This window comes from Rhododendron vialii, chromosome 2a (assembly GCF_030253575.1).
Source record: "Rhododendron vialii isolate Sample 1 chromosome 2a, ASM3025357v1".
NCBI classification, from domain to species: Eukaryota; Viridiplantae; Streptophyta; class Magnoliopsida; order Ericales; family Ericaceae; genus Rhododendron; species Rhododendron vialii.
The window spans coordinates 17402013-17542078 of NC_080558.1; the positions used below are offsets into that span (position 1 = coordinate 17402013).

General features: G+C 40.0%; 8 protein-coding genes and 2 pseudogenes across 16 annotated transcripts; 9 read left to right on the forward strand and 1 right to left on the reverse strand.

Moving 5' to 3' along the window:
• Window positions 1-2192: 2192 nt before the first annotated feature.
• Window positions 2193-6077, reverse strand: LOC131317231 (uncharacterized). The gene is made up of 6 exons (XM_058346797.1): window positions 5967-6077; window positions 5200-5619; window positions 3496-4965; window positions 3013-3439; window positions 2478-2889; window positions 2193-2388 (listed from the first exon to the last, which is right to left on the reverse strand). Exons 1-6 carry the CDS (start codon window positions 6075-6077, stop codon window positions 2193-2195), a joined length of 3036 nt encoding a protein of 1011 aa, XP_058202780.1.
• A 16340-nt stretch (window positions 6078-22417) lies between these two features.
• On the forward strand, window positions 22418-60797 carry LOC131317232 (protein ROOT HAIR DEFECTIVE 3-like; annotated as a pseudogene).
• Window positions 60798-78673: 17876 nt separating this feature from the next.
• On the forward strand, window positions 78674-83938 carry LOC131311317 (cysteine-rich receptor-like protein kinase 10). The gene is made up of 7 exons (XM_058338723.1): window positions 78674-79553; window positions 80503-80649; window positions 81981-82123; window positions 82269-82479; window positions 82611-82845; window positions 82972-83122; window positions 83428-83938. The coding sequence occupies exons 1-7, from the start codon at window positions 78764-78766 to the stop codon at window positions 83731-83733; spliced, it is 1983 nt and encodes a 660-aa protein (XP_058194706.1). The 5' UTR covers window positions 78674-78763; the 3' UTR covers window positions 83734-83938.
• A 1330-nt stretch (window positions 83939-85268) lies between these two features.
• On the forward strand, window positions 85269-86064 carry LOC131317234 (cysteine-rich receptor-like protein kinase 14). The gene is made up of 2 exons (XM_058346798.1): window positions 85269-85916; window positions 86011-86064. The coding sequence occupies exons 1-2, from the start codon at window positions 85269-85271 to the stop codon at window positions 86062-86064; spliced, it is 702 nt and encodes a 233-aa protein (XP_058202781.1).
• A 70-nt stretch (window positions 86065-86134) lies between these two features.
• On the forward strand, window positions 86135-88595 carry LOC131311477 (cysteine-rich receptor-like protein kinase 11). The gene is made up of 4 exons (XM_058338969.1): window positions 86135-86334; window positions 86795-86934; window positions 87046-87914; window positions 88211-88595. The coding sequence occupies exons 1-3, from the start codon at window positions 86217-86219 to the stop codon at window positions 87172-87174; spliced, it is 387 nt and encodes a 128-aa protein (XP_058194952.1). The 5' UTR covers window positions 86135-86216; the 3' UTR covers window positions 87175-87914; window positions 88211-88595.
• An 8691-nt stretch (window positions 88596-97286) lies between these two features.
• LOC131311249 (cysteine-rich receptor-like protein kinase 10) lies at window positions 97287-101997 on the forward strand. Of its 4 annotated transcripts, none has more exons than XM_058338613.1 (8): window positions 97287-98276; window positions 99330-99449; window positions 99525-99620; window positions 99880-100007; window positions 100121-100331; window positions 100596-100833; window positions 100933-101083; window positions 101411-101997. In XM_058338613.1, the coding sequence occupies exons 1-8, from the start codon at window positions 97379-97381 to the stop codon at window positions 101756-101758; spliced, it is 2190 nt and encodes a 729-aa protein (XP_058194596.1). In that variant the 5' UTR covers window positions 97287-97378; the 3' UTR covers window positions 101759-101997. The 4 variants fall into 4 exon arrangements, with proteins under 4 accessions (XP_058194596.1, XP_058194602.1, XP_058194611.1 ...); XM_058338619.1 differs by having other exon boundaries at window positions 99886-100007; XM_058338628.1 differs by lacking the exon at window positions 99330-99449.
• Window positions 101998-105309: 3312 nt separating this feature from the next.
• Window positions 105310-109916, forward strand: LOC131311228 (cysteine-rich receptor-like protein kinase 44). Of its 3 annotated transcripts, none has more exons than XM_058338586.1 (8): window positions 105310-106171; window positions 106556-106681; window positions 106757-106852; window positions 107257-107384; window positions 107506-107716; window positions 107965-108202; window positions 108315-108465; window positions 108773-109916. In XM_058338586.1, exons 1-8 carry the CDS (start codon window positions 105358-105360, stop codon window positions 109115-109117), a joined length of 2109 nt encoding a protein of 702 aa, XP_058194569.1. In that variant the 5' UTR covers window positions 105310-105357; the 3' UTR covers window positions 109118-109916. The 3 variants fall into 3 exon arrangements, with proteins under 3 accessions (XP_058194569.1, XP_058194579.1, XP_058194587.1); XM_058338596.1 differs by having other exon boundaries at window positions 106562-106681; XM_058338604.1 differs by lacking the exon at window positions 106556-106681 and having other exon boundaries at window positions 105311-106171; window positions 108773-109909.
• A 2373-nt stretch (window positions 109917-112289) lies between these two features.
• On the forward strand, window positions 112290-113370 carry LOC131311435 (NAD(P)H-quinone oxidoreductase subunit M, chloroplastic). Its single transcript, XM_058338900.1, has 2 exons — window positions 112290-112875; window positions 113094-113370. The coding sequence occupies exons 1-2, from the start codon at window positions 112429-112431 to the stop codon at window positions 113277-113279; spliced, it is 633 nt and encodes a 210-aa protein (XP_058194883.1). The 5' UTR covers window positions 112290-112428; the 3' UTR covers window positions 113280-113370.
• Window positions 113371-121016: 7646 nt separating this feature from the next.
• On the forward strand, window positions 121017-121132 carry LOC131318270 (small nucleolar RNA snoR100; annotated as a pseudogene).
• A 3102-nt stretch (window positions 121133-124234) lies between these two features.
• LOC131311281 (cysteine-rich receptor-like protein kinase 10) lies at window positions 124235-138769 on the forward strand. 4 transcript variants are annotated; one of them, XM_058338683.1, is made up of 9 exons: window positions 124235-124427; window positions 126377-126721; window positions 132401-132538; window positions 132960-133090; window positions 133394-133604; window positions 134271-134508; window positions 134734-134884; window positions 136743-137112; window positions 138633-138765. In XM_058338683.1, the coding sequence occupies exons 3-8, from the start codon at window positions 132484-132486 to the stop codon at window positions 137094-137096; spliced, it is 1140 nt and encodes a 379-aa protein (XP_058194666.1). In that variant the 5' UTR covers window positions 124235-124427; window positions 126377-126721; window positions 132401-132483; the 3' UTR covers window positions 137097-137112; window positions 138633-138765. The 4 variants fall into 4 exon arrangements, with proteins under 4 accessions (XP_058194666.1, XP_058194644.1, XP_058194649.1 ...); XM_058338661.1 differs by lacking the exons at window positions 124235-124427; window positions 126377-126721 and adding an exon at window positions 130941-131872 and having other exon boundaries at window positions 138633-138769; XM_058338666.1 differs by lacking the exons at window positions 124235-124427; window positions 126377-126721 and adding an exon at window positions 130941-131872 and having other exon boundaries at window positions 138628-138730.
• Window positions 138770-140066: the final 1297 nt, after the last annotated feature.

Below are 140066 nucleotides of genomic sequence, written 5' to 3' on the forward strand. Positions count from 1 at the left end.
ACTAATATCGAAACATTCTCACACATGGACACACACATACACACACTTCTTCCAACCAATTTTCATCCATTGCGACTTTGTGTTTCCACCCCTTGCATCACATTAAACTCCACCCCTTGCGACTTTGTGTTTCCACCCCTTACGTCACAATAAACTCCACATTCAACTTCACACCGACAACCATGTTTTCGACACTATCAAACACGTCATAAATAACTCATGGATCATAACAATCGAGACGAAAATATAGCATTCATAAGCATAAGCACTCCTCAAGCTTTAAAGTGCTCCACCGAGCCATATGTAGCATTCAAACAATAATATCACATTAACTCACCACAAAACATGTAGAGAAAGAGAGAAATCCCTACCAAAGTAGGTTTTGAGCAAAACCCTAGGTCTACCGAGAGATATTTGCTTGAATCCTCCAAAAATAAGCTCCACCCAAGCTTAGATACAAGATCTAGAGTGAATACAACCTAAAAATAAGATAAATGAACAACGATCAACAAGCGATTTAGAGGAGAGAGAGAGAGAAAAACGTGGATGAGAGCCCCAAGGTAAGAGCAAGAACACAAAACTTACCCTTTGTTCTCCAAATGCAAGATTCAAGTGATTTTGAGGTTGGAAACCCTTGTATCTTGAAGATTTAAGGTTGAAATCAAGAATCTTGGGTGAGATTAGAGTTGGGTAGGTGAGAGGGGGTGTTTCTAGGGTTATTTCGAGGGTTTGGATGTGAAAAATGACAAAATGGGGTATTTATAGGCGTCTGAAATGCGTGCTGAAAATTACATAAAAACACAATATGTACCAGTACTGGGTGACTCCCAGTACCGGTTCAAGAGCCTTCAAAATGCCAAAAACACAACTTCTGGACATTATGTACCGGTACTGGGCGATAGCCAGTACCGGTTCATGCTGGACAGAAAAAGAATTTTTTGTAACGGTTACCGAATTAACCCCACTTGCTATCAACACTTCCCAAACATCAATACAATCTCAAAATACAATATTTTACATATTTAAACAATTAAGAAAACATAATAATTCATGAGTCTCTACATTCTATCCTTCTTAAAGAAATTTCATCCCAAAATTCTACAATTCAAGTCAAACAAATTCATGCATCAAGTACTCATGCTCATACTGCAGCACATGTCATCAAGCAATTAAGTTAACAATCATAAAATCAAAATTTGGAACTCACATTGATTCAATTTGAAAATAATTGCGGATACTTCTCCCTAACTTCGTCTTCCATTTCCCACGTCGATTCTTCATTTTCGGGGGTACTCCAAAGAACTCGCACTAACGGAATGGTCTTACCCCTCAAAACTTGGTTACGCGAATTTAGGATACATATTGGCTCTTCTCCATAAGATGCATCGGCTTCCAACTCTAGTTCAGACCACTCTAGAACGTGTGACAGATCCGGCTCATACTTTCGCAACATTGACACGTGGAACACATCATGAACGCCCGATAACCTCAGTGGCAATGCTAATCGATATGCCACTTCCCTGATCTTCTCGATGATATCAAACAGCCTGATAAAATGTGGTGAAAGTTTGCCTTTTTGCCCAAAACGATATCGTCCCCGACGAGGTGATACCTTAAGGAACACATGATGCCCCACTTCAAACAATAACGGCCGACGACGACGATTGGCATAACTTTTCTGTCTACTATGCGTGGTTAACAACCGTTGACGAATTACTTTGACTTGCTCGGTGGTTCTTCTTTGTGCTTCAAGAATACGTTTGCAGATCGCTCTCATGCGCTTGGAGGTTTCTTTGATCAAATTTGGCCCAACCAACGTAGCCTCGCCCAACTCGGTCCAACAAACGGGTGATCGACATGGTCTCCTATACAAGGCTTCATAAGGCGCCATCTCGATACTAGATTGGTAACTATTGTTGTACGCGAATTCGACTAACGGTAGATGATCTTCCCAACTACCCTGAAAGTCCATAACGCATGCTCGAAGCATATCTTCTAAAATTTGAATCGTTCTCTCGGATTGCCCATCCGTTTGAGGGTGATACGCGGTACTAAACAAGAGATTGGTGCCAAGAGCGGCTTGCAGACTCTGCCAAAAGCGTGCGGTAAATCTTGGATCTCGATCCGACACGATAGAAACGGGTATCCCATGAAGACGGATAATCTTGCAGATGTACAAATGGCTAAGCGTTTCAATCAAATCCGAAACTTGAATCAGTAAGAAATATGCGGATTTGGTCAATCGATTGACTATCACCCAAATGGCATCCTGCCCCCTCGGCGACCTCGGTAACTCGATAACGAAATCCATTGTCACGTTCTCCCACTTCCACTCTGCCACTGGTAACGGTTGTAACTCCCTCGCGGGTCGTTGATGCTCGGCTTTCACTTGTTGGCACGTAAGGCATTTGGACATGAAAAGAACAACGTCCCTCTTCATTCCCGGCCAGCAAAATTGTCTACGCAAGTCATGATACATTTTTGTTCCCCCCGGATGCACGGCTAACGGTGAATGGTGAAATTCTCTCAAAATTTCCTCCCAACACGAAATGGGTATGAACAATTTTCCTTGGTATCGCAAGCTTTGACCGGCATGAAAAATCCACCCCTCCCGAGCATTTCCGCTAAGAAATTTTGTACGGAATTCCTTTGCTTCTTCATCTTGTTGCTGGGCCTCAACTACTCGAGTCGACAAGGTTGATTGAACAGTTAAGTTACATAAGGTGACTCGCTCTCGAACTTCCTCAAAATGCAATGCGTACGAACCCAAGTCATTCATCGTCTTCCACTCGTAGATGGCCAAACTCGCAAGGTGTGTCGACTTTCTACTCAAAGCGTCCGCTACCATGTTCACCTTTCCCGGGTGATATTGCAACTCAAAGTCGTAATCTTCTAAGTGCTCCATCCAACGGCGTTGTCGCAAATTTAGTTCTTTTTTGGAAAACAAGTACTTTAGACTCTTGTGATCAGAAAAGACTTCGAATCTCCCACTGTAAAGGTAATGACGCCAACTCTTCAAAGCAAAGACGATAGCTGCAAGCTCCAAATCATGAGTAGGATAATTCCGCTCATGAGTCTTCAATTGTCGCGATCCATATGCCACCACTCGCCCCAATTGCATCAATAAACACCCCAATCCCTCTTTCGAAGCGTCACAATACACTGAGTAACCGACGCCCTCTTCGGGCACGACCAAAACCGGCACGGTAGTCAATCTTCTCTTCAATTCCTCAAAGGCTTTCTCACACGCGTCAGTCCAAACAAAATGAGTCCCCTTACAAGTCAACCTAGTCATTAGGGCCGCCAAACGAGAGAAATCAAAAACAAAATGACGATAGTAACCGGCCAAACCCAAAAAACTACGAATCTCGAATACACTCTTCGGTCGTTGCCAATTCATTACGGACTCTATCTTCCCCGGATCAACAGACACCCCATCCTTCGACACAACGTGACCCAAAAACTTGATTTCGGATAACCAAAACTCGCACTTACTAAGTTTGGCATGCAAACGGTGTTCTCGCAAGAGTTTAAGAACAATAGAAAGGTGGGTTTGATGTTCTTCTTTCGAGGTGAATAGATAAGGATATCGTCCATGAAAACGACCACGAAACGATCGAGATAGGCGCAAAAAATGCGATTCATTAAATCCATGAAAGTTGCAGGTGCGTTCGTCAATCCAAAGGGCATCACAATAAATTCATAGTGGCCATAACGAGTACGAAATGCGGTTTTAGGAATGTCTTCCCTCCGAACTCTAAACTGATGGTAACCAGACCTTAAATCGATCTTAGAGAAACAAGTTGCACCCTGAAGTTGATCAAATAAATCGTCGATTCTAGGCATTGGATACTTATTCTTAATGGTGACATGGTTTAATTTATGATAATCGATACATAGACAAAGCGACCCATCTTTCTTTAGAGCAAACAATGCCGGTGCTCCCCATGGTGACGTACTCCGACGGATAAACCCCAAATTCTCCAATTCTTGTAACTGAGTCTTCAATTCTCGCAACTTGGTGGGTGCGAAACGATCTGGAGGTATGGAAATAAGAGCGATGCCAGGAAGTAAATCGATGGTGAATTCAATCTCTCTCTGGGGTGGCAAACCAGGTAACTCCTTCGGAAACACGTCCAAAAAATCACAAACAATAAGGGGCAACTCCCCACGTGCAGACACATCCCCATCTAAGGCCAAACTCGCTAATAAGGCATACATCGGCTCCTGCTCCCGAGACCCACCCAAGTACGGCTCTAATGGTTCCCGACGCTCCCCAAAGAACTCAAAACAAGAACCCCCAGGTGGACAGATACGGACCCGACGCTTGAAGCAATCTATGGTAGCGTGAAATGTAGACAACCAATCCATGCCCAAAATAAGATCAAACCCCGACATATTCAACACGATGAAGTCAAAGGTAAAACAGCGATCTCGAATAGCAAGCTCACAATCCCGGCAAACACGATCTAATGGCGATCTACCCCCTATAGGTGTCTCAACAAGCAAAGGAGGGTTGATACTTTCAATCTCCGATTCCAATGCATAAGCAAAAGATGCAGCAATGAATGAATGTGATGCTCTGGAATCAAATAATACTCTAGCAAATGAGTTAAACAGTAGAAATGTATCCCTCACAACCAAAGTCTCCAGGGTCTGAGAGGTAACAGGAGATGGTGGAGGCCGAATAGCGGATGTGATCGCGAAAGCCCTTCCCTGAGTCATCTGACTCTGAACATGTCCACCCCATTGACCGGAACCCCGAGTAGGTGTCGAAGAACTCGCTCCTCTCTCGACCTGAGATCCCTGAACTGATGTGGTTTGATGAAAGTGAGGCTGCTGCTGCCTTTGAGTGCCTCGGAATGATTGCTGATCAGAACTCTGACCACCTCTCGGTTGCTGCACCGAACCAAACTCGCTTCGAGTCCCTTCCCCATGCGGACAATTTCTCACATAATGGCCAGCCTTCCCACATGTAAAACACGTACCCAAGAGCAGCAAACACTGAGCACGAATGTGCCCCGCCTGACCACACTCGTGTCACAAAATCGGAGGCCTATTCGGGTTTCCCCGAGTCCCGAAAGAAGAAGAAGATGGAGGCCTAAAGTTCGACAGACCCTGGGAAGCTGGAAATTGATCTCGCTGCCTTTTCCTCCCCTGACTGCCAAAACTCTCCAAAGAAGAGCTCATACCCCCTACCGGTTGCCTCGGTTCCCAAGTCTTAGGATTTCGTGGTGCCTCCTTTGGGATCTCAATGCTCCTTGCACACTCAACAACATCGGCAAACCTTCCCTTACATTGTGCCATCACCATTCTCTTCACAATGTCATCCAATCCCTTTTCGAACCGCCTACATTTTCTCTCCTCAGTAGCCACCAATTCCGGCGCGAAACGGGACAAAGATTGAAATTTTAGAGCGAATTCTAACACGGTCATATTCCCTTGTTCTAACTTCTCGAACTCCTTCCTTAATTGGTCATGGTTAGTCTCCGGAAAGTACTGTTCCTTAAAGAGCACCTCAAATTCGGCCCAAGTTAAGTTCTTTACATCTGGCTCATTTGCTTGAGCCGCGGTCCTTGCCGCTCTCCTCGCATTCTTTCTCGATTCTAAAATCGACTCCTACCACTCATTTGCTTCTCCGGTAAGTTGAACGGCCACAATGTTGACTCGCAAGTCATTCTCGGTAATCCCAAGAACCTTGAAAAGTTTTCAAATTTGGGCTAGCCAATGATCGGCCATAAGAGGGTCACTGCTCGACCCGTCGAACGTCGGTGGATTTCTACGGCTGAACTCCCTCATTGCCGACAAGGCACGACTGTCTGTATTTTCCCTAGGAGCTGGGTTTAAAAGGTTAGCGGCCGCAAGAGCAGCAACGAAATCCTTAGCAAATGGATTTTGAATGATCGGGACTTCCTCCCCTCGACCGTGTTTGGTCCCATCCCTCGGATTTCCACTAGCTGGCTAACCTCATTCTCCACTGGTGCCTCTCTACCACGACCACGGCCACGACCGCGGTCACGACCACGACCACCCCGACTTTCACCCTCACCTGCTATAGCACGCGTTCTTGGAGGCATCGTAATACAAGTGACAAGGAAAGAGAAGCTCATCAACGATAATGTAATTTAATGAGGTCTAAGCCCCCGAATATCCCAACACGGGTGTAGGGAGGTATTCCCGAGCAGATACATTTAGTTACCAAACACGTGATGTTTGGGAACTCGTGGTAAATACGACTGGACTTATCGCCGAGCAGTTCGGTGAACAGCGATATGGACCAGTGTTGTGAGAAGTCATGGCTATAAATAGACTGTTCGGTTATGATACAGCCGAACAGATGATGTAAAGAACCTAGCATGTGATACGAGTAATCACGGGTTGAAAGCAATGCAATCGATATCCGAATAAATGGTACGAGAGACCATAGTTTGAATATAGACAGGACAGTACGGGCTCAAGGACCGGTTACATGTGAGGTAATTGGTCCAAGCCGTCTGTTTGGCCATGAGACAGCCGAACAGAGAAGGAGCTCCAATTAAGAGTAGGAGCAGAGGGAATACTCTAGAAGATTCCAGAGTAGTCATGTCCCATAAAGGGATAAAGATCCCAAGAATATAGGATCTGAGAAAGATACCCAACGAGTATGGGATGTTCGGCTCTTAAAGGAAAAGAATCATAAAAGGACTCTTTTCCATAAACTGATAAAGGAAATGAGACTCCTTGATATCCTGGGTTTCCTATACGAGTTAGGAATCCTATGGCAATAAGGATGCTTGAACAGCAAGCATCCATAAATCTATAAATATGAGGTAAACCTAGAGGTAAAAGGTACGCAATATTGCATTATTATTGCTTTCCTACTGATAATTAGGGCTGAGTTTTCTAGTACGTGATACTAACAAAAGCATCGGAGGGCCTTTGCCACGAGAGGCAAAGGTGCACTCACCCCCTGTCTATTTTGCAGATTAGGGTTCAGACGTCGAGCTAGGGTTCCGGTGAAGAGGCACGAATAAGCCGTTGCGATCCAGTTGATTCGAAGTACCAATTGTTTTCATCCCCCTACAATTGGCGCCGTCTGTGGGAAACGAAAGAATTCCCTTTTGAAATACGACCATGGTGGAAGTAACTCCAGCAATGCCGCATGAACCAAAAGATGTGTTAGACGAGGGAAGGGACAAATCACCACCCGGGGCTCCGAGAAAGCCCCAGGGTGGGCACAGAAGGAACACGAGTAAGGACCGCCCCCTTACCGTGCATCATAACTCCAAAAATAAAGGAGATGGAGAGACGGCTTCAAGATCCACGAGAAGGAGTAAATCCCATCAAAGGGATGAATCAATCGCGCACTCCAGGAGTGTGCACCATAGTGACGACGTTCTTGATAGGAAGAGACAAGAAGTCGAGGAGTATGCTCGTCTGATTAAAAAACTAGAGCATGAGATCAGAGAATTGGAGAGAATTAGGGAGCATCCGGAGGATTCTGGCCTGTCTCGAGGAAATTCTAGAGGCAGTAGGTATGCTATGGTACAATACAGAAAAGATCCTTCACGAGGAAGAAGGAGCAGAAGTCCTGTTAGAGGGCGTCACGAAGCTTCTCCACGAAAAAGGGGAAGAACAAGTAGAAGCCGAACACCGGAGAGAAAGACTTCTTCACGAAAAAGGAGGAGCAGAGACCGGAGTTCTACCCCCGAGGAAGAGGACACGAGAAAGCATCATCGAGACAGGTACGAGAGACCTGATGCTGATTGGGTCAAGGCTTCGGCCCACAGGTCAAAGGAGCAAGAGGATGGGACAGTGACTGCACGAGAAGCAGCACGTAAGGCCCTGAGTAATATTGCAGCCTCTCCCTTTACTAAGAGGCTACAAGAAGCAAGGTTGCCGAGCAGAGTGAAGCACGGTGCGTTCGTACTTTACGAGACAAATACGGATCCCGTAGCTCACATACAGCATTACCAACAGGCCATGTTTATGCATGAGGGGGATGATTCCATCTTGTGCAAGATGTTTCCCTCCAGTCTTGGCAAAGTGGCTTTATCTTGGTTTCATAAGTTGGCCCCACGATCCATACGAGGATGGAGGCAGTTGGTCGAGGAATTCACTGCTCGGTTCTTAACGAGCAGAAAGGCCCCAAAGACTTTTGAGAGTCTTTCCACCATGAAGCAGGAGGAGAACGAGCAGATCAGGGATTATGCAAAGAAGTACTGGGAAACTTTCAACGAGATTGAAAGTTGCAGTGAAGAGTATGCAATTGCTACGTTCAAAACTGGTTTGCCTGTTCGGGGAGAGCTGCGCCGTTCATTGAATAAACATCCAGTAGCCACCTTGGCTAAATTGATGGAACGGATAGAGCAACACGCCAGAATGGAGGATGATATACTCCGAGAGGATGGCAGGACGATTGCCGAGCAGCAGAAGGCACCTGCCAAAAAGGTGGATAAGCCTGAACCCAAGTCTTACAAAGACAGAAGGGAGTACGGGCAGGCTAAGAAAGAGCCATACAAGGACAAGCAAGCTCCTGACCCCAAGTCCTTTTTCTCTATCACTACGGTTTGGAAGGAGCCAATATACAGGATTCTTTATCGAATAAAGAATCAGCCATATTTCAAATGGCCCCCAAGTCTAGGCGGAGACAAAGATGCAAAGCGTGCTACGAATCAGCACTGCAGTTATCACAAAGATTTGGGCCATATGACCGAGGATTGTGAGGTATACAAGAGACACCTTGATGATTTGGTCTCGCGGGGCTATCTCAAGGAGTTTATCCAGGAGGACCCTAAAGAGAAAGGGAAGGCCATGGAACTGGGTTACGAGCAACACCCTAAAGGCGTGATCCATATGATACATGGGCTGGCTGCACCTTATACGAGGAGTGAGGTGAGGCTGTTGCAAAGACAGGTCAAGCATGATCAGCACGTGATGCGGATGGGAAACAAGAGAGGGCGAGAGACTAATGCATGCAACGAGAGCATGGCATTCAGTGACGATGATTTGGCGGAGGTCCAAATACCCCACAATGATGCATTGGTCGTGACCCTACGAGTTGGGGATTACGACATCGAAAGAATTCTAGTGGATTCGGGGAGCTGTACAGAGGTGTTGTACTATGATGCATTCAAGAAGCTGGGCCTGGCCCAATCAAACTTAGAACAATCAACAACACCTCTAATTGGGTTCGGTGCAGGAGCAGTCTGGCCCCTTGGAAAGGTGACTTTACCTGTTCGGGCTGGATCTGTGGTGTTAAGAACAGACTTTTTGGTAGTCGATGTCCCATCTTCCTATAACGCGATTATAGGGAGGACATGGTTGCACAAAATGAGGGCAGTCTCCTCGACATACCACCAGATGGTGAAATTTCCAGGATCAACTGGGATTGAAGTCCTTAAAGGAAACCAGAAGGTGGCACAGCAATGCTTAATTTCCATCATCAAAACAGCCCCGAAGGTCCACCATGTTCACACACTGGAAGTACCAGATCAACCAACCATCGAGGATGTTGGGAGAAGCCCGGCTGAAAAAGTGGTTGAGGGCCTGGAGAAGATTCAGATCAACGAGATTGATCCTGAAAGATATTTTTTGATTGGGAAATCATTACCAGCAAACGAAAAGGCCGAGTCGATAAGATTTCTAAAGGAATATATTGATGTTTTTGCATGGGTGCCAGAGGAAATGCCCGGGGTGGATGCAGACGTGATCTGTCATCATTTAAACATTGACCCTCAACACAAGCCGATCATTCAGAAGAAACGAAGGGCTGCCGTACAGCATGTAGATGCTGTGATCGAAGAGGTCGATCGTTTATTGGAGGCCAAGGCAATACGTGAGGTCTATTACCCAGAGTGGTTATCCAACACTGTTGTGGTAAAGAAGAAGAATGGGAAGTGGCGTGTCTGTGTGGACTTCACAGATCTGAACAAAGCATGTCCTAAGGACAGTTTTCCTTTGCCTAGGATCGACCAATTGGTTGATGCAACCTCTGGTTACGAGCGAATGAGTTTTCTCGATGCATATCGAGGATATCATCAGATTGCTATGTTTGAACCTGATCAAGAGAAGACTTCGTTCATCACACCACGAGGGTTATACTGTTACAGTGTTATGCCCTTTGGACTGAGGAATGCTGGGGCTACATACCAAAGACTTGCAACCATTATGTTCAAGAAGCTCATCGGGAAGACTTTGGAAGTTTACATAGATGATATGGTGGTAAAGAGTCGAGAAAAGGGAGGGCATATTTCTGATCTGAAGGAAGTGTTTGAAATCCTGAGGAAATATAAATTAAAACTCAACGCCTCGAAGTGTGCGTTTGGAGTTGGTTCAGGAAAATTCCTGGGCCATTTGGTAACTTTGAGAGGGATAGAGGCAGATCCCGATCAGATTGATGCTTTGCAGAGATTACAGAGTCCCAAAACTACCAAGGAAGTCCAAAGGCTGACTGGGATGGCAGCAGCACTAAACAGATTCATCAGCAGGTCAAGTGATAAATGCAGACCCTTTTTTCAGCTACTGAAAGAGAGGGAGGGATTTGAATGGGGAGCAGAATGTGAGCAAGCTTTCCAGGACCTGAAGAAGTACCTGGCTGAGCCCCCACTGTTGTCAACTCCACGGCCAGGTGAGTCTTTAATTCTGTACTTAGCTGTTTCCGAGCATGCAGTGAGTGCAGTCTTGTTGAGGGACTTGGGGATCGAACAAATCCCCATCTATTATGTTAGCAAGACGTTGTTGAATGCAGAGACGAGATATCTGCCCTTAGAAAAACTTGTCCTGGCACTTAGGACAGCAACCAGGAAATTGCCACACTACTTCCAAAGCCATAAGGTTGTGGTTTATACTGAGTATCCATTAAAATCACTGCTTCGAAAGGCAGATTTCTCGGGACGGATCTCGACATGGTCCGTAGAGTTAAGTCAGTATGATCTCGAGTATCAGCCACGTACAGCAATTAAAGGCCAGGTATTGGCTGATTTTGTGGCAGAGTTTCCCCCCACTGTTGCTCCTTTGCCTCCTACGAGAAAGGAACAGGCAGCTAAGACATCATCCTTGAAGGATCAACCCGTAGCCGAACAGGATCCCAAAGAATGGAAGTTATTCGTTGATGGATCAGCGTGCAATACTGGTTCTGGAATTGGAGTTGTCCTCTTTCCTCCTCAAGGAGTTCTCATTGAGCTCTCTGTTCGGCTTGGATTCAGTGCATCGAATAATGTGGCTGAATATGAAGCACTCTTGGCTGGGTTAAGAAGTGCGAAGACCCTTAAAGCAGAACGGGTCAGGGTGTATTGTGATTCCCAGCTTGTTGTGAATCAACTGTCCGGAGAGTACGAGACTCGGAATGAAAAGATGGTAGCCTACGTGCAGGCAGCAAAAGACTTGCTTGATACCTTCGAGAGGGTATATATTGAGCAAATAAGTTCTGGACAGAATGCTCATGCAGACTCTTTAGCTTGGTTGGCTGCAGCAGTACCAACAGAGTTTAAAAGAAGGGTGGCAGTAGAATACCTCAACGAGCCGAGCATTGGGAGGAGTGTAGACTTGGTCTTGGACGTGAACCAAGGACCAAGTTGGATGGACCCAATAATGGAGTTCTTACGAGATGAGATACTCCCTTCTGATAAAAAGGAGGCCCACAAGATAAGAGTCAAATCTGCTAGGTTTTGGCTGTCCCCAGAGGGTAAGTTGTATAGGAAATCCTTTACGGGTCCCTATTTGCTATGTGTACATCCTGAGATGGTACAGAAGTTCCTTCATGAAATCCACGAGGGAACATGTGAGAGCCATGCTGGAGGCAGATCTATTGCCCACCGAGCAATTACTCAAGGCTATTGGTGGCCACACATGCAAGAAGATGCAAAGGTGTATGTAAAGATTTGTGAGAAGTGTCAAAAATTCTCACCAATGATTCGAACACCAGCCGAAGATCTGGTGCCTTTGACAAGTCCCTGGCCTTTTGCTCAATGGGGGATGGATATCGTGGGTCCATTGCACAAAGCAACTGGGAATCGAAAATTCCTGCTTGTTGCAACTGACTATTTTACAAAGTGGATTGAGGCAGAACCACTGGCCAAAATCACTGAGCCAATGATTGAAAGGTTCGTGTGGAAAAGCATCATCACTCGTTTTGGGGTCCCTTATTCATTGATTACAGACAATGGATCCCAATTTCAGAAGAAATTCAAGACTTTTTGTGCCCAATATGGAATAAGAAATTTTTATTCCACCCCAGCCTACCCGCAGAGTAATGGGCAAGCAGAGGCATCCAATAAAACTATCCTAGATGGGATAAAGAAGAGGTTGGACAAAGCAAAGGGAAAATGGCCTGATGAGTTACCGTTAGTTTTGTGGGCTCACCGAACAACGCCCAGGAGGTCTACGGGAGAGACGCCCTATTCGTTGGCATTTGGAACAGAGGCTGTCATACCTCTGGAAGTGGGTCTGCCGACCAACAGGACAGCTTTGGTTGAAAGTGGAGGCAATGATAGGGCCCTTGAAATCGAGCTTGATCTTGCCGAGGAGAAGCGAGAAAAGGCCTTGGTACATCTTGCTTCTTACCAAGAACAGCTGATGAAAAGCTACAACAAACATGTTCATCCTAGAGAATTTGGTGTTGGGGACCTTGTGCTACGAAAAGTGCTCGGCAACACCAAGGTGGCAAATGAAGGCAAGCTGGGGGCCAACTGGGAAGGCCCGTATAGAGTAACTGAGATTGTGGGCATCGGAGCCTATAGACTGGCAGATCTGGATGGTGATCCAATTCCGAGGCCTTGGAATGTTCATAATTTACGAAAGTTCTTTGTTTAGAAGTATTAAATTCTGTTTTGGATTTACACTACGTGATTGTGTGGGAATTACGAATATAATTCCTTTGTTCTAGTTTTGATTGTTTTTGCAAAGGGTACGAGTAACGCCCTCTTGCGTTTTACAGATTATGAATACAATCACTTCTTTCGAAAAACTGTTGTGGTATTTAAATACGAACTACGAGTTTGGTTCTCCTTATTCGTATTGGGGAGCAGGGTATACCTTTTGAGTATGTGAAACTTAAAAGCATTATACATTTTTAAGTACGTGACACTTAAACGAATACAAGTACGAAATACTTGTATAGAATTTCAAGTATGTGAAACATTGGGTATACATTTGAACACAAGTATGAAAACACTTGTATGTTTACTTTTAAACAAATACAAGTACGAAATACTTGTATGGACGTTCAAAGTACGAGATACTTATATGGTGTTTTAAGTACGTGATACTTGAGAACCTATATTGGCTTGACTTAAATGTAAGCCACATTTAGTTCAGTACGTGAAACTGAAACACAAGTACGAGACACTTGTGTAATGTCCTAAATACGTGATACTTAACAAGTATGAATACACTTGTAAAGTACTTAAAACAGTACGAGACACTGGGAAACAAATGTTTTGAAGTACGTGACACTTAAACAAATTTAAGTATGTGAAACTTAACAGGCGTGAAAGATTTGCTAAAAAGTACGAAATACTTATGCAAACAAATGATACGACATACTTAGATTGAAACATTGCATACGAACAGCTGCAACAACAAAGGATGCCGAGCAAAACATAAGGTCATGCCACGAAGGGCCAAATACCTGTGTTAACAAAGTATTCAAACTAAACAGGTGCCTCACAGGGCCAAAGTAAGCTTATGGTCACGCAGGACCAGCAACCAAAACAATTCTTATACTTACCAAATCAATCCACATTCTGGACCTCAGGAGTGTTAATGTTGATGTCAGTATCGGTACCATCTTCGACTACATTTTCTTCCAGGTTAATGGGCTCAACAGGTACATCCCGAGCAGGAGCTTCAGTAGGGACCACATCCGTGGGGATATCTTCCTCAGCATTAGCAAATTCTTCAATTTGCTGTTCAAAGTTTTCCTCTGGATGTTCTGTTGGCTCTGGAATGTCCTCGATGTTCTGAACACGGGTGCTAGGCAGCTCGTTCTCAACCCGGAAGGGTGAATCCTCAGCAACCCCTAGTTTTGTAAGACAGGTTTCCCAGCTGGCAATCCAGACCTGGTCCTGTAAAGCTGGCATCTGTTCCACGTAACTGGCGGTTGTGGCATCATAACCCTTCTGGTAGCCATCTTCATATGAAGCCTTCTTGGTGCTGTCAATTTCAGATAAAGCTTGATTTAGGCTCTCTTCGGCAACTTGCAGCTTGCCTTTAGCACCATTAAAATCTGCCTTGGCTTTGTCTCTTTCTCTTTCAAGCCGAGCAACTGTCCGAAGAAGTCGAGTGTTGTCATTTAGCAACCTGATTTGTTCGGCCTCAGCTTCTTGGTACTTTTGCCCCATGGTTACCATTTTTTGAATAAACTGGCAAAAACAGCGAGTGGTGAGTGACAAGTGTAGCAGTATATGATATATGGTATACGAAATATACATGAAGACTTATATGAAAAGATTGAGTCACATTACCTTAATTCCATTAACAAGACCAGTAGACACCAGCCGATCAGGAGACGACAGAGACTCCTTTTGCAAATCAACAGGGAGCATTAAACCTTGGGCCAAGGCTAGAGCAGTCTCAGATGAACTAGCACTATCCCCAACATGGACAAGACGGTCTCCCCTAGTAAAAGAAGGAGTCCATGTCTGGGGGAGTACTTGAGCAGTTGGTGACACAGGGAGATGGGTTTCTGTATCAGCCTGTGGGACAGAATCAGCTGGGTCATCAGACCTCGGCCGTTTGTCCCGATGTGCGTTAGCAGCATCAAGGGAACCCTCCTCCCCCCGAGGAGAAGACGATGATCTTGCTGATCCCCCCTATTGCGACGAGGTTGTGGGGGCGGAGCGCCAGATGATGCTACCCTGTTGGTAGCACCTCGTCCTCGTGCGGGCACAGTAAGTAAGGAGCTGAGATTAAGAGGTTGACGGGTCATTGTACCTGGGTTACAAGGGGATCGAGAATAACCAGAAGAAGAAGACTGGCTGGTATCACGATATGCAATCAGCTGCTCGGATTGTTGTTGATTAGAGACTGATCCACGAGAAGATCTTCTGAGTCTCAAACGAGGAAGTGGCACGCCTTCTGAAATGGGAACTTCACCAGGTAGGCCAGCAACAGTAACCCCAGTTTGAAGTCTTGAGATACGTTCTTGAGGGGCAGTTGAGGTGGATGCAGCACTGGTACTGGGATGAGCAAGTCTTCTATCAATGACCCCTCTGTACGAAGGATCGTATCCCAGCAGTATATCAGCGTCTCGACCCCGACCAGCTGTTCGGGTTCCTGGTTCTCCTGTATACTTTAGTATCCTGTTAATGTCCCCTGCTCGGATGTAGCTCGGCTCACGTCTAGGACGTTTGTTAACGTTTTCAGCTGCAAGTTTCAAGTTGAAAAACCAATTTAGTTCATGAGAAAGCTACGAGAAAGCAGTAAATGAAGAAATTGCAAAAGATAAAAAGCAAGAGCATACGTGGATAACCCCATATGTGGGGGCAATGGAGCCCTATCACTTGGCCATCTTCCCCTAAGGGCTCGATTGCTCCAGTCACATAGAGGAAGTCGATCTCGTGGTCACGAGCAGAATCTGGCAGATTGAGCACGAAGCGCTTTTCTGCCCTTCTAACTTTGAAATAGTAGGTATTATAGTCAGGGTTTAGTACAATACTGTACCACCACTGAATATCCCAAATTCCTAACTGGGTCCCCAGAATCCTATTCAAAGCTATTACACCCATTATCAGCCTAAAGACGTTTGTTGATACTTGCATGGGGGTGAGACGATACCAGTTTAGGATCTGACGGAGTAGTGGGTGAAGAGGAAATCGAACTCCACCTTCGACGATGGCAACAATGGGGATACACATTCTATCCCAGGAACCTCCGTCTCTATCTGCGCCCAGGGGGGCGAGTTCGAGACCAACGTTCTCTGGAACGTTATATTCCCTCCTAAATGCCGCCATGGCAGTAGGGGTCTCACATAATTTCCTAAATTTACTGGGTCTCAAAAGATTCTCACCATCGTCAGCCATGGGTATACTCAGGAAAGAAGAAAGACTGAAAAAGGGTGTAATTGAAACCCTAGAAAAATGACCCACGAATCTGAGAGTGAGATCTCAGAGGGAAGCCTAAGAAGACGAAATGGAGTAAGAACGAGAATCTTACAAGAATAATGTGACGATTCCCTTGAATGCAATTGAATTTGCAGGTGGCGGCAATGGCGGATAGTGGGATGCTTTCGCCTGGTTTCTAGAGAGAGAAGGAGTGCGTGTAAGTCTTTGGTAAAAACCCAAAGAGAGCTCTTTCAGGGGTTAAGGGGTGAGAGACGGAGACGAAACGTCTCCTCTCACACCGTTACAGGAAAAGTAACGGAAAGCAGAAACCGTTCTGACGCCGTTTCATAGAACGTCAGTTCGAAGTTAATGCTAGGCATACGAAAACGTGCCACGTGGAGTCGTTTTACCCCGAAATGATATAATGACATAGGCGCCAAAAGGCATCAATGAAGTATTGAAATTATGACTGCACGGGATCAAAAGAGTTTGGTCTAGATAGAATTCTGTTTCTAAGCGTCATATATTACCCCCGAACAGTGGTAAATACATGAAGCTGGGGAGCAATTGTAGGGAGGTATTCCCGAGCAGATACATTTAGTTACCAAACACGTGATGTTTGGGAACTCGTGGTAAATACGACTGGACTTATCGCCGAGCAGTTCGGTGAACAGCGATATGGACCAGTGTTGTGAGAAGTCATGGCTATAAATAGACTGTTCGGTTATGATACAGCCGAACAGATGATGTAAAGAACCTAGCATGTGATACGAGTAATCACGGGTTGAAAGCAATGCAATCGATATCCGAATAAATGGTACGAGAGACCATAGTTTGAATATAGACAGGACAGTACGGGCTCAAGGACCGGTTACATGTGAGGTAATTGGTCCAAGCCGTTTGTTCGGCCATGAGACAGCCGAACAGAGAAGGAGCTCCAATTAAGAGTAGGAGCAGAGGGAATACTCTAGAAGATTCCAGAGTAGTCATGTCCCATAAAGGGATAAAGATCCCAAGAATATAGGATCTGAGAAAGATACCCAACGAGTATGGGATGTTCGGCTCTTAAAGGAAAAGAATCATAAAAGGACTCTTTTCCATAAACTGATAAAGGAAATGAGACTCCTTGATACCTGGGTTTCCTATACGAGTTAGGAATCCTATGGCAATAAGGATGCTTGAACAGCAAGCATCCATAAATCTATAAATATGAGGTAAACCTAGAGGTAAAAGGTACGCAATATTGCATTATTATTGCTTTCCTACTGATAATTAGGGCTGAGTTTTCTAGTACGTGATACTAACAAAAGCATCGGAGGGCCTTTGCCACGAGAGGCAAAGGTGCACTCACCCCCTGTCTATTTTGCAGATTAGGGTTCAGACGTCGAGCTAGGGTTCCGGTGAAGAGGCACGAATAAGCCGTTGCGATCCAGTTGATTCGAAGTACCAATTGTTTTCATCCCCCTACAACGGGTAAAACAATTCTGCGCCACTCCACCATATTAAAATGCAATGCCAAGTAATCCAAATAATGTCAATACACTCAAGCACACATATGTGAATGCAAAGGCGTAACTTTTGAACCCATGAGACTATAAGTCTCCCCACAGTCTCAAAGTATTCAAACCTAGACGCTCTAACCAATTTGTCACGCCTTCGATTTTTAACTTAAATAAATAAACCAATTCAAAGAAAGATTCTCACATAGGATAAATAATACTCAAAAGAAATTCCCACCTGTTTAATTTACAAATCGAGTCCCCAAGTTTCGTAAATTACAATATTGGCACACCGGCCACAAAATAAGCTTAAGTACGAATACGAATAAGTTGATAACTTATAAACTATTTAATCAAAAGGAAATTCTTGAATACATAGTTACAAACCCATCTTTATCAAAAGAATGTTAACTACAAAGATGAATGAGTAACTAAAATGTAGTTAGCTTTCAAAAAGTCTTCACATCTCAACACTCGATGCAGACACGCTATTGACCGGCATTCGAACCTGAAAAGAAGGATTTTGTTGAGCTATACTAGCCCAGTAGGAAAATCTCTACTAAATCTATATGTAATGAGATGAGATACATGGATACGGTGAATCAAGCTAGATGGTGAATTCGATGACAACATTTATCAACACCATTTACTAATATCGAAACATTCTCACAAATGGACACACACACACACACTTCCAACCAATTTTCACCCCTTGCGACTTCGTGTTTTCACCCCTTGCGTCACAATAAACTCCACCCCTTGCGACTTTGTGTTTCCACCCCTTGCGTCACAATAAACGCCACACTCAACTTCACACCGACAACCACATTTTCGACACTATCAAACACGTCATAAATAACTCATGGATCATAACAATCGAGACGAAAATATAGCATTCATAAGCATAATCACTCCTCAAGCTTTAAAGTGCTCCACCGAGCCATATGTAGCATTCAAACACTAATATCACATTAACTCACCACAAAACCTGTAGATAAAGAGAGAAATCCCTACCAAAGTAGGTTTTGAGCAAAATCCTAGGTCTACCGAGAGATATTTGCTTAAATCCTCCAAAAATAAGCTCCACCCAAGCTTAGATACAAGATCTAGAGTGAATACAACCCAAAAACAAGATAAATGAACAAAGATCAACAAGTGATTTAGAGATAGAGAGAGAGAGAGAGAGAGAGAGAGAGAGAGAGAGAGAGAGAGAGAGAGAGAGAGAGAGAGAGAGAGCCCCAAGGTAAGAGCAAGAACACAAAACTTACCCTTTGTTCTCCAAATGCAAGATTCAAGTAATTTTGAGGTTGACAACCCTTAGATCTTGAAGATTTAAGGTGAAATCAAGAATCTTGGGTGAGATTGGAGTTAGGTAGGTAAGATGGGGTGTTTCTAGGGTTATTTCGAGGGTTTGGATGTGAAAAATGACAATAGGGGGTATTTATAGGCGTCTGAAATGCGTGCTGAAAATTGCAGAAAAACACAATATGTACCGGAACTGGGTGACTCCCAGTATCGGTTCAAGAGCCTTCAAAATGCCAAAAACACAACTTCTGGACATTACGTACCGGTACCGGGCGACAGCCAGTACCAGTTCATGCTGGACAAAAAAAGAATTTTTTGTGACGGTTACCAAATTAAGCCCACTTGCTATCAACACTTCCCAAACATCAATACAACCTCAAAATACAATATTTTACATATTTAAACAATTAAGAAAACATAATAATTCACGAGTCTCTACATAGGTCCTGAGAGAATGGTCGGCGAAATTATAGCTCGAGTGTACGTGTGTGGCCTAGGAGCCTGGTAGGTCCTGAAAGGATGGTCAGCAGAACTAGTGCCGTATATGCATTGTGAAATGGGAAATGATTAAAGACTGAGAGCTCAGCAGGTCCTGAAAGAGACGGTCAGTGGAATCAGTACTTTTGGGTGGCAAAATTTGAACTTAGCCTGGGAGCCCGGTAAGTTTTGAAAGATGGTCAGCGAAACCAGTGCTCAAGAAAGTAAAATGGAAAGTGGAATCGATACTTGAAAAATGATGACACGGTCTACGAAATGCTGCGATAACTCTGAAAGACACTGACACCTTCGATTATTTTCTGTGATGCTATTTTTTTTTATAGAAAAATTGTTATATGTTATTTTTGTTAGTATATGGAACATAGAGGTATGAGTTAGCTATTGGGCTTAATTGCTAAAGGTATTACTTTTGTGACCCTGACATCTTATGCCAGAGTTTAGAGACGAACAAGAGGAATTTTATAATTTGAAGGAGTTCGGTGCTGAGCAAAATAACGCAGAAGAAGATAGACGTCCAGATTGGGAGTAGAATTTACCCTAGTACCCTTCCCCTATCTATTTAAATAAATGTAACATAAATTTGAAAATAATCTGGCTTGTAATGACTTTATATTCCTTTTTATTTAATAAATGTTAAACTTTGCTTTAAATTTATTTATTTAACTTTCCCGAAAATTGGGGCATTACATAAAAAATGGTTATTTCTCAAAATACTTGGATAAGAGTAAAAACAAATTTACTTTTTCGATTTCTTTAGTTGAGACGAATCAATAACCCACAAAAGTTTGACGAAAAACTAACAAAGGCAAAAAAAAAAAAATTAAATAAAGACAAAATTTTCAGATTTAAGTTAAGTTTAAGTTATGTCCAAGAGAACGCAGCCTTATATATTTAACGTTTATGCAAAAAGATCGATCAAATTGATCAAAGAATGATAAAAGCTTTGTTGAAATATGATTTTCTTGAAGAGAAATAAACGGCCAAAGTCTGACTGTTTATATCTCTTGTAACAAATGAGTCATTAAAATGACATCTATATATGATGAACTTGGTTATTTTGCATGTACCTTAAACAAATACTAGAAACTTACAAAAGGAGTAGTTTGAATCGTCAAATATTAATCCGTGATCGGTCTCATTTTGACGTCACATGAAGAAGCTGGAAGCATAACATGAGAAGATCGAGAAGAGGGAGAGGAAGAGAATTTTTCTTACCTTAATGAGCAACTTTCCAGGTATGTATGTCCATTAGCATAAAAAGTGAACCCACGACCCAAGTATTGAAGTAATGACTCCATGAACACCCTGCTAACTCTCACTAATTATACTGTGTGATAAAAAAAAAACGCTGGGGTTTTTTTTATTCAATTTTTTCACTTTTATAAGTTTTGCGTCAAATTTTTATGTACTATTAATTTGTCTCGACGACAGTAATTAGAAAAGTAAATTTTTTTACACAAATATTTTAAACAATATCCAAGAAAAAACTCAAATAGTCAGTTTTTTTGATATGACTTGTCCAATCTGCTTTCTTTAAGGAAAGCTTTTGATTTTTTTAAGGTAATTTAACTTGATTTTTTAGATTCCGTTCTGCTAAGGTTCTTAACAAATATCAAACCTCAAGTAGTGCTTTAAATAGACATAAGAGCATCCACAATGAGTATACTAACTAGTGTGTTTAATTGTGTGTGTTAAGACTTAACAAATAAAAAAATATTTTTTGTGCCACAATGCTTGCATTAATTTGTGTGGTAGAACGTGTTAAATCTTGTAGCGTGCTAGCATGTGTGCCAAGTTTGGCAACTATGCTAGCAAATAATAAATGGGTCCCACCTCTATAATTCAAACTTCAACTATAAAATATAAATGTTTATTACTCCTAATATACACTTGTGAGACTCATTTTTTATCCTAATAAATATTTTAACACACATATTTACCAAATTATTAAAACACTTCTATGTTAACAGTATCTAACACACTTGTAGGACCCATTTTTATTCTAATACATATTTTAACACATAAATATACCAAACTCCGTTACGAATGCGTTAACAAGTTTAAGTTAGAAAATGTAAATAAACATATTTACGCACCTCTCACTCGGCTCGACCCGGCTCATATAGACCCCTAAATAATGCCAGATGATCTTAAGATAGTTGCTCTCCATTCCTTCTTCATCTTTAAGAGCATGTACACCAGATATATGTATTTTACCTACTCAACAATTCATTTTTTTCATTTTACCTACTTAAATTTCTCTTAATCCAACACCAATTATCTCTATTATCATCTCTATTCTTATATAGTACAATAAAATATTATCCCCTCTCTCCCTCTGTCAGTCTCTCACACGTCATTCGCAAAAACCCCAAACCCACAAATTGAGTTTCAATTAACCCACAAATTGAAGTCGACGAGCATGCGTCGATCGTCGACGAGCATGCGCCGATCTCTGCCGACTTTCTACTGCTCCTCAAGAATTAGATCTTCGTCCTTGTCAGATCATTGTCTGCCTCCACGTACCCTTCTAGAAACACCTGGTTTTCTTGAAAATCCAGTTGGTGGGTTTGCGTCATCTTCTTCCTCCATTGTTTCGAGGGTGAAAACTCTGCTCGATCAAAAATCCCACTCACATATGGCTTGATCGTGGATTTCTGGTTGATGATTTGCAAAACTCTTTTCGAAGCAAGCGTGAAGTCTCGTGAAGGAGAGGCGAAGAAGCAGAGAAATCAAGAGAGAGAAAATTTGTGTCAGTCGAAAATATAAAAAGGATTCCTAGTGAACAGTTGCTCGGGCTATATACCGAGCAATGGTACCGAAATATATTTTTGCTAACCTTTTAGCTAACTGCTGTATGCTTGTTTTTGGTTAATTTGTTAGGTAAAATACCTTAAAGAGACATTTGGAGAGTGTTGTGTACATGCTCTAAACTTCCTTTACCCACTCTCCTTTTCTTTTTCTTTGATTGGTCCCACTTTTCTACCTGCAATCGATCAATCTAGGTCCCACCAGATTCCTCCCACCTTTAACTGTTCATTTTGTTCAATGCTTAGCGCCCACGGAAAGCCCATTTTCGTCATTCCACCCCGAACTTTTTGAATTCCGCCCACTTTGTCCATTCACTGAGGTTCGTACCATCACTAGTGTACCATTGAGAGAGAGAGAGAAAAGCAAGTCGTCTTTGATTAGATTTCCCAAAAATGGATCGAAACAGTAACATCAACCCCCACCACCACAGTGGAACCGGAAATTCCGGACAAGGCCGTGGCCGCAACGGCCACAGCTGCGGCGGCGGAAGAGGAGCGGGTTGGGGTTGGGGTGGTGTTTCTCCACAAAAAGTGTTAAAACCAAATTGGCTTGGAATGCGAGGGCGTGCCAGGACAAGTCTGTCCGAATTGCTTTTAAGGCCTTTGTGCCTCAAAGTCTGACTTCTATCGAGTGATCGTGCTCGGCCTAAAGGGTAAGGCCTCGTGATGATTCATTGGTTGCCTTGTCGGGCTAAGGACTTGAAGTATTTCCCACTCGTTGCTAGAACAATGGAAAGAAAGACAATGCAGTAAAAAAGGATCAAACGAACTCCATTAATCGATTCAAGGAAGCTTGGGTACAAGAAATGTGATAAAACTTTAACTACTTTGAAGTGAATACATGTAATGCTTGAAAGACATGGGAATATAGGTGCATAAGCTGTAAGCTTTTGAGGTCGTGGACCACTGCCAAGGCCTCCAAAACTGAGAATTATAGGAGGCACAGGCCTTGAGCTGCTTCAAAATATTCCAATGCATGGCTGCCGTGTGGCCTTCTAGCAAAGGTCTAGGCTTGAGCAGCTTCAAAATGGTCCAATGAGGGGCTATTCTCTGAACAAAACGTGCCTTTCACTCCAAGAGAACGGCAAAGGCCTGAGAAACCTCTATTCTCTCTGCAAAAAGGATTTCTGTTCCAGGCCTTTGAGCTGCTTCAACACTTAAACTATTGTTTGAGTGGATTCCCTCCGGGCCCACCACTGCTGAAGACCAACATTCCTATCATTTCTTTGGACCTTGTATCTCTCGTGGGCCTTCAAATCTTCTAAACCTGGTTCTTTTTGGAAGAAGAATCAAGAACCAGAAGCTCGGGCAAATCTGGGTGCGCTATTTGTGAGCAGCTTGCCTAGGTCTGTAAGAGTTATGCACTAGTATTTTCATGGGCTGCATGCGTGCCACCTGTTGCGTGCTTTGCATCATTTTAAAGAGCAGGGTCCCACTAGTTCAGACTTTGAGCTGTTTGTGAGCAGCTTCCCAAGACCTATTTTAGCAAGAATATTCTAGGCTGCTTGAGAGCAGCTTCCAGGCCTTTGAGCTGCTTGGGAGCAGCTTGAAGCCCTTTTCTTATTTATTCAAGGCTTTAAACGGAGTTGCTAAAACGGCGGGCCCTTCTCGTACTTGGACCTGAGCTTTATAGATGAATAATGGGCTTTTGCCCATTGTAAGCCTTCTGAGCTTAAGCCTGGTGAGAAATCCCAGGCCTTTACTGATTTGGGCTTGATCTCGAAGGCCTTGCCTTATCGTAGTGACATGCTTTTAAGTTTGGCCTGGACGGGACAAGTTGACTGTTTCAGGCCTTGGGCCTTTAACTGATTTGGACCTACTAAAGGGCCTCATCTTTTCTAAGAGTCGGGCCAAGCTTGATTTTTATTGGAGTGACGTTTCGGCCCAATACCACCGGCAACCGACTTTCAAATCCTTCCCAAGTCTGAAATTTTTCGCGAGGGCCGTCTTTGAACCGACCAATCGGCCTTCTAATTTTTTGGCCAAAATTGGGTGTAAACATTGCCCCCCCACGCCTCGATTTTATTCGAGAAATCGAGGCGTGTGTCAGTTCCAGTTTGGCCTCTTTATCGGGTTAATCCTGAAAATGTGGGTGTAACGGCAATTTATTCGGTGCTCCTTTTACACCTGATCAAACCTCGGGTATTCTTGTAACTCCCGAATTTCAAACCAGCCGCCCCTTTTAAAGATCCTTTGTCTTTTCTGGGCACCACCTCTTACCGAGAAAACAGAGAGAGAAAGAGAGAGAGAGTGAGAGAGAGAGAGAGAAAGAGAGAGTAGTACGTTCTAGGAAAAGGGGGTGATGATTAACCCACATGGGTCCTTCCCATTTCCCAAAAATGAAGGGGTGGTGGGCGGTTATACCTCCCCCTCATTTACTCCTTCTATAACTCACTTCTTCTTTCTAATTTCCAAAACCCATTTCCATTTTCCTTCTTTCCACTACCGAGAATTGCCCCATTTTCTCTTCATTCCTCAGGGAAAACAAAAACAAACCCTACTCATTGGTTCTTTACCCCCACCATGGCTCCCAAAAAACCTCGGCAGAAGGCAGCAAGCTTGGCGACCCAAGTCATGCAAATAATCGAAGGAGAAGAAACCCCAATCCACGCAGAGACCTTGATCCTGCAAACCGTAGCAAAATCAGGAATGGCGCTCGGCCCGGCCTTCGATGGTGAGTTTCCCTCTTCTTTCCCCGCGTATTATCCCCTGGCCGAAGACTCCCTACCTTTCGGTTCGGTCGATCTCGACTGGAGCAACTACCATAAACCCAATCCCAATTGATTATGGCCTCGGCCTGACAAGGAGTACCTCTCCTGGTTGGACCGAGTGTCCGAGGCCAAGGGCCATCTGTGGAAATCAATTGGTATTCATGATGCCATCATGCTTAGTAGGTCTGCTATAAACATGGACAATGCCCTCTTTTTTGCTGCGGCCCAATTCTGGTTTACCACCACTAACAGCTTCCATTTTAGGGTTGGGATGATGGGGCCGACACTACAAGACATATGCTTCCTTACCGGCCTCCGCGCTCACGGCGTTGAGGCCAACTGTTTTTTAAGTCAAAAGACTCCTGTCTTTGAGTATCCTGCCTCCGAGTTCCTAGCTTATACCCGTTTCATTCCCTTTTTCCACGGAGAAGGGGACGTAACCGAAGAGGAGCATGTAGCTTTTTTGCTTTACTGGCTAAACAAATTCATTTTCTGTGTTTCCTCGAGTCGGATTACCAAGGATTTCATGGATTTGGCCAAGGCCTTGGCTTCGGGTCACAAGCTAGCCATGGCCCCTTTGATCTTGGCCTATTTGTACAGAGGAATGCATGACCTTTTAGGGAATCGCTATGTGTTTGCTGCTGGTCCATTATGGATTATGACCTTATGGCTCTGGACCTACTTTCCCTCTTTGGGCCCGAAACCCAATAAAACCCCGAACACACATGCTACGGCCTGCACTATCGTGACCTCTTTCCTCGAGAACATACATTCGAGGCCTGCTTTCGTTATTTCTATACCGACTTGGCTTCAATGGGCACGGGTTGGATGCCTTTTGAGAGGGACACGGTCCCTGCATGGCTCAAAGCCTATCCATCTGAGTTTGAGGAGGATGATGACCAAAAAGAAATATGGGCTAGCTTCTTAATCTCCCGAGACCTGCTGTTTGGTCTGAGTGCCCAATCGAAAAATGAGAAGTCTGGAGTCGAGTTCTATAATGCTGCTCAATTTGCCCAACAATACGGCTTGCTTTAACTCATTCCCCTTCCTCCCTATACATCACTGAATGTGAACTTCACACCAAGGCCTATCGTTGAACTAAAATCTTTGGAAAAAGTTAAGGATGATTTTGTCAAGGCCAAGGCTGACTTCGAACTCCTCCCTTATTCTGAATTCCCCGAGAAATCCGACGAGTTCACTGCCTGGTGGAAAGGTTACATCAAACCCCTGTTCTCCAAGCCTGTGAAAGAAATCCTAAAGGAGATAATGCCTCCTCCTCCTCCCGAGCCCAAGAAGGGTGGCTCTAAAGCCAAGACTACTTCAGCAACTTCTTTGAAAAGGAGGAGTAAGCTTTGGTCTCCTTTTTCATAAAAATAAACTATTGCCATATTTTCCTTGTTCTAACAATTTTGATTGATACAGGCCTCGAAGATGAAGAAGTCGAACAACAGGAAAACGTCACCAAGAAAGCTAAGATGCTCCCTGGATCAGCCTCAAAGGCCGTGCCTGGGAATGGTCTCCCCCCGAAGGTATCTCAATCTTTAGGCCTTTACTATTGTTAACTTGTGGATTTTGATTTTTATGCATCTTGATCCTTGTTCAGGCCATCGAGGCGGCTATTGCTGGGCGTACAAGGGGCAGTTCCACCAAGTCCCTGGACAAAGAGGAATCTCCCCCTATGCCCGTACTCGTTCATCCCTTCTTGGCTTTAACCTCTTGCGTTTCTCTTGTCTAGTTCTAACCACTTCTTTCTTCTAACATTAGGCCACCAAGAGGAGCACTGGCAGCGGGGTCACCAAGCCTGCCCTTGCCAAAACCAAAAGGGCACAAGCAACTGTAAAGGGGAAGATCAAAAGGGGTACTTCTTCTGAGGAATCGGATTCTAGTACTCCCGTCGTTCACGTAAGGCGATATTCCCCTTTGGTTCTATTTTCAGCTATTGTTAACCCTAAACCCCTACTGGCCTTGGCAGGAACTTGACGATCCCAATTCTTCAGAGAAACTTGAGGACTCTAAAGGGGAAATTCAAGCCACCTCTTCGTCACACGAAACACAGAAAACTCACTCCCTTGCCGAGAAAAAGCCCATTCTTCTTGACCTGGATGATGAATCTTTTGACAAGTTTTTCCAGACCGTGGAGGAGTTCGTAAACCCAACCGTTTGAGGAACCTCTGGTAGTGGTATTGGGTCATCAACCCCAGCATCATTCACTCCCGAAGAGATCAATCAAGCCAAGGAAACCCTGAAGGCAGCCCTAAACCTGGGCATCGAATCTGCCTTCCAACCAGACCATTACCCTTCCCTTCGAAAATCGATGAACATCCTGGTTAAATCCCAGGCCTTAGGAAGCAATGCTGAATCCGCCTTACAACTCTTCCTCCGGGATCTTCCAAATCTGAAGAGGTCATTCATGTCGGCCACCGAGAAGCGTACCCTTGCGGCCTCCAAGCTCACCAAGATCGATGACCTGCAGCAAGAACTGAAATAGGGGCTTGGGGTGCGGAACGAGCTCAAGGCAGAGATTGAAACGGCTAAGACTAGGCGCAAAGAGCTCCTCTCAACCATCCAATCCCTAGACCAACAGTTGATTGAAGCCCGACAGCAATTAGCAGATCATGGACAGCATGAGGCCTCGCTAGCCCAGAGGAGGCAAGAATTTCTTGACGCTGCACAAGGTCCCTTAGATGCTCTCCAGACTTTGATGGTTGAAAAATCGACAGCCGAGGCCTCAAGGGATCGAGCAAAAATAGTAATCAATGACGCCACTATGGCCTGGACAGGTTTCAAGGCCAGCCTGGAAAATGAGCTCTAAACTTCACAAAACATGTAATAATCGTAGCCCTACACCCTTTTAACTTTGCTTACAATAGTCTAGCCTAAAACTCTTTTTATCAGGCCTGAGGCTAGTCTGTTTTGTTTTTGATGTGGCCTACTACCGCCTAGGCCTTTTTGACTGTGTTTTGGCTGGCGACTCCCTTTCTGCCAGGCCTTTCGCTTGTTTAAACGTGGCCGAAAGGCTTTACCTTTGGCCTTTGGTTTTTCTGCTCATGTGCTTATGTCTGTGATGGCCGTTTCTCATTAAAATCCCCCATCTCCCATATGGTAGGATAATAATGTTTTAAAAACTTGCCATTAATAGTGTGCTTATGGACCTTACCATCCAAGTCCATAAGGAGATACACGTTACCCCTAAAGACTTGACAAATTTGGTAGGGCCCTTCCCACGTCGGAGACCATTTCCCATATTTGGAGGTCTTCGTACCTAAAGGTAATACGGTTTGCCAGACCAAATCTCCCTCTGAAAAGCTTTTCCTTCTGACCCTTTTGTCGTAGGCCTTGGCCACCCGTTGCTTTTGGACCACCATATGGTCGAAGGCTGCTAGCCTCACTTCATCTAGGTTTTCCAATTCCATGAGCATGGCCTGGGAATACTCTGCTGGGGTAAGGCCATTCTGGTAAGCCCACCTTGTTGACCTAACGGTGACCTCCATTGGCAATATTGTGCCATGGCCATATACTAACATATAAGGAGTAACGTTAGTGGCCTCCCTCTTGGATGTCCTATAGGCCCACAAGGCCTCGGACAGAAGCTCATGCCAGACTCTTGGGCTCTCCTCAACCATTTTTTCCACTATCCCGATCAAGGTCTTGTTTGTAGATTCCGCTTGTCCGTTTCCTTGATAGTAAGGGGTAGAATGGGATAGGTTAATGTTGTACTGGCTACAAAAAGCCTGGACCTTCTTTCCGAAGAAAACCAATCCTCTATCGGCCACCAAGTGTTGGGGAATGCCAAATCGATGAATGATCCTCTCCTTTATGGCCTTGATGACATCCTGCTGGTTCACAGTTTTTAATGGGATGGCCTCGGCCCATTTAGTAAAGTAGTCCGTGGCCACTAAAATGAAAGTATGGTTTTTAGACGACGGCGGGTGTATCATCCCTATTAGATCCATTGCCCATCCCCTAAAAGGCCACGGCTTAATCACGGCCTGGAAGTTGGCTGCTGGCACGTGTTGAACCTGGCCATGGGCTTGGCAGGCCTGGCATCCTTTAGCATATCGGATGCAATCCTCAAGAATCCTAAGCCAATAATACCCATACCTCCTAATCAACCATCTCATTTTGACACCTGATTGGTGGGCACCACAAACACCTTCGTGTACCTCACCCATCACCCTCAAAGTTTCCACCCCGTCAAGGCATTTAAGGAGTAAGTCGTCCTCTAGACTCTTTTTGTACAGGTCATCGCCTATCAAAAGATAGCTAATGGCCCTCCTCCTAGTCTTCTTTGTTACCTTGGTACACGAATTTTTGAGGAATGAGATGATGGGATCACGCCAACCACTCTGTTGTAGCTCATCTCCTCGTTGAGTATCCTCGATCGTTGGCTCGAGAGGATCTACTATAAACGCTGGCAGACCTAATCCTCTTCTTCGGACGGAGGGCAACAATTTTTTCTGGACCGCTACAGCCCTAGACAAGGTGCCTGGAGAAAGCTTCAGGCCTGTTGAGGCCTGAGCTAAACTATTAGCCTCTTCGTTCATTCTTCTTGGTACGTGCCTCACCGTCACATCGTCAAAATCTTGTACAAGTTGCATTGAGGCCATATAGTAAGGTGCCAACTCTTCGCTATAACACTTGAACGTGCCTGCTAAATGGTTTATTACAAGGCTTGAATCCCCTATCACTTCGAATGTTCCGGCCCCTAATTCTCTCAATATTTCAAGGCTGATCGCTACTGCTTCATACTCAGCCTGATTATTCGTGCACTGAAAATCGAATTGGAAGGACAATTCCGTTTTCAGGCCTTCAGGCGACATTATGATAACCCCACAGCCTGATACTTCTTGCGTTCTAGATCCGTCAAAAAGCAACTTCCAAGGTTCTACGGCTACCTCCATCGCATCCAGGCCAGGGCCGACTTCATCGCTGACCTCCAAACACGGGTGATCAACCAGGAAATCTGCCAAGGCCTGGCCTTTCAGCGCTTTTTGAGGAACGTAACAAAAACTAAATTCCATTAAGGCCAAGGACCACTTGCCAATTCGGCCTCTCAAGATAGGTCAAGTTAGCAAGAATTTGATTAAGTCTGTTTTACTCATGATATAAATAGAAACGGGCAGCATGTAGTGCCTCAATTTTATTGCTAAAAAGTACAAGGCAAGACACAATTTTTCGATAGGAGAATATCGTTTTTCACAAGGAGTTAACAATCTACTTAAATAGTAAACCGCCTGCTCCATGCCTTGCTCATTGTCTTGGGCCAGTAAACTTCCAATCGAGTCTTCAGCCGCAGAGATATATAACTTCAATGGCTTATCCTTAATTGGAGGCATCAAGACCGGGGTTCGCGCTAGATACCCTTTGATTGCTTCAAAGGCCTCCTGATGACAAGCCTCCCAAACAAAATCCTCTCGGTCCTTTATCTTCAGCAATGGAGAAAAGGCCCTGACTTTCCCTGCTAAGTTCGAAATAAACCTCCTCAAATAGTTTAAGGATCCAAGGAGCTGTTGTAATTCCTTCTTTGTTGACGGAGGTTTTGCTTCCATCAAGGCCTTCGACTTGTTCTTGTCAACCTCGATCCCCCGTTGATGAACTAAAAACCCTAGAAAGTTTCCCGCGGACACCCCAAAGGCACATTTCAAAGGATTCATCTTTAAATCGAACTTTTTCATTCTTTGAAAAGCCTTCCGGAGATGTTCCAAATGCTCGTCGTAGGATTGTGATTTTACTACCACGTCATCGATGTAGACCTCCATGAAACGATCGATAAAGTCATGGAAAATGGCGTTCATGGCCCGTTGATACGTGGCTCCTGCGTTTTTTAGGCCGAATGCCATCACAACCCACTCAAATGTCCCCAGAGCACCTGGGCATCTAAATGCTGTTTTGGCGGTATCGGCCTCATTGATGAAGATCTGGTTGTAACCCGAATGCCCGTCCATAAAAGACAACACTTTATGTTTTGACGCTCCATCTACTATCAGGTCCACCAATGGCATAGGGTATTCATCTTTTGGCGAAGCAAGGTTCAAATTTCTAAAATCTATGCAAACTCGAATCTTGCCATTCTTTTTGATCACCGGGACAATATTAGAAAGCCAAGTCACGTACTTTGCCGTTCGAATGAAACCAGCCTTAAGAAGCCTCTCGATCTCCTCCTTGACCTTAAGCTCCACCTCTTTTGACATCCTTCTTGGAGGTTGCTTGAACGGCATGAATCCCGGTTGTATTGGCAGCTTGTGTTCAACCAGATCTCTTGGGAGGCCTGGCATCTCATCATAATCCCATGCGAAACAAACCTTGAACTCCGTTACTAGCCGAATGAGCTTCTCTTTTACCTCATTGGGCCAGAGCTGGTTGATGTATACAGGCCTAGGATGCTCAGAATCCCCCAAGTTGATTTCTTGTAATGGATCCTGAACATCGGCCTTCAAGTCATCCAGCTTGGCTGGGGCTGCGTCTAGATCCTCCAATTGTATCACGTCAGGACCTTTTGCAAGGCCTTCGTCCTCATAGATGAATTCCGCTGCTCTTATCGGCGAGGGTCCTTCTTCTTCGCATGACCTATACATTCTTTCCTCCATCAGGTAAGAACTAAACCGTGCAATCATGGCCTGAAGAGCCATGTCCTCCTTTTGGTCAATCGGTCGTACTGACATTGGAAATGGCTTGAGTTGTGGGAGCGATCGGCCTGTGGTTATCTGGGCCGACTAGCTCTTGGAAAAGCCTTCTTAACTCATCTACGGAGGCCTGTGGAGAGAGGGAGACTATTTTGTGGCGGCCATACTTGTCCAGGCCTGTTACCTTCATTGGGCCAATGTACGGGTCATATAACATTGCTGCTGCATGATTTGTGGAAGCAAGGAAAGGCCTATGATCTGCCCATGCTACCTCAACGTCGCCTTGGTTCCAAAACACTATGCATTAATGTAGGGTTGAAGGGATTGCCATGCAGGCGTGGATCCAGTCCCTTCCCAACAGGACGTTGTATGACGCCCGCGAATCGACCACAAAGAACGGAGTGGTGAGCGTCTTGGATCCAACCGTCAACTTCATGATCAAGATACCTTGGCAAGCGGTGACGCCTCCGGTGAAGTCAGTCAAGCTCGCACTGGAAGCGATAAGGTCTTGATCGGTCTTTCCTAACTTATACATCATGGACTTAGGGATTAAGTTGGCAGCCGAACCATTATCTACCAGCAAACGATTGACCGGTATCCCATCCAAACATCCTGAGATGTACAAGGGTTTAATGTGGTTGGCAGCTTTTGAAGTTGGTTTTTCAAAAATGGCACAAGCGGCCTTTTCGGCCTACTCCTTCTCAGCCTTCTCTTTCAAGATAATCACCGATGAGACAGCTTCCACAGGCCTGGAAGACTGTCCCAAGATCTGTGCCGTCTCTCCCAATTCCTCTATGTCACCCTCCATGACGGAAATTTGGTGTTCTTTGGCCATCGCCTCTTCTGGCAGAATGAAAACCATGTTGCAAGGCTTTGAAATGCCTTGATTGGGCCTAAATTCTTTGGCAAATGGGTTCAAAGCTTGCTTGCCCCCCGAGGCCGATCGATCACCCAGCTTTGGAATAGGAGTATTGGCCACCGGCTCAGTCCTTTGAAGGATTCTTACTTGGCGTGGAGGCTTAGTAGGAATCTCCTTTACCATTCTCTCATTGGGCTTGCGCTCCCTTCTAGGCCTAGACGTCTCATCCTCCTCGGAACAAGAAAGACTCCTTTGAAATAGGATCTTCTCCTTGCCCTTTTTGCTGCTCATGACGAATTCTTCCTCGCGAAAATCCACCTCCATGTTACCTTGCTTCAAAGCTTCTAGGTCTTCTAAAGGATCTCCCTTAGGCATATCCTCCAAATCTATTCCTTTTTCTGTCCTCTGGGTGGCCTGCCTAAACCTTTGATAACGCCGCTTCTGTGACCTGGACAAAGGCGGCCTTTCTGAAGGAAACTTAGGATGTTCAACTCTAGATCACTCGTTTAGAGGAGTGTTCTTAGGTTTCACGATCCTAGGCCTTCTCTCTGCCGAGGAAGAGGCCTCAAATTCATAGTCACGCCTCATTTCATTCCCTTGGCCAGACCGAAGACGTGAGAAGACGGATGGACGCTTGCGCATTTCTGGTCTTTGATCGGGCCTAAACTCTGGAGGCCTCACCACCATGCTCTTCAGCTGCGGTCTGGATGACTCGACTGTCTGTCCGCACTCGTTACAAACCAGCGAGCACCTTGGTGTGAAGAACTTCTTGATTTCTCACGCAGGCCTGCTCCACCGGGATGGCCGCTGTTCAGTCTGTCTTACTCGACGAGGCCTTTTGGCATCCTCCTCAGAAGACGAGTCTTCATAAGTAGGCCTTCGTGCTTGCCTAGATGGTTCTCCTAGGCTGATCTTAGGCCTTGGAGAGCTACTCGGCATGCCCCTCATGTTAAAGGACACCATGTTGGTACTCAGGCCTGTTGGGAATGGATTTGCATCCACCCCCATGGCCTTCTTATCTTTTGACTCAAACTTGAACTCTTCACGTTCGATCTTATCCTGAATATCATTTCGGAAGACCATGTAGTTGTTGGTGGTGTGGCTCCACGAATTATGATATTTGCAATACTCTCTGCCCTTCAATTCCTCTATTGGAGGAAACTTATGGCCCGGATGAAGCTTCACAAGCTTGTCGGCCATGAGCTGATCGAAGATTGCCTCAGCCTTGGTAATGTCGAATGTGTAGACCCGGTTTGACTTGCCTGAAGGTGATGCACAATCTGCCTTTTCCAACCTGCCAGCTTTTAAGAAATAAGGCTTCTTGTTGATCAACTCCGCGACAGCCACCTCTGCTTCATAGCCGGGCTCCATCGCGGTCACCTCATAATTGGGGTCCCTATAGTAGGTTCCCTTTGAGGCGACCATGCGGTCTTGCTCCTGCCTTAAGATCCGCTCATATCTTGCTGCTTTGGCTGATAACTCAAAGAGATCCCGAAACTCCGCCTCGTAGAACTTCTTTTTCAATTCAAAGCTTAGGCCATTTAACGCCAAACTCACATACTCCTTCTCGGGCAGGGAGACCTTGCACTTAAATCGAGCCTTCTTGAATCTGGCCAAATAAGTCTCCACTCCTTCGTCTGATAGCTGGCACAAGCTTGAAAAGTCTGCCATTGTGACCTCTGGCTCCACCCTATAAAATTGTTGGTGGAATGCATCCTCCATTTGTCGCCAGGTTTGAATGGAGTTGGGAGACAGATTGATGTACCAAGTAAAGGCGGTGGCCGTCAAGGAGTTGGGAAACAATTTTAACTTTCACTCGTCTTTAGTCCCTGCCTCCCCACATTGGACTTGGAATCGGGCTACGTGTTCCACTGTCGATTCCTTTGCGTCTTCCCCAGAAAAAGTATGGAACTCCAGTACTCGAAAGCCTTTTGGGAACAATAGTTGATCAACCTCGTCTGAGTGGGGCTTAGTATAGATAGGCCTCCATATAGGCCTAAATTCTGGCCCTAACTGCTCTTGGAGCAGCGCTATGATCTGGTCTCTGGCGGGTACCTGTTCGAGGGGGGGAGGCCTTGCATACTCCTGGGGTGGCGGCCTGATCTGCACAGCGTTGGCTGGCTGTCGCTGGCCGTGCCATGCCCCCCGAGCATCTTGCTGTATGAATCCCATGTGGGGCACTACGTGGGGAGTATGGCCTCCTCCCATTGGAGGAGGCCCGCCATTTTGGTTTCCAAAAGTAGGACGTGGAGTGGGGCTTCCCCCCATCATGAAACGCCTGTCCAGATTCTCAACAGGCCTTAACGGGTTTTGGCCTGTCGGGTCTTGAGGTTGATGATGCGCTCCGTCCTAGGCCCAACCTCCACCTGAACTAGAAGCCTAGAATCCATGTGGTTGTGGTGAAGTGTAACTCCCGTGGGGTGGACGTTCAGAGAAACCATTAAACACCCCAAAGTGCGGCATCACGGGTGTTTGAAGGGGAAGGTCAGCAAGGCCTTTTTCCTTCCTTTCTTCCTTCATCATGGCCACCAAGTCACCCATGGATGCGGACACCGCATTTACATTGGTCGTGAGCGACCCCATAGAAGCTGCAAGGTGCAAGTTTGAATCTCGAATCTCTGTCATTGCTGAACCAACATATTGAGAAATTTCTTGTGACATCTCGCGGTTGGTCTCCAGCATATAGTTTCGTACACTGCCCATAGACCTGTTCAGATCTTGGACGCTGAGGAGAGGCTGTTCAAGGCCTCTGCCTAGCTCGTCATGAGTTGGTTGTTGGAGGATTGGGTCCTCCAGAGGATCAGAAGCTGAAATGCCTTTCTGGTTATCTTTCTTCGCCATGGTCACCCTTTAACGATAAGAGGTCCCACCGGGCGTGCCAAATGTTTCTCCACAAAAAGTGTTAAAACCAAATTGGCTTGGAATGCGAGGGCGTGCCAGGACAAGTCTGTCCGAATTGCTTTTAAGGCCTTCGTGCCTCAAAGTCTGACTTCTATTGAGTGATCGTGCTCGACCTAAAGGGTAAGGCCTCGTGATGATTCGTTGGTTGCCTTGTCGGGCTAAGGACTTGAAGTATTTCCCACTCGTTGCTAGAACAATGGAAAGAAAGACAATGCAGTAAAAAAGGATCAAACGAACTCCATTAATCGATTCAATGAAGTTTGGGTACAAGAAATGTGATAAAACTTTAACTACTTTGAAGTGAATACATGTAATGCTTGAAAGAAATGGGAATATAGGTGCATAAGCTGTAAGCTTTTGAGGTCGTGGACCACTGCCAAGGCCTCCAAAACTGAGAATTATAGGAGGCACAGGCCTTGAGCTGCTTCAAAAAATATTCCAATGCATGGCTGCCGTGTGGCCTTCTAGCAGAGGTCTAGGCTTGAGCAGCTTCAAAATGGTCCAATGAGGGGCTATTCTCTGAACAAAACGTGCCTTTCACTCCAAGAGAACGGCAAAGGCCTGAGAAACCTCTATTCTCTCTGCAAAAAGGATTTCTGTTCCAGGCCTTTGAGCTGCTTCAACACTCAAACTATTGTTTGAGTGGATTCCCTCCGGGCCCACCACTGCTGAAGACCAACATTCTTATCATTTCATTGGACCTTGTATCTCTCGTGGGCCTTCAAATTTTCTGAACCTGGTTCTTTTCGGAAGAAGAATCAAGAACCAGAAGCTCGGGCAAATCTGGGTGAGTTACTTGTGAGCAGCTTGCCTAGGTCTGTAAGAGTTATGCACTAGTATTTTCATGGGCTGCATGCATGCCACCTGTTGCGTGCTTTGCATCATTTTAAAGAGCAGGGTCCCACTAGTTCAGACTTTGAGCTGTTTGTGAGCAGCTTCCCCAGACCTATTTTAGCAAGAATATTATAGGCCATTGAGCTGCTTGAGAGCAGCTTCCAGGCCTTTGAGCTGCTTGGGAGCAGCCTGAAGCCCTTTTCTTATTTATTCAAGGCTTTAAACGGAGTTGCTAAAACGGCGGGCCCTTCTCGTACTTGGACCTGAACTTTATAGGTGAATAATGGGCTTTCGCCCATTGTAAGCCTTTTGAGCTTAAGCCTGGTGAGAAATCCCAAGCCTTTACTGATTTGGGCTTGATCTCGAAGGCCTTGCCTTATCGTAGTGACATGCTTTTAAGTTTGGCCTGGACGGGACAAGTTGACTGTTTCAGGCCTTGGGCCTTTAACTGATTTGGACCTACTGAAGGGCCTCGTCTTTTCTACGAGTCGGGCCAAGCCTGATTTTTATTGGAGTGACGTTTCGGCCCAATACCACCGGCAACCGACTTTCAAATCCTTCCCAAGTCTGAAATTTTCCGCGAGGGCCGTCTTTGAACCGACCAATCGGCCTTCTGACTTTTTGGCCAAAAATGGGTGTAAACAGGTGGTCAGACCCAGTTCGGCGGGCGGCACTGGGCCAATAGGTCCCGTGGTCGGATGTGTCAGAACGGTGGGTTCTACAGGCCACAACAACAGAGTGGAGGCCAGATGGGTCAGGTTGGTGGGTCGTACATGCCACAACAGCAGCAGGCTGGTGTTCAGATGGGTCGTGGTGTGGGTCCCCTAAGGGTGGTGCCCGTTGAAGTTAACGGAAGTGGTGGGTTTGGCAGAGGAGGAGGAGAGGCGCGGGGTATGGAGTGGAGGAGGCCGCGACAGCAGCAGAATGGTGGTCGAGGCGTGGGCCCCATTCTGGACGGTCCAGATGTTGATGAAACTTTTCCGGGGGAGAGTTAACTCTTTCCCGGAAAAGTTTCATCAAAATCTAGACGGTGGTCGCGATTGGTTGCTGCAAGGGGCGGACCCAGGATTTGATTGCAGTGGGGTTAAATATCTACCACACATATAATTTTTTGGGATTTTCAGGGCAAAAATATTATCTTTTGGGGAAAAATTACTAAATACTCCTCAAAACTATACCTGCTCTAAGGGTATTTTGGAACTCAACGGGTCGCGTGACCCCGCTTGCCCTAGTGTGGTTCCGCCACTGGTTGCTGCTGCGAACAACTTGTTTGCAGCTGCTCCGTAAATAAGTATTTCTCTTGTTAGATATGATCAATATCCCAAAATACGCTAGAGGATCTCTGAGATTACTTTCTAGTCCCAAAAATCACTGCCTAAATAGTATCTATTCATAGGGTGAGTTAAATATAATTTTCTTTATATGGGTTAGTAGAAACTGGGTTTTTTTTTTTTTTTTTGCAAAAGTACTACCTAAGTATTTTCATCAAGGTTTGTAAAATAAATTTTATTTTATTTTAGTACAAAATGCCAAATGGTGAACGATATGCTCCACTGTAATGTATTCATAGGGGTTAGCTCAAAAAGTGATTTCTTTTTACAAAATGATGAACTGCAGAAAAAGTTTTTCCGGCAAGCTTTGTAAGAAGGCTTTGTACCTGTACAAAATAATGAAATATAACATAAGTTTCTTTTAAAGGTTGGTAAAAAAAAGTTCTTTTTCGGTTCTAAATAATGAACTATGACATAATTTTTTATTTTAAAATCAGGTTGATATTAAAAGGTCTCTTTGTTTTATTGCAAAATGTTGTATTATTAAAATGAAAATATTCGATCAAGATTATTAAAAAAATGGTATGAGATGCTAAACTGTAACATTTTTTTTTATCAAGGTCAATAGAAAAAGTGTTTCTTTCAACTAGAATTATCACAAACACTCTCCGTTCCAAATTGCTCGTCCCTTATACTATTTTGTAATGTTCTGGGCCAGCTCGTCCCTTATACTATTTTGTAATGTTTCCGGAGAAGACTTTAACTCTTCCCCGGATGAAACTCGGTACTTTGTTTGGTTTGCTTCTCAAAAATAATTTTTCAAAAAATTCCCCCTAGATTCCACCTACTTCCAACATTTCTCTCTCTATCTCTCTCCACTTATTACCCCTACTATTTTTCAAAAAACTTTTCAAAAAACAAACCAAACACAAAGTTTCATCAAAATCAAGACGGTGGTCGCGATTGGTTACTGCTGCGAACAACTTGTTTGCAGTTGCTCTGTAAATAAGTATTTCTCTTGTTAGATATGATCAATATCCCAAAATACGCTGGAGGATCTCTGAGATTACTTTGTAGTCCCAAAAATCACTACCTAAATGGTATCTATTCATAGGGGTAAGTTAAATATAATTTTCTTTATAAGGGTTAGTAGAAACTGGGTTTTTTTTTTTTTTGCAAAAGTACTACCTAAGTATTTTCATCAAGGTTTGTAAAATAAATTTTATTTTATTTTTGTACAAAATGCCAAAATGGTGAACGATATACTCCACTGTAATGTATTCATAGGGGTTAGCTCAAAAAGTGATTTCTTTTTATAAAATGATGAACTGCAGAATAAGTTTTTTCGGCAAGCTTTGTAAGAAGGCTTTGTACCTGTACAAAATAATGAAATATAACATAAGTTTCTTTTAAAGGTTGGTAAAAAAAAGTTCTTTTTCGGTTCCAAATAATGAACTATGACATAATTTTTTATTTTAAATTCAGGTTGATATTAAAAGGTCTCTTTGTTTTATTGCAAAATGTTGTATTATTAAAATGAAAATATTCAATCAAGATTATTAAAATATGGTATGAGATGCTAAACTGTAATATTTTTTTTATCAAGGTCAATAGAAATAGTGTTTCTTTCAACTAGAATTATCACAAACACTCTCCGTTACAAATTGCTCGTCCCTTATACTATTTTGTAATGTTCTTGGCAGCTCGCGCGCACCTCGAACTACCCTATAACCCCTTCCACAACCGTTTCACATGCTAATGCGCGGGGTGAGGTGGCCCCAGGGATTAGGGAGCAAACCCTTAAGTCCCAGCCCCAGGCCAAGACCACTTGGCCAACTCCTTGGGATCCTCTTTGAAAAGTCAAAACAAAATATATTCAATCTTTCAAAATACTGAGTAGTCATTTTACCAATAACAATGATGTCATTCAAAAGTTGAAATATAAAGGTATTGTTGAAAATCAATGTCTTTTTAAAGTGTGATTCCATTTATTGCATGTCTCATTAAAATGTTGGAATTCCGGTAAAGTACCAGCAATTTGGAACAGAACTAGTATATAGAGTTGCCCTATGTGATACTCCTAAGCCATATAAGCGGCATTTGAGGACTATTAGTCCACGCCCATACCTCCCTAGGATTGTTTTGTCCTTTTTTTTGAAGGATTACTAGTCCGATGAAGACTAATGGTTCTAGAATTAAAAACTACACAAACATGGAAATCGGAGAGGTGGGGGATGAATAGTCCAATCCAACCTCTAGTCCCCCAAACAAACACGGGACTGGAGAGGATCTACATCTTTTGAGAAGAGAGAATGCAAATCTGAAAAAAAAGAGAATGATGTATGAAGCTCCTATATATTGATAGGTCATGTAGGCATACGGGTAGTTATTTTCTCGGTATTTGGGGCCACTATGAGGGGGTTTTAGTTTAGTAGGACTAAGTGAGATTCCATCATAGTTGAGGGATGTTTTTTAAAATAACCCTTTGTTTTCCTATAATCTTCACTGACACCTATTCCTGGCAATCGGACCTACCCTGCCTTATCCTGAACGGGGCGGGTTTTCCACCATATTTTCGGATATAGGGTCGGGGTAAAAATTCTAAAACTCAATTGGGTCCGGGTAAGGTCGGGGTGACAGTACCCTACCCCGATCTCTCTCTCTCTCTCTCTCTCTCTCTCTCTCTCTCTCTCTCTCTCTCTCTCTCTCTCTCTCTCTCTCTCTATATATATATATATATATATATATACACACACGTCCTTACATATATTTTTATCCCCAGTAATAAAATCGGAAGGGATTGATTGTACATTAAAAGTTTTTTTGTGGGCTGATTTAACAATTCATTTTGATTTAGCACTCGTGCCGCCAAGGGTTCTTAAAAAATAAGTACTTATTTGCAATTTTTAAGCTTAAAATTAATTGACTAACTGAAATAATTTTTTGTTCAATATAAATCTTGTTTGATAGATCTTGATGAGATCTTTTGAACGATGCAAACAAAATCAAAAATTATTTCAGTAAGTCCATTATTTTTAAGCTTGAAAATTGCAAATAAGTCCTTATTTTTTAAGAACCCTTGGCGGAACGGGGCTTAGGCAGTGGGCTGAGCTCAGGGATGGGCCTAAGTTTAAATTTTTTTACACAGCCCGAGAGAAGATTAGAAGAGTTATAAACATACAATCCCTTGGGGCTCACTGCCACATTCTCATTGCTGTCGTCTCTAACTCTCTCACTTAACTAGTGCGGCGATTACAAACCACCATCAAGCCTCTTGGCTGTGTTGGCTATCGTCTTTCCAAAAAAAAAAAGAGTTGGCTCTTGCAATGGAACGCCGCTCGCCGGACCAGGTCGGCAACTCTTTCTTTTATTTTTTCGATGTATCGAACGTGTCTATGATGCACGGACACCGATACCGACACCGACACGGGGACACGGAAATTCTAAAAAAATAGGGACACGGACACGATGGGGGACATGCCACGTGTATATTTATTTATTTAAATAAATAAATAATTATAGTTTGACACCCAGAAATTTTAAAAAAATTATAATTTGTCCCCAATTTTTTTAAAAAAGTTATAGTTTGCCCCCAATTTTTTTTTAAAATTTCAATTTGGCCCCTGCCGTGTCGCCATCAGTGTCTCCAGCCGTGTCCCCCTGTGTCCTCAGCCGTGTAGCCATAAAAAATTTAAATTAAATTATGAGACACACCACGTGGCGTGTCCCCACCGTGTCGGACACTGTGATATTTCGATCTCTAGAGGTGTCGGTGCTTCAAAGGAACGTGCATACGTTGTGCATGTGTAGGACTTAGTTGCATTTTGATTTCTACACACTTTTCACTTGATTGATTGCCTGTGTTATGGACTTAAGATTTCTCTTTATATAGTTTGTAAAAAGAAAAAAAGAGAAGAAATAGTGAAAGACTCTGGGATCAGCTTTATATAATAGTACTTGAGTTGTTGTTTGTTATTTTGCTCAAATACTATGGAGTAGCTACTTGCTTATGGACGAACTTGTTTGTTTGTTTTTTTTCTTGGCAAATGGATGAACTTGTTTAGTTGTTTGGTGAGAAAATTTGGGATTGAACTTGTTGCAAGATTTTTTTTACCTCCCAGGAATTGTTGCATTCTTCTGTTTGAGAATTGAGAAAAAAAGAACGGGGCGGGTAAACCTGTTACCTAACAGGAACGAGGGAAATTTTCATTGCCCGGTCGGTTTTCGGAGTTTGGGAATTTTAGGTTCGCGGTTAGGGTACATCGAAACCCACCCCTCCCCGCCCCGTTGCCATTCCTGCCGCCGCCTCCCCGGCAACTGCAGAAACAATGGTAACGGAGACATGCTGATGCATTTAAGTGCTATCTCTCTCTAAGATAACCGTTAAAGAAGACTTAGCATTGTATGCTATCTGGCCAATTTCATGCACCTAGTGAAATTGACTATTGTCTAACATGAAGAATCTGAAATTTCAGGATCCGTGATTTTATGGTTTCTTTTTGATTCACGGGTATATTTTTTCAGAAAATGGCAATGAATGTTTTGAGACTCACCTCATAGAACAAGATGGCACGTTGAATTAATGGTGTTGAATTTGACAAGTTTCTGGGGAAGGTGAATCTGGCTGCATGTGGGCTTAACTATGCTGTAGTTTCCATCATGGGGCCACAAAGTAGTGGTATGGTCAACTACTCTCCTTCAGTTATTAAATGCGTGTTTCTCTGTTCATGCATTTTGACTTTTAATACTAATATTTTTTTGGTAAATAAGTCCTCTTTGTTCATTATGTGCAGTTTAAAAATATTGGTGCTCTCCTAAGCAAGATGATGATAGTTCTCACTATTGTAATAGTGTCTGAGTGCTATCACTATAATCTTGAAGATGTCTTTTGCTAAATCCATGCCTACCATGTCGAATCATGTGGGGCAAAATGAATTAACTTATGTGCAGAATTACAGTCCTGTTCAAGATTGATTTACTCTCCCTAATCAACTCTTTTGGGGCCAGTTTGTACGGAACTTTGCTCCTACTTTAATTGGGCTCCCCGTCAGTCGGCAGTGAGCCCCTAGGATTAGTCAAGGTGCGCTTAAGCTGGTCCAGACATCTGAGTTATAAAAAAAAATGATTAATTTACTCTTCCACGATCCCTACGCTCCTGAAGAAGGGCAACGTGTTTGTTTCATTGTTGCTCCAGCATTTTTGTTTATGAAATACGTTGCTTTTTATTTATGTCGGGTTAGATATGGTTTACTTTTCTAATGTTGATGATTACCAAACACGGAACGAAGGGTGTCCTTATGGGAGCCAGGCCTCCCCGTAGTTTGAAATTTATATAATTGTCTAAGTATTTTTGGTTTAAATATTTAAACAATACATTGTGGGCTCCAATCGAATAAAGAATGGTGGCCCATAAATGGCATTTCCAGCTATGAATATTGTCAAAATCAGGCTTCGCAGAAAAATGAAGAATGAGTTTTCACAAATACTTTGGTTATATTCATTGAGTAGGAAATTGCTGCGAAAATTTGTTCCTACTCAATCATAGATGACTTTCGTGGCCTAAGGTATCGCGGAATCCCATTTTGATACATGCTTGGTATACTGCATGGAGAAACTTTTATTTTCACCTTTTAGTTGTTTATGGTTTGATATTCTTGAACCTTGAAATTTCAAAATCTTCTTGTTCATGTTGTCGGCCCCCTCATGTATGAAATCCTGGTTGGTTCGTCCCTGATGATTTAATCTATTACTCCACAGGGAAGAGCACTCTATTAAATCATCTGTTTGGGACCAAGTTTAAGGAGATGGATGGACTTAATCAAAGGCATGTATTTGTTAAGCTTTATTATAGGGACACATTTGTTTTTGAGCAGTCATCATAAGGTAATGAGATCCCTTTGCTTGGTCCAGGTCTAAAACGACTCAAGGTATTTGGCTGGCAAGATGTGCTGGCATTGAGCCCTGCACTCTTGTAATGGATGTGGAGGGTAGTGATGGAGGAGAACGAGGAGAGGTGCATTTATGGAACTTAGAGCTGATAATTAAATGAACTGATGATTTGTATCGCCCTCTTTGGTTTCCTATTAACCATTTACCATTATACGTTGCTTGTTTGTTGGACTTCTCATGCAGATGCTTGCCTATGTCATACACGTAAAACAATGTATTATTTATACTTTGCCCATGTATATTCATTTCCCGTTATTAACGCATGCAATGCTCGTGTCAGTGCGATTTGTTTCTATTTCGCTGAAGGTCTTGGCGCTTTGAGTTGCACGTCGCTTTGTTGGTTGTTCAATTTGTTTACATGGATTGAATATAGAGTTCCTCTCTCACATAGACTAAATAATATCTTCAGCATCTCGATTGAGAATTAGGTTCAAAAGCTAAGTCATCGATTTCGATGAATTCAATTGGGTTGGGTGTTTTGTCTATAAACATTCAGGGGTATTAAAGATTGTTGCTATTGGAGCAATCATAAAAAGAAGACATGACGTGATATGGATTCATGTTTTAAGAAAAGATTGTTGCTATTGAAGCAATCATAAAAGGATGACATGACATGATATGGATTCATGTTTTAAGAAGCTCATTTGAGCATAATCGTTGACTTGGATTGACAATGTTGCATATGGATTTCATTCAGAGAATGCAACGACTTGTTAGCATTGATTTTGATTTTGTTGAAACTAACTAGAAACAGATTTTTTTCCCTAATTGGTCTTCATCCATTTTGTTTCTTTTCCTTTTATTTCCTTTTCTAGGATGATACTGCATTTGAAAAGCGAAGTGGCCTTTTTGCACTTGCTGTTTCCCATATAGTGCTGATAAATATGTAAGTTTGATTTACGGAAATCTACCAAGGTGCATTATATAATTCATATTGACACCTACAATTTATACCATTGATTACCTTTTTTTTATTATTTAGGTTTCAAACATGTATCGGTCTTGAGAACGGTGCAAGTAAGCCGCTTTGGGAAAATGTATTAGAGGTATCTCTCATGCATCTCCTTTCTAGAGGCAGTTACTTTGAATTACATGCACCCCGCAATATTTGTATAACGTTATGATGGTATTTGTACAGGGCGTATTGCGATTGTTTAGTCCACGTAAAACAACTTTGATGTTTGTAATACTTGATTTTGTACTGGTATGTTTTGTCTTGTCATTTATTTTGCATCTCTACATTGAAAATTGTTTTAGTTAGTGTTTGCTGTTCTCTTAATTGATCTAACATTTGTTTAGTTTAATTGGATCTGAATAGGGCTTAACCTTTCTTCCCCTTTGTGTTTTTCTAATTTGTGTGTGTAGACACCCTTGGAAGTTTTAGAACATCGTTTGAGGAAAGATATTCAGAAGGTGATGTACTTGGTTTTCCTTTTAAATCTTTATGTGGTTGGCTCTCAAATTATTTGTTTGTTGCAGATATGGGACTCCATCCCTAAGCCAGAAGGTCACAACAGAACTCCCTTGAGTACCTTTTTTAATGTAAGATGTCACAGTTCCTCTCAAGATTAGCTTAAGCTTGTCCATGCAGAGTTCATAATGGATGATTTGGCAAGTACATGAATTCATGTCTGATTACTAATTTTATTTCCAGGTTGAAGTTGTTGGCCTTCCTAATTATTTGGAGAGGGAAGAGCAATTTAAAGAGCAGGTACACGTGTAAAATGCTGTACTGTCTTAAATTACACCTACTCTTGTGTATGTTCATAGCACCTAGGGCAATATGTTTTTTCTTACCTGTTGTTTTAGTTGGTGGAACGAACTGTGGAATATAAGTTGCTGTTTCGTACGTTGAAGGTGTATAATTTAAGGCAGCGATTCATTCATTCCATAGCACATGGTGGGCTAGCTGGAGATAGGCGGGACACAATTCGTGGTTCAGACTTTTCTCTTAGTGCCCAAGAGATCTGGAAAACTATTAAGGATGACAAGACGCTTGACCTTCCTAAGCACATGGTAATATCTGAAAGTCTATTGAACGGGTACTACTCTTTGTATACCTTTAGAGGATGATGTCATGTACTGTTTTATCGTGTAGGTTATGGTTGCTACTATACGCTGTGGGGAAATTGTTGACAAAAAGCTTAAGGCCTTTGTTGCAAATGAGGTATCAACTTTTGCTTTTGAACTGTGTTTGTAGAGATACCCTTTTAATGGTCCCCAATTGTAATTACCAAGCTGGATCCAAAATATTATAGGAGAGGCGCCAATTAAAAGAGCGTGCACAAACCAATCCAACGCCAGGGTTTGGGAAGAAGTATAGTTCAATAATCAATTCTTGTTTGCACGAGTAAGTACCTAACCTCTCGTTCAGTAATCATTTCCGGTGTCTCAGCAACAGAATTGTGATTGGTGTTCATGTTACGTCAGCTTTATCATGACTCTAAAAGTTTGGCAGAGCTTACATGTTTTGTTCAAACAAAACAAGGACGCTCGACATTGTGACAACAGTGAGTCGTGTGGTATGCGTGTCCAGATACTTTCCCTCGGACGCTAATCATATAATTGTGTAATTTTTCATGCTTTAATGACAAATGGAGTGAAGTACCTATTTTATTACTTCTTTTTTTTATGTTATCATGCATATGATAACATCAAATACTCTTACGTAAAACACCATTATCCGACGGCATATATTGATCAATAGGAAACTAAAGTCATTCTATACAATGTCTGTACTATTTGATATGAACTTCTTTTACACATGTGCGCCCGCACCCGTCACAAATTAAAGATAGTGTCCATGAAACATTATGTTCGCTTATATTTCGTCATCGGGCGCTATGTTCTAGAGTAATATCCTTCTTGATAAGTGTTAGTAGACAGTTCCGTCAGTAGTGCAAATTGGACCATTGAACACATAACATGCTTGTGAGCCCACATTAATTGTTTCTTTCTTTTGCCAAGTTTTATTTTCGCTGGAATTGTGTTTAGAAAATTTGCTTACCAAGTTTTATTTTTGCTGGAATTGTGTTTAGAAAATTTGCTTACTTTGGGGTAGTTTGTTTTGACATGAATGTATTTTACAATATCCAAGCTAACTCAAATCGAACTATTTGAATATTTTTATCTTCTACCAATTTTCCTTAAATATTCCTGTTTCTGTCTCCTGTTCTGATTAGGAAACTCTATCCTACTTTACAAATCTCATGATACATCTAAAGGCATATCCAGAATTCGGTAGTCTTATGAAATTGGAGAGAGTTGTCTTCTTTGTGATCTATATTCTTAATATTCTTATAATCTACAGAACCTTAGAACTATTCGTTTTAATTTTACCACTTTTAATTTCTCTTCTATGTGATTCCATTGCTGAATGCATTCCTTTTTGCAGGTACGATGTGGAGACTGCATATTTTGATGAAGGTGTTAGGTCTGAAAAGAGAAACCACTTGGAAGAGAAACTGATGTCAGTAAGGCCTCCTGATGGCTGTTTAAATTTTTGGATTTTTGTATCATTTATTGTGCTAAATGCGATGCAAGTATCACATTCATAACATTGACAGCTAAACGATACTAGGAACTTGGAATCTGTGCTCAATATCCAATCAAAGGGTACACAAAACTGAGATCAATGAATTGCCTTATTGAGCTTTCGAGTATTGGTATCCGAGTCTAAAATTGCTGGTAAAAGCCAGCTAAGTTTCAATTCACTTACCAAACCATGTATAAGCAGTCTTAGGATCAAAAGAGAATCATTTCCCGAGTTGCTGTGTGGAACAAAGTACGAAACATGATGGCTTGACCGGCGTCGCTGTTGGCTTTTCCCTAAAAACTATTGTTGATTTTAGTGGAAGAGAAGCAAGAGAATGGAACAAAAATGGACTACTCAAAGCAGTCACTTTAGCCGCAAGAAAAAACAGGTGAAAGGAGATGCTCTCTGTATCTCATTCACAGCAAAATCTAGTCTTAAACAAAATAGGAACTTGGGAACTTGGGCTTTAACTTTTAACATTTGGGCCCAACAACAAAACCCACTAACTTAGCCCAACTACAAACATAAAACTTGGTCTGATTGGAAATAACAAGGTTTTAATTTTAACAGTCGCCCATTTTGAGTTACTTAGCATCTAGTAACATGACACCTAGAACTTGCACAATAGCATGAAAAAGAGAAATTGCACGTTAAGGCTAACTAGATGCTGTTTTTGGTCCCATGGTGCATGTTACGTGCCCTACTTACACCACATTTTTTGTATTTTGTCATTTTATCGAAGACTCCCTCCCCTATTAAGCTCACAGTGGGAGAGGATTTTTATCATTTGAGTTTCTCATTTCTGAAGACTCTTGATTCTACCAGGTCATATATTATTTTATATGTATGGTTGATGTTATATGATTTATCCTCATTTTTTATCTATACACATTCTCCTGATTTTTCAGCTTGTTCGATCGGCCTTCCAATCCATTTTAGCAAATATAGAGTCAAGAACTCTCGAGGAATTCAAGAAAGCATTTGCTAATGCTTTAAAAAACGGGAAAGATGTTACCGTGGCTGCTCATGAATGTCAACAGGCTTGCATGAAGTCTTTTGATGGTAGATGTGCAGGTAAATTAACGAATGTCATGATGCCAATAGTGGTTGTGAAACAAAAATCAAAACCATTCTATTTATAGGTCTTAGTAGGTGTTTGGTACAAATTATTTTAGTGAATTATAGGTTCTGGATTGTAGATCGACTCTAGAGGTTGAATTATTAGAAACACATAATCAGAATCTGTAAATGTGTTTCATAAAAAAAAAAAAATCTGTAAAACTATTTGGTAGAAGTGTAAAAATAGTTTATTCATCTGTGAAGTGTTTGGAATGACAATCAGATTATTGGATTGTAGGTGAACATTTGACCATAATGCCCTTACTACTATGACTCCTTGTATAAACATATGCAACATTATTTTCTTTGAAACTATTAAAAATTATTATTAGAGTATTGAATGTTTAAATTTACCAGTTGTTATAATACCATTTTCTTTGTCAACATTCAAACAAATATCACAGACTCTTAGCTTTAGTACGATGACCAATATATATATATATATATATTTTTTTTTTTTACGTGCAGTAGCAAATGAAATAGTTTGGGTTCATGCCAGGAAGATCAACCATGGAAGCTATATACCTATTAAGGAGATTGGTAGAAAAATACAGAGCAAAGAAGAAGGATCTCCATATAGTTTTCATAGACTTAGAAAAGGCTTATGATAGGGTGCCTAGGGACATCATATGGTGGGTTCTGGAGAGAAAAGGAGTGACCAAAGGGTATATCGAGGTGATTAGAGACATGTATGAAGGTGCCGTCACTACCATTAGATCACCAGTAGGGGAAACGAGTGAATTTTCTATCACCGTAGGATTGCATCAAGGGTCAGCCCTGAGCCCATACCTCTTTGCCTTAATTATGGATGAATTGACTGGACAATTTCAAGAGGATATTCCATGGTGTATGATATTTGCAAATGACATTGTCCTTGTAGATGAAACCGCTAGAGGTGTTAATACGAAACTAGAAATTTGGAGAGAAGCATTAGAGTCAAAGGGTTTTCAGATAAGTAGGAGTAAAACTGAGTATATGGTGTGCAAGTTTAGTGGTACCAGTAGTGCGCATGAAGAAAGAGTGATGATCCAAGACCAGGAGATACCAAAGAGTGATCATTTTAGGTACTTAGGCTCAATTATTAGTAGAGATGGAGAGATTGCTGATGATGTGACCCATAGGATCCAAGTGGGGTGGCTCAAGTGGAGAAGCGCTACTGGTGTACTATGTGACAAGAGAGTACCTGCAAAATTGAAGGGAAAATTCTATGGAACTGCCATAAGATCAGCGATGCTTTTTAGGACAGAATGTTGGCCTATTAAGAAACAACATATGAGCAAAATGAGTGTAGCAGAAATGAGAATGTTGAGGTGGATGTGTGGTAAGACTAGACAAGACAAGATTAAAAATGAAACAGTTCGTGAGATGGTAGGTGTAGCACTTATAGATGAGAAGTTGAGGAAAAATAGGCTAAGGTGGTTTGGGCATATCTACCGTAGACTAGAAGATGCAGTAGTTAAGAGAGCGGATATGAAAGCTCTAGGTAGCAATGTTACGGGGAGGGGTAGACCTAAATTGACATTAGATGCTATAGTGCGCAAAGATATGAGTATAATGGGTCTGTGTGAACAAGTGACACTTGACAGAGTCCAATGGAGGAAACGGATTCATGTAGCCGACCCAAGTGATTGGGACGTAAGGCTCGGTTTGGTTTGGTTTGGTTAGTAGCAAATGAAAAATAAAAAATTAGTCCATGAGTGCAGCTTCAGTACATTAGCCAATAGGATTTCTTTTTAATAGTTGATAAGGATTATAAATAAGTGCTGGATAGGTTTGTAAATAATTAAAAGTTAAGAATAGAATGGTCATCAAAAGTTCATAATCTAAAATCAGCAATTAGGAGCTACTTTTGAGATTTAAACAAAATCGAGAATCAGGGCTCAAAATCCCGGATGGTGCACCATCTTATGCTCACTTTCTTTTCAGATGTCATTGTTGAACATGCCAACTGCAACACATTTGAAGTGCGGGAGAAGCTACAGTGTGAGATAGTTTTGCATACAGTAAGTCTACACACCAGGAAACCAGCCCATGCCCCAACCTTGGATAGTCCAAAACGACGTCGTTTTGGGCGTCTCTAAAAAAAAAAAAAAAATTACTGAAATTTTGAATCGGCCTTTCTACCATCGCGCGAAAACAGAACAGGGAGATATCAGAGGAGGAGGAGGAGCCCGACCACCAACCTCACCTCCACCACTTTCGTCCACCAACCTCACCACCACCACCGATGGCCACCAGCGTAACCTCCACTCCGACGACCATGAGCACCACCGGCGATCGACCCGTTGCGAAAACCGACGCACCCGCGACGTCAAATCCACCGCCAAGGTCTCTCTTTCTCCCTCTCTCATATTTATATATCTGTTGGTCCAAAATTCGATTTGGGTTCTGACTTCCTAAATTCGATTTGGGTCCTGACTTCAGTGTTAGTGGAGGCAAGTGACGGAAGTAAAGGGTGGTTAACTCCTATCATGAATTGATAACCAATTGCTTATGAGGGTGGGGGTTTTATCCCTCTAAATAATGCAAAATGTTAGGGTAAATCTTGTATTAGGGTTCTAAATTTTGCCCTAGTTTTTGGATTTGGTCCTTGTTCAGTAATTACTTGAAGTCTTGAACATTTGAGTTCTCAACCTAGGATGCTTTTTAGCAACGTATATGGGATGAAGGATAGCTTAAGAGGACAAAGAATTTATGTTCATTCTATACTCTTTACCTAGTGGAAGGTCAATAGCATGTTATCAGGGGAAAAAAAAGACTTGTGAACTGAAGACAAAAAAAGAAAGCATTCATTGGCTCCTCTCTTTTTCATTCTTACTGAGCTAACTAGCACGGGTAAAGTGTCAAGAAGTACGTGGAACTGTTTGAAATTTGTCTTGGAAACGGTTTCTTGATTGACATTTGGAGCTACACTAACATGAATTGATTGCTCATATTTTCATTCTTACTTGATTGATATTGTGGTTTGCTAAGATAAGCTCATGTCATAATTTTGGGATAGTGGCTTTTACACTTGATATTTGACATGCAATGATATTGCAGTTTGCCGAGATAAGCTCATGTCATAATATTTTTATTCTTGAACATGTAGGTTTCCGTTGCCATCACCAACATCTTTGATGTCGCCGGAGTCTGTTCCGTCGACAATGCCTCCTCGATCGTCAAATCAAGATGAGATAGATACTAATGAGGCGAAGGTATGGAGTGGACACAATGAAAATGACGAAGAGGTATTGAGTGGTTCTTTAGAAAAAGAGAGTGATGAGATAGGTACTAATGTGAATGGAAATGAGTCAACCGAAAATTTTGAAGTTACAGTTGAGCAACCGAAGGTGGTAATGATGTTCGACACACCAGATGAAGCTTATCTATATTACTCAAGATATGCTAAAGAAAATGGGTTTGGTGTGGCAAAAAAATGTCACAAAAAGGGAAGAGATGGAACCTTGAGGCATGTAACTTTTGAATGTAGTCGAGGTGGAATGGCGAGGGTGAGAACAACCAATCCGGTCAAACCAAGGCCACAAACAAAAACTGATTGTCCAGCTCGCCTTAATTTTGCTCTGTACCCGAATGGAAAGTGGAGGTTAAATCGGGTTGCCTTGGAGCACAATCATGAACATAGCCCGGGAGAGGACAATCAAGTTTTTGGGGAGATCAACGTCAACGTTGGGAAGGAGCACCATCAAGTTTTATGAAAAGTCAAGGGCAAGGGTGGGGAGGAGCACAATAAAGTATTTCAAAAATGTTGAATACAAATGATAACGGCGAATAGTAGAAAACTTGCTTATTGGTATAGAGAGTTTCTTGTATTTTGTTAGAAACTAATTTTCATTCATGTTTTGTGGTGAAGTGAAAATTATGTGGTGTTTCTATCATTTTGTTTAATGAAAAAGGTGTCACATTCAATGTTGGTAACAGTTGTGTATGCATTTCAATTTTGAGTTTCAATGTTGGTAACAATTACTTCAAGAGTAGGTGCTGGAAATTGAGTTTCTAGAGTGTTGAAATTGAGTTTCAATTTGGAGTTTCTGGACTGGTGGAATTTGAGTTTCTAGAATGTTCTTGTGTTGTGTCCGTTTCCGTGTCGGACACGATTCGTGTCCTAGTTTTTGAAAAATAATGTGAAACATTGGTGACAGGTGGAATTTGATCCCAATAATAATGGAGAGTAGTTCACTTCGTTGTTCTATGGAAATGATGAATATGTATTGTTATTTTCATTGGTCATGACATTGATGAATCTGTAATAGTATTAGCATTACGACTGCTTTGTTAAACTTGTGAATGTTGCAAGGTTGCAATGTGTTGGATTATATTGGATGAATGCAATTTATATTAATCAAACGTATTGTGTCGTATCCGTATCCGTATCGTATCCATATCCGTATCGTATCTTGAAAGATGTATTGTGTCGTATCCATATTTGAAATTGAGTTTCACTTTTAGTTTCTGGAGTGCTAGAAATTGAGTTTATGGAATGTAATTGTTTCGTGTCCATTTTTGTATTGGACACGTGTCAGACACGGCTCATTTTTCTTCTCATCATCAAAAAGTTAGGATTTCAAACTTGAGTATTTTTGTTACCTCTTGGCCCTCTTTTTCGACAACATACACACCAACGCAGGTGTCTAAATGTAATTAGCATATGTAGGAAAGTATAGGTCAAAGCAGTTTGGCTTGCTATTACATTTTCAGCATAATTTGCTCATTATGCTGAAAATTTGGGCAGCACCTCCCCTATTTTTGATCCTAACCCAACGTCTCGCGTCTCGTTCAGTACAACAATAACAACATGTTACGCACAAGCCCACACCAGGCATTTATCGTCCTAATGACCATTCACAAAGCCAAAGTCATAAAATCATCAAGCACATTCAAGTTTAAAGTTTTGAAACAACAAAGAAAACTAAGCATTGTCTTCAAAAAACCACGAAAGCAACAAAAAATAAATAGAGCAAACTTTGACATTCACTAGAATGATAAGCAAACTACATGGTCTTCCGAATACAAAAATCATTATATGGGCATTACATTTATCCTCTCCCTTAAGCTGCGAGCAAAAAATAAAAATAAAAATAAAAAGAACTACTATCACCACCCTCACTATCATCGTCCTCATGCTCTCGTCTTCCTCCTCCTCCTCACTGCCCGTCTCCTCTTCGTCTTCGTCTTCATCCTCGTCATTGTCGGCATCGACACTGGAAGATGTTTGAAGCATCATTAGGATGTTCACAGTAATAGCTACAACATGAATGGGTTGTGGCATGATACGGGTCTTCTTGTTGTCCCTCGCCGCTTTTTCCAGCCAATTTCAGCACCTGTTAAAACACACATCAATTAGGCCACCTTCTTCCTAAACCACCTTGCTCAAATTTTGAAATAAGTTGATCAGTTTGCAAAATTAAAACTTGGGTAAATGTAATTTCCACACACATTTAAATGAGCAATCATCTCAATAAGACCCTTGTCAAGAAAGGGAATCAGGTGGATGCATAGAGACTCGACATTGAAATATCTGCCATGCTGAAAAAACAGTTGGTTAATGTCTTTAGTCTAACGAAGGTATGTATCACGTGACTTATTTGGTTTTTCATTTGAAGAGGTTACTAGTATAGGTACAAGGAATTCAACTTGTTTCTCTTCTTTTCCTTGGGATTAGCCAGGATTTTTATTCCAATATGAACTAGAACTGGATGCTTTCCTTGAGTTTCTCATATGGAGGTTCTCCATTTGGGTTGATAAGCCATTTGGGTTGATAAGCCTACTCCAAGGAATGCTCTTATGTATTCTATAGCTGCAGTCTATACAATCCATTATGCAACCATTTTCTACCAAATGAGTGACTATAAATTCATTTGAAGCATTGTCTACAAAGGAGAAATCAGATAAGCATTTCAAGTAAGCCTACCACACTTCTAATAGTCATTTAACTGCCTATTAACCTATAAAATACTGAGCCAAAATAAAAAGTAAAGGGGTTAAATTTCACACCCCTTAAACATCTTTCTTAATATTTAATCACTTGATTTTGCAGTTTATATAAGGGTAAATAAAAATATACAAACTCTCTGTAAATTCCCTAGATCCTCGAAAAATCCCAAGAAAGTAGAAAACTTCGGTATATGATTGAACTACATTATGAAATCATGTACAATTCTTATATTAGCAATACAAACTGTGGTTCAATTTGGAATCAAAACCCTAACTTTCAATTGAAATCTCATCTTTCAATTCTAAGCAGAAACGAAATAAGGAAAAGCAAGGATACAAAAAACCCTAACTTTCAATTGAGAGAGAAACGAACAAAATAATGAACAGAGAGAGACCTTGGCGGTGTGTGGTTGCGTCGGAAGTCGAGAAAGCGAAAATCGCCACTGGTGGTGGCAGTGGCAGTCGGTGGAAGGAAGGTCGCCGGTGGTGATGGCGGTTGCGATGGTGGTCGCTGGTGGTGATGGCGGTCGCGGTGGTGGTCGCCAGTGGTGATGGCGGTCGCCGGTAGCGATCGCAGTGATGGCGTTGGTCTGGTCATCGTCCTCCTCCTCCTTCTCCTCCTCTCTATCCCTTTTTCTCTTTCATCGTGTAGAACCTCTCTCCCCCTTTTTCTCTTTTATTTATCGCGTAGAACCAGATTTCAGTAATTTGTTTTTTTTTTAGGGACGCCCAAAACGACGTCGTTTTGGGCTATCCAGGGTTGGGGCATGGGCTGGTTTCCTGGTGTGTAGACTTTTCCTTTTGCATACTCTTCAAGTTCATTTGGACAAAAAACCTTCAGTTACTACTCCAGTTGAGTATTCCTGACTCATAGCTTTTAAAATTGCCTGGCGATAAGTTGTAACTTCTGATGATGGTAGTGGGAGACATAAAACTAAAAATAGGTCTATATATATATATATGGGGCGGTTCCGGGGATACTTAAAAAAACCCTTAAAAAAGCCCCCCTAAGTTCCCGATCGAATTTTGATGATCCGAGCCGCTCAATGTAATCAGAACGTGATTTTAAGGGTGCCCGTGAGAAATTAGCAAAAAAAATGACCGGGAAGAGCTTCATCCGAACAGTTTTTTATTGAACTTTATTGAACGGTTCAATTAAAAACGGCTCAAATCAAGCCCTTCCCGATTAGTTTTTTTGCTAGTTTCTCACGGGCACCCTTAAAATCACATTCTGAACACATTGAGCGGCTCGGATTATCAAAATTTGATTGGAAACTATGAGATTAAGATTTGGAGGGTTTTTTTAAGGGTATTTTTAAGTGTCTCCGGAACCGCCCCGATATATATATAGTCAATCTTAAATGAGGGAGTCCTTATTTTAGTTAAAATGCGGACCTCCTCATTTCTCTCATTTTCTGATTGAATTTCGATGATCCAAGCCGCTCAATGTGTTCAGAACGTGATTTTAAGGGTACCCGCGAAAAATCGGCAAAAAAAAAAAGACCGGGAAGAGCTTCATCCGAGCAGTTTTTGTTTGAATCGTTCGATAAAAAACAAACAAAAACTGCTCGGATGAAGTCCTTCTCGGTCATTTTTTTTGCTGATTTCTCGCGAGTACCCTTAAAATCACGTTCTGAACACATTGAGCGGCTCGGATCATCGAAATTCAATCGGGAAAGGGAGGTCCGCATTTTATTAAAATGAGGTGGTCCTTACGGGAGACAGACTCTCTGTGTGTGTGTGTGTATATATATATACAGAAATCTTCAGGTAAGGACCTTATATGCGGACCTTCCATTTCTCGCCTTTCCCGATCGAATTTCGATGATCCGAGCCACTTAATGTGTTCATAACGTGATTTTAAGGGTACCCGTGAGAAATCGGCAAAAAAAATGACCGGGAAGGGCTTGATTTGAGTAGTTGTTATTTGAACCGTTAGATAAAAAATAAACAAAAACTGCTCGGATGAAGCCCTTCCCGGTCATTTTTTTTTGCTGATTTCTCGCGGGTACCTTTAAAATCACGTTCTGAACACATTAAGCGGCTCGGATCATCGAAATTCGATCAGGAAAGAGAGGTCCTCATTTTATTAAAATAAGGTAGTCCTTATAAGAAGGGAACTCATCATATATATATATATATATATATATATATATATATATATATATATATATATATATCGACGTTATGTAACAGGAATCGGGTGTGCCTATCAAAAAAAAAAAAAAAACAAGAATCGGGTGTAACGGTTGTGAATTTGCTAAAATCATCAACTATAAATCTCAATGGTACACATTACCTTTTTTTGGTAAGATAGATTTTATTAGAAACCAAAAAGGGGGAACAACTCATCGGGGTATACCCTTGAAACAATACAAGAGGCAAAGAAGGCATCAGCTAAGCCTACACAATTAGGACAAAGCCTTGCAACAAATAAAACAACTAAAACAAAGCTAGGACATCTAGCTAGACACTTGTCTCTCATTGACTTATTTTGTCACATTTTATCCATTATTTTTTTTTATCGGCAAAAGTAACATTTTATTAAGAAACTTGATAGGGTACATCAAGTAGGGGGGAGAGGGGAAGGGGTTCCAACCAAAGGTTAGAAAATACACCTGCTGGGAACAAAGCCCCAAAATACCTGAAGGGTCAAGCCCTAAACACCTAAAAGGTCTAACCTAACGAAGTGGGCTATGTCCAACGCAAGAAAACCCAAAACCTATCCCTACTCTTTTGCCGAACTTCAAACACTGCCGCCAACGGAACAACACTTTCAGACAGATAGTCAACCTCCACGAACACCACCAAGCCGCCACCTCCATACACCACCAAGCTACCACTGGCCAACCCCATTGGAGAGACGGACGGTAACACGAAACACCCAAAATCTGCCACATAAGCTCGACCAAGTTGTTAAGCAAGAACCGAGACACCCAACAGTGAAACTCAGCGGGAGGCTACGCCAACCTTGTCGCCAACAACCGCCAAATCCACCATGCCGTTAGGCCAAAAACTGGTCAATCTAGGAGAAAACCGACGGTGAATCAACAAAATAGAGAAGGAAACAAGGCTGGGAAAGGGATGGCGATGGAAAAAATGACGGAGAGGAATGAGCACAGAAAAATAGGGAAGGGGGTCAGAAAAAAGAGGAGACAGAAATGTCACGGGCAGAGAAAACCTTACCAAACCGTAGAACCCTGTGCTCAGAACCCCATGAACGGCCGTCGAGAAACCGCCACTTCAGACCCCATAAATGACGGCGCCCCACCCCCCCCCCCCCCTCGCCTCACCCTTTCCCTCACATTATGTCACACAGTAACCCTAATAGGGTTTACAAGCTATATATATAAGGGATCCGAGTAAAATATACAAGACACCTAACACTATGGTATCTCTCACAAAACCCCACCACTATAGGTGGACCCCAACAATCACCCCCTCCACCCAGAGTGGGTAATCGTTGCATCTGTCCAGCCTCTCTAGCAGAGCGCCTGTGTCACTCCAAGTCTAGCGTCTAGCACCCCCTCACTAGAGTACCCCTGCTTGACTGAATGTCTCCTTGCAAGACTAGATCTTTCGAGGCTAAACCCACACTCTCCTTCCTTATTGATAATCAATCTTGCTAGCAAAAACTATTCAGGGTGTGTTCCACAAACTCAAATAAGTACTTATTTTTGAATTAAAGGCGATGTATTGTGATAGAATGATCTGTCTCGTAAAGCGGGAATAAGTACTTATATTTTAAGAACCTTTAGTGGAACACCACTTCACTTTACCATGGGGTTCGGGCATTCTTGAATTGATCAAAACCTTGGTGGAATCCATTTATTTAGATTATTAATTCATTATAGTCGCTATTTTAGTATAAGCCTTATCGTACAAAATCCCAGGCTCCTATGGCCTATTAATAGGGACTAAACTTGGTGTAGTTCCCTTTCCGTTTCCTTTTCTCTTTAATTGTTATCAAACATACAAAGTGAATCTAAGCGAGCTTAAGTGCAAATCAATTGGTGTCAGCATCGTAAAACATATGCACAAATATAACTTGGTGTAGTTTGTGATATTCAGCATTTTTTGATGACCTTTTATCATTTTCATTCTCTCCTTTACTTTTCAGGAGTGGGAATACGGGTTAAAAATTTTCTTAGGCGGATGCGTGGTTGGTGGCCTGGTTGGGGGCCTTGGGACTGCTGGGGCACTTTTGTGTATGTATCCCTATGTATATGCCTTCTTATCTTTTGCCTGGCAGCCTGGCCCTCCCTTTGTACTGTTCTCCAAAGGAGTGTCATAGTTGTCATATACCAAAATGAACTAGTTGCCTATTTCTATTCATTATATTTAAGTGGTCTATTCTCTCTCATTTCGTTTTCTGTTATCCTTTCTTTTTTGTATTCGAAGACAATAGACCTGATTTAACAATAGCTGCTCTCGATGCTCTTGCTAAGGCTTTAATAGCTGGTGAGTTCTCCTATTTGTTGCTGTCTCTCCTAATTATGTCTACAGGGTCATGGATGAAACATAGTAATTACTAATTCTTTCCCTCCAGAAATGTAAACGACGAAGTGAAGACCAACCGATAGACATCTAAGAGCATCTCCAATCAACATCTCTATTTCAGAGACTCACAAAACTAATTGCACAAAAATTGCATTAAGCACACACACACACACACACACACAGATATATATATATCTATTCACATTCACAAACAATCCAATCAGTTTTTGCTATTTATATCTCAACTTCTCAGAATTTCATTTCTCTATTTCCACACTAACTTATCTTCCAACACCCTAAATTTATTTTGATTGTATATTTGCTAAGAGCTATTCAATAATGGTTGCATTTTGGAGTTTTTGTAGATATGTTTTCAATAGGATATACACATTGGATCAACATATCATGAGTTATACCAATTTGCAGAGACCTATTGCTAATTTTGTTCCCGAGTCTCGATACTCCGGGGTTGCTGGGACACTTTGTATGTATCTTTATGTATATGCTTTCTTATCTTTTGGCTGGCAGCCTGGCGATGTAATGTTCTCCAAAGGAGTGTCATAGTTGAACTCAATTACTAGTTGCCTATTTCTATTCATCATATTTAAGTGGTCTCTCTCTCTCTCTCTCTCTCTCTCTCTCTCTCATTTTGTTTTCTGTAATTCTTCTTTATTTGTATTGAAAGCCAATAGAGCTGGATTACCACAAGCTGCCCGGTCTGCTGTTCTGACGAGTTTTAATTTTGGTGAGTTCTCCTATTTCTCTCCTCATTATGCCCATTGGGTCATGGATTAAACATCTTTGATAATCTTCTTTTTTTTTTTTTTGTTATTGGCAAATGTTAGCATATATTAATATTGGAAATTGTCCCACATCAATTACTTATCTCCTCCAAAACTAATATATGAGTCTGGGCGGCTTCTCCACTCATTACCAATTGGTTTTGAGTTGGATGCTTAAATATAGTATCATACCAAGGTTTTCAGAGGCTTTTCCCATTGTTTGTGCCATAGCTGCACTTTATTTTGTTGTGATCCATGTGTTCCAGATCCTTTGTTGACCTCTCTACGTGCGAGTCGGGAGTCACACGTGAGGGAGAGTATTGAAAATTGTTCCACATAGCTAATTATCTCTTCCAAAACTAGTATATGAGCTTGGATGGCCTATCCATTTATTGCCAATTGATTTTGAGTTGAATGCTTTAACACCTTAGATTAAGTGCACCCTTGATGCTGTTTGGCCGAAGCCCTCTTCTTATTAATTAATTCCTTCCCTTCGTAAATATAAATGAGGAAGTGAAGATCGATAGACATCTAAGAACATACTATCTATTTGCTATTCTCAACTTCTCAAAAGTTCATTCCCTAGTTCCAAACTAACTTTTCCTCCAAAATCTTAGATTTATTGGGGGTTTTATATGTGCTAACATGATCTTTTAAATACTGGTCTTATTTTGGAGTTATTGTCGATATGTTTTCAATAGGATATACACATTGGATCTACATATCATGAGTTATACCTATTAGCAGAGACCCATCTCTAATTTTATTCCGAGTCTCTATATTTGAATCTGCAACTATTGTGTGTTTATTAGGATTCCCGTTCAACATGACTTTTGGTATAAATGATGTTCTCGACAAGTATTTTATATGGAAGTTTTCACCGAAGTGGGCCTGTGAAGGGCCTCAACTTCATGGTCGTCTCAATTTTTTTTTTTCCTGATTTACTCTCTTAATTGTTATGCATTTATGCGCTCTCTCTATGCATGCAGCCCCCAAGTAGCGTGTCTTTGTTTGCCGGATTTGAGTTTTAATGATTCGGGTGTGGAGGATATGGCAATAAGCGTCGTTTTGATCACTGGTGGAGCCACCCTTAGCCCAGTATGGGCACTCAAATTTCCATAACTTTCATTTTTGTTTGGTTCTAAACGATACATCCATATTTTGGCCTATTTGGTTTCACCAATTGAGCTTATCGTTGTATTGTTTGTCACTACACTATTCCACAGTTCACTGTGTTGTGCGCAGCCCCTATTGTTGACTGAGCTCCTCCACAACTGTTAATTACTCCCTAGAGTCGGCATAACTACTCCCAACCGATTAACGCGGAAAGCCTTGGTCTCCTTCTCTGTGTATATGTATGTATGTGTACTGATTGAGAGGTGAAGAGTGGTGTAGCTGAGAGATGTGAGGCTGGAGAGGGGGAGCCGGTTGTGGCTCTACCCGGTGAGGTTTTTTTCAAGTTTGTATATATTGTGTGAGCATCTATATAAATAGAGTTTTTCCTCAGAAATCAGTGCGTGAGTTGTCCCTCCGGTCCTGACATACTGTGTGTTTGTGTCAATGTTGTGAACTAAAAAAATTTAAATTCCAGATTATTGCCGTCTTCCATAATGTGATATGTATTGTTAACTCTATGGCTGTCATTTGGAATCTCATGAAAATCACCATGTATTTTTGTTATTAACAATGAGGGGAATCATCTGAAATGAGAAATTTTCTGTTGACGGTACTGTATTTCCATTCTCATGCACTACAAGGGAAAAGCCCTTTCCCGGCATTTCAAAATCGCCGTAACAAGTCTGACAAATGCCGGCAAAAGTTACCACGGCGTGCATTAGTTGTTCATTTTTAGTGGCGTTTTGAGAAATACTGGATTTTGTTGAAACTAGGTGTCGGTCGCTTCTCCATCTGATGATGTCATTGCGAACCTCCTTACTCGGCGTATACAACAAAACCGAAATCTCAAAGATCTTTAAGTTCTCTACACGTTTCCTTTTCTCGTCCTTTCTCATCCCATATGCTCTAGTTCTATGCAGGCTAGAAAATAGGCCAGAGGATTCATATCCAAAGTAGTGTAAAATTGGATAGAGAGTGTACAATTCCCCGTTAGCCGATCAAGTTGCAGGCATTTGGATTGAAGGGAACAAAACAAATGAGCCATTTGAATGAGATATTATTATTCATCATAGAAATGGGTGTGTGCACGAGGATTCAGCTCTGCCCAATTTTGCATCGACGGATGATATTTTCAGAAATGAACGAAGAGGTCATGCTGGTCAATATTCCTTTATATATTTACGATAATGGTTGTGGAACCGTATTCTACCTTGAAAGGATCTGGCAATATGTGGAAACTCACTGTAATGGATGAAGAGGTATGCCAACGTAGCTGTTTTTATGCGACAATTCTTGGATCGCACCAAAGGCTAGGAAAGGTAGGTAGAATTGTAGATAGATAGTGAATCTTTTTATATAACAAACATGTACATATATTATGCTTAGTTTTCTTAATGACGTAAATCTATGCAGTATATTGCAGTTTCGTATCTTGGTTTCAGGTGTCATAAATTTCAGCTCTGTAAATTCGTATTTCCTTTTAGGAGCCGATAATGCCACGAGCATTTCTTTTCCTCCCACAAGGCCACAACCCTTCATTGCACTCATGGTGAGAGTGACGCTTTTGTCCTCTTTTCCAAAGTAGTCAGTCCATACTACCATTAATTACCAGTAATCCCCTAGCTTTCATGAATTAACTTTCCACCTGAGTATACAATATAAAAACTAAGGGTACACTACAGCAAATGCAATCGAAACTAAGGGTATAATCGAAATTGTTCAAATTGTTCATCATGTTCTAAGAGTTTTTGTAAAAAAAAATCAGCTGATTCGATTATAGGTAAGGGCTTAATCAATATTTTTCCCTGCATTTGTAGGGAGAAAAATTGAATCAATTGATTAAACCCTTACCCGTATGTGACTGAGTTGGTTTTTTGGAAGGGCCATTAGAATAATATTTCAAGCAAATTGAACGACTCTGAATAATAGTGTATGATTCTAAAATGAATCTTATGTAATCTGGTGTATAATTGGAGGATGACACTAAATCGTGTACCCATAGTCGGTTAGAAAAGTATAACCAAACGCTTAAAAGAGTTTACTAAGAACAAATATAATTCCAAACGGATGGCTTTTTTAGATCCTATTTTTTCAATTTTGTGTTATACTGTATTTTTCATTTTCAAAATTAACAAAAGTAAAGCATTATAATAAAGAGACACAAAATTTAAAAACAAAGTCAGAGGCTAGAACACTGTAAAGCAAGAAAAAAATGGATCAGGGAGAAGGACGGGTTTTGTTTAGGATTTCTAAGGCCCAGCTTTTGACCAAAGAGGACAAAATAGTCACTTCGACCTCAAGTGCATTAAATGGTCGTGGCAGGAAAAGAAATGCTCGTGGCATTATCGAAATCTGTCCACACATACAATCTGTGCACAGATTGTGCACAGATTTTGTTGTGGGGTCCACCACGGGTCCCATACAAATGATCCGAACCGTTCATTAAATGTAAAATATTTTTTCAAGGATCCTTGTAAAAAATTAACTCAATCCAATACCTATAGATGCTTGATCTAATCATCTAACTTTTCATTTTCCGAAAATCTGAATGAAAATTTAGATGATTGGATCAAGTACTTATATGTATTAGATTGAGCTGATTTTTTACGGAGCCTCTTGAAAAAATGTTTTACATTTAATAAACGACTTGGATCATTTGTGTGGGACCCGTGGTGGGCCCCACAACAAAATCTGTGCACAATCTGTGCATAAATGTATGTGTGGCTAGCACGGTTCTTATCGGTTCCCTTTGCTTTTATCCAAATAGTGTGTCATAAAGTTTCTTGTTTATGTAGGAAAAACATTATATGATATTCCTTTCGTCCTTTTTTTAGAGTTCAGTATTTCATTTTGGACTGTCTCTTAATAAGTATCCATTTTGTAAAGTTGATAGGTAAAAATTGGTACATTTTCTATTTTGTCCCTAAAAGTAGATTCTATTTTGAAAAGTTAGTGAGTAAAGGTGTAATGATGATGTTTCCATAGAGGGTAAATAGGAAAAGTGCAAGTAAAAATTGATGTAAAATGTGTAATGATGATGTCTCCTTAATACTCCATCCGTCCGAATTTGTTTGTCCAATTGTCGAAATACGTGTCTTTCAAAAATATACTTTTATCTTATATTTTATAATATTTTTTATAATTTTGAAGATTTTGTATAATAAAACTAATTGAGATCTATCAAACAAGATCCATATTACATATTAAAAACATTACGAATTGAAAATTATAGACAATTCTTTGAGAGGTCAAGTGCTATCAAAAAGTCAAAAAGGAGACAAACAAACTGGGATGGAGGGAGTAAGTTGGAGTTACGAAGTGAGACACTTAAAAAAAGACGTAGGCAGTATAGTATTTTATTTTGAGTGTGAATGCAAATTGAATCGTTCGATCGTGTTCTTCTATTCTATGGCAGCACTTTGTAAGAAAGAAAATATGGTTCAGGGTATGCCTTCTAATCTGAAGGATGTGATTGACTGGTATTGCACTAATGTGAAGAGCAAAGGCTTGAGAAGTCTCTGCCTAAAATCCAGTTTTGCAGCTACTGTGTTTGGGCTTTGGAGAGAAAGAAATTGCAGGATCTTTCAAGGGGCAACCAAGGGGCAGATATGATCAGGTTATTAAGGGGATTGAAGTTGACGTTAGAGACTTTATGCTATATAAGGAATAACGCCCCAAGCGTAAGGCTTAATACGTCAGTTGAAGCATAATAATCCGGAAGACCGGGATCGTACCCAAGGGAAAAATTAATACGGCTTTGCTGGATTTGTTGATGCAAGTAAGGGCTTTCGGCTTTTAGGCAGCCAACTGATTTTTACGTTTGTAGTGGAAAGTAAAAGGGGCTAAATTGAAAAGCGAATAAACTAAGATAAAAAACAGGTTAGGTTTAGGAATTACTAACACTCACGACTCAAGTTAAATTACATTTTTCACCTAATTACGCAGTTCAGGGTACACAATTAAAGTCCCCAAATCGGAAAATAAGATGGTTCGATTACCAAGCTAGCTCTAGAATTTATTTAGCAAATGCCTCGTGCGACAGAGCTCCAACCATCATGTGTGGTAAGTAGGCGAAACTCTTACCTACACATGATCAAGAAGATTAACACCTTAGCGATTTGACAAATAAATCCGAACCCCACATCGATTTTCGAACCAAAGGTTTAAACTGTATGGTGAAGAACACAATTCTACTTGAGCCATGAGGTGCTAATCACCCCATGACCTAACCTTAGAAAACTACTCACACATATCTATTGAGATAGGAGCAAGTAAAAATCTACTTAGCATAATTGAATTAACCACACTAGAAGAAAATTAGATTAAACGATAGATCGAGTAATTTGCTACAACTTTAATAAAGACGACAATATCAAAAACTATCTAACTAAGACAGAAAAATAAAGATTCAAAGCTGAAAAATTGAAGAACATTCAAGAACAATTCAAAATCTAGATCTCGATCTAAAAATGATGTAATCAAATCTATTCTACTTGTTTGTACAATGATATCATGGGCTTTTATACTCCAAGGGTCGCGCACTGAATATTCTTAAGAGATGCTCTGAAAATCTGCTCTAAGTCACTCGGTACCGATAGCAAAGGCCTTACATTGTTGTGCTAAGAGCTTCGGTACCGATAGAAGGAATTACTTGGTATCGGTACCGAGCTGCTTATCTGCTGTCCCTGGAAGGGGTCTCGGTACCGATGGAAGAAATTACTTGGTATTGGTACCGAGCTGCTTATCTCCAGCAATTGGCTTTTGGTCCTTACCTTGGTCTTTCGTGCCGTCGGGTCCTCTTCGGGTCTTTCTAGCCTAAGCTTTGGGACTTCATTATCCTGGTCTTGATCATCTTTGCACTTCGAATAATCTTGACAAGCTTTGGCTTTCAACAACCCTGCTCTGCATGATTTTTTCTACAAAACAAAACTAAATTACCTTTCATGCAAAAACAATTAAAAACCACTAAATTAACGGAAGAAACAATTAAAACTAGCCAACTAGCGCACCCTTAATGTCATTGTCAGGTTCTTATCACACCCCCCAACTTGAGGTTTGCTAGTCCCTAGCAAATAAACTATGCAAATTTGAAAACTAACAGCCTTGCAATCCATTCCACTATCATAACTTAGAACATGCTCAATATTGTAAACTAACAAGAGTTCAATCAATCTAGCTTTTTATTTCATTCCTACAATTCACAATTTCAGCATCCAACTAAACAGGCGAAGCATCAAGCAAGTCTAAGAGCAAGCTAGAAATAATTGTGTCCTCGAACAAATGGAGGATACGGGACACAAAACTGAGAATTCAGACTAAACCATATCCACGAAGAAGTGCTTTATAAACAGGCAACAACGAAAAAGAAATACTATGCCTTAACAACTAAAGCACTTTATTCAACATAATTTAACAACTATCAGATGACTTTGGATAACGAAAGGAAAGCATGCCATGTAACTAATTATGCAAATATCAGATAATCAAACATTAAGGACTCCATGCGAGTTAAGGATCAACTAAGGACTTCATTAGCTTGTAATGACCTTGGTTACAAAGGGAAGGGACTGCAAAAAGTGTAGCGGCCATATGCTAGCATGGTTCATCTACCCTTGGCCACTACCGATTCTAAACTACCCAAGACATGACCACACGCCGGCCAAACACCAAACAAAGCTTCGAAGAAGAAATAAAGAAAACTACTAGAAAAGTCAAACTAAAACTACTACCACCGACTCCATCACACGTAGTCGCTATCCTCATTCGGCTTCTCTTGGTATTGAGCCTCGAGTTCCCTCTTTTCATTGGATTCTTTCTCATCCGGAATGTATGCTAACCCATAAGTCAACCAATTCTCTTATCAAAGTATTCAACCCTTTTTCGAATCCGCTTTTGCTCTTTCATAGCATTTCTTTGATCTCATTTCTTTGAGGAATAAGGTCATTTGAGGTGAGATTAGTAGTGATAGAGGTTGATTAGCCAACTTTGGGGCTTTTTGGAGAGGGAGATGAAAATTTGGAGCTTTAACTTTTGTTGTGAGAGAGGAAAGATAGAGAATCATGTACAATTCTATGCCTTTTCGCATTCCAATCACTTTTATCACATTCACACCACCCTCAAATCTCCTTGAATCATTAAAAACAATTTTCACGCAACCCTCCAAACATCTGGTTATCTAGGTTAAAACAAAGAACGGGAAAGAGGACCAGGATGCAAAATAGGACTAGGTGGCAAATATGTGGTATGATCATGCAAAGAATGCCTTGTATGTTTCCTAAGTGCGCATTGGATTCCAAAATGATTCAAAATCGACATCAAACATAAGTAGACATGGAAATGCGATTATTCACCTACACTACAAGTATGTTTATTGAAAGATGGGGATATGTGCCAAAACTTGCTCAAAAACTTAACTCAACACCTAAACCGTTCAATTTTCTACTAAGCATGCAAATTGAGAAGCACAAAATTTCTTAAGATTGCTACAAACTCTTGCCAACTAACAATTATTGAGCAAGCAATAAGTCATGAAAGAGAACAAAAAACCATGACAAAAGGAAGAATTGCAAGTAAAAACCTTTTATTTGTTTTCGAAATTTTTGAATTTTCTCATTTTTAGATTTTCAATTTTCAATGTTTTTGAATTTTTCAAATTTTATACAAAATCAAACAAACAGCACATAAGCTAACCCCACACCCCAACTTAAAGTGATGCTATGCCCTCATAGCATTAAGAACAAGAGTGAATAGAGGAAGAGTGCGCGAATGTATCGTCCAAGAGGAATATCAACCCCTAAATACCTCGACCAAGTTGGAGGATTTCATGTCAATATTTTGCTCTAGCCAGATTAGATGCTTCCAAGGTTTACTCCTTCGGTTCTACCAACTCGGAACCATAGCTAGTCATATTGGGCCATATCCAAAGCTTTATCGGACTAACAACAGCGGCGCTTAGCCGCACCCATGCTTAGGGCTCCTGATTGCCTCACTCACTCCAGCTTTAGACCCAAACTACTAAGGCTGGTGTGGCAGCAAATAAACCGTGTAGAAGACTTAAGAGGACGACTTTCCACAAAACAAATGACATTAGAACCACCGGCCCGTGTCATCTGGCTTCCAAACAAAACAAAAAGTGAAAAGACAGAAGGTAAAGAAAACACAAAGAAAACACACAAAACAAATAAAAACGACATGCAAAACAGAATGAAATGCAATGCACCACCCGATCATCACGCGATCTCACGAGTCATACTTTTTTTCCCATCCCTTACCGGTGGGGTAAGAAATGGGTGGCTATACTAGACCGTCGAAAATTTGTTATGCTAGCGCTCGTAATAAAATTTATCGCTTGACCTCGCCAAACAACTAAGTTCAGCATCCCTTAGGATCAAAAAAAAGTAAGATGCAATACAACCTAGCGTGCACTCCAGGCAATATTAAACCTCACTCACAGACCTAAGTTGCCTCCGATTAGGGGCAATCATGGAGAGCATGGATCATTAACGATAAACTATTACCAAGAAGAACTAATGAAAGCCCTTTTTATACTAACACATTGGTTAAATCTTTTGCATGTGAGGTGTCTCCAAGATTTTATTTAAAACAAGAAAAATATAACATGACCAAACAAAACATGCATACTAAACAAATTATGGCAAAACAAGAAGGAAAAACAAATATGTACAATATATACAATTTAATATCAGAACTCGAAGCGTCAAAGTCACAGCTAGACTCCGCCAAACAATGAAGTCCAGCGTCCCCTAAGATCGTAACCAGGCAAGCAACAAGATAGAGCCAAGTGCGTTAGCACGGGAATATCAAGGCCTAACCTATGGATCTATACCGCCTCCGTTGGGGCTAATCTGGAAGACGTGAGTGTTTTACTGTGAATTACTCCTATCAGAAAAGCTAATTAAAGCCCTATGTCACTGATATTAAATGATTTGCCCTTCGAACCGGAGCTGGGCACACGATCCTTCTTTTAGTAGTGGCATGCGAAGCTACATATATCCAAGTCAATGGAGGGTACCCCCTACCCAGGAGCCGGGTCCGACAAACAGTTAAGTTCAGCGGTTACGCTTTCGCTCCCTGTGCATGGTTTCAAATTGTTATTATGCCATTAAGAGCTAATATAATGAACAAAACACCACATGCTACACTCTTTGCCAAGAATTGAACTCGACCATGCCACAAGATAAGATACTTTGAGTAAAGCAATTGTCGAATTCGTTTTAAAAACTTAAGTTCCACCAAGTGCATAGCCCAAACAAAATCAATTTTCAATTTGTTGACCAAATCTACAATATAAAGATGATAAACCACAAGAAAATTGTCAACACCAAGAAAATCAATTGGTTCTATGATTGGTAACTTCTCAAGAATAGGCTCACATACATCTTGCTTTTCTAACAAAGAGTGTGAGAAATCTACTTCGCTATTCATTTCTTCAGCGGTGAGAGGATCAACGCATGGAGAACTCGAAGGGACAGTTGTAGCTTCCATGGGTTCCACCTCTTTAAAGATTGGTCCATAAGTATCTTGTTTAGCCAACAACAAATACAAGTAATCCACTTCGGCATCTATTTCCTTAGCGGTAAAAGGTTTTTCTAATGGATCTTCATAGTAGCAGCCCGACGTTTCAATTATGTTCATCTCGTAAGCAAGGAGTAAGTCCTCTGGGGAAGAATCAAGATACGGGAGATCGAAAGAGGCAACTTTAGCGGTGATGCATTTTCCCCCCGGATCATCATATAGAGGGGCATCCATAAGAGAGGGAAGAACCTTCTTCTCTATTGGGGGTAGTTGTTCAAACTCTTCAAATTTTGGGGTCCAAGAGGTCATGGCATAAGCTTCATCCTTGTTGAGCAACGCATACAAGTAACTCACTTCAGACGATTCTAGGAATTCGGCCTCCTCGACCGTGAGAGCAACTTCCAAAGGATCATTACAGAGCAGCTCGTCCACGTGTTCTTTTACAAGAGTATCGATAAGGCTCACTTCATTCACGTTCTCGTCATCTCCTATTTTACTGCCCACATTAAAAACATTGACCTCCATCTTCATGTTACCGAAGGTCATATTGAGAAGTCCATTTCGACAGTTGCTAATTGCATCCGCCGTGGCTAAGAAGGGTCTTCCAAGAATCACTGGAGTAGAAGTAGCAGAAGAGTCGGTCGAATTTGTATTGAGAATCACAAAATCCACCGGATAGACAAACTGATCAACTTGGACTAGAACATCTTCCACTACTCCCCTTGGTACACGAACACTTCGATCTGCTAATTGGAGTGTAACACGAGTAGGCTTCATCTCCCCCAACCCAAGCTCTTGATAAACATAGTATGGAAGTAGATTAACGCTAGCACCAAGATCAAGTAAGGCTTGTTCGATACGCTTTCCTCCAATTGTGACAGCGATAGTAGGGCTCCCTGGATCCTTGTACTTAGACGCGATATTTGTTTGAATGATAGAACTCACTTACTCAGTAAGGAATATCTTCTTTTGAACATTAAGCTTACGCTTCCGAGTACACAAATCCTTAAGAAACTTAGCATACGATGGAATTTGCTTGACCGCATCCATGAGAGGAATGTTGATCTTCACTTGATTGAATAATTCATGCAACTCCGCATTGTAATTTGGTTTCGCCAAAGCCTTCAAACGGTTAGGATACGGAGCCGGTGTTGGAATAACTTGAGGGTCCGGTACATTTTTCTTGTTCTTGCCTTTATCCTTTTCCTCTGAAACCTCCTTGCTTACTTCCTTAGGAGATTCCCCAAGGATTGGAATTGAACGTTCGATAGGCGAGGGTAACAAGGTAGGTTCCGGAGGCATCATTACTTGATTATCCACCGTCTTGCCACTTTAAAGAGAAATAATAGCCTTTGCTTATTCGGGGAAAGTCACCGAAGAGCTAGCAAAGTGAAGACCTTGAGAAGTTGGATTAGAATTCGGTTGTGGATTAGGTTGAGGTTGAGTAGGAAACTTCCCTTTTTCTTGTTGTAACAAACCCACCGTAGTTGTCAACTTCCCCAACTGGTTTCTGATATCATTCATCATTTGAGTTTGCTGCTCATTGATAGCAGTTTGACCTTGCAAGAAAGCACTGAATTGATCTTCCCAAGAACGCTTTGGTGGTTGTTGGTGGAATTGGGCAGGTGGCTGTTGAAATTGGTTTGCATGTGGGAACGGAGCAGAAGGAGCAAATCCTGGCGGACCTTGAGCTTAAGGGAAACAGAAAGCTTTCTGAGGTTGCTTCCAAGGTAGTTGTGGAACAGGTGATGGAACTTGAGAAGAATTCCCCTCATTAGATTGATTCCAACGGAAAGCTGGGTGTTGTCTTGTCTCCGGATTATAAGATTGAGAATAATGGTCAAAACGTTGCACGACATGTACTTCTTCTGGAGCAATTCCATTAATCATGTTCTTAGGAGCAGGAATGTTGGGGCACGCTTCTGTAGAATGGCCCACAATCTCACAAATAACACAAACTTCTTCCACTTGGTGCACTGCTTTCACTTCTTGAGATTGAGCACTCTTTAATTCCAACTTGTCAAGTTTCCGAGCAATCTCGTCCAATCTAGTTTCAAAAGCTGCATGCTCCGCAATAGAGAATTTCCCTAAACCTGTAGGACCTTGAATGTACATTGCTCTATCTCCTGGATCTGTAAACTGCCAAGACTGGGTCTTCTCAGCTAGTGACTCATAGTAATCCCAAGCATCCTCCGGTGTCTTCCTCATAAAATCACCTCCACCCATAGTATCCAGAAGCTTTTTACTCTTTTGAGAACACCCTGTGTAGAAATAGTTAACTCTGAGATACAACAGAAGGTTGTGATGAGTAACTGACATAAGCAAGTCCTTGTATCGCTCCCAATACTTGTGGTAAGTCTCTTCATCCCTTTGCTTGAAACATTGAATCTGATCGATAAGTAACTTCGTCTTGCTTGCTGGAAAGAATTTAGTGGTGAAAGCATTCTGAACTTCTCCCCAGTTACGCAAAGATCTAGGCTTCAAAGAATTGAACCATTGTTTCGCCTTGTCTTTGAGAGTGAATGGGAACAACTTCAGGCGAGCTTGATCTAGTTGCCCCGGAACTGTAACGAAAGAATGTAGAATATTCTCGAATTCCCGGATATTCAAATAAGGATCCTCCAATTCTCGCTCCCGAAATTCTGGAATTATCCGAAGATACTCAGCTTTGAATTCAAATGCATTCCTAGCGGTCGGAGTTGGAATAACCATAAGAGATACTTGAGGAGCCCATTCTGGATTCAGATAATCACGTAGAGTACGAACTGGAACTTCTTCGGCCATGGGGCCTTTGCGATTGCGATTTAATTTGCGAGGCAGAGAGTGGGCAGGATACGCCTTGGCAATGCTACGGATTCTTGGCGGCGAAGAAGAACGATGAAGCCGATTGGAAATTGGGCTTCGATAAACATGCATAAACTAACACAAATACTAACTAACTACCAACAAACTACCAGACTGGAGGAGCTATGCCGCCACCTCAACTCAACAAACAGAATATGCGAGGGGTTATGCCACCACCTCAGCTAAGCAATGCAATCAAATTTAAGTTAACTAACTATACTAACTAAAAACAAACTCGATATTTAGCCTGGCTTCGTTATACATTAGGTTTGGTATAACCAGGTTAGAGGTATCTACCAAACTAAATACAAACTACTAACACATAAACTACTAAACTGCTACTACTACTACTACACGAAAGCGGGATACTTACAGTGGTTTGTTGAACCTCTAAGAAAGCCATAATAAGAATTCCCTGGCAACGGCGCCAAAAATGCTTCGTTCGCTCCGATATAAGGAATAATGCCCCAAGCGTAGGGCTTAATACGTCAGTTGAAGCATAATAATCCGGAAGACCGGGATTGTACCCAAGGGAAAAATTAATACGGCTTTGCTGGATTTGTAGATGCTTTCGGCTTTTAGGCAGCCAACTGATTTTTACGTTTGTAGTGGAAAGTAAAAGGGGCTAAATTGAAAAGCGAATAAACTAAGATAAAAAGCAGGTTAGATCTAGGAATTACTAATACTCATGACTCAAGTTAAACTACATTTTTCACCTAATTATGCAGTTCAAGGTACACAATTAAGGTCCCCAAATCGGAAAATAAGATGGTTCGATTACCAAGCTAACTCTAGAATTTATTTAACAAATGCCTCGTGCGACAGAGCTCCAAGCATCATGTGTGGTAAGTAGGCGAAACTCTTACCTTCACATGATCAAGAAGATTAACACCTTAGCGATTTGACAAATAAACCCGAACCCCACATCGATTCTCGAACCAAAGGTTTAAACTGTATGGTGAAGAACGCAATTCTACCTAAGCCATGAGGTGCTAATCACCCCATGACCTAACCTTGGAAAACTACTCGCACATATCTATTGAGATAGGAGCAAGTAAAAATCTACTTAGCATAATTGAATTAACAACACTAGAAGAAAATTAGATTAAACGATAGATCGAGTAATTTGCTACAACTTTAATAAAGACGACAATATCAAAAACTATCTAAATAAGACAGAAAAATAAAGATTCAAAGCTGAAAAATTGAAGAACATTCAAGAACAATTCAAAATCTAGATCTCGATCTAAAAATGATGTAATCAAATCTATTCTACTTGTTTGTACAATGAGATTGCGAGCTTTTATACTCCAAGGGTCGCGCACGGAATATTCTTAAGAGATGCTCTGAAAATCTGCTCTAAGTCTCTCGGTACCGATAGCAAAGGCCTTACGTTGCTGTGCTACGAGCTTCGGTACCGATAGAAGGAATTACTTGGTATCGGTACCGAGCTGTTTATCTGATGTCGCTGGAAGGGGTCTCGGTACCGATAGGAGGAATTACTTGGTATCGGTACCGAGCTGCTTATCTCCAGCAATTGGCTTTTGGTCCTTGCCTTGGCTTTTGTGCCGTCGGGTCCTCTTCGGGTCTTTCTAGCCTAAGCTTTGGGACTTCATTATCCTGATCTTGATCATCTTTGCACTTCGAATAATCTTGACAAGCTTTGGCTTTCAACAACCCTGCTCTGCATGATTTTTTCTACAAAACAAAACAAAACTACCTTTCAAGCAAAAGCAATTAAAAACCACTAAATTAACGGAAGAAACAATTAAAACTAGCCAACTAGCGCACCCTTAATGTCATTGTCGGGTGCTTATCACTTTTAGAAAATTAAAGGCAGGTCCCCTTTTCTAGGTTTGGTTTGATCCCAATCCTGAATATTATTTCTGAACCTAGATTGGCTCGGATATGTTGAATAAAGTCTTTTTTACCCCGTTCCAACTGAGACGAAGAAAATCTCTTCTTCTCTCCTCCCTTCCTCTCTCTGCAACCATTCTCGCCATCTCCTCAGCATCGCTTCCGCTCTCACCCACTCCAATCTCCTCGTCTCTTTACCTCCTCCTCTGCTGCCTCGCTCGCCGCTGCCACCGGCAACGGCACATCCGCCGCCATAGATGAAGGCGACGCCCAAGACGTAGATCGACGACTCGCGCCGCCGTCGACTGCGGAGTCTACAATAGACTCGGATTCGGCAAAGTTGGAGAAAGAGTCGAAGTGCTTGAAAGGCAGGCGATCGAGGGTCGTAGCCTTCGTATCTGTCCTCGTTGAAAGCCTGAGTTGTGGGGGCGGGTGAGTCATCGCTGAGTTGATTGAACGAGTCAGTGAAGAATGAAGAGGCCATGGGTGTTGGAAATCTATTTGGTGCTTCAGTGCATTCAAAGTCAAGTGCATCATTTTGTTTGTATGTGCAGAGTTTGAATTCAACAAAAAATTTCTCTCACTAATTGATTACTGTACAAGGGAAAATAAGTGCGTCATTTTCTTTCTTTTCTTTTTCATTTTGCTTTTTGTGATGATAAAGTATATACAAGTTTTTTTATTACTTTTTTTTTTGTTTTTGTTCAATTTTTATTCGTGTGTGTATTTTCTATGAGTACTGTGTATTTTTCTATGAGAAATGTCTATGAGAATTGTGAATTTTCTATGAGAACTGTGTATTTTTCTATGAAAAATGTCTATGAGAACCATGTATTTTTCTATGAGAACTGTGTATTTTCTATGAGATTTATGTATTGTCCATGAGAACTGTATATTTTCTATGAGAACAATGTATTTTTTTTTGAGAACTGTGTATTTCTATGAGAACTGTGTATTTTTCTATGTGAATCGTGTATTGTTCGTGAGAACTGTGTATTTTAGTGTGTGGTGAGGTTATTTGAACTGTGTATTTACATTATTTTCTAGTTCACATAGCCTAGTTTTCATAGCCTGTTCACATAGCATAGAGAATTGGTAGTTCTCATAAAATTGACTATGAGAATTAACAGTTCTCATAACTCAATTCACATAGCCAGATCTCTATGAGAATTGAGCAGTTCTCATAGAACTCACTAAGAGAATTGACAGTTAAAAATTCAATTCTAAATCAACTTATTTCCTATGTGAACTATTACTTTTTTACTTTGATTATTTTTTTAAGACATGGCGGTCAGAACATTTATAACTATATTTGATTTTGATTGCCTTTTTGTTTTTGTTTAATTTTCTTTCGTGTGTGTATTTTCTATAAGAACTGTGAATTTTTCAATGAGAACTGCGTATTTTTCTATGAGAACTGTGTATTGTCCATGAGAAGTGTCTATTAGAACCTTGTATTTTCTATGAGAATTATATATTTTTTATGAGAACTATGTATTTTAGTGTGTGGTAAGACTATGTGAATTGTGTATTTTTCAGTTCACATAATCAGTTCACATAGTTCAATTCTTATAACCAGTTCACAAAACTAGTTCTCTATGAGAACAATCATTTCTCATAGTCAATTCTCATAGAACTAACTATGAAAACTGGCAGTTCTCATAGAACTGACTATGAGAATTGACAGTTTACATAGCCAGTTCTGATAGCTTAGTTCACATTGCCAATTCTCTATGAGAATTGAGCCGTTCTCATAGAACTGACTATGAGATTTGGCAGTTCTCATAGCCAATGATATTTTTGTCTGAAATAATATGATTCAGGAATTGATTTTAAAAATATAGTTCTCATAACCTCTGTTCTCATAGCCATAGTTTATGAGTATTTTTGTCCAAAATAATATGTTACCTCGGGCTATGTGAACTGGCGGGGATATTTTTGTCCGAAATATTATGTTAACTGGTTATGAGAATTGGCAGTTCTCATAACCAGTTCACATAGCCAAGAGTATTTTTGTCCGAAATAATATGAGTCAGGAGTTGATTTTAAAAATATAAATTTTATTAAAAATGGACATGTACACAAAAAGTTAAAAAGAATGGACAAAATAGTAAAAATGCATCAAAAGTCAAGAAAAAGGACTGAAATAAAGAAGGAATATATTTGTCAGGACTAAATTAAGTCCGAACCTACTTTTTAGGGTTGGCCTCTAAATTCCCCTATCACTTTCTTTGCTCTCGAAGAAGCTAGTATGAAGCAGTACTCTACCAAAAACAAGGCTCTTTGTGTGCAATGGGGCTTGTGTGAAAGGATATTATTACTACCTGTATATGTAGCTAGCATATTATTACTACCTGTATATGTAGCTATCAGTTTTTGATTGCAGCTTTTGCTGATTGTATTTATAGTGTTGTAAGGGATTACATCCCTAGATGTTGATTCTTTTGGTAGAGCTTAATAAAATCTCGCACTTAACCAAACAAAAAATTGAATTGATTTAGAGTCGCCTCTTTTTAATAACACCTGTTCACAGAGGACAAACGTGCCTATTATGAATAGAGGTGTCCCTTTCTTCCTGGTGGCTTTTTGAAGAGTCGCCAATTGGTCTATATATATTACATCCTTCATTCTTTCTGGTGATTTATTTTTTCCTTCGATTCAAGTCCATTCATATGAAAGAGTACAAACATAATTAAGTTTGGTTCTATTGAACCACCGATTTAGTACTGCTGCTTCTGTGGGGAGTTTCCATGCAAATCGTAAGCACCGTAGTGGGGACGAGTCTATCTTAAGTACAAAGTGTCATACTCGCCTTGATCACTATTTTGTTATCGTCGATTTCCAGGTTCTGAGTTCTAATTGTATTGCACTCAAGCATTTGAATTTATCACAAAGAGTACAAATTCTTTTCCAACGGTTAATATTATTACTTGCTAAAAATTGATTGTCATGGTTTAGTTACTAGAGTTTCCTTTAATTCCCATTTGTTGTGTGGATTAGAAGAACTATCATTTTTGCCTGTAATAACTAATGAGTACTATTTTTTTTTTTTTTTGGCCTTCCGATATCCTTACATTTCCAAGAAGCTGCTTCCTTAGAAATTTTCTCTGGGTGCATCTTCCTTAACTTGATGGTGACTCGGTCAAGATGCATTGTGTATATTGTTTGTTTTTGAAGTAGTATTTTCAAACTTGATCAGTTGATCCAATAAGGTCATCGGTGGCTTCACATTAAAGCAGATTGCACTTGTTCTCAAGAATTTTCTTCTCTTGCTTGCCCTGTATCACTTCCATCTCTGTCAAACTGTGCATTTTGATGTGAGCAGAGTCTTTTAATTAGGTAGTCAATGGCAGAAGTCTTTGTGGCTCTTGCTCGGAAGCTTGGTTTATCCAGCTACTTTTCATTGCCATCAAACTTGAAATTTTCGCTTGAGACGCGTGGAAAAAGAACCGACGTCAGGACTATACGGCATATATGGTGTTCTAGTAACTTGGGAAATACAGGACCCTCGTACTAACGAGTTAAATTTTCATCTTTTCCATTTGGTCGGACATATATATAAGAAAGATGCTAGGTGCACAGCCATCCGAGCACAACCTCTCATTGCTGACGTTACAATTAAAGTTCAGTTTTCCTATGATTCAAGCCATTTGATTCTAATGCTGACCGTTGCAAAGTTTTGTTACCTTATTTTCTGTTTACCATGGCCCTCGGTAATAACGTCCGGATTTGTTTCAACGAGAGATTTTTGTTTCTGAGATCAATAAATGTTTTTTTTTTAAATGATTATTTACCTTGGACCAGTAAATTTAGGGGTGTACACGGTCCGGATTGGTTCGGTTCTCTAGAAAACCAGTAACCGGACCATTTCAAACGGTTCTAGAAAATTGGGAACCAGAACCTAACCAATATATGCATAGAACCTAACCAGAATCAAACCGCCAGACCGGTTCGGTTTTGATTCGGTTCCGGTTCTATCCAATAAGCATCAAACACTTATTTACAAAATATGAACTCATAAAATTAAAGAAATAGAAAGATAATCTCCTGGAATAAGAAAGGAATGAAGAAAATAAAAGCTTTCCTAATAAATGAAATTTCATCTCTAAATAAATTAAGTTTAACAAGGAAAAGATTAACCTACCAAATTCAAGTACATATTTAATTACACACACATATGTATATCTATATTTATCTTAGTTTTAAACAGTTTGGTTCGGTTCGGTTCTAACAACGGTTTATTAATTGAGAACCAGTAACTGAACCAAAATTAACGGTTCTTATTTTTTTGGAACCATAACCTGACCGTAGAACCGTAGAACAGGACCAAATAGAAAGCACCCATCTTCAAAACATTTTTCGCTTGTTGAAAATATTTTTGTTTTCCAAATCAACTACAATACGATATTTAGGCCCCGTTACACATTTCAAAATAACACTTAAAAAATAAGGACATATTTTCATACTTAAAAATAATGGCTTTATAAAAATAATTTTGCAATTTTTTTCAGGGTTTGATAGATTTCATCGAGATCTATAAAACAAGATTTATATTGCATACTTTTTGATTTTAGTAAACCTATTATTTTTAAGTTTGAAAATTGTAAATATGTACTTATTTTTTAAGGGATAAACTGGAACGGCCCCAGTTTTCTTTGACTTTTGGGTTCTGTTACACTAAACAACAGAAAAATATCCATATTTTTCAAAACATTCTCTGATCCCAAACAAAATGGGGTAAGTCTCGGTTTCAGTGAGCCCAAGGGTAAGTCCAATTGGTTGGTTAGTGAGTTTGCTTCTCATATAATTGATCAAGTAAAACTATTTCACGGAGCTTCCGTAAATAGTGGCTTACAAAGGTGATTTGCGCCCATCCAAAGTGTATTGGATGGTCCGGATCTTAATGAAACTTTTCCGGAACGTCCAATGCCGAAACAAACGGCTGAAATCAAGTAGCTCCCTAAATTACCTATTTACAATGGCTTTGTGAATAAGCCATACTCATAATTGACCAGGATTGATTATTGGTTCGAGCCGCAAGAGAGTAATTTCTTGAACATCTCCTAGTCCCAGCGTGGACAGACCGGAGAGGAGATTAGTTGAAGTGCGCGTCTTATAAGGAAATAAAAAGTCTCAGTTTGGCCCAGAGCTGACTTTGAAAATCTCTCTAATACGTTTGCGGCTGATCATGAACAACATCGCGGCTGAACCTAAATAATATCTATAAACATACTTGTGTCATATGACAATTTTATAGTAATGGGTATTTCAATCTTGTTTCTCCTCCTTTCCTGCATACTCATAACCCTTCCCCTTGCCACTGCTCAACCATGTCCCTACCCAGCCAGTTTCCCTACGAACAGCACGTACGGCCAAAACCGGAACGGAATCCTCTCCTCCCTCGCCTCCAACGCCATTGCCAATGGCGGATACTACACCACCAACTTCACACAAGGCTCCGACACCATCTACGCTCTCGCCCTCTGCAGAGGCGACCTTTCCAACCAAAGTTGTTACGACTGTGTCGATTCCGCCAGCCAGTCTATGATTGCAAATTGTCCTAATAAAACGGAGGCATTCGATTTCGGAAACTCCTCTCACTGTATCGTCCGGTGCTCTGACCAGTCGTTTTTCAGCACCGTGGCCACTTGGCCGGGTAGAATCGTGTGGGTTACAAGTGATATCACCGCCAATGTCCATGAATATGTGAAGGCCTTCAATAGTTTGTTTGATGACCTTAAGAATAACGTCACTAGCGGTTCTAATTCTGCGGGCAAGTTTGCAAGTGGTGAAAGACCGTATGCGGCGGATAATATTATAAATGGTATTATGCAGTGTGTCCCTGACCTTTCATCGGCTAATTGTAGCGCTTGTATTGCAACAGCGACAGACGATTATTTGCAGGATTTCTATGGAAAGAGTGGAGTACATATCATTACACCGAGTTGTATTTTTCAGTATGAAGCGTCCTCCATTCCTGCTGGTGCTGCACCACCACCGCCGGTTCCTTATTCCCCTCCTCCATCAACCAATGGTACACCGAAAGGAGGTATTTTCATCGTCATCTTGAAGTTTTGTTAATTCTAGCAGAACTCTATTTTATTGCTTAGACAGGCCAAATTTCGGGTACGTTTTTCTACGGCCTCGATCGGGACAAACCACAGATGGCGTGAACCAAAAAATTAATTCATTTGGAATTAGATGAGCTCACGCCGATTTAAGAGGAATGTAGAGCTGCCAGATCTGCGTTATGTGGTTTATTCTGTATCTGTAGAGACTACTTATTAATTCTGAAGGCCATAAATTCACCTTCCACTAGCGGAACTCCACTTGTATCCGTAGAGCTAGACTGCGGTTGGCTTAAAAGTAACTTGTTATGGAGAAATACAAAACAATAAACACACAAGAGGCTCTCTGCCTTTGTAAGAGGCCCTCGTCGATCAGTAAATTTACGGTAAATACAAGACACCCCACTACATGGATTATTTTTGCTGGATTTTAGGATGTGTTTCACATTCAGCAATCAAATAAAAAGAAGTTGCCTCTGGTACTTAAACTATTGTGAGATTGGAAAATAAACCCAAGGAGTGAGTTATAAAAGAAGAAGAAGTCCATTTCATAAAAAAAGAAAAAAGTTATAAAAAAAAGTCAAGCAATTTTTAGACGAAAAATTACAGTACTCTCTTGCATAATTGTTGAATTTTTGCTCATCAATTAAATAATTAATTGATATATTTAATTTTGTGCAAGATTTAATTGATTGTACTATGCTACTATTGTTAAAATAATTAATTTGTTTGTATTTAAGTAATGGTAACTCGATTTAATTAATTCATATTAAAGAATTAATTGATTGTACAAGGCTACTATTGTAATTATTTGTTGCACTGGTGTCCGATATTTATCAGCAACTTATATGAAATCAACGGAATACGAAAATGGAAATAACAACCACAGTACGATTAAAGAATTATTTGTTTGTTTTTTTTTTGGTGCAGAGAATAAGAGCAGGAAAACTCAGACTACGATTTTGATTGTTGTTCCAGTGAGTACCTCATTACTGCTCACTGCGCTTGCCTGCGCCTTTTTCCGACTTAGGAAGACAGATGGCTTTTTCCGACAAAGGAAGAGAGACGATGTCAACAGTAAGTTTATGGAGATTGACTTCTACACTCCACATTTTTACACCTACACTCCTTTTTTTTGTCTCTATTAGGTGAAGTTACTAAATAGCCCTTGTACTCTACAATTGCACTTTCCTCTTATTTCAAAATGACTGAACTAACCTCATATATCCAGCCCGGGAAAAAGAAAAAAATTTGCTTCCAGAATTTTCTGTGTACAGAGGAGAGAGAGAGTCCTTATTTCCCTCTTTTACTGGTCCTTGTTTTCTTCTTTTGTTTTCATCTTCTATACCAGTCACTTTTGTCTCTCTCACAATCTTCCTTCTTCATCCCCGCCCATTTTTATTGTCAAGTCTTTCCAGAACAGTCTCTTATTTATCATGGATGATGATGGTGAAGACAATGAGTTGCAACCAACTTTGGGATTTACATATGAAGATTTTTCTGAGTTGAATAATATAATAAATCTCACAGCCACAAGTAATATTGAAGAAATTTCAGAGCTGTACAAGTCATTCAACTGTACAAATGAATCTGGTAATTTCCTCTCATTTATGCTTGAAATTTAAAATCTAGGGCTTTTTTGCTTCTAAAATAGAAGATTTCTATTTTATGCTTGAAATTCGAAATCTGCGGTTTGAAACTCGTAATTTCCTTCCGTTTCAGAGCTGTACATATGAAGGTTTCTTCTCGTCATTTTCCTTATAGACCCAATAGTACTGTGATGAACCTTTCTTTAGACAAAAAAAAAACCCCTTCTTTAGACTAGTTTGCTCTCTCTGTGTATCCGTGACAGAAAAAAAAAAGCTCTCTTTGTAGATCTACTGATTTACAAAGCTCTCTCTGTGTACATGAACGACAATATGAATTGCATGTACAGGGGAGGTGAGGTGGGTTTGCTCACTGGTGTTTTGTTGGATTTTGCAGATTTGGGTTAGATGGATTTTCTCTTCATTAGTTATTGGAGGGTAGTTAAGGTATTTGAAGAAATGAATATTGTATACTATAAAGTACAAGGGTTGTTTAGTAACTTCATCTAATAAGGACAAAAAAAGGAGTGTAGGTGTAGAAATGGGGAGTGTAGAAGTCAATCTCCTTTTATTTATGCTTTGATAATCTTAAATGTATTTCCGAGGTTTAACATTAACACAGGGTTTGTGATTGCTCAAAGGTTTTGAAAGGGTCCACTCCACGCACCAACAAAGCTCATAGCAGTTGTACATTTGTTTAGTTCAATATACATCATTCCTAGTTATATATCTAGCTAGACGTTGTTCTCTTTCTCCCAATAAACTTTTTTAGATGACGATTATTTCCCAGCTAATATTGCCGTTTTTTTTGTGGTTCAACAGGTTCACAGACAGATATTCTTCCATCCAAAGGCGATGAAAACACTAGTTTACCTATTTTCAGTGTAGTCACAATTGCTGAAGCTACAAACAATTTCTCCCGTTCAAATAAGATTGGAGAAGGTGGGTTTGGACCTGTTTTCAAGGTAATTAATTTCAGTTGCACATACCGATACATACATGGAGAACATATAATATACCTTGGTACTTTAAATGTAAATCCAAAAGAATAAACTAAACTCAAATCTTAAACATGACAATCTGAAAAAGATCTTGTTTGAAAAACTGTAGGGTCAGCTATCAACTGGACAACTGATAGCAGTCAAGAGGAACTCAGACAAGTCCAATCAAGGGCTCCGTGAATTTAAAAATGAGGTTATCTTGATCGCCAAACTTCAACACCGGAATCTTGTTAGGCTTTTGGGATGTTGTATTGAAGGAGAAGAGAGGATGCTGATTTACGAGTACATGCCCAATGGAAGCTTGAACTCATTTATTTTTGGTTTGACCTCTCAATCATTCTTATAGCTTAATTGAAGTTCTAACAATTGTTGTATCTCTTCTCATAATAGCTCTTCATGTTGTAAAACTGGTACAATTGAGTAAGACCCTAATTAGATCTGAATTTCCCAGATAGCAGAAGTAACTCTCTCACATGGAGTAGGAGGTTTGATATTATTGTGGGGATTGCTCGAGGGCTTCTTTATCTACATCGAGATTCAAGACTCAGAATTGTTCATAGGGATCTCAAAGCAAGCAATGTGCTACTTGACAATGAGATGAATCCAAAAATTGCAGACTTCGGCATTGCTAGAGCTTTCAGAGGAGATCAACAACTAGAAAAAACCCAAACGGTGGTTGGAACTTAGTAAGTACTCAAAAGAATTCTTCAAAGTACCTGTCTACATAAGTTCAATCTTCCTGACTTACTAAATCGGTACATACACATGTTTCATCTTCTTGATGTTCTAAACTATTCGACATGGCCATGCAGTGGTTATATGTCTCCTGAGTATGTAATGGACGGGCTCTTTTCAATGAAATCAGATGTCTATAGTTTTGGAGTGCTAGTTTTGGAAATAGTGAGCGGAAAAAGGAACAGAGAGTTCTATCATCACGACCATGGTCTTACCCTCCTCGGACATGTAATTTCCTAGATAAGACTGACATCATCCGCTTCAGAATGGCCGTCATGTGTTCCTCCTCGCATGAGGAAAATTGGACCCATCATGACTCTGTTTTGATAAGCCGATCGATTTCTTTTGAAAGGTATCGAGGCATAAAGCATTCATGCAAATCAAAAAATTAAAAAGGCTCCAATCCTCGAAACGAGACCATGGGTTTCCATTTCTCCTTATTGACGAGGGATCACATGAGAGGATCATAGTACCATTTGAACATCCATCTCGTGCTATCATGCACCTAATGCACATTTTATGCACTCTTTCAGGTGTGGAAACTATGGATTGAAGGAAAAGCCTTGGAGCTACTAAACGAACAGATTGATGATTTTCCAATACCGGAAGCATTAAAATGCATACAAGTTGGTCTCTTGTGTGTCCAGCATCACCCTGAAGACAGGCTGACAATGTCTTCTGTGCTCTTGGCGTTGGATAGTGAGAGCGCAACACTACCCCAACCGAAGGAACCGGGTTTCTATATGCAGAGGAGCAGCAATGAGACGGAGCCTCCATCGTCCAAAAATCAAATTACTACTTCAAACGAGATGACTCTTACAGTTCTATCTGGTCGATAGGAAATTTGTAAGGGATTTGACAAGTACCTTGTTTTAAACTTAAAGAGTGAATTTTGTATATTCTGCTTCAGTCCTTTTATTTCGTGGGTTTTCTGGATCATGAGAAGGGTCAATAAATGTTCGTATTATTTAGTGTCAATTCTTTGTAAGGACTCAAATGACACAAAAACTTTTGCAATTCAAAATCCTTAGACAGTTGGTTTTAGTTGCTTATTTATTTATTTATTACGACACATAATATCAAGGTCAGCTTATGCACAACCTCAACTAATTTATGTGGGATCAATCCCGCCATGCAGTAGTAGTAGCCCAGGGCCAAATTAAACCAAAGCGTAGTTTTGTATGAATTGAACTTGTCTCATTAGCGTTGATAGCAACTATGAAATTCCGAACCTAAGGCATAGGAGGGAGCAACTCCTAAGTTCTAAGCCTTGACTACATGGCCAACACCTTATGTTTTAGTACCTTTATTTAAGGATGTGGTCAAGCAAAAACCTAGTCACATATATATTAGAGTTCACATATATATATTAGAGTGAATTCTGTTTCCAAATGTTTAATTAAGTATGTTTTAATTTAGTCACTAGAGGGAGATGTACCAAAGGAAACATGATTGGTGCATGTTAGTGGGGTTTAATCCTGTAATGTCAGTAAGTTTCGGCACTGTTTTGTGTTTGCTTTAATCCAAATAGAGTTTCATGAAGTTTTCTGTTATATTCTTAATTACTTCCACTTGGTAAAAATTGATGGTCATGGTTTAGTTACTACAGTTTGCTTTGAAGTCCCATTCGATGACTTGGTCAATATGACTTGCATTGCTTGTTTTTCAAGTATTTTGAAAGTTGATCCAATAAGGTCATCTTTGGCTTCACATAAGCAGATTGCTCTTGCTCTCGGTAATTTTCTCTTGTTTGCCTTTCACATCCATCTCTGTTAAACTGTGTTTGATGCGAGTAGAGTCTTGAGGTAGGTATTCAATGGCAGAAGTCTTCGTGGGTCATTACTCAGAAGCTTGGTTTAGCTACTTTTCTCGTTTGAAAATTTTGCTTGAGACGCGTGGATAAAAAAAACCATATGCCTACTTGCTTCACATCGTGTTCTAGTAAACTTGAGAAATGTAGGACCCTCGTTAGTACGAGTTAAAACCTCGTCTTTTCCATTTGTGCTTCATATCTTTGCTATCGGTCTATATATATATTTGCTAACAGTTCCAATGTCAACTTGACCATAAGTCAAGCCATCTGATTCTAATAAAAGGACCAAGTTTCTTTGGACCAGAACTTGAAGAATGATTGCTTCATTTTTCGCTTTCCTTTAATTTTATCGTTTGTTCTTGAATAAGGAAAGGTTATTGTGATGGGTAAGTTGAGTTTGGACCTTTTGTTTCTCCTTCTTTCTTGTATGCTCGGAAGTTTTCGCCTAAACACTGCTCAGATTTAGATGTGTATCAACACAGCCAATTTCACTAATAACAGCGCATATGGCGAAAACAGGCAAAGAAATTCTATCTTCCCTTGCCTCTAGTGTCAAAGACAATGGTGGGTTTTATACTGGCCACATTGGGGAAGGAAGGCTTTGAAAGGGTTTATGGTCTCGGACTCTGCAGAAGTGACCTTCACGATGAAGATTGTTTCAGCTGTGTCAATTCCTCAAGTCAAGCTATCATTGAGAAATGTCCCTACCAGAAAGAAGCCACAGATTTCGGACCCCCATCTTTGTGCATTGTCAGGTACTCAGACAAGTCCTTTTCCAGGATAACTGACTCAAGTCCAGCTCAGTTAATTTACAATTTAAGCAAAATCACCAACAACACTGATGAGTTTGATCAGGCCTTATATAGTTTGGTTGATAGCCTTATAGATACTGCTGCCAACAGTTCTCCTAGATCCAAGTTTGCAACTGGTGCAAAAAAGTTTTCAGAATATGACTCTATATATGCTCTCATGGAGTGTATCCCTGGCCAAACACCAGATGATTGTAGGTATTGTCTAAGACGAGCAGTGTCTGATTATCAAGAATGTTGTACAAGGAAGCGAGGAGTAGTACTTCTTAGGCCAACCTGTATTTTTCAGTATGATTTGTCTCCTTTCATTGAAATTACCACTGATGCGGCCTCACCGCCACCCCCTCTACTTGTTGATACTTTTGCTCCACCCCCAACAACAAGCACGACAAAAATCAAGGTATGCCCACTTCTCCTCGGTAAACGGATTTGTTACTTTGTAGCTAGCATTTATTTCCACTGAAAAAAAAGAAGTTGTATAAGTATTATTCCAGAAAATTGCTTATTACTATGATAAACATTTAATGCAAAAGTCGGATATCATGTGATGTGTCGACAATGCATTAGTGAGGCACGTTGGGATGATGATGCCTCATTATGGTATTGCTTGGATGAGCAACTCTATTAACCCAACTAAATTAGAAACCGGAGAATTGACATAAATAAATCCTTTCCGTATCTCAATTCGTTTAACCTATTAATGCCTGCAGACAACAGGAGTCACAAATTACGGACTGCTATTATCATTGTTGTTCCAACGAGTATCTTATTAGTGTTTATTGACTCTACCTTTTTCCAGTTGAGGAAGAGAATCAAAAGTAAGTTGATTTATGCTTTACAGTTTGTTGTTATTGAAGTTGTTGAGCATTATCATAGTTGTGATTTCACAGAGATTGGATTCTGGTTACCTAAGCGATTTTATCTTGGTTTTGGTTTGCTATTTTTATTCTCTTGAAATTGCGGAAAACTTGTTTAGCAAACGGTTTTCCAATCCAGGATTATGTTTCTGTTGTAGACCCAATTTTTTCAAGAGAACACCAAAGAGATGTTCCACAAATTCTGGAATACTCAATGTTTTACGCAATGCAAAAGTTTTTTGAAATAGCAACCAAACAGGGTGATTGATCGTATCCATTTCTGTACCCAAACTAAACATGCAAATTTTCAATGGGGGACTCTGGACACGCCCCATCAGGCTAATATATATATTTTTTTAATCAGCAAAAGTAACGGCAAACTTTATTTTATGTTTATTTTCCAAATCGTTGTGGTCAACAGGTTCACAGACAGATATTTCATCCAAAGGTGATGGAAACATTGGTTTACCTACTTTCGATGTTGTCACAATTGCAAAAGCTACAAACAACTTTTCCAGTTCAAATAAGATTGGAGAAGGTGGATTTGGACCTGTTTTCAAGGTAATTTCAGTTGCACATACTGATTCATACATTGAGAACATATAATACCTTGTTATTTTGTATGTTCAAATCTGAAACATGACATTCTGAAAATTGTTCTATAAACTGCAGGGTCAGCTATCAACTGGACAGCTGATGGCAGTCAAAAGGAACTCAGAAAAGTCCAATCAAGGGCTCCGTGAATTTAAAAATGAGGTTATCTTGATTGCCAAACTTCAACATGCACCGGAATCTTGTTAGGCTTTTGGGATGTTGCATTCAAGGAGAAGAGAGGATGTTGATTTACGAGTATATGCCCAATGGAAGATTGAACTCGTTTATTTTTGGTTTGACATCTTAAATCGTTCTTATAGCTTAATTGAAATTTTAAACAAATGTCATATCTCTATTCATTTTAGTGCTTCATGTACCAAATTAAACTACTACAATTGAGTAAAACCCTAAGTTGATTTGATCTGAATCTTCCCAGATAATAGAATTCACTCTCTCACATGGAGTACGCTGTTCAATATTGTTGTGGGGATTGCTCGAGGGCTTCTTTATCTTCATCGAGATTCAAGGCTTAGAGTTGTTTATAGAGATCTGAAAGCCAGCAATGTGCTACTTGACATTGAGATGAATCAAAAAATTGCAGACTTTGGCATTGCTAGAGCTTTCAAAGGAGATCAACAACTAGAAAAAACAAGAACAGTGGTTGGAACTTAGTAAGTACTCAAAAGAATTCTTCATAGTACCTGCCCGGCCGCGTTCAATCTCCCTAAATTACTAAATTGGTACCTACCCATGTTCGATCTTTCTGATGCTCTAAATTGTTGACATGGGCATGTAGTGTTTATATGTCTCTTGAGTACGTAATGGATGGGATCTTTTCAATAAAATCAGACGTCTATAGCTTCGGAGTGCTAGTTTTGGAAATAGTAAGCGGAAAAAGGAACCGAGAGTTCTGTCATCCTGACCACGGTCTTACCCTCCTCGGACATGTAATTTCCAATTTTAGACTGATAGCATCTGCTTCCGAAAGTCAGTTGTGTGTTCCTCCGTCACATGTGAAGAAATGGGGCCTATCACGATTCCATTTTGATGATCTGATTTATGTATTTTAAAAGGTCTTGAGGCATAATGCATTAACGCAAATAAAAAAATGAACGGCTCAAATCATCAAAACGAGGCCATGGGTTTTTGCTTCTCCTCACTGACGAGGTCACATGAGAGAGAACCCTAGTACCTTTGGAACATCCATCTCGTGCTATCTCCTGATGTTTCATGTACTCTTCAGGCATGGCAACTATGGATTGAAGGAAAAGCCATAGAGTTAGTACACGAACAGATGGATGATTTTCCAATACCGGAAATGTTAAAATGCATACAACTTGGTCTCTTGTGTGTCCAGCAACACCCTGAAGACAGGCCGACAATGTCATCTGTGGTCTTGGCATTGGACAATGAGAGTGCAACGCTACCCCAACCGAAGGAACTGGGTTTCTATACTCAGAGGAGCAGGTATGAGACGGAGCCTCCATTGACTGGAAAACAAAGTACTACAAGAAATGAGATGACTCTTACAATTCTGTCAGGTCTGATAGGAAATTTTTTAAGGAATTGGACAAGTACCATGTTTGAAACTTAAAATTAAAGAGTGAATTAATTGTAGATATTTTGCTTCAGTTATTTAATTTCGGTAGTTTTCTGAATCATGGAAAGGGTCAATTAATGTTTTTATTTATTTATTTAGTGTATGTCATTTGAGTACTTACAAATAATTACTCGATTTGAAAGACATGCTCTGGATGGGCTGAAGAAAACTAGAAAAGGGTTGAATTTTCCTAACCTTAATGAATTCCGTACAATCGGTTTGAATACACACTTCAGCATAGTTATTACAGGTAGCCCAATCCAAAACAAGAAGCTTTGCTATTGCTTCCACCATGCCCGCTGAAAGAGCCATGACCTTGTTCACACCCTGAGCAACACCGTTTCCGCTATCATCCATCTTGACCCAAAAGCACAGCAGCCCCATGAAATGATCCGGCATCCCAAGCTCCTTCCGTAACAAAACAACGAAGACCCATCAACCCATTATCTGCGTTAACGCGCACAAAAGCAAAAGGGCTTACCTCCCACAAAATGCACCCCACCAGGAACACAGCCCCCTGCACTATCACTAATGCCAGCCCCAGGACATAGCACCTTCCCAGGCTTAACATGACTTCTAAGAGTACCAAACCAATTGACAGCCACCTCGAAAGCACAAACTCTGCGAACCAAAGCATCATTCCTTGCACGCCAATGTTCCATCAACTCTAAAAACTGACAACGCAGCCCCCACCTCAAAATAATACCCTAAATTAGAAGTACGCCAGAGCCTCTTGGAGAAGGAGTGTTGAAAAAACAAGTGCTCTAGAGATTCTAGCCATGCCACACAGCTAGAGGACACCGAGGATCCATAGCCGGCCCATATTTCTCCAAATAATGATAGCCAAGATATGATGAACAACCTTCCAAATAAATGTGAGGAATTTAAGAGGAAAACCCAAACCCATAACTTTCCCCACAGATTAAAAATGACCCTCTCATTATCTAGAGCAGCAGAATACTTATCGTTAAACTGAAGGAAATATGCAGATTTGACAGCGAAAACCCCATCTTTAGCTGCCTCACAAAACAGTTCATCTGGAACATCCTCCCTCGGCACATACAGAGCCTAGATATTCGTGGCCACATCATCCCGAAAAAGAACTGAGATCAGTGAAGCTCTCGAGCGATGAGACTGAGGATCATACAAGTCCGCCCCTTTGAAGTCAGAAAAGTAGCCTCCAATGCTATGGCTGGCTGCCATATCGGCTAACAACTTTAGGTATCCACTGATATCGGAAAATGCTAAAACTCCTTCCATTACCAATCCTCCATTTGAGCCCCTTAATCAGAAGCGACTTCCCCCAAATGATGTTCTTTTTTCCCAAGTGGCCGTAGTACTAGCAGCCTAGCACCCACGGTCAAGAAGTCAGAGCATGATACTGCTACGCACCCCAGCCAATAGATTTTTTTTTCTACTTGTTTTTTAATTTTTGTCATTAATAGTGTGTATTTTTTGGCTAATGTATTAGTTGTTCAACTATGAATTACCATGGGTAGTCGCCATTTCATGCCAGTTGTGTAAAAATGGTATCATTGATAAGATCTCGATGATAACTTTAAAATGTGACAAAGAGCATCTGCAGCCCAGCCCTGATCCATTCCTTTACCAAAATTTGGGTCAAAACTCCATTTTGGTATGCCTTGAATTCTAAAGTCTTATTTGTACCCAAATTTATTATCTTTTACGTTTTGCTTCCACCTAGCTAGCCTTGATGCTCTGTTTTTGAAATGGCACATTTGTAAATAAATAATAAGAAAGTGAAAAGAGGTGTTAGAGAAAAAGGGTTTGGATTTGAGTCAACCTTCATTTGGGTAAGAAAAAGCTAAAACTCAAAAAGGGTAGACAAATAGTATGCCATTGGAGATGAATTTTTTGCGTTTGGTAACCTTTTCATTTTTCAATTTTTTTTTTAAGAAACTAGAAGTAGAAACAGGTTTATATTTTCATTTGCGTAAAAACAAAAACAAGAAACATGTTTGGTAATATTTGTGTTTCTAAAAAAAAAAAATATGGGGAAAACACTTTTTTGTAGTTTCAATAGTTTTCAAAAACTCTAAAAAAGTTAATGAAAAACAAAGGAGTAGAAACTTGTTACCAAACAAGTTTTCTTTATTAGTTTTCAAAAAAGTAAAAATAAAAACCAAAAATTGAAAACATTTGGGGGTGTTTGGTAATCTTTTTATTTTCAGTTTTTGGTTTTTATTTTCACTTTTTTGAAAACTAAAAAAGAAAACTTGTTTGGTACGGAGTAATATATTTTTTCTTTTTTATTTTTAAAAAACTGTTTTAAAATTTCTGAAAATTATGAAAACTAGAAAAAAGAGTTTTACACTGTTTTGAAAACAGAACTTTGGCCCGTCGATCTCGATGGTTTCCTTTTCTCTCGTGCTATGTTCTGGTACGCCCCTCTCTCTCTCCATAACTCTCTCTCTCTCTCAATCTCCTGCTTCTTCTTATTCTCTCTCTCTCGATCGATTGTGCATGCGTTTTTTACTCAGATCTATGGGCTTTCTGAGCCCACTTTCGGTAATTGGTCGACGACGTTGGGTTCCTTGAATCTGACTTTGTTTTTCTCAGAAATCTTGTCTTACTGATTTCCTGATCCGGTGACGTAATTGCTGATATCTTTCTCATTGAAAAGATATTCTTGAGCAGAGCTACAATCAATGGCGTCAATGGCAAAAGTGTACAGCCTTTTAGGGATTTATTCAGTGTATCCATACGACATTTATATTACTAGTTCATTGTCTTTTAGGAATTCATTCTGTTTCTTTAGTTTCTGTTAATCTTACTCTGCATGATGACAATGATGATCCATTCAGAAAATATAGCCAAGAGAATATGGTGATGAGACAATTTCAAAGAGCTAGCGGGAGTAGTTCCCAAAATTCAGTTGAGATTGATATCACTTGTGGACAATTCCGTCATATGTCCAATGTTTGTGATCGGATTGCCGAACAAATTTGGGCTAGCATGAATCATAGTGGATGATACCACTGCAAATGTAATTATGATTATTTAAAACTATGTTACCCTTATTTGAGATTTGAGCTCAAAGTGAACATCACTTGTATGTGATTGATGGATTTGAGTTTTGGTTTAAATAAATGTCCTTATGTTTTTTGTTGATAGGTGTCTAGGCAATTGCTCCAAAAAAAAAAAAAATTTGATGATCGTAGAAAGTTAATCAGCTAAAAGACCAATCATATTGGTGTTAATTGTTCGTATGTGAAACATTTTACTTTCATTTCTTCTAGTTTCATTCAATTTGAAGAATAAAAACAAAAACAAAAATGATACTACCAAATTGTGTTTTCAGTTTTTGTTGTTTTCAAAAAGATTATTACCAAACATGTTTCTTGTTTTTTGTTTTTATGAAAACATAAACCTGTTTCTATTTCTAGCTTTTAAAAACTGAAAATTGAAAAGGTTACCAAACATACAAAGGTTACCAAACGCCCCCTAAGTGTTTATACTAAAATTTTGAGTTTGGATAGAAAAATGGTGAGAATTGGAAATGCTCTAATATTGTGTTTAAGAATTCAAAACTGGAGAATACAGTAGAAACTTGTTACCAACCAAAACTAGAAGAGAAGATTTGAATGAGGGGCTTGTTACCAATCAAAACTAGAAGAGAAGATTTGAATGAGGGGCTTATCAAAAATAAAAAATAAAAATTTGAATGAGGTGGTGAAAGATGAGAAGAGGAAACAGAGAAAGTAGTAGATCTCTCTCTCTCTCTCTCTCTAGAGAGAGGTGTTAAGGCCGAGGGCAACTTTGTCACAGTTTATGCCTTGTCGTGGCTTTAAGAAATTGCCTCTTGGCATTAACGCCTTCATTTTTGTGGTAGTTCTATTTTTTGTCGTGTAATGTTCATGATTTATTGGGCATTTAAGTTGACCCAATTGAAACCCAATTAAGACCCAATAATAAATGGCTTAGATGGATTTGGACCCATTCTAACCCAACTAATATATGGGTTGGGTTGAGTCTAATAGGTGGGTTTAGGTTTCTTAATAGGTCTGGGTTCAATTTGCCAGCCCTAGCAAATATTATGCCATTGGAGATGAACTTTAGTGTTTATACTATAATTTTGAGTTTGGGTAGAAAAATGGTGAGACTTGGAAATGCCCTAATATTGTGTTTAAGAATTCAAAACTGGAGAATTGGAGAATACATTAGCGTAAAATTTAAGAGATGAAATGGAGAATTATAATTAGAGTTGGTGTGAATATTTAAATTCTTTGAATGATTATCAATAAAGTGTAGCATTTTGAGTCCAAAAAATGGTGTTCGTATGGGTTAGAAATGCTCTAGCCTTACCTTCTATTCACTCAAAATTAAAATTCGATCGAGTAGAAATCCCCTTAACTTTACTCTTCAGTTGACTCAAATTTATATCAAATTGAGTTTTATACAATCTTTACTAAACTTAAGGGAGATTAAATGTTCTACTCAAAGTTTATAGGAGTAAATTTCTCTTCATTGAATTTACAATTATGTTCTAACTGCGAGAACTTGGTTTTCCTACTCTTATGTTTAGCAAACTTTTACTCAAATTTATATCTGCAATTATATTTCCCATTAAATTACTTGGTATGAGATGAAGTTTTCTTCGTATTTTTACTCAAAAGTATGAATAAGACCGATGATCTTGCTCTACCCTGGAAGAGCTGGACTAGTCACGATATCATGACTAGGGCTGCAAACGAGCCGAGCCGAGTCGAGCTTTACTATGTTCAAGCTTGTTTATTAAGTTTTTAACAAACACGAGCTTGAGCTCAGTGAAAACTTAACGAGTCGAGCTCGAGCCGAGCGGGCCTTGGCTTGACTCGAGCTCGAGCTTATTCATGAGCCTCAACGGACCAACGAAAAATGTATATATATCCTCGCATAGGCCTAATACAACCAAAAATATTCTGATTGTGAAGGTATATATTTTTCATTTTCCTATGGAGGGGTAGTGTGCTGGTGTGCGTGTGCTGTCGTCTCCCTTGGTTGACTGAAAATTGAAAACGAAAAGAACAAATCATGAAATAACAATAAAAATCCTAAACTTAAATGTATATACCCCAACTCACGAGCCGACTCGAGCCGAGCTTATCCTAACTCGAGCTTGGCCCGTTTACAAAACGAGCTGAAAAAATCGGCTCGAGCTTGTTCGTTTAACTTCTGAGCCGAGCTTGAACGAGCCACTAACAAGCCGAGCTGTGAACCCCTCGCGAGCGATTCTGTTCGTTTGCAGCCCTAGTCATGACTAACAAGGTTATACGACAGATAGCTCAATGGTTTCTTTATCTTCGTGAAAATACCGTATTCTGACGTACATTGCATGCCCAACGCTTGGAATGTTCTCTGTTTGGTATAGGTATGAATGAAAAGTTTTTAGATTTTGTCATGGAAAGGGCTTTTGGACATCATTCTCTGTTTTGTGTTTGACTGGTGTCCAAATTGAGTCTCAGAACTTAGAAGGTTTCTACTTCTTGTTATGTTGTTGCTTGCTAGGAATCTATGATTATGGTTTTGACTTCTAGATACCTCAGTGAAGCCCCATGCACTCACATTCATGATCCTAACATGACAATTTATGGTGGTGTTATAACAATTATGGATAATGTCAATTTATGGTGTTGTTATAACAATTATGGATATTATTAGTTAATTTGTGGTCTTGTACACATATATTTGGTAGAGGTATATAAGTATTATGAATTCTGGTACGAATAATTGTGGCTACATAAAAATAATATTTTTTAATTATGAATAACCTGTTAATGACTTATTCAACAGGTTAATTTTAAAGTAGAATAAATTCAAAGTCGTAACTAGCATCATAAATATACATTAGAAAACCAAAAACTGAAATAATAAAAATCATAATTTGGATATACGGTACATCCTATGTATCATAGCTTTTCCATTCGACAAAATATCTATTAACACGGAAAAGTTTTGTGTAATTTAGTTCAAGAGAGCAAAAACCATACTAATTAATTACTCCATATGACCTACTTCTTCTGTCCCAAATTGTTTGTCCAATTAATTTGTGGAAACCAACTTATCAAGAAAACACAATCATTATACTTTGAAAACTTGAACATTCTAAAAATGTCCTTCAATTGAAATTCCACTCGTCACTTCAAATCAAAAGATAAGGGTAAAAAGGTAGTTTCATAGGACTTTATTCTTTGGATGTTCAAAATGGACAACCAATTTGGAACATTTAAAAGACAAAAAGTCGATAAAGAATATGGGACGGTGGGAGTAATACCTACATGACTTGACTTCCACTGGGAAAAGTCTGAAAGAGGGAAAACGCTTGGAATTGATGGATTCAGCTTTCGGGAGATTCTTGTTTACAAGTAACGAAGTACCTTTTGGCTTTCTTCATACATCATTATTTTTCCACAAAGATGGTTTTTTTTTTTTCTCCCCAAAATCTTCTCTAGTTGCATGCAAATGCCAAGGGTGACTCGGTCAAGGTGACCTAAGTTCATGCGTAGTTGGTAATAAAACAGGCCACCTTTTGGTACATGATCACTAGGCGTTATGGTCAGGGCCGGCTCTGAGATTCTTGGGGCCTAAGTCGAACTTGTAAAACAGGGCCCTATGTTTTCTTTTTAAAAAAAAAAAACCTCAAAAGGAAAACAAAATCATAAGAATGAAAAAAGATAGCAAGTTGCTTGGGCTGAGAATCGAACCGTGCTTCTATTGTGTAGCAAAACTTAGACTTACCACTTCGCCAGCTACCTCCTTTGGTAGCTAGAAGCACTAATTAAATATATATTACATACATAGGTATACCTATTTGGGGCCCTAATTTTTGACCAAATTTCGGGGGCTTAAGTCCACCGCCTTGTCTGCCTTAGCTCGGGGCCGGCCCTGGTTATGGTGGACCTGGAAAAAATGGGAATGCAGAAACTTTCCACCCTGTTTGATTTCTCTAGTTTGTCTGGACCACTCCCATCTCTATCTAACTTGTTCGTTTTGAGAAAGTCTTTTAAGTAGTTATTGTCAAAGTCTTTGCCCGTACTAATCGATTTGCCCACATCTATAACCCCGCGTGATAGCTTCAGCATGAGGAAATTTTCACTAGGCACTTGTCAAAAGAACTTAGGGCGCGTTTGAATATGAATGTAATTAAGAATGGAATAGAATTGGAGGAATTGATAATGGAATAATCATTCCCATTCTCAAGTTTGGTTATGCTTAGGAATAGTCATTCTCATCTCCAGTGGAATAGTGTAGCAATAGCAATTTTTGGATTGACAATAGTAATTTTTGGAGTGACAATAGCATTTTTTGGAGTGACAATAGTAATTTTTAGAGTGGCAATAGTAATTTTTGGTGTGGCAATAGTGAATGTTGGAGTGACACTAGTAATTTTGGTGTAACAAAGAAATAGAATAACAATTCCTTAGTTTTTTTTGGATGGAATAACAATTCATTTTGTTAAGGTGAATAGTGATTCCATTTGGAATCATTATTCAATTATTCAATGGTGAACCAAATATTGGAATAATAAGTCATTGGATTGACTATTCCATTCCAACATTGATTCTATCCAACCAAATGGTTCGATGGAATCAATGTTGGAATAGAATGGCCATTCCACTTATTCTCATTTTTGGTTCACCATTAAATGATGGAATTCCAAATGGAATCACTATTCACTTCAGTAAAAGAATTCTCATTCTTCCAAAAAAAAAAAAGAAACCTCAGAAATTGTTATTTCATTTCTTTGCCACACCAAAATTATTAGTGCCTCTCTAAGATTTACTATTGTCACACCGAAAATTACTATTGCCACTCCAAAAATTATATCACCACCCCCAAAAATTTCTATTACCACACTAAAACATACTATTGCCACACCAAAATTACTATTTCCGCTCCAAAAAACTTCTATTGCCATATCATTCCATTGCAGATGATAATCGATGGATATTACTAATCACAACCAAACTTGGGAATGGAAAGGATATTCCAGTCACATTTTTTTCAATTCCATTCCAATCTCAATTCCATTCCATTGTCAATTTCATTCTATTGAACCAAATATATCCTAAGGTTGTGTAATTGTGTTTGGATTATATTAGTATATGGAGCGAGTTCACGCGGGAAAAGGAAAAGTTGAAGTGAAAGTCTCTCAAGTAGTAGTTGTGTCGAAAGTAGCTGTCACAATTGCTCGGAAACTTGTTCTAACTTTTTTATACCCGCGTAATGGCAGCTGTATGAGGAAATTTTCACTTGAGACTCGGGCATAAAGAATAATTTTGGGATCAAATTGTCCGTGGAAATTGATGGTTCAAATTCACTTGGATATTTGGGTCCTACCTCTCAAAGTGAATCTAACTCATTAATTTCACCTTTCAGGGACTTTTTCAGGGGAAAAAAAAATTGGGGACCATAGAATTACTGTTTCCAATCCCAAACAAATGGCGTTATTGCCCACCCCTCTCTCTCACCGCTTCTCCCACCGCACTCAATCTCGCTGTCCAAAACACTTTTTGCACGGTCCGGATTTTAAACAAAACTCTTCTTTGGAAGAGTTTTGTTTAAAATCCGGACCATTGAGTGCCAAGACAAACTGTGAGATTGAGAGAGCAGTGAAAGAGAACGCTGAAACTGTGTGTGATAAGGGGCAGACGGACTGTAGCGTCACTTTCATTGTATGAAATGAAACCAATCCTCACGGTGTATTAATCAATAAAAACCGTGTGGTTTTGACATCCCTTCCCTGTGGCTCAGACCTGACCCTGAAAATTCCTCTAATACTTTTGCAGCTAATCATGAACAACATCATGGATGTACATAAATACAAAATCTATGAACATACTTGTGCCATATGACAATTTTATAGTAATGGGGATTTCAATCTTGTTTCTCCTCCTTTCCTGCATTCTCTTAGCCCTTCCCCTTGCCACTGCTCAACCATGTCCCTACCCAGCCAATTTCACCGCGAACAGCACGTACGGCCAAAACCGGAACCGAATCCTCTCCTCCCTCGCCTCCAACGCCACCGCCAACGGCGGATTCTACACCACCACCTTCGCACAAGGCTCTGACGACACCATCTACGCTCTCGCACTCTGCAGAGGCGACCTTTCCAACCAAAGTTGTTATGACTGTGTTGATTCCGCGAGCCATTATATAATTGCGAGTTGTCCTAATAAAATGGAGGCATTCGATTTCGGAAACTCCTCTCACTGTATCGTCCGGTGCTCCAACCAGTCATTTTTCAGCACCGTGGCCACTTGGCCGGCTAGATTCGTGTGGATTATGAGTGACATAACCGCCAATGTCGATGAATTTGATCAGGCCTTGAGTAGTCTGGTAGATAGCCTTGTGAATAGGGTCACTACTGGTTATTCTGTAGGCTATTTTGCAACTGGTGAAATTGCGTATACAGCATTGGACTATATATATGGTCTTGTGCAGTGTGTCCCTGGCCTTTCATCGGCTGGTTGTAGCAGTTGTATTAGAAGTGCGATAGATTATTATCGCAATGACGGTTGTTGTTTTAGAAAGAGAGGAGTAAATATCATGACACCGAGTTGTATTTTCCAGTATGATTTGTCCAACTTTTATGAGTCTTCTGCTGGTGCTGCACCACCCCCACCCCCACCCCCATCACCCCCACCTCCTCCGCCGCCAGTTACTTTTTCTCCTTCTCCGCCGTCGACCAATGTTACAACAAAAGGAGGTATGTTCATCGTCTCCTCGAATTTTTAATAATTCCAGCAGAAATGCATTAGTACTTAAACAGGGCTAATTTTCGGGTAATTTTTGTGGTCTTTTAACGGCCTCGGGATAAACAATTAATGATGTTATGAACCACAAAATGCACAGTGCTACATTTCACTTTGGATGGGCTCCCATGAGTTTGGGCTATAGGAGTATTGATTTTCTTGAAGACCGGGTATTATTGATTCGTTTGACACATGTTTAGCTTTTCTTCAAAATTTTCGGGATTAATCATTTATGTCGGCATGAGGAATCGTAAAAGTAGTGCTGTGTTATGCAGTTCATTATTTGCTTTATTTTGTATTCATAGACTTGCTATGTGAGTATAGAAATAGATTGTTTTGCAGAAAGGAAAAACCATCACACGAACAAGTTTCCTAGCTTTGGAGGAAGAACGATCCATTAAGGATTGCAATGCCTAACTCTCTCTCTCTCTCTCTCTCTCTCTCTGATTACATATGCCTCCAAATTCATCATATATGCCCACCCAAAATATGCCTCCAAAAATAGTAAAAGCTTCCCAAAATACATTATACATATGCCTCCAAATTCTGCGCTAAGCCCTCTCCTTTTGTCAGAGGCCATCTTCAGTAACTTTGAGGTTAACGAAAAATACAGGACACCTCACGACTCATGTCATGCATTAGAATCACTATATTTCTTATCATCTTCGGAATACGTTACATATATAGTCTTGGATCTTAGCATGTGTTCTACGCATTCAGCTATCAATCAGAAAGAGTGGACTTCTCTGCGGTACTTAAAGTCTAATAGAGTTGCAAGCTAAGAGACCTTTCATTTGATTGCATTGATTTCAATTAGTGATAGATCTATAGCATATGTGATTGGACCATGCATTTTGCATTCATGACAGATATTTGTCAGCAAATATATTAGTCCTTTCTCCGGTCGATATGAACGAAAATACAAAAATGGAAATAACAACTGAAATACATACACGTATATATCAGCCGTTGATATATTCAATTTGTTTGTTTCCTGTTTGGTGCAGAGGATAAGAGTAGGACAACTCAGACTACTATTTTGATTTTAGTTCCAGTGAGTATCTTATCATTACTCACTGCGCTTGCCTGTGGCTTCTTCCGATTAAGGAAGAGAGAGGATGTCAATAGTAAGTTTATTTATGCTTTGATAATCTCAACTATTTACGAGGTTCAACATTAACACAAGGTTTGTGATTGCACAGAGAAGCTGGATTGCAGTTGCCTCTGCAACTTGGCTTGGATAAGAGCTGCAGGACAATTGTTTTGGGCTTCCAGTCAGCATGACGCGCTCAATGCTGGTAAATATTCAAAAATAGAAGAGTAGATAATACAGTATTGTTTTTAAGGTTGCTAAAGTCGCAAATAGTGCCATACAATTTTATATAAAGAGGGAATAGATTTCTATACCAAATGGTGCTATAGAATTCCTATAAAGTCCTATAAAGAGGAATAGATTTGTGCAGCAAATTCTGGTACTATTCAAATTTAAAATATTCTGCTCTTGAAAGTACACGTGCACCTTTAATTTCTCTAATCAACATGTTTACTTCTGTCAAGGTGAAGATGCAACACAATCTCAAAGTGCGGATTCCTTGAAATATGACTTTGCCACAGTAAGAGCTGCAACAAATGATTTTTCCAACGCTAACATGCTTGGACGCGGTGGATTTGGTTCCGTGTACAAGGTAACGAAGCTCGTGGCTATCTATTGTGTTCCGAGTGGAATGTTGTTTAGCTCAAAGTTGGGGAAATGTACCTTGAACGTTTTTAATCTTGATGATTGATCTACATTCAATAGGGCAAGCTCCCGAATGGACAAGAAATTGCTGTTAAAAGACTTGATGGTTGTTCTGGACAAGGTGAAGGGGAATTCAAGAATGAAATTGTGTTAATGGCCAGGCTCCAACACAGAAATCTTGTTAGGCTCCTTGGCTTCTGCTTTGAAGGAAAAGAAAGGCTTCTTATCTATGAGTTTGTGCCCAATGCAAGCCTTGATCGCTTCATTTTTGGTACATCTCAGTCTCCTTTCAGTTTATTAGATGCACTCCATGTGGGATTTTCATCACCAAAAAACTAGAATATTTTTCTTTCATAAATATGTCCAGAATAATGTGCTATCAACAGTAAATGTGTTAACAAATTACCCATGGAACTTTTTTGGGTCAAAGGATAGCTTCAACTCTTTTTCTACTACATAGCACTTATGCAATATTAGCCTAGCATCTGTTATAAAATTGGGCATATTGTTTCTTATTATTTGAATCGATATGCAGATCCAATCAAGCGGTTGCTATTAAATTGGGACACGCGCTACAAAATCATAGTAGGAATCGCTCGTGGACTAGTTTATCTTCACCAGGATTCTCAGCTAAGGATCATTCACCACGATCTAAAAGCGGGTAATGTTCTGTTAGACAGGGATATGAACCCCAAAATTGCCGATTTTGGCATGGCAAGGCTGTTTGTTGTTGATCAAAGTAAAGGAGTCACCAAAAGAATTGCGGGCACCTTGTAAGTATATTGTCTCACTTTCTGCAAAATAATAGGCAGGAGTTCAAAGAGGTTTTTTAGTACCAAAAAATTAATTGGTCAGTTGGTGATTTCATGCAGTGGCTACATGCCTCCTGAGTATGCAAAATTCGGGCGATTCTCTGTGAAGACTGATGTCTTCAGTTTCGGTGTTCTGATCCTTGAGATAGTGAGTGGTAAGAAGTACAGCGGCTATGGTGGCCCAGAGCATGTGGAACATCTTATAAGCTATGTAAGTGTGCAGTACTTTCTAACACGTTCTTTCTCTCTATGTGCATCAGTGTATTATTTGATCCAAACATGGTATGATATGTATTTTGAAGGAAATTTTGTACAAACAGAAAAAAAGAATCTGCAGAAAGTTTACACGATACAACGTCACTTAGGCTTGGACATCTCGTTTCAAACTTTATTATTCAAAATACTAGTTTTTAAAAAGTTGAATGTGTCTTTGGATTATGAAAATCCGATATCGCATGAGAACGAATCTGGAAGAAAAGGAATTTGGCATTTTCTAGATCAGATTGTTCAATGAATTTCCTCTACTTTGGTACTGCAGGCATGGAAGAAATGGAGACAAGGCAAAGCTTCGAGATTGATCGACGAAACCCTAGTGGATGGTTCGGAAAGTGAGAAGATGAGGTGCATTCACATTGGCTTATTATGTGTGCAAGAAAATGTGGCCAAGAGACCAACAATGGCCGCTGTTGTTTTAATGTTCAGTAGGTTCAGCATGAGTCTTCCTTCACCCTCAAAACCTGGATTCTTTGTGGGAAGTAGCATGGAACCAGACACGGCCATACGAAACCGATTTCCTCCGGTCACTAGTTCACAGTTCCATTCCCAAGAGCAATCTGTGAACGTATCTGTAAATGAGGCTTCAATTACAGACCCGTATCCTAGATAACGTCCAGGGACCTCTCTATTTACTTGTAAATTTTTTATTGCTCATAGCAATGCAGCCAACGCCCGTAGGAGCTACAAGATTTTTGCCTGAAAGTGGTTCTCAACCATTCGAGAGAGCGAGCACGTACGGGAAAAAGTTTTGGCTTTTTGGAATTTCAAAAAACTACTTTTGACTGTTAATGTACCCAATTCTGAACCATACATCACGTTCTCAAAGCTTGGAATGTTCTGTTTGGTGCAGGTATGAATTCAAAGTTTTTAGATTTGTTATGGAAAGGGCTTTTGGACATCGTTCTCTGTCTTAAGTATGTAGGATTGGTATCTAAGTAGAGTCTCAGAAGGTTTCTACTTCTTGTTATATTGTGTGTTGTTGCTTGCAAGGAATTTATGATTGTGGTTCTGATTTCTAGATATCTCTGTTAAGTCCCATGTCTTGTGACTTTTATAGTCTACAAAACAATAGAACCTTCATTTTTTTATGGTCCTTCTTCAATGAATCATCTTCGCCTAATCTTATTAAAACACCCTTTGAAAAATGTTGACACTCGGGATTTTCATAATTCTTACGCGATCCTAATATGATTAGGAGCTATTCCCCTGTTCGACAAAGGATCCATTAATGAAGAAAAGTTCCCTGTAATTTAGTTTTTTTTTTTTTTTCACGGCCCTGTAATTTAGTTTAAGAGTGCAAAAACTGTACTAATTACTCCGGATAATTACTCCGGATTACCTACTCCCTCTGTCCCAATTTGTTTGTCCAATTTAGGGAATCCGCCTACTTATCAAGAAGACATAATCAATACACCTCCTTGAGAAAACTTGAACTTTACAAAAATGTCCTTCAATTCAAATCCCACTCGTCACTTCAAATCAAAAGACAAGGTGTTTACCCCCATTTTTGGCCAAAATTCAGAAAATCAATTTGTGGTTAGAAGAAGGCCTTGAATGAAGGTCTCAGGTGCTAAAAAGCTTCATGATCGGTCATCCATGAAATCGGGCCGATTTGAACACCACTGATCAAGTTGAGTTTTCAAAGGCCTGGGCCAATTTATGCCTAAGATTTCGCTATCTCAAGCCCAAGATTGGCTAAAGTCTTGGGTTGACCCACTAGATCTGAGTGCTTTATCCAGGCCTAAGCCAGTTCTTAGAGATAATAAGGCCTTCTAAATGGGCCTAAATCAATTAAAGCCCAAGTTTTCTTTCCAGACTTGGGCTCGCATGGCTTACAAAGAGAAGAGGCCTATGATGCTCTTCAAGTTCAGGCCCAAGTAATAGATGGGCCTATTTCTTACAGAAAACGTCACCTATGGCCTTCAGTTGACAGGGAAAAGGTCTCAAGCTGCTCACAAGCAGCTCAAAGGCCTAGAATGTTCTTGCTCGGCAGATCTAGGTAAGCTGCTTACAAACAGTTCAAGGTCTGAGTCTTTACTATCCTTTAGCATGAAGCAAGGCTTGGGACACGTGGCAACCATGCATGGAGACATCCCAAGCAGCTTAGGCCTGGACAAGCAGCCCAAAGGCCTTTATCTAACATCGCATAAGCTGCTCACAAGCAGCTCAACAAGGCTTGCGTTTTTGGCCTTGGTGGGCCCAAATATCCCTTTTTTATAAACATCAATGCTCACAAGCAGCTCAAAGGCCTCAAGCTGCTCACAAGCAGCTCAAAGGCCTAGAATGTTCTTGTTTGGCAGATCTAGGTAAGTTGCTTACAAGCAGCTCAAGGTCTGAACTGGTGGGACCCCATTCTTCAGCATGATGTAAGGCCAGGGACAGGTGGCGTACATGCAGCCCTTGGAGCTATTGGTGAATGACTCATGCAGACCAAAGCAAGCTGCACACAAGCAGCTCACTCAAGTCTGGTTAATCTTTTGTTTCTCGATTCTTCTTTCATAAGGAATCATGATTAGAGGATTTAAGGGCCCACAAGAGATACATGACCAATAAAATGGTAGGAAGGCCTGGAGAAGTATTGGTCTTCAGAAGTGGTGGGCCCAGAGGATGTCCAATCAAGTAGTAGCTCAAAGGCTTGGATGCCGAAATTCCTTTTGCTCTTTTATAAAGTTTTATGCAGAAAATGGGGATTTTTCAGGCTTTGGCCATTTTTTTGGAGGGAAGAGCACGTTTTGGTCAAAGAACAACCCCTCATTGGAGCATTTCGAAGCTGCTCAAACCTAAGCCTCTGGTAGAAGGCCACATGGCAGCCATGCATGAAGGCCTGTGGAAGCAGCTCAAGCAGCTCAGGGCCTAGAAGCATTGCTTATAAATACCAGAATTGAAGGCCTTGGCAAAGGTCCCCGACCTTCAAGCCCACGGCTTATGCAAATTTATTTTTCAATTATCTTCTATCTTTCGGTCCCCGACCATCAAGCCCCCGGCATATGCACCTACATTTTCATTTCTTTCAAGCATTACTTCAATTATCTTTACTTTCCCGCAAAGCATTATATCTTTCAGCCCAATCTAGCCCAGCCTAGATTTTATTTCCTTTCATTTCATTGTACCTAAACTTCGTTAAACCGTTAATGAAGTTCATTTACCTTATCGTTCAGTCCTGTTTTTCATTTTCTTTCCATTTTTTACACCGATTAGGAAATACTAAGTCCTTATCCCGACAAGGCAAACCACGAACCACATACGGCCTCACCCCTTATGTCGTACGCAATCGCTCAATACGAAGTCAGATCTGAGGCATTCAGGCCTTAGCACGAATTTGGACTGCAATCCAGTCCTGGTACAAGGCATCTAGGCCTTGATATGAATTTGGACAGCGGACCTGTCCTGGCACGCCCGCATCAGGCCTAGAACTGCACTACTCGCTGTTCCTAGGCCAATTTTTACATTTTGTGGAGGAACACAAGGGTAAAAGTCCAGGCCAACTTTTCGTACGTTTATGGTGAACCTGACCAAATGGGAATGCAGAAACTTTCCACCCTGTTGGTTTCTCTTGTTTGTCTGGATCACTCACATCTCTATCTAACAACTTGTTTGGTTTAAGAAAGTCTTTTATGTAGTTATTATTGTGTCAAAGTCTCTGCCAGTACTATTCGGTTTACCTACTCTTTGAATCCCGCGTAATAGCTTCAGTACGAGGAAAATTTCCCAAGGCACTCGTCAAAAGAACTAAGGTTGTGTGTGGATTATTAGTATATGGAGGGAATTCGTGCCGGAAATAAAGGAAAAGTTGACGCGAAAAGGATGGAGTACCAAGTTCTTCTTATTAGTTTTTCACTTGTTCAGTTAGCAGGAAATTTGTGGGGACCTATATATTTTAACTCTTTTACTCGAATTAGTTTTTCATTCAAAATTCACAAGTAATCAAATTTGAAAACTAGTTACTCACCCGAGAAAATTATTATACCGTTTTCTTTCTTTTACTTCACCTCACTATACTTTTCTTTAAATTCATTTTTCTGCACGAAATATTGACAAGTGAATGGAGTCCAACTGTCACTTCTATTTTCGTTGGATTTGGCCCAGAGCTGACTTTTAAAAGTCCTCTAATACTTTTACATGCTTATCATGAGAACGGTAAGGTTGAATAGAGGGAAGAAAAAAAAAGCCTTAAAAAGCCATACTTTTGTGCCAAGAAATCAATTAGCAATGGGTGCTCCAAATTTGATTTTTCTCATTTCTTGTATTCTCCTAAACCTTCCCCTTAACACTGCTCAAATCTGTTCCGACTCAGGCAATTTCACTTCCAACAGCACATACGGCGAAAACCGCAACCAAATTCTCTCTTCCCTCCCTTACAATGTCACCACCAACAATGGATTTTTCACGGCCAGCCTCACCCAAGACTCCGAAACTGTCTACGTGCTTGCTCTCTGCAGAGGCGACATTTCGAATGATTCTTGTTTCGACTGTGTCAATTACACTAGCCGGGCAATGCTGATGAATTGTCCTAACCAAAAAGAAGCCACGAATTACGGACACTACGCTTCTAAATGTATTGTCCGGTGCTCCAACGTGTTGTTTTTTGATATCATGGAAACGCAACCACCGAGATACATATATATTACAAGTGACATCACGTACTCTGTCGACGAATTCGACCAAGCCTTAAATAGTTTGGTTGAAAGCCTTATAATCAGGGCTGCAATGGGTTCTTCTACAATCAAGTTTGCTACAGGTGAAGGTAAATTTGGAGGGTACCTGAAGATATATGGTCTTATGCAGTGTATTCCTGGAATTGCTTCGGTTGATTGTAGCAGATGCCTAAGGGGAGCGGTGGACGAGTATCGGAGTTGTTGTTTTAGAAAGAGAGGAGCAAATGTTCTGAGACCAAGCTGTATGTTTCTGTATGATTTGATTCCCTTTTTCGAATCTTCAGCTGGTGCTGCACCGCCCCCTCCACCCCCTTCGCCGCTACTAACTTTTGCTCCTCCGCCATCCACCAATGTGACAACGAAGGAAGGTATTTTCAGCTTCCTTAAAGTTTTAGTAATCCTAGCAGAAATATACGATAAGTAAAAGTGGTTTTCCTCATTGGACGATAAATCAAGTAAAGTTGAGTCGTTTGTACTTAAACTACTGTGAATCGATGAATTTATCCCGTTGAGTTACAGGCTAAGAGTTCCTTAACTTGATTTCAACTGTTGATAGATCTATAGCATAGGTTATTTGACTATTGGACGATGCTTCTACCATGTTAATTTGTAACCTTAATGTCAGATATTTATAAGCAATAATATTGATCCTTCTTTTGGTTGATCTGACACAAAATACGAAATGAAAATAACAACTCAAACACACAAGGTACCTTTGAATTTTTATATCTGATATGAACATTTTCTGTTAGGCGCAGGGAGTAAGAGTAGCAAATTTCAGACTACTATCATCATTGTTGTTCTAGTGAGTATCTTCCTCGTATTCGTTGGCCTTGCCTGTGCCTGTTTTCTATTAAGGAAGAGAGAGATTGTCAAGGGTAAGTTGATATATGCTTCACTACCGTAGTGATTGACAAGGTTTAGCATTTAATACAAGGTTTGTGATTTCGCAGAAAGGTTGGATTCTGGTCGCCCTTTCAATTCTGCTTGGAGAAGAGCTGCAGGAAAGTTATTTAGGGTTTCGAACCAATGTGGTGCGCACCATGCTGGTAAATATTGGAAAATGGAAGAGTAGACAATCTTTTCGTGGTTACTAAAGTCGAAAATGAATATGGTGGAAAGAAGTGGTATATTGTAAATTCAAGAGGTAGTTAAAAGAACTCAATCAAGTGGAATTGTATGGATTCAAAATTCTTTTGTTTCCACATTGGTTGTGTTTGGATCTTGGATTTGTGGAGTCATGAAACAGCAAGGGATTTTACTTCATCATGGCGGAGAAGATGACATAGAATCCCTTAGCATTTCCCTGCACAAGTCCTTGTACAAATCCAGCTTTGGTCTTCTCGTCCGCTGTGAAAACAAGGCTCTCATTTTTTCAACTTCAAAATCTTCTGCATATGTAAGTTCATGTAGACGATTAACTTATCTATTCAATATGTTTACTCATGTGAAGGTGAAGATGCATCACAATCTTTGAGTTTGGATTCCTTGAGATTTGAGTTTTCCACAATAAGAGCTGTGACTAATGACTTTTCCAATGCTAATATGCTTGGGCATGGTGGATTTGGTTCGGTCTACAAGGTAACCAAACAATGTAGCTTTCTTTTGTGCTCTAGAACAACAATACATGTATAGTTTAGCCCCAAAAGTTGGCAATATCAAGCGGCTACTTAAATCTCGATGATTCGTGTACATTCAACAGGGTAAGCTTGCAAATGGCCAAGAAATTGCTGTTAAAAGACTTGATGGTTGCTCTGAACAAGGTGAAGGGGAATTCAAGAATGAAATTGTGTTAATGGCCAGGCTCCAACACAGAAATCTTGTTAGGCTCCTTGGCTTTTGCTTCGAAGGAAAAGAAAGGCTTCTTATATATGAGTTTCAGCCCAATGCAAGCCTTGATCGGTTCATTTTTGGTACATCTCTGTCTCCCATTCGGTTTATTAGGTGCACTCCATGTGGAATTTTCACCAAAAAACTATAATATTTTTCTTGATAAATAAGTCCAGAAAAATGTGCTATCAACAGTAAATGTGTGAAATTTTTTGGGTCAGAGGATAATAACTTCAACTCTTTTTCTGCTACATAGCACTTATGCAATATTAGCCTAGCATATGTGATAGAATTGGCCATATTGTTTCTTATTATTTGAATCAATATGTAGATCCAATCAAGCGGTTGCTATTAAATTGGGACACGCGTTACAAAATCATAGTAGGAATCGCTCGTGGACTTGTTTATCTTCACCAGGATTCTCAACTAAGGATCATTCACCATGATCTAAAAGCGGGTAATGTTTTGTTAGACGGGGAGATGAACCCCAAAATTGCCGATTTTGGCATGGCAAGGCTGTTTGTTGTTGATCAAAGTAAAGGAGTCACCAAAAGAATTGTGGGCACCTTGTAAGTACTGTCTCACTTTCTGCAAAATGAGAGGCAGAATTTTGAGGGGAGTTTAAAGAGGTTTTTTACTACGTACCAAAAAATTAATTGGTCAGATCGTGATGTCATGCAGTGGCTACATGCCTCCCGAGTATGCAAAATTTGGGCGATTCTCTGTGAAGACTGATGTCTTCAGTTTCGGTGTTCTAATCCTTGAGATAGTGAGTGGGAAGAAGTACAGCGGCTATGGTGGACCAGAGCATGTGGAACATCTTATAAGCTATGTAAGTGTGCAGTACTTTCTAACACGTTCTTCCTCTCTATGTGCATCAGTGTATTATTAGATCGAAACATGGCATGATATGTATATTGCAGGAAATTTTGTACAAACAGAAAAAAAGAATCTGCAGAAAGTTTACACGATACAACGTCGCTTAGGCGTGGACATCTTGTTTCAAACTTAATTATTCAAAAAGATAGTTTTTCAAAAAGTTCAACGTGCCTTTCGATATGGAAATCCGACATCACATTTGAAAGAATCTGGAAGAAAAGGAATTTTGTGAATGAATTTCCTCTACTTTGGTACCGCAGGCATGGAAGAAATGGAGACAAGGTAAAGCTTCGAGATTGATCGACGAAACCCTAGTGGATGGTTCGAAAAGTGAGAAGATGAGGTGCATTCACATTGGCTTATTATGTGTGCAAGAAAATGTGGCCAAGAGACCAACAATGGCCGCAGTTGTTTTAATGTTGAATGGCTTCAGCATGAGTCTTCCTTTACCCTCAAAACCTGGATTCTTTGTGGGAAGTAGCACGGAACCAGACACGGCCTTAGGAAACCGATTTCCTCCGGTTACTAGTTGGCACCATTCCCAAGAGCAACCTGTGAACGTATCTGTAAATGAGGCTTCAATTACAGACCCATATCCTCGATAGCATCCAGGGATCTGCTTATAAATTTGTTATGGCTCATAGCAATGCCCGTAGGAGCTGCAAGATTTTTGCCCCTGGCTTTTAAGGTTACCTCCTTGATGGTTTGGCGTCAAGCATTATTGAAAGCAATGCCCTGGGAGCTCCGAATAACCTTTGCGATCATATTAACTATTATCAATAGTTTGTATCAAATGTGCCAAGATCTGAAAGTGGTTCTCAGCCATTCGAAATAGAGCACGGGAAAAGTTTTGGTTTTTTGGAATTTTCGAGAACTACTTTTGACTGTTGTAGAGTAGGAGAAATCTGCCATTTTAATTTGCTGATGTAACACATTCTTTGATCATTTTAAGTCCGTTTCATTTCTTGAAGATAAGTCTGGGTTTCATTGTCTTGTTGTCAATTCTGGACTTTTTGTTACGGTCATTGAATGTTACCACTGGAAAGACCGTAAGAATGCGTAGCAGAGATAGGATAGGGACTTGAGGAGCGGTAAATCCGAGAAGAACATTTTCGTAATAGGAGGCTTTGGTTCTTCTAGTTTCAATTATAGAACGATTTTGAAAGAATGAAGAACAAAAACTCGAGATTTTGTTGATACCATATATCAATGACACGAGATTTAACAAGGCATGCAATAGGAAATAGGTACAAAACTTGTTGCAGTGACAACAAATTTGAGCTGAACTGTGAGTGAAATTTTATGTGTTTTCTGACTTCATGACAAGACTCTGATGGTGCACAGCACGCCCCCCCTGAGAAATCGATGTGAAAGTGTGTATTGGGTTTGGCCAGGTCTTCGATCCCTTTAACACCTCCTCCTGTGCATATCATCACAAAATCCAGCCCTCCTTCACGCATCTCTTTTCTGAGGGGAGAACTTCTTTGTCTGTCGTATTTCACCATTGAATTAACACCATACTCTCCCGTCTCAAAATGAATAACCATTTTAGGGTGCTACAAAATTAAGGTTACGCAATTATTATTCTTTCTTTCAACCCAATTACTCATTTTGTTTTTTTTTTAAAAACATTGCAGTCGAAAGAAAGCGTAAGAGCATCAGTTAACTAGAGTCAACCGTAATAGTTGAGTATCGGTCATAAACCAATCTGTTAATCAGACAAAACCAATAGGTACAACATGTAAAAACGGTCCGTCTCACCAAAACATCTGAATGTAACAGTGTCAGATGGCCACATACACAAAAAGAATAACTTAAAAATTGCCTCATAAAACCGATACGATCTCTGCGGACCAAATTTGGTACTTCCAAGTTGCTATGTCCTGCAGAAAAGTTAGTTGAAAGAAAGGCCTAGCATATTGCTTTACTTGTGTACTTAATTGGGCCATTTTGGGTTCCAATTGCTCTGATATGTACGAGAACAACTACAATAAACACCCTTGAAAAATAGCATAAGGTATGCAATTCGTATTTTGAGCCACAAAAACTCATATATCACCACAAAATCTCATTATAGATTATCAAAAAATTCGTATGTTGACCAGAAAATTCATAAACACCACCACAAAAATTCGTAAATAATACCACAAATTAAAATCTCATAAACAATACCACAAAATCTCATATATTTGAGCTGCCATTTTTTACTTTTGTGCCGTCTTTTTGGCTAAGAATTCATATAAAGCACCAAAACAATTCATTTCCAACACCACACAAATTCATTTCCAGCACCACACAAATTCATATATAAACAACCATAAAATATCATGTATTGGCCACAAAAATTCATAAAAGTAAGTCACATAATTCATAAGGGTGTACTGTACACACTTTCGTAAAATGAGCCACAAAAACTCAAAAAGTGACCCACAAAATTCATATGTGGTGGTGTGTATTGTAGTTTTTTCCAATATGTAGAGTAGCCAAGATTTATCGCAAATTTGTAGCACTAGATTTAATAACCCTGCACCAGATTTTGCCCAATAAATCTTTGTCCTACAATTTCATTCTTGAAGTGGAATTCAAGAATGAAATCGTGTTAACGGCCAGGCTCCAACACAAAAATCTTGTCAGGCTCCTCGGCTTTCGCTTATCTATGAGTTTGTGCCCAACGTAAGACTAGATCGGTTTCATTTTTGGTACGACTCTTGTTTCCCATTCGGTTTATTAAGTGCACTCTCCATGGGGAATTTTTACCCAGAAAACAATTTTTCTTGATAAATGTCCAGAATAACCAGCTGTCAACAGTACTAAATGTGAACAATTAACTACCCCATGGAATTAACTTGTTGGGTCAAGGGATAACTTCTACTCTTTTTCTAGAATTGTACACGTTGTTACAAAATCGGGACACGACACATTACAAAATCATAGCGGGAACACCCACGGACTTGTTTATCTTCACCATGACTCTCAACTAAGGATCGTTATCCACGATCTAAAAGCAGCTAATGATTTGTTAGATGGGGAGACGAACCCCAAAATTGCCGATTTTGGCATGGCGAGGCTGGTTGTTGTCGATCAATGTAATGGAATTACCAGAAGAATTGTCGGCACCGTGTAAGGATCAAATTGGGGGTAGAATTCTGAGGGGAATTGAAACTTGAAAGAGGTTTTTTAGCACCAAAAAATTCCTGAGGTTTTTTAGAATTCCTGAGTCCTATGTACAATGAGGGCAATTCATTATTTTGGGAGCACCGGCATGTATTGCTCCAAACCACTCCAGAACTAAACATTTATGTGGTGATAAAGCTGAAGGGACCGACGAGTGTAAATTGATGGGGTACCGACAGGCACATGAGACCCACTCTGAGTACCACACGATTGATCCGAATCATTTAATTTTAATTTTTTTTTAAATGAGTGGGCCTGTGAAAAATTAGCTCAATCCTATGAAAAATCATATTAATCCGATATACGTAGGTACTCGATCCAATCTTCCATTTTTTCATTCAGAATCACCCGGGTTTTTTTTTTTAAATTATTGAACGACTCGGATCATCCGTGCGGAACCCGGAGTGGGTCCCGTGTGCCCGTCGGTACCCCATCGGTATGGATGCTATCGGTACCAATAGCAGGGTTCTTCATGTGGTGTTTATACACTTAGTCGTGAATCATACAAGAATGTGGTCTAGAGCATCAGGTAACTGTACTCCCGTGTACATACACATTTTGGTCCCTGATATAGTCGTGGACCCTGCTATAGGTACAAGGGATCTTATCTACGAAAGTATGCGGTCCAAACCCCATTGCCCCCAAGATAACTTTTTTCTCAAAGCACCACACAAAAGAAAAGAAAAAACTCTAGGAAAATCTGCAAATCATTACAGCCCAAAATCTACAAATTGGAACGACCATGGCTGCAGCAACTTTCTCCTACATGGCTCTAACAGAAGTCTCCATATTAGGCCTGACAGGCTGGGGCAAAATCAACCTAAAAAAGACAAGAACGCTATCCGTATCAGCTCAACAACAAGAAGGAACCCAGGTTCAAGAACCAGAGCAACAGAAAGTCGAAGAAGATCAGGAGGGAAAGAAGCGAAAAGAGCTGAGGCCAGTGGAGGTGCAGCGGAACGTGAAGAGCAAGAGCATGGGGAGAGAGTACGGAGGGCAGTGGCTGAGCAGCACCACCCGCCACATCAGGATTTACGCGGCCTATATCGATCCCGTCACCTTCGAATTCGATCAGTCCCAGATGGATAAGCTCACCCTCATTCTTGATCCGGGCAACGAGTTCGAGTGGAACACCGAGACTTGCAACATGGTCTATTCTTACTTCCAGGAGCTTGTTGATCACTATGAGGTAAATTCACGCTTGTCCTTTGTTTGTGCGAGGTTTCTTACCTTTCACAACTTTATAAATGGGGATAGATGCAAATGTGTGTTTCGGGAATGAAATTGCCAATCCAAAGGGAGCTCGGCCTATGAAACTTACATAATCTCGCACCATTGCGAACTATTCATTTTGTTTTTAACTTTTTGTTTAGTTACTGAGACGCTAGCGATTTTGTGATGAACCAGGGTGCCCCGCTGACAGAGTACACACTCCGTTTGATCGGCTCGGATTTAGAGCATTATATAGGGAAGCTTCTATACGATGGGACAATCAAGTACAACATGAATTGCAGAGTCCTCAACTTCAGCATGGGAAAGCCACGGATTGGATTTAGTTATAGTGAGGGTGAAGTTCAAGATGTAAATCAATAAGTACGCAAATAATACCAAACAAGTTTGGATTTTAAAACATATCTGACGGATGTTAATACACTTTCATAGATATCAATACACTTTTCTTGGATATCGATGCATTTTTTGCATATTAACTACTGCCCTTAGGGCCGACTGAGGTTAGCATTTTCCAATAGAAATGGTAAGTTCTTACAGGTGATTAGGGAAGGTTACAAACTTACAAAGGCAAAGACGTTGAGTCAAATAGCTACATTCTTCCTCCATATTAGATTGCTAGCTTAACAGGAGGAACCTTCCTGCTATTTCTTGACATCACTGCCAAACACGCGCGAGAGGTCTTACCATGGAAGGAAAGCATATCTCCATAAACCAAATTCAGGTACGATATAGTCCAACGAACAGCTATAGAAAATGCTATTGCAATGAATAAGAAAGTAAATTAAGTAATGTCGAAATACAACAACTTAGCATGATTGTATGTTATAATGGTCCCGGGTCGATATGCAAAATACAAAGTCGTGAAGTCTTAAGCAGCCCAAATGCCCGATCCGAAACTTTTCCATGCACGCACACAACATAAGGTCCATGATTGTGTGGATGGACAACCTTCTAGCTCCAACTTCATCGGCTTCAAAAGTACAACAAATCGTTGTTATGTGGAGTGATAATCTTTCAGCTATAGCGTTGGCTTCTAATCCTGTGTTCCATGCTTGTATACGTACCAACCATTTTGAGATCGATTATCATTTTATCAAGTATCTTCACAAAAAGATTAGCTCATTCCAGCTCAGCTATCCAATTGGATATTAGAATGTTTCTTTCCAATATCTGTACGGAAAACAAGGGAAATGAAATTCTATTAATTCTGTTCTTCTTCTTCTATTGTTCTAGTTTTGGAAATTAAATTGTCACTTCACTGGTCACAATGACTTCACTCACCATTTTGTATCCAAATGCATGTGCCAAAACTTGGAAGTGGTTCTCAACCATTCGAGAGAAAGTACGGGAAAAGGTTTTGGTGTTTTGGAAGTCCAAAACCTGGGTGTTATTGGAGTAACATGTTGTTGCGGAAATAAGGATCAAACCAAAAACATACAAAGAAACACACACACCCAATTGAACACAGAGACAACGGATTTACGTGGTTCCCCAAAAACGGGTACGTTCACGGGGGGGGCAGCTGAATTATATTTAGGAGGAGGAGGATTACAAATCACTCTAACTCACACTCACTCACAGACTGATACAAATGCATACATATGCAGCTCTCAAACTCTCTCTGTTTTCCCACTCTCTGGTCTCTCACTCAAGAGAGATACCCTTGCAGAAAACCAAAGGCCTTCAATTTATAGGCCATTCAAAGACTTCCTATTCACAAGCCATGCCAGACATGGCAATTACTTCAAACCCACGCCTGAGATTTTTTTCATATTTTAGCCGTGCCTTTTGAAATCTACAAAGGCTGCCATCAGCCGTGCCTTTTGAAGTCTACAAAGGCTGCCATCTCTATCCAATCTTTGACCAATGAGAGAATTGGAGCCACACTTCAGCAGCCCATGTGCTGATTTCAACAATCTCCACCTTGACGACAATTCTCCAAAGGTCCGATGCTGCCCCCAAATACAATCCAAAAACAGAACAAACAGACTCTCTACAAACTCGAACAAACAAAGAGAGACAAGAGAGCAAACTATAGAAGCAAACAACAGTGCTCTCAAAACAGAACAAACAAATAGACTGACTGCAGATAACAGATGCTCTTAACAAATTCAGAATACCGGAACAAACCAACAGAAGAGCCAGATTTTTGAAGTCTTCGAGTAAACTTCAGAAAAGATTCAGACAAGTCGTGCGACAACTCAAAAATCCCGGCAACAGATTCATATACAAATTCAGATGCTTGACCCACATCAAGCCAAATGCTCAACCTCGATTGAGCCAGGCGCCCCAGAGGCGCATGCACCCCGAAGGTGCTTAACATTGAATCAGGTGGACTGAGCTTGAACCACCATCAAACTCACTCCCAATAACTTCAGCGGACAGATCTGCAGTAGATTCAAAATCAAATTCCCCAATAACGGTGGCAGCTCCACCTTCAGCTTTACTCCCTTCAAGGAAGTATAGGTTGTTGCGTCGGATGCCTCTCATCACAACCAGATTCTTTGAACTAATCTCGAGAGCTCCACCTTGCACAGAAATCACTAAACCTGTGGACTCTAAAGCTCCCAAAGAGATGAGATTTTGCTTCAGGTTCGGGACATACCGAACATCAGACAAAACAAATACAGATTCATCATACAAAAACAAGCTGATTTTACCTATCCCCATAGTCTTACAGGCATGGCCATTGCCCATAATAACTGAATCTCCATCCAACTCCTTGAAGCTGGAGAACAAGTCCCTATTGGGACACATATGATAGGTACAACCAGAATCAAATATCCAGTTATCAGGATGGATAGCTAATGATGAACTGACAAGAGCAACATCTTCATCCTCCATAAAAATAATGTTGGCGTTGGAATCCTCTGTGTCCTTCACTTTCTTTAGTGTTGGACAATCTGCCTTCCAATGCCCTTTCTGACGACAATAGGCACATACATCTTTCGGAATGCGGAATTGAGGGGCTCCTCTCGATTGGGGCCGAGAGTTGCCTCTCACAATCAGAGCTTCAGTTGTCGTGTCCCTGTGAGTCTCCTTGTCTTTCCTGCGATACTCATTATTGATCAAAGCATTGGACACAATTTCAAACTTAATCTCTTCTTTACCATACAACAGAGTAGTGATCAGGTGATCATACTCATCAGGAAGAGAATTCAGCAGCAGCAGTGCCTTATCCTCGTCAAGGATATTGGCATCCAGATTCTGTAGATCAGCAAGTATCTTATTGAACTCATTTAAGTGTTCAATCATCGGGGTACCTGCACGGTGCTGGAAACGAAAGAGCTTCTTCTTCAGGTAGAGGCGGTTCTCTACGCTTTTGGTCATGAACTTATCCTCGAGCTTTTTCCATAATTCTTTAGCCCTCGTCTCCTTCATAACAGAATACTTTTGATCTTTTGCAAGACACAAACGGATTGTGCCGCAAGCTTGGCGATTCAATCTATCCCAGTCTTTCTCCACCATATCATTGGGCTTATCCTCCAATGCAATATCCAACTCTTGTTGGATCAATACATCCTTCACCTCGCACTGCCACATGCCAAAGTTATTGGTGCCATCGAATTTCTCCACCTCGAACTTGGCATTGGACACCGTTGTCCTCCGCATAGAGCCTATAGAGGGCTCGGTGACAACTTTTTCAGATGCTTCGGCCATCGGGACTCCTTAGGAAAAATCCCCGAAAAAGAACCGTCGCTCAGAAACGCTAATAGCGTTTATAGGATGCGTTGAACTATAGCAGCAACTTTGGAGAGGAATCACGCAAAACAAAGTGTACGGTTGGATCTGGGACGTCGAGATAGTCAAAAATTAACTACTCACACGCTGAAATCGGAATAAGAATGGCTCTGGAATCGCGAAAACAAAACGTAGTCGGCTGACTAGGTGCGGCTGACTGGACTGATCAAAACTAGCTGGTCAAAAAACGTCGAAGAGTAAATTGACCGGTCAAACGTCTTCTAATGAACCAACAAGCAGGTACAGGAAGCAGATTCAGCTTCTTCTTCAACCTTTGGACAAAGCGTGAACACACGCTAACTAGCCTTACACGCTCCACGATTGAACGGCGCGTGGGAGGTAGTTACTGCTCCGATTGAGATGGGTTTTACACCAATCTCTTCGTATCGACGATACGAACGGGATGAACAGATCAGATCAAGTTTTCAACCAGTTTCGAAAACCTGCAATTTCGGACAGAGAACAAAAAATGGCGGTGGTTTCGCAAGTTTTGGTTCCCTAGTGCTCTGATACCAATTGTTGCGGAAATAAGGATCAAACCAAAAACATACAAAGAAACACACACACCCAATTGAACACAGAGACAACGGATTTACGTGGTTCCCCAAAAACGGGTACGTTCACGGGGGGGGGCAGCTGAATTATATTTAGGAGGAGGAGGATTACAAATCACTCTAACTCACACTCACTCACAGACTGATACAAATGCATACATATGCAGCTCTCAAACTCTCTCTGTTTTCCCACTCTCTGGTCTCTCACTCAAGAGAGATACCCTTGCAGAAAACCAAAGGCCTTCAATTTATAGGCCATTCAAAGACTTCCTATTCACAAGCCATGCCAGACATGGCAATTACTTCAAACCCACGCCTGAGATTTTTTTCATATTTTAGCCGTGCCTTTTGAAATCTACAAAGGCTGCCATCAGCCGTGCCTTTTGAAGTCTACAAAGGCTGCCATCTCTATCCAATCTTTGACCAATGAGAGAATTGGAGACACACTTCAGCAGCCCATGTGCTGATTTCAACACATGTAACATGTAATCCCAAGGGGTTGGCCCGATGGTTAACACCTGTGACTCAGGGATTTTGCTTCGTCCAAAGTTCTCAGTTTTGAAATCTTGCAGGTGTTATCAACTCTTTTGGAACTAGTCCGTACAAAGCTTTGCTCCAACTTTATTTCAAGTCCTCCGTATTTCGTAAAGACAAGTCTGTCTAGGTTTCATTCATCTAAGGTGGTGAATCATGAGTGATCAGGACAAACGATGACATTAGTTTGAAACACTGAAACAATTACTCCATGTGGGGGCCTAGAAAGACTCGACACATAGAGAGTAGGGCTGTCTGCAGATTGGTTTTGGACGGATCGGTTCGGTTCAATCTGATCCGCTGGCGCATTGTCATTTTTTCCATTCGCCAACTGCCAAGAGTGTTATTTGGTCTGTTCGATTTGGATGCGGTTTGGGTGGTTTAGGCGGATTTGAGCATACAAATTATTTTTTTATGTACGTACACAAAAAATTTGAAATATGGAGCCCCAGAACTTCAAGTCCAATCAAGTCTGAACAAGTTCAAACAAGTCTATACATTCGTCCACCCTAAAGTCCAAACAAGTATAAAGATAAACTATTACATCATCCCCCAAACCAACAACATTACTGAGAATTATAGGTTATTTGATCGGGTATTCCTCCAAGAAATAGATTGTGAACAAAAAGAACACTTAGTCACCGACATATGAGTAATTTAGGATGAGTCTGTCCAAGCAATTTGGAATTTTAGATTAGGATTTTCTATATGTTTTTGTCTTTTAGTCTTCTTACGATGTTTTGATTTTTTTTTTTTGAGCAGACAGTTCGGTTTGAACCGCCAACCGAACTGAACTGATCATCATCCACCAGAATTGTTATATTAGGATCCATAACCTACCTCGGTTTGGTTCATTGGCAGTTCGGTTTGGTCGGTTTAAACGGTTTAGGCAGATCGGTCCATCCGCTGAATAGGCCTAATAGAGAAGTCGACTTGTGTGGTAGATGGAGAAAGTTAGGGTGGGCTTCATAAATTTTAGCGAAGTGCCTTTTGTTTGTCTTTTTTTAGTTCTTGAAAGATTCAATTCAACCAACTGGAACTAGCTCAGTTGGTTAGGACTCTTGCATCTTACAAGGAGGTCAAGAGTTCGAGTATCCCCACCTGTGTGTGGGTGTTCTTCCCTTAGAAAGACTTTCTTCGCTTGTTTCTTGAATTGGTTGAGTTATTGAGTTTGATTGTCTCGTGGACTCTCACAATTGATGTAGTATCCTGACTTTCTTTGCTTGTTTCTTGAATTGGTTGAGTTTTTGAGTTTGATTGTCTCGTGGACTCTCACAATTGATGTAGTATCCTGAGTTTGTACTATGTGCTTTATATCTGATGTAAAATGATCTTTTCTATTGATTGAAAAAAAAGAAAGATTAGATTCTATTCTAATTTTTTGGATCCCTTATTGTATTGGGAAGATGAATCTAAAAGATAGTGTAAAATTAGGATCAAAAGCTAAATAGAGTTGGCGAAAAATAAAAAAAACAAGACCTCAGACAAGAGGGGATATCCTAGTATTATCCTTCATTCTTTATGGGTTATAATGTAGAGTATTTTATTTAAGTAGGTACCGTTTAATTATTAATACATGACCTCTGTCGCACAACATTGATGACGAAGGATTAACGTAATTTATTAATCGATCTGTATATCAATCAAATCCAAAGTAATCCCATTGATGACGAAGGATTAACGTAATTTATTTATTCAAGTAGGTACCGTTTACTTTTTTATACCTTCAGTTTTAAAATGTATTACATTAGGACAATTTTTGTTGTTCTAAATACTTTATATATTTAAAAAGTCAACGGAAAAAAAAAACTTAGAATGAGAATGAGAATTAGAGAAAATGAGATTGGAATATTCATTCTCATTCTCAAGTTTGGCTATGCTTAGAATAGTCATCCTCATTCGCAATAGAATGATGTGGCAATAGTAATGTTCAGAGTGGCAATAGTAATTTTCGGAGTGACAACAGTGAATCTTAGAGTGGAACTAGTAATTTTGGTATAACAAAGAAATGAAACGACAATTCCGATCCTTTGTTTTTTTAGTTGAATGACAATTCCTTTACTAAGGTGAATACTGATTCCTTTTGGAATGATTAATTATTCCATCATTTAATGGTAAACCAAACATGTGAATAAGTATGTTATTGGAATGACCATTGCATTCCAATTTTGATTCTATCGAACTAAACATACCTTTAGTTTCTATATGAATAACTCATAATCAAAATTTAGGAAAGTATTTGGAAGATGGGTGAAGAGAAAACTTTGGATTTTTGTGAAGAGTAAAGACCCAAAAGATCGAAAAAGCCAAATTTTGAATTTCTTTCGTCGTTTATATGAATTATTTTTTTACTTTGGTCTTTGTTTTTATACTTTTCCAATTACTTGACGAAATATAGTGTAAAAATTTATATCTTTTGAAAAAAGATTAATTGAAAGATACGTTTTAGAGTGAAAACGTTGACAAACAAGCTGTAATGTGAAATTCTGTTTAGAAGTTATAGATTGGATTTTGTTGTATACTCTCTCCATTTCTCATTGTAAGTTCCGAAAGGTGATAAACTATTTAAAATTACATGCAATGATTTCACTTTAAAACAAATTTTAAGGTGTTAGAGCATCTCCGGTTTTTACACTGTCCGTTCTTCAAATTTGGATCAAATTTTGAAAAAAAATTCATTTTGGGTAGAAGCATCTTCAATGGCAAAATCCTATTTTGACCCAAATTTATCATTTTTTTAAATACCCAATGGCATTCATGTAAATAAGACAAGAGAGAATCCTCAGATCAGCAGCTCCAACGCAGCTTCGGCAAAGCTTCGAAAGTCTCACGTGCAGGTTGGAAGAGATGAGATGGAAGTCGTTGGGGCTGTTTTTCGATGAGTCGTAACAAAGGGAGATGTCGGCATCGTTGAGCTTGAGAGCGTCGTGGAGCGAATCGAAGGAGCTAGAGCGGGACTAGGTTTCGAGACATGAACATACAATGAGGTGTGGGTGTGAATCTGTATCTACAATGAGAGAGAGAGAGAGAGAGAGAGAGAGAGAGAGAGAGAGAGAGAGAGAGAGGAAAAATGGATGAGTTTGGTTTGTCTCAAATTTGGGGGGGAAAATGGGTAAAACCCAAAAATGGGATAGGGTTTGGGTCATGATTGGAGATGAGTTTTTTCATTATTTTACCCAAATTTTGAGTTTGGGTCTTAAAATGAATCAAGGCTGGAGATGCTCTTAGTACTTCTTTTACTATTGTGCAAACTGAAGATCTGAATTATCAATGAAGGAAGCATGGTTTGATGGTAATGTGCACATAAATTGAATTGGGTCTTTTGGCCTGCCCTCTCTGATACCATTTAGCTTTGATTTGGGAGTATGGTTCCACAGCAAAATAGGTATAGGAGGACCACTATTTCAATAGTATTCTGAGAGCAGCTACTTTGTACATATTGTCAAAAGTTAGATCTGTCTCCAATTTTTCCTTGCCCATAACCCCAATAATTGGGAACTACTTGGGTTTTATTGTTGTTGTTGTTGTATTTCTTTTACTGCCCCTTGGGTGTTGCTCCACCAAGCTAAAAGAACTTTTTGAAGGTTTTGTCCTTATTAGAAAAATTCGCGTTCGTTAGTTTTGCGCCACATTTTTGTGAATTATTGATTTAATTGTCTTGATAAGAGGAATCAGAAAAGTAAAAAATATTTACTTTTACTCAAATATTTTGGGAGATAACCACTTTTCAGCAAAAAAAAATAAAAATAAAAATGGATATTTCTAAAAATATTTGGGTAAAATTACATAAAATTTATTTTTTTGATTCTTCTCGTTGAGATGAATCATTAATCTACAAAAGTTTGGTGAAACTAACAAACACAATTGTTTTAAAATTAGGACAAAACCTCCAAAAAGTGCTAAAAGTTAAGTGGAACGGAGGCTCTAACTCAATTGAAGAACATTGATAGATATTTATGAGGATAGATTTAGAAAATTAAAAATTTTAAATTCTAATCTTGACTTTCTACGAAGGACAAACATTTTAGAACATCAAAAAAGGGAATCGAAAATGCTACTCACACAACCTCTCAAGCACAACAACTCACACAACCGCTGACGTCAGCATGACGTCATCGTAAAACGATGTCGTTTTGCTTTAAAAAAAAAAAACAAAAACAGGTTGCGTACTGTCACGTCTTTCACTTTCCCTTCACCTTCTTTTCCCAATTTGACAGAGAAGATCCCCTCCCAGACGAGAAGCTGATGGCGGAGACACCACACAAGGTGCTGGCGGTGGGCGACTGCAGCGACAAGATCAAGCACCTCCTCGAACTGGTCGAGGCATTCGTCCCGTGGGCCGACCGCATCGAATTCCACCGCATCAACATCAAGAACGATTCCAGGCTCAAAGGCCTCATCAAAATGGCAGATCTGGTCACCCACGAACACACACACACTCTCTCTCTCTCTCTCTAAACAATTTCGCACAATTTCGTTCTGGTTTTTTAAATAATTTTTTAATTTGTTATTTTTTTTTTCTCATTTGCGTGTTGGGGATGGGAATTTTATGAGGTTTTGGATCTCTATGCCACGAAACTTAAAATGCATATTTGAGAATCTCTCTCTTTCTCTCTGCAATTTTGTGCAATTTCTCATTCTTACTAGTTTTTTTATTTTTTTCGTTTTGGTTTTTCCGTTTGTGTTTTTTGTGTCTTGGTTTGGTGCGAGTCTATATCATTTTGGATTTGTGTGGCCTACGGCGCTGGGGGAGCGCTGGGGGGTTGGGTTGCGGTGGTCGCCGGTGGTGATGGGAAGTAGGTTGGGGTGGTCGCCGGTGGTGGTGGGGAACTGAGAAGGGGATTTTTTCTGTCAAACAGGGTAAGGAAGGGGAAGGGAAAGGCGTGACAGTATGCGACTTGGTTTTTTTTTAAGCAAAACAACGTCGTTTTGCGCTGACGTTAGCATGACGTCAGCGGTTGTGTGAGATGTTGTGCTTGAGAGGTTGTGTGAGTAGCATTTTCGAAACGGAATAGTGGACTAAAAGTAAGAGTGGAAAGATATTTAAGGGAAAGTCCATTAGAGCAACTCCAAAGGTGATGGAAAACAAGTTTTTGGTTCTAATTTGAAACCATTTATAGAACTTCATGCTCCAATGGGGTGCCATTTTTTTTCTAAAATGGCACAAATGCAAAATTGATTACAAATATGGATCCTCTCCACCTCGCCAATCACAACTGAAATCTACCAGAACATGGACGATCAGAGCTACTTAATGTCGCTGAAAAATGGTCGGAATTTGCAAACCTTGCCGCAATGTGCAAAACATCGCCGAGAGAGAGATGTACCTATGCTTATTGTTGCCTGCGGTTGTTCGACTTGGAGTCATATAGGGCTCGCTGGTTTTGAATTTTATCAATTGGTGATGATCGCCGACGATGTGTTGATGATTGACGATGACAATGGACAGAGAAGAGGAAGGGGTTGCAGATGATGGGGTTGGGGTTGTGGCGGGGTGTGGGTGAATGTTTGAATGGAAATATGAAACTGAGAGAACTGTTATGGGTATCGAATGTACGGATGGATTCATATATGTGACCCACTGTGTAGAGAAAAAGAAAGTGGATGTATTATATAAGAAAACACGAGTAAATACTATGTAACTTGAGGTTAATCTCAGCCACGTAATTAGGCTAAGAGTTGAGCTGGTCCGTTGACATGAGTCGTTGCACCAACACATGGGTCACACATGACAGATTTGTTCTGTTCATTTTTTTGAATTACACATGGGTCACACATGACAGATCTGTTCTGTTCATTTTTTTGAAATTTTTTTTTTATGGAACTGGGTAAAAAATGAACTCAAAATAATATTGGTAAGTGCTTAATCCTTGCATCCAATTTTTTGTTCAAAAAAAAATAGAGAGAGACATGTTTTTGAAACAAGAATTGAATGTCTAAATTAAGTACTTACCGATATTATTGACCCAATTCCACAAAATATTTTTTTCTAAAATAATGAATAGATCAGAGTCAGACCCGTAGGTGGGTCTCACGGACCCATATGTATGTGATCGGTACATATGGGCACCCATACAGTTTTCGTAAAACTGATTTGAACCCTAAACAATTTAGATGTATAAGGTATTTTCGTGCGGATCAAAAAAAAGAAGAAGGTATTTTCGTAGTTTTCTTATTTCGGTTCGGATCAGATAATAGCTAAACCATAACCGAACCGATACTCGATCGGTTTTCCATTGCCTTTACCATAATCATACACATGGGAAAAAAATCGGTTACGGTTCGGAAAAAATAAAATAATTTGGTTCAGGTATCCATTTGTTCGGTATATATTGTCATTCTCAGTGAGCGAGTAAATGCGGGAGCGTGAGCGAGAATGTGAAAGCGTTTTTCAAAGCCTTTGAAACAACAAAAAAACATAAGTACGAAAATTAAAAATGAGAGTGCAAATTGATGATTGGGTACGTGAGCCCCCCGTTTATAATTGCAACAAAGCAAAATTTTCCACGGAAAAAAGAAAACACAGCGAATTTCCTTCCCCTCACGCCCAAACCTATTTCCTCCTTTTATCTTCTCGGTCGAAAATTTCTTTCCTTCCAAAACTATCTGTCATTACTGATTACTCTACAAGCTCTCTCACAGAAGAAGTTAATATGAAGACAGAGATTCACTGAAATGGGTATGTTTATTCCAACACAATTTCTGTTACATTGATTTTGAGTTTTCATTGCCCTTATTATTTTTGCCTTTTTGGTACTTTGATTTGGGATTTTTCATTATCAGTCCTGTGTTCTTTTTGCGTGAGTGTGTGTAACTCTCAATATCCTGTGTTTGGGTATATGTTGAAGGCAAATCTTTGTATCTAGCCTTCATTGGGAGGTTTTTGGAGCTTTAAGGTTCAATATAAATTCTTTGTTGTTTTGCCTCATTTCGTTTTAGTTTTTTTGCTGTGAATTATGAAAAACTTGTGTATTTACAGTGCTTGTCCTTCTATTATCCTAATCTGCAGTTGGAAAAATAGGATGGGGACGTTACTATTTTGTAGTATTTGGAACTTTACTTTACTTTACTTTTTTTTTTGCATTTGGACTTCTCTTATTGCATTTGGAATTCCATGTTTGGAGACGTTTTCAGTGACAGGGAGTTATAGGATGAGAGAAAGGGAAGTATTTTTCTGGTTTCTTTGGTTTGGTTTAATGGTAGGGCCTAGAGGCGGCAAATGGGCGGGTTGATGCAATTCTCGGGTTAGATGTGGGTCATGAATGAATGGGTTAGATATGGGCGGGTTGAATACAACTCCATTAAACCCATGAACTCGTTTTGGACCCAATGAAACTCATGCCTCCGCAACCTTTTGCTTACGACCCAATGAACCTGTGCTCCAACCCATTAATAACCCATTTAAGACCCTCGTAAACCCATTTATATAAATGGGTTGGTTTGGGGTAACCTAAGTAGAAACCTTATCATATATGGGCGGCTTTGGGTGGGTTGTAATTGGGCAGAATGGGCGGTTAATGGGTTTGGGTTAAGATTGCCACCTATAGTGGGGCCCAAGGAGCTTAGGTGGTGGTGCCACCTACGTATGTTGTACATGTGGTTGTAAAGATGGGAGTGATAATAGACTTTCCCTATCTTGAATTGAAACAAACTCCCCCTGCTGTTAGGGAATTTACACAACTATTGATAGACCTTATGATCAATGTGAGGAGATATGAAGTTTAGAGTCAACTCCCATCCTTTCTTATAATAATACAACAAAAATCTTCTCGTCCACTGACTTAAGATTCATTATTTCTCGAATAAATTTGTAGTTTAAATGTCTCTTACTAATCTAATTCCATCAATCTTATACTACATAATAAATTGATCAAATCGGCATCGTTAATTCTAATATATATACTTTTTGATCTGTAATTCTAATAGTAAATTGTTTCCTTCTTTCGACAGTCTGTCTATATAACCTTCCTTGCAATTCAACATTTGTCCATAACAAAATATATGAGAATATTGGGTCACAATCCAATGTCCAAAGCAATAGCCTCAACCCATCTTCCTCAAACATTCCAAAACTTTAATGAAATGGGTTCGTGGCGAAACGTTATCTAGCTCTTTAATATTCTCATTTCCCAGCTTGATTTCATACTCTTTGTAAAGCGAAGTTCCACATCTCTTTGGTACCAAAGTAATATGAAGAATATAAGCGTGATGGCACCCTCACTTCAATAGCTAGTTTTTGGGGTTGAGTTCTACCCAAGACCGTGTAACATGATATCAAAGCTGGGTATGCCAAGGATGGGTAGGGTGCGTGTCCCTGGCCTGCACGCGGCAAGTGCTACCGAGTGAGTTCGATAGGCGTGAGGGAGGGTGTGAAGTGAAGTCCCACATCGCTTAGGTACCAAAGTAATATGAAGAATATAAGCGTGAAGGCACCCTTATTTCAATAACTAGCTTTTGGGTTGTGTTCTACCCAAGACCATGTAACACTCTCCTCATGCATAGATGGATCCGGTAACTACACAACTAACAGTATATATCAAGCAAATCTCAACACAGATACATACGTGTTTTATAGTTCCTCTATTGGTGAAAATCCTAACAATGTTAAAATGCAATTGTGCTTTGCAGAGGAGATTGATTATTGACCTCTAGAATTGTCGTACCAGCGTGGATCAATTCAATCTTGCATTGAGAACCTTAATGAACAGACTCATTAGCCAAGCAGTGTCCGGTTGGACCCTTCGGAAGTTTGCAATGGGAAACAAGACCGGTCTGGATTTCCAGACAATATATGGGCTAATGCAATGCACACCTGGTTTGTCTGAACAGGATTGTAGTGATTGCCTTGAGAAGATTATGACTAATATTTGCATTGTTTTGGCGGGAAGTATGGCGGGCAGATTGTTACCAGCTGTTATTTGAACTTTGAGAATCGACCTTTCTTTGAAGAAGTTCAAGTCAATGCATTACCAGGTACAACATATCTTCTTCCTTCGATCATTTTCTAAACAGTAGTATCGAGTTGATTGTGGTGGTGTAGGATTATTAGTAGGAGTGTTGATGAACAATAAGTATAGGGAATCGGGTGTCGCGGTCTTGAATTCTTTTGAAATCACTTACCAAAAGAAACTTTAGACACAGGCGGAACAATATATGAATCAAAGTAGAGGGGAGCAGAATCATGAGAGAGAAATTTCGTACGAGGACTTTTAAAAAGTAAATCAAGTCCTTTGAATGTTTGTATAATGATTTTCATAAATTGAAGAATTAATCACGAGATATTGCTACTATCATCGAATAACTTGTATTGGTATCATCCAATAGTATCATTCACTAATCACTATATTTAGTGTGCTCCAAGTAAAGATTGATCATACCTTCAGTTACGATTAAGGTTTATGGTTTTTCTGAATTGAATAGAATTTCGTTGACTATACTTAATTCCTTTTGCGTGAGGTTGGGGATCCCTCTGGCCCCACAATAGGTCTGCCATTCGCTTTAGAGCATCAACCACAATGGTTGAGTATTGTTCGTATATCAGTTCATGAATCAACTTGGAACCAATACACACAAAACATGTAATATTCTGTATCACCAAAATCACTAGATTTAACAATATCAAATAACTGCACAACGCACACAAAATAAAAAAAATTGCCCCGTATGATTGTTATGATCTTCATGGACCTAACTTTATAGTTTCCAAATTGCGACATATGTCCCATATATCACAAGTTATTTAAAAGAAGGTCTAGTATATATTGCCTTGTACATCAAATTGGGCCATCTTGAGTTTTAATTGCTCTGACATGCAGAGTAGCCAACGTTTATCCAAAGTTTAGATTTACTTCTACTACGGCCATGATTAGAAGTCTGTAATCAATTGAAATTGGAGATGTTAGGGGTGTTGGTTTTCATTTATTTTTTTACTTTCATTTGAAAAAAGACATTTTTAACAAACAACGTACAATGCAGGTTTTTGTCAGACTATATGGAGGCTGATTTTAGGACTATGGTTTTATTTAAAATTGCATCATACTCCCACCATTATTATTGAACTTTCTAAATAGCAGACCTAAAAGCCAATGGGAGAAGATGATAAAGTTCGGAGTCAACTACTCATTCAATTAGTTAGATCCATCATTCCTCCAAGTACATTTTAAATTGAATGCTTCCTATTAATCTAACTCCATCAATCTTATACTAGTTAAGTTGCTCCATTAGGCATCTTTATTTCCAAGGTTTCCTTATTTCAAAAATCTGTCCATATGGCTTCCTTGCAATTCCACATTTCTCCTTAACAACATTGGTTTAGATTCCAATATCACAAAGCAATAGCCTCAATCCTTTTTCCTCAAACAATTTTGTAAGTTAAATTTCTTGGGTTCATGGAGACACCTTGTCTTCGTCTTTCACATTCTCATAGTAACTACACAACTAATAGTATTTATTAGACAAACCTCAATACCCTCCTAGCCTCTCTTTCCTCAAACACTGATAGCTACGGGTTTATAGTTCCTCATAGGGTGAAGTTCTTGCAAGATTTAATGCTATTGCGCGCTTTGTAGAGGAGACGTTGACGTCGACACTTGTCGTGGTTATATCGGTAACTCCACTAGTAAGCTCACAGAGGGTTGTCCTAATAGTGATAAGGCCATCGTATGGTACGACTTACGTATGTTGTGATACTCGATCAAGTCTATTATTGGCAAAATATCAATTTATCCCATGTCCTATCTTAGGAGCACCCAACATGCATCGATTGTGGATCAATTTAATCATGCTTTGGGCACCTTGTTGGACAGACTTAGTAGCCAAGCGGCATCTGATGGGACTCATCGAAAGGCTGCGAAGGGATACTTGTCTGGATTTTCAAACTATATACGGTGTGATGCAGTGCATGCTTAATTTGCCCAAACAATAATGTAGCAATTTCGTTGAGGAAGTTATAGCTGAAAATTACACCTAGCTGTAATTTTTGATATGAGAAAAAACTTATCTTTGGTGAGATTCCGGTTGTTGCCACACCAGGTATAGAATAATCTTTTTCCTTGGGATTATGGTTTTAAATAGCACTGTTGTGGGTATGTAAATGTGATTATCACTGTGTCAGGTTATTAGGAGTGTTGAACTCTGCGCATAGGAAATCGGGTGCTTTGAGTGTGAAAATTTTCAAAATCACTACAATCAGAAACAATGTTCTAAAAGTCGCTAGGCACAAGTCGGGCGGTCGGCCACCTTCGGGCGATTAATTGAATTAATTGGCGATTAATCGATGCATATTAATTAGTAATCGGCGATTAATCGTTAGTCGAACCTAATCGGATAGGCCCCGCTAGCGATTAATTTCTTGATTTAGAACACTGGTCAGAAAGTATGAGTCAACTGTAATGGTCAGCACCGGTCATAAACCATTTCGTGAATTATATACAAACCAATAGGTACAACATGTAATGTCTAGTCCCTCCATTCCATCCGGATGTAATGGTATCAAATAGCGACATTCAACAAAATATGAAAATTTCCTCGCCACGAGGGATACGATATTTAGGGACCTAATTTTACTATTTCCAAGTTGCTATGTCCTGCAAAAATTTCATTGAATGAAAGTACAGTGCATTTCTTTACTTGTATACAAAATTGGGCCATCTTTTGCCGCACTGATCGTCTAATAACATCGCGCAACATGTTTCTGACCTAGATTGCGAAACCCCTTGTGAGTTCTAGAGAAGTACATGCTTATTTAGTCTCACTCAAGCTCAATTGTTCATCAACTTGATTATAGTTTTGGGGTCCGAACCATTTAACCCCAGCCTCAAGTCACATGAGGCCTCCCCTGCATTGTGTCCCTTGAAGCCTTTGCTTTAATGACCCTTGTTCCTCTTTATTCTATAAACTACTATAAAAGTGGGTGTGTAGTGAGGCAAATGTGACAGTGTGAGTGTTTGAATATATAAAAGACCTTCTGGAACCGCAGGACCCTTCCAATAGTTCGGGCTAGCCCAGCTTCTTTTCTTCTGTTTGTCCAATAGGATCAATTGTTGGTCGATCCTCACTTCTGCTCTCCTCTTTACTTGCTGGTTAACGCCTTGGCCTTTATATAACTCAATGTGTTGTGGCGAGGTGAGTGAAAACATAGAGAGAGCTAGAGCTAAGAGAGAAGGTCATTGAGTGTATAGCACCTCCAAATATTAATAAATGGAGTTTTTATTTTTCTATGTGGAGCGGGTATTCCAGTCAAACAATATAAATACTTGTCTCTATCTTGTGTGCTTTTGTGACTCCCCCTATCCACCCCACATACAGTGCCTTCATCCCTCCCTTATGCTTTGTTTGGAAAATGTGGAAAGGAAGGGAAACAGAGAGAAAGTTTAATTTTTTCTCTTCCCTTGTTTGGCTTGAGAGAAGAGAAGAGAAAATGGCAAAACACCGTTCTAGGAATAGTAAAATTTTCTCCTTTCTTTTCTAACATTTTCTTTCTTAATTATTTTCCATTATCATCCCTCACTGTCCACAAGTTCCAAACAAAGCATTAGTTTTTTCCCCGGCCTTGGAGTTTTTCACGTTTACCTGTGTTATACATGCATTTTGTTATTAGTTTTGTTCATGCATAATCAAAGAAACTAGGTTAACAAGATCAAATTAATTTCGATTAATTATTGTTAAGTTAATCTACGTGATAGCAAAAAGGCGATCCTTTGCAAAATTTCGAATATGTTAGAGGATTTATAACCATGCATCGTCGTCAAATGACTTGTGACAGAGGGCTTGTTGAGGTGAGGGAGCCGACCGGCGGAAGGGTCCCCTATTATATCAAAATGAATCTACTAAAATAACATGCTTTAACAACAATAGGTGCCATTTCGTTGATTAATTGAGTCTGAAGACTTTGGTGTTGTGGGTTTTCATTTATTTTTGCAAAATTTGAAAAGGACATTTTGGATTAAAAAAATCAACAAAAAATGATGCAGGATTTCATTTTTGGTGTTAGCTTTTGTTGCTTATAAATTTAAAGTTGCAGAAAACACCCACCACTATTATTGAATTTTGGAAACTACAGACCATAGGTCTATGTGATGAGATGTCAAGTTTAGAGTCAACTCTCTCTCGTTTGTGTTAAGATTCATTATTCCTCCAATGGCCAGTTTTTACTTTGAATGCTTCCTTATAATTCCATCAATCTTTAATCTTATACTACATAATTTGATCCTAAGCATCTTTATTTCTTAGGTTTTCTTTATTTTGACAATCTGTCCATATGGCTTCCTTGTCATTCAACACTTCTCCATAAACCTTTTCAAAACTTAAATGAAATGGGTTCATGGAGAAACCTAGTCTTACTCTCTCATATTCTCATAAACGTTGTTGGTCTCAGCATTTCCCAGCCTGATTTCCTGTTCTTTGACTGTTTTCCGGGATTTGGTAACTACACAACTAACAATTCATATCAGACAAACCTCAACACCCTCCTATCCTCTCTTTCCTCAAACACTGATAGCTATGGGTTTTACAGTTCTTCCTTGGGCGAAAATCCTGACAGAGTTAGCGCAATTGTGCTTTGCAGAGGAGATGCTGACCTCGACACTTGTCGTGGTTGTATCAATAACTCCACGAGTTATATCACACAAGTTTGTCCCAATAGCAAGATGGCCATTGGATGGTACGACTTATGTATGGTACGATACTCGAACGAGTCCATTAATGGCACAACATCAACTGATCCCACACGGTTAATTGGAAGCACCCAACAAGCTCCGAACGTGACTCAATACAATCAAGCTTTGAGCACCTTGTTTCAGAGACTCATTAGCGAAGGGGCTTCCGGGGGGACACGTAAAAAGTTTGCAACGGGAATAGAGACCGGTCTGGATTTCCTAACTGTAAATGGACTTATGCAGTGCACGCCTGATTTATCTGAACAGGATTGTAGTAATTGCCTTGAGATAATTTTGGCTGATATTCCGAGCTATATTAGAGGGAGCGAAGGCGGGAGGATTCTTACACCCAGCTGTAATTTGCAGTTCGACAAATTTTTTTTTTTTAGGGAGATTCAAGTTGATTCACCCCCTCCCGTTGATTCACCCCCTTCCGTTGATTCACCCCCTCCAGTAGATTCAACCCCAGGTATAAGATAATCTTTTTCCTCCGATCATGGTTTTTAATAGCAGTATCAAGGCCTAAGGTAGTTTAAGGGGAATCGGGTGGCGCAGTTGTGATCAAATTTTTTAAGCTTCAGAGGACCGAGTCCACCGCGTGATTGAGTATCGATGGTAAACTAGTTCGTCAATCAAATACGCAGAACATGTAATGCTCAATCTCACCACATTATCCAGATGTAACATTGCCAAATATCGACGTAAAAAAATAAAATAATGCCCCGTACGACCGATTCGATCTTTAGGAACCTAATTTTATTGTTTCCAAGTTGCTATATCCTACCCAAAAAGAAAAATTAATTAAAAGAAGGTCTAGCATATTGCCTTACATGTATGACGAGTTGGGCCATCTTGGGCTCCAATTGCCGAGATTTATCTCAAGTTTGTCGCAGCAGATTTACAACGCAATTCATTTGTCTACAAAACAGCATATCTACATGCACTTTGTTACAACCATGGCAAAAATGGAAATTTCATGAATTTCTGGTTTTCGCAGGAATAGATGTCACTAGAAGTCGAACAGTCATTTTTATTGTTGTTTCAACCGTTACTTCTGTGATAGCACTCATTGTTTTCACGATGTTGATATATTTGTGGAAGTGGAAGCAGAGGATGCCAAAGGATGAAGTCCATGGTAAGTCTAATTTGGTGTCTCTAGACCTTTATGAATTTCTTATCCCATTGCAGCAGTGATTATTATTTTTTTAGTTTACTGCATATGAGCAAATCTAATCGTTGCTATATTGGCCTTCAAAGTCATAGTTTAGGAGGCTTCGGTACAATTCATGTCCACAAGTGGGTCAAAATGTCTTCTTCTTTTTTTGTTGTCAAATTTGACAATAACTTTGATTTTGTCAAATATGACATACTGATCCAAATAAATGAGGTGGGTTCAATGCATTAGTCTGGATTTAATATGGTGCCAAAACAATTCCAAACCGGAGCAACAACATTGCTATCTCACAAGTTTGACTTCAGAAAGACAAAAAAAATTGAAGAAGTTACCACAAAATTACTTGAATATCATCTTAATTATTTCTTTTTTGTAAGTTCAGTTTCTGAAGCTGGGGATAGAATTAGCACCGTGGAATCCTTGCAGTACAGCTTTCATACCATTAGCATTGCAACAGATAACTTCTGTGATGACAATAAAATTGGAAGAGGTGGATTCGGTGCCGTTTACAAGGTAATTGAACATTCGCATATAAAGAGAATATGTCCCTTCTGTTAAGAAAGAAAAGCTAAAATTCTTCTAGCTGAAGCTGGTTTTATCCTAGTGTTTCACCAAGATTTCCAACTGCGGTCCCGTATATTACATTTTGCTTCTTCCTCAGAGAATGATGATCAAATGATTCCCTATCAGGGTCCTTGCGAATCGAATCATCCATATATAATATAAAAGAAGGCACCTCTGGACATTTGTTTCTTTAAATTCCACTACGGTTTCCATAGATATTTTACAACTAGAATAGTTCTGTTGTACTTTCAGGGTAGACTTCAGAACGGACAAGAAATAGCTGTGAAGAGGCTGTCTATGGATTCCGGACAAGGAGAAGTAGAGTTTAAGAATGAGGCTAGGCTAGTGGCCAAGCTTAACCACAGGAATTTGGTTAAGCTCTTTGGTTTTTGCTTGGAAGGCAAAGAAAGGCTTCTCATCTATGAGTTTGTGACCAATTCCAGCCTTGATCAATCCATATTTGGTAATGTTTGTGAGAAATGATACTCCATCCATCCCTTGTTGTTTGTCCTTTTTTGAAGTCTGTCATGTTTTGAATGAAAAAGTAAACCACTTCCGCGCATTAATTTATAATATGTTTTGCTGCAACTTAAAAACTAATTGAGATATGCAAAAAGTTAAGGAATTATATGCAAAAGTTTCTTCATATTTTTACCCCAAAAAAAAAAATGGCGCAAATTTCCAATAAAGGACAGAGAGAATACGACAGAGGTAGTATTTACTAATTTTCATCTCATTGTTCTTTAGATAAATGAGAATCGGTGTCATGCAACGGTGCGACATGTAAGCATAAGTTGATGATGCACTTGCCAATCTCATCGCCTGTTAATAACATTACCCCTCCGTCTCTACCTGTTTGTCTTCTGTCATGTCATTGAATCTGGTCCATAAATAATTAATTACACAAAAAAGACTCAACTACTTCTTGACATGTAGACAACATTTTCAAAACATGTAATCCGAAATATATTAGACAACATAGATAATTCTGTATCTGTGCATACTCGAAAAAAGAGAAACAAATGAGGACAGAGGGAGTAGCATAATATCGTCCTTTATTTATGTTCTTTCTTGCATTATTACACTGCCCTTAGTTGTAATTAAGCCATACATATATACACATTTGTAGATCCCATTAAGCGCACACAGTTGGATTGGGATAGACGCTACAAGATCGTAGGAGGCATTGCTCGCGGACTCTTATATCTGCATGAAGATTCACGACTTAGGATCATCCATCGTGATCTCAAAGCTAGCAACGTACTGTTAGATGCAGAAATGAACCCGAAAATATCAGATTTCGGCATGGCAAGATTGTTTGTTCTTGATGAAACTGAAGGGAATACAAATCGAATCGTGGGGACCTAGTAAGTTTTGTTTCTACTCACCCCCACAATTGTTATCAACATAACTGGTTGAAAACCTATTGTTCATTTCCAAATTGTTTTGGCAAGCTTTTTAAAATTCTTCAAAACAACTTGGTACCAAATTTCCTTTGAATAAGATCAATTTTAAGAAGCCAAACTAGGTGCTTTAGAGAATTTGAACATATTACTTTCTTATCTTACTTACAAGTGCATTAATAATTACAGTGGGTATATGGCTCCAGAGTATGCAATGCACGGCCAATTCTCAGTTAAGTCAGATGTCTTTAGCTTTGGCGTATTAGTTCTGGAAATCGTGACTGGTCAGAAGAACAGCTGTTTCCAGAATGGAGAGAATGTAGAGGACCTTTTAAGCTATGTAAGTATGATCGAATCTCCCTAAAAAATCACTAGTTACATTGGATAAATGGAGGATTTTGGACTTCCCATCTTCTTGAATTGGAAAATAGTGTTATCTATCCCATCTTTGAGGCGAGTCGTTTTCCTAAAGACAGTAGTTGCCCCCACTAGATGGTCTGTTGGGTTATAGCAAATCCGACTTCCAGATACAACAAATCCCGAACTCAAAGTTATTCCTGTGTGCATTTGCACAGACGAAGACATAGAATATCCACTAGATCGACAAAGGTAAAAGAACCAAGTTTTATATTCTATTTCTACAAAATAACAAAATATAGGTATACTTAAAATTCTAGAAAGAATGTGTAGAGAGAGCAATTCAATCTGGAATTTTAAGGTGTGTTGAATGAATCTACTAAGGGTCTATTTATAGACTTATGAAAGGTCATGTCTTTAGTGGACACACAACAAGAATGATCATGCCTTTTGAAGACACTTATTAGGAAGAATCAAGCCTTTTAAATGCAAGTAATTAGGCAAGATCAGGCCTCTTGTCGGCACACCATGTTTCACATCTCTTCCCAAAAGACACTTTCCTTCCGCATCAACAGTTTCCAATTCAATGGGTGTTATAACTATTCAAATAAAGTACAACTCAGGTGAAAAAGTGTTGCAACCTTTCACAAAAACCTCTCTCAAGTCTCAATATCTTTTCAAAAATCCCAAACGATCGAAAACCCATTTATCGTTTTGAAAATCTATCTTAGCGGGGTCATATAGGGCATATGAGGGTTCTTTTTCCCTCGCTGTTTCAATGGCTTTCAAGCTGTAATTTCGTTGTAGTCTCTCTCAAAGAACCTTTAATACGAAAGAACCGAAGAAAGAATTGCCTGTATAAAAAACGACAAACTCAAAGAACCTCTAATATGAAAGAACCAAAGAAAGAATTGCCTTGATAGAGGAAGACATGCTCAAAGAACCTAATATGGATTGGTCATTTAGCTAGCCTCTCCTTTCTTTATATATTTCAACAAGATTCCTTGTGCTCCTTTCAAGTTTCAATTGGTTATTTTGCCAGCGAATTCTCCATTGGATTTTCTCTCCCAATGTGAACTATTCTGCCACTCTTTGTTGGGAAATGCTATTTAAGGTACACCACCTTATAGTGTGCCCACTTCATTTTCTTTGGTTAATTTTCTGCTTTCGCCATTGCGGAAGATTGGATGTACCCATAATGCCTGATACTGACTACTGGCTCAATAACTTGTTGGAACCTATTAAGCTCAAGTTACTAGTAGTACCTAACATGGTTATATCCCGGATCATCCATGCAGATTTTATGTGAGACGGGTGTTACAAACTGACCAGATTTACATCCATGCAGATTTTATGTGAGACGGGTGTTACAAACTGACCAGATTTACGCCCTCTCATCTTCACAAGGTTTGAGTCACCATGATGTTGCCCGCATCTTTTTCTGTAGTAGTCAAAATGTTCACCACTGCCCAACCTGGTTCTGTATCCTAGACTTACTTTTGTGGCTGGGCTACTAAACTTTCTGGAGCCCACAAGGTCGTATACACAGTTACTCTGCTCCCCCTCTATAAACGCCCCATGTATATATGCATATATTTATGTATATATGTATATGTATGTAATATGTATATCATTGACGCAATATTTTGGAGGAGTCTATCAACGTTGCTCGAAATGTTTATGCGCAAGCTATTAGTAACATTACGTGGTTGATTTTCTTTTAAAAAATCACTCATGTAGACTTTTGTGTGATAATGAGTTACAATACCAAAAAAACAAATCCCATGAAATTTTACATGTCAAGAAGCTTTTTAGTCATTACACATGCTGAACAATTGCAGGCTTGGAAATGTTGGATAGAAGGGCATGGCGCAAACCTCATAGACCCAACATTGAGTACTAATTCGAGCTCTATTTGCGAGATAATGAGATGTATCCACATTGGGCTGCTATGTGTTCAGGAAAACATAGCCGATAGACCAACCATGGCTTCAGTTGTTATGATGGTCAAGAGTTCCTCCCTCACTCTTCCCATGCCTTCGGAACCAGCATTTTTTATACGTAGTAGTGTTGGTCCACAACAGCTAGTTCTAGGGGAGTGTTATTCTACAGTAATGGAGTCCAACCATTCAAAACCTAAATCCGCATGCATGTCTGTAGATGACGCCTCGATTACTGAGTTACATCCTCGTTGATTTCTGACAATGAAAGGTCAGTGATAATCGTCATATCGGCATCATTTTTCTTGTTTGCTATTCTTTTTTGGCTTGTTTTTTATTTTTACTTTTTATGGAGAATCATGGGCTATGGTCCACATCTTTGACCATTTTTGTAATAACAAACCATACATGACGCGCTTTGACGTTCTAGGTAATTTTTAGGTCTGGACCAATAAAAAGAAATTGTAAGTCGTTTTTAGGGGTTCTGAGGCTAGAGAAGAAAGAAGAACATGAAAATGGAGAAGATCTATCAACAATCCATGGTTTCGACCTTCAATCTCGTGAAGATCCTCTCCGTCATGAGCAGGCGATCTCTTCAGCTAGGGTAACGAGAATGCCTCTCCAAGTATTATAATTGTATAGTTTTCTATTGTTGTTCGTTCAACATTGTTTGTTTAACTTTGGATGGTTCATAGTTTATGAAAGTTACTATTTTTTCCAATCTTCATATCGTGTTTGTATTCATGACATCAAGCATCATTATACAATAATGTTCAAGGCTTCAAGATAGATTCTGAGATGGACTATAAGACGTTAGACGGATCGTTCCATCGAATGATTCTTACTCTGAGATGGGGCAAATCAGTGAGACAATCCACACTATGTTGTGATAGTATTTACGGAGAATGAGTCTTGTACTCTTGTGAATCTTCTTGGCGATTCTCGTTTGGGATCGTTTCCCTAAAGGTGGCCTGTTCTCTGTTTTGAATGGTAACCCTAGGTTTCATCACATTCGTACTGTGGGGGAGGTTGAATCAAAACCCTACTCTTTCTGTCTTGTTTTCGTAACCCTTTTATTGCCTTCTAGTTAATCTAGTGCAAAGAATTGAAGCTCAAACTTCCATTCATTCTCCAAATTAAACTAGAAGTACATTGAATTTACAACAATTTTTTTTTATCTCAGGCTTAATCACTATTCTTCAGGAAATTAGTTAATTACATGTTTTGTAGATATTTTGTTGGTACGACAACGATAGACCAATAACTACACCAAAATATATGTAATCTTTCTATGATTCACACTGTGCACTGTAGCTTTCTCCGTCTTGTTTATGAGATACTCTCTCCGTTTCTTTTTAAGTGTTCAACTTTGTAATTCCAACTTATTAAAAAGACATCATCATTATAACTTTCACATTAATTTTTACCTCCATTTTTTCTTCTTACCCTCTATAAAAACACATCATCACATTTTTACTTACTAACTTTTTAAAATGGAATATACTTTTAGGGGCAAAATGAAAAATTTATCAACTTTTCTCTCATTAATTTTACAAAATAGACAATTATTAAGGAACAGTCCAAAATGAAATATTGAATTCTAAAAAAGGGACGGAGAGAATATTGATTTAGCTTAATATACCACGCTGAATTATATTTTTTGTAAACTATTAAAGTAAAAGTCAACTCGATATTGGATGTGTTCATATGAAAATTTATTCTGATTGATGTTGAAGTTATATTCTGCAATATATCGCTTACGTTGTCTCTGTTGATTTTATTCTAGTGCAGATCAAAAAGTCACATCAGCTTACACTTCTCAACTTCAGATGTATTGCACAAAATCCCAGGATGGAGTCCTGAAATTTTGTGAAATACCTAATAAGGTGTTGACATCGTGGAGCTAAATGTTACAAGTACGCAGACCGAAGGACTGACCCCGTTTGATAACAGTGATAGATGGATAAGATTCGTAAGGAGATGATATTAGGATTGAGATTGGTAATGAGATGAGATAGATGGATGTGATTCGTAAGGAGATGAGATTAGGATTGTGATTGGTAATGAGATGAGATTGGTAATGAGAAGAGGTTGGTAATGAGTATGTTTGTTTAGGATGTGACTAGATGATAGAATTATTAATATCATATTTGTTTGAGATCGAATTAGATTATGAGATTGGATTGATAGAAGAAATTGGTAATGAGAAGGAATTAGTAATGAGAATGGGTCGGGATTGGACTACGAATACCAAATCCCAAGAGGTATTGATACCCCTATGGGCCGGATTGTTCATCCCATGGGACTACCAATCCGGACCAATTTTGGAAACCAAACACAGTATTACTAATACTATCACCTTAGCAATCCAATCTCATCCTCCAATCCGTTTATCAAACGGGGCCTAGAAGTATACTTTACGGAACCTCTGGGATTTAGTTGTCTTTGCGATGAGGTATTTGGGAGCCTATTTTTTGGCTTTTTATTTTTAGCTTTTTGCCTTTTTAGCTTTTTGGATTATGAATAGAATATGTTTTTGAGTATGGAGGAGTATTTGAGAGATATGTGCACAATGTAGTTGGAATAGTATTAGTGTTTGGTGGATGAATGATAAAAATGCATTGTGGATTGATTTTTTACCAAGTTGCCCTTGGCTTTTATTATTGTGATAAAAGATATATGAATATTTATTTATTCCTTTTTTTTTGTAGTACTAGTATTTTTTTTTTGCCATATGCGATGTGCAAGGACAATTTCAGAGCCTGAGCAAATGGAGAAGTTCCATTTCTCCTTCCCTTCCAATTCCGTGCAGCATGTGGCAGAAATCATGGGAGGACAAAACTGGTAAATAGATAAGAATAGTTAGGGTATTTTGGTAATTCGACATAAAATGGGAAAAGCCAAAACCTCAAAGAGGACGGGGGTGTTTGGCAACTTGATTTTTGCATTTTCAGATTCTCATTTTCCCATTTTGGGTGTTTGGCATCCCATTTTGAGAATGGATTTTGGATTTTTGGTTTAGAAGCAAAAAACCAAAATCAAGCCTGGAGGAGTTTTTCGGATTATTGGTTTTTCCCATTTTGTGGTCAATTACCAAAATACCCATATTCCTCCCTTCATTTTACCTGTTTTGCCCCTCCCTCCTCTTATTCTTTATCTGTTCAAAATAATGGCCAGAGGAAAATAAAAATCAAAATAAAAATTTAATAAAAAAACGTATTCTAA

Coding starts and splice junctions, on each gene's coding strand:
- LOC131317231 (XM_058346797.1), bottom strand. CDS start 6,077: ATGCCTCCAAGAACGCGTGCTATAGCAGGTGAGGGTGAAAGTCGGGGT. Junction 5,620..5,966: donor AGGCACCAGTGGAGAATGAG/GTTAGCCAGCTA, acceptor AATGAGTGGTAG/GAGTCGATTTTAGAATCGAG. Junction 4,966..5,199: donor CTTGGGAACCGAGGCAACCG/GTAGGGGGTATG, acceptor ACATGTGGGAAG/GCTGGCCATTATGTGAGAAA.
- LOC131311317 (XM_058338723.1), top strand. CDS start 78,764: ATGGGTATTTCAATCTTGTTTCTCCTCCTTTCCTGCATACTCATAACC. Junction 82,846..82,971: donor CAAACGGTGGTTGGAACTTA/GTAAGTACTCAA, acceptor ATGGCCATGCAG/TGGTTATATGTCTCCTGAGT. Junction 83,123..83,427: donor GTCTTACCCTCCTCGGACAT/GTAATTTCCTAG, acceptor GCACTCTTTCAG/GTGTGGAAACTATGGATTGA.
- LOC131317234 (XM_058346798.1), top strand. CDS start 85,269: ATGGTGGGTTTTATACTGGCCACATTGGGGAAGGAAGGCTTTGAAAGG. Junction 85,917..86,010: donor CAAGCACGACAAAAATCAAG/GTATGCCCACTT, acceptor GTATTATTCCAG/AAAATTGCTTATTACTATGA.
- LOC131311477 (XM_058338969.1), top strand. CDS start 86,217: ATGCCTGCAGACAACAGGAGTCACAAATTACGGACTGCTATTATCATT. Junction 86,335..86,794: donor GTTGAGGAAGAGAATCAAAA/GTAAGTTGATTT, acceptor TGTGGTCAACAG/GTTCACAGACAGATATTTCA. Junction 86,935..87,045: donor GATTTGGACCTGTTTTCAAG/GTAATTTCAGTT, acceptor TATAAACTGCAG/GGTCAGCTATCAACTGGACA.
- LOC131311249 (XM_058338613.1), top strand. CDS start 97,379: ATGTACATAAATACAAAATCTATGAACATACTTGTGCCATATGACAAT. Junction 99,621..99,879: donor GCATGACGCGCTCAATGCTG/GTAAATATTCAA, acceptor ACTTCTGTCAAG/GTGAAGATGCAACACAATCT. Junction 100,332..100,595: donor CCTTGATCGCTTCATTTTTG/GTACATCTCAGT, acceptor ATCGATATGCAG/ATCCAATCAAGCGGTTGCTA.
- LOC131311228 (XM_058338586.1), top strand. CDS start 105,358: ATGGGTGCTCCAAATTTGATTTTTCTCATTTCTTGTATTCTCCTAAAC. Junction 106,172..106,555: donor CAATGTGACAACGAAGGAAG/GTATTTTCAGCT, acceptor ATTTTCTGTTAG/GCGCAGGGAGTAAGAGTAGC. Junction 107,717..107,964: donor CCTTGATCGGTTCATTTTTG/GTACATCTCTGT, acceptor ATCAATATGTAG/ATCCAATCAAGCGGTTGCTA.
- LOC131311435 (XM_058338900.1), top strand. CDS start 112,429: ATGGCTGCAGCAACTTTCTCCTACATGGCTCTAACAGAAGTCTCCATA. Junction 112,876..113,093: donor AGCTTGTTGATCACTATGAG/GTAAATTCACGC, acceptor GTGATGAACCAG/GGTGCCCCGCTGACAGAGTA.
- LOC131311281 (XM_058338661.1), top strand. CDS start 131,062: ATGGGTTCATGGAGAAACCTAGTCTTACTCTCTCATATTCTCATAAAC. Junction 133,605..134,270: donor CCTTGATCAATCCATATTTG/GTAATGTTTGTG, acceptor ACACATTTGTAG/ATCCCATTAAGCGCACACAG. Junction 134,509..134,733: donor AATCGAATCGTGGGGACCTA/GTAAGTTTTGTT, acceptor TAATAATTACAG/TGGGTATATGGCTCCAGAGT.